The sequence below is a fragment of the Macaca mulatta genome, chromosome 4, assembly GCF_049350105.2.
Source record: "Macaca mulatta isolate MMU2019108-1 chromosome 4, T2T-MMU8v2.0, whole genome shotgun sequence".
NCBI classification, from domain to species: Eukaryota; Metazoa; Chordata; class Mammalia; order Primates; family Cercopithecidae; genus Macaca; species Macaca mulatta.
This window is the reverse complement of record NC_133409.1, coordinates 40,040,611-40,184,789: the sequence shown is the minus strand read 5'-3', so window position 1 is coordinate 40,184,789 and position 144,179 is coordinate 40,040,611. Positions and strand designations below refer to the sequence as shown.

The 144,179-nt window shown below is 36.7% G+C and overlaps 1 protein-coding gene across 3 annotated transcripts; it reads left to right on the top strand.

The window, feature by feature from the left end:
* Window positions 1-42,841: 42,841 nt before the first annotated feature.
* HBS1L (HBS1 like translational GTPase) lies at window positions 42,842-136,713 on the top strand. Of its 3 annotated transcripts, XM_015137402.3 has the most exons (18): window positions 42,842-43,015; window positions 47,040-47,105; window positions 55,818-55,943; window positions 60,000-60,194; window positions 96,981-97,089; window positions 102,010-102,269; window positions 102,726-102,891; window positions 105,829-105,946; window positions 112,147-112,293; window positions 114,341-114,415; window positions 114,969-115,086; window positions 115,730-115,798; window positions 118,541-118,645; window positions 122,140-122,230; window positions 122,613-122,721; window positions 131,985-132,085; window positions 134,878-135,022; window positions 136,054-136,713. In XM_015137402.3, exons 1-18 carry the CDS (start codon window positions 42,973-42,975, stop codon window positions 136,063-136,065), a joined length of 2,055 nt encoding a protein of 684 aa, XP_014992888.3. In that variant the 5' UTR covers window positions 42,842-42,972; the 3' UTR covers window positions 136,066-136,713. The 3 variants fall into 3 exon arrangements, with proteins under 3 accessions (XP_014992888.3, XP_001099850.4, XP_014992889.3); XM_001099850.5 differs by lacking the exon at window positions 55,818-55,943; XM_015137403.3 differs by lacking the exons at window positions 96,981-97,089; window positions 102,010-102,269; window positions 102,726-102,891; ... (9 more) ...; window positions 134,878-135,022; window positions 136,054-136,713 and adding an exon at window positions 62,070-64,237.
* Window positions 136,714-144,179: the final 7,466 nt, after the last annotated feature.

Below are 144,179 nucleotides of genomic sequence, written 5' to 3'. Positions count from 1 at the left end.
ATGAATAATGAAAAATGCCCAGTATAAAAATGATGAAGTATATGAAAAGGCGTTTCACAAAAGAAGGTAAAGTAAAAGATAAATATATTTTAAAATTTGAATACCATTAGTAATGAAGAAATACAGAGTTTTAAAAACCCGGCAAGATACCATTTAAAGCAAAACAATAACAAATGGATTAAGATTGTTTTTAGTAATACTATTTATTGTTACACGGTTAATTCACTGCCAGAAGCACTTTGGCAAGCATTAAAAATATTTGTTCAAGTGATTCCACTTTCAGAATTTATCCCAAGATTTTAACTATATCTGTGCACAGAAATAGTCACAGCAGGGTTGCTTAGTGAAAAAACTGTAAACAACCATATGTTCAGTTAATTACGTTATTGTATATCCATACAATACAGCCTTTTAAGGTGATGTTGTACAAAATATCTAATGACATGAAAAATGTCTATTGTAGAAACAAAGCACAAATTACACATTTTGCTTATAATCCAATATAATTCCATCATTTCTTCTCCCACCCCAAACCCACCCCAGGCTTATGCTTTTCTCAGTGATGGTATTTCTGGAGACTTCATTTTACTCTTTTTTTTTTCTTTGTATTTTCTGAATTTTCTACTATAAACTCTCATAAGAGAAAACTGTTAATGTTTTCAATAGTAAATGCCAGAAGTTTTTGCCAGTAAGTGTCTTCTGAGGGAACCGCCCTGATAACATTTTGTGGTTTTGATATAATAACATCTGCTGTCCAGAGTGAATTTAATCCTGATGTTGTGTCAGTAGAGTTTCTTAATCGGGAAAACCAAATTGCTTTGTCCTTCTGCAACATCACAAAATTGTTTTCACAACCGGGCCGAAAACCAGAACTTAAAAATGATATGCATTGAAAATACGATGGTGCCATTAGATGGATGTAAAAGTTATTCAGTTTGCTCCAGTTACCATAGAGGAGAAGAATAACAATGAGTGTCTGGACGGGCTAGATTAGAAATCTGGAGAACTAGGTTGTGGTTTCATTTGTTCCATCAGTTAGAGGTGTGCTTTGAGATTAATGAGAATCATCACCATAAAAATAAGCGCAGGCATTATTATTATTAATCGTGTGATTACTATATATTACTTTCTGCAGTTCTTTTTTATATTATCCCGAATTCTCACAACTTCTTTCTCAGGCTATTTAATATCCCTATTTTACTGATAAAGAACTGGGCTTTGGAGAGCTTGTTGATTTACTCAAGATTACCCAGCTTCTAAGTAGCGGAGCAAGGTGTGATGACATTTTCAGTTTGCATAGTTCACTAAAGCTCTGATTGCCCCAGTAAACATCAATTAAAGGCTGTGGCTTTTGTTTACTTTGGAGGCACTGGTCTAATGGTGTGGTTCACAAAGAAAGGCCCAGTATTCTGACCAAAAATTTTCCACTGCTGCCATCATTCTATTCAGGAAATAATAAATGCCTCTAAATACAATGCACTGTGTTAGTTATGGCAAGATACACCATTGTTGAAAGTAGTCCACTCTTTAGAAGCTTAAAATCCAGAATTCTGGGTATGAATCCTCAATGCTTCGCATACTAGCTGTGTGGACCTTGGCTTTAACTTCACTGTGCCCAGGTCCTTATTTGTAAAATGGGGAAAGGAAGAATAACCATCTCAAAACGTACTAGAAGAATTAAAAGAATTATATGTATGGTGCTGAGACTGATATTTGGCATTCATAAGTACTGATATGTGCTAATGAAACAATATATAAATATATAACCAATCTAGTGGCTAATTGGATAATGTTGATAGCATTCACTGATAGAACTACTAGTCTACTTCAAAGTTTATATATGTATGATTTCTTTTAGCCTCGTTTCTCTTGAGCAATAGCCTTTTGTTACCTGGTCCTCTGCTTGGTTACATTATCTGAAACACGCAATCAGTAACATTTCTAAACTCACTACTTTGTTGGCTAGGTTAAATGATAGAAGACATTTAAAAGCACTTTATGTGAAAAAATATGTAAATATATGTATATTATTAGTAGTAGATCATTTAATTGTCTACTCAGTAGCTTTCTGTAAGCACAGGGATTGAAGAGGAAAGAAAAGGACTAAAATCATAATTAGGGTCAAATCTAGAATTAACTTTTAACAACACAATACCGTCCTCAGTGTGTGAGACACTGTTTCTTTTAAGTATGGTCCAGATACGCAAGATGATGTGAATAGATGTTTTACTAAAATTTGACAGAATTCTGAGTAGTTATTGTTTTAGCACTTTAATATGCATGACCACCAGCCTTTTCAATGACTTTGTAACTTCATACAAAGTTCTGATTATGTATCCCTGTCTAGGTTGGCAAGTACAAAGAATATATTGAGACATTTATAAAGTCGGAAAAGACAGTCCTATTTCGTAAATAAAAGAGAGAGTTAGTAAACAAATATTTAAAAAAGAGGGGTAAGTCTCTTGGTTAAGCACATGTTGTAAATTAGCAGCAGTGCTAATCAAATAATGAAATTCTTGGCAAAGTACAGTTTTCTGCCAAGTCAGATGAGATTGTTAAAATATGTATGCACAAACACATACTTAATCTCTTAATTTCACTCATTTTTATATGACTTCATTGTAATTTAAAAGTAGCTCATTGAACAGCAAACTGTGTGTGCCAAGTACTATGCTAGAAGCCTAGAATTGCAAAAGAGCAAGGACCATGCAAGGGAAGCAATCTGGTCTTTGGAGGCTATGCTTTTGCTATTCTTTAGAGTATATTACATTATTTCCTTATTCAGAAATTGTTAGGATTTTAAAACATAAACCCAATTATTTAATGGAGAGTTCAGTTGCATCCAGCCTACCTATCAGATGAATTCACTCATTAAAGAACAGGTATAGTAGTGAGAATAGCTGAAGTAGTTAGTATCTCAGGAGATTCTCAGCCCCAGGCCAGGCCATTTTCACTTAGAATATAACCATAATCACGCACATGTCAAAACTCATTTACTGTAAAAATCATATTGGTTTTGAAATCAGTTAATACTCATTTAAGTAAAGGCAGTGAAAATATCTCAAAGACTTTTCCCTCCCACCTTCTAGTTCTCTCTTCCTTTGCTGACCTTCATGGGCTCAGTGTTGGAAAAACATTGAAATAGCATTGTTTAGCAATATCTTTTACAATTCTACCTTACAGTTGATGAGAAATTTAAAAAATCTTATTCTTTCAAAAAGTGATCTAGAATGGAAACTCAGAAGACATCCTGTATTACAAAAATGTAACCAAGTCTAATGTTAGACTTGAAAAGCTCAGAGTATTTAATCTTATTTACTTTAAACAATGGAATAAAAATCCAACAAAGCCTCAAGGGTTTTAAAAAATTGTTTTTGGAAATAAGAAAAGCTTAATTTAAGCAGTAAAGATAATTATCATGCTTAAAAAAAAATAAGTAGCAGTGAATCACCAAGACCCATTTTACTATGAGTCATAATGATATGTGGTCAGAGTCTTTAGTAGGTATACCTTTCTTTCTTCTTCTTCTTCTTCTTTTTTTTTTTTAAGAATACCCTTTGGTGGTTTTCTTCTTCCTCCGGATTTTTCATAATTTGGCATTGCTTTCTGGGGCTGAGACTTTTCATCTCTAGAAGATTCAGCACCCTATAAATAAAGTTCTTGTGGTTCACATGGTACAATAGGACTGATCATATAGATGAGTCCCCTGCAGTGTCACCTACTCAGCTTCTTTCCCCACCCCATCCTGTCTCATGTGCAGACACATAAAATGTTCAGTTGATAAACAGGATGGCTTAAGGTAAAAGGTGAGAAGGAAAAAAAGGATAATATGAAGTGTTTTGAGGGTACAGATATTATATCTTTTTTTTTTTTTTTGAAATAAGTTCTCACTCTGTTGCTCAGGCTGGAGTGTAGTGGCACGATCACGGCTCACTGCAGCCTTTGACTCCTAGGTTCAATCAATCCTCCCGCCTCAGCCTCCCAAAGTGTGGGATTACAGGCATGACCCACTGCACCCAGCTGAGATATTATATCTTCATATGCCCCTCTTTTGACTAGCACATTTACTCTGTATCTTATAGGAGATCAATAAAGATCTGTCAACAATGTGAATGAATGAATGAATGAACGAATGAATGAATGAATGAGGGGTCCTTGAGAATGGTTTGCAGCCTCTTGTACTGCATCTGGGAAAGCAACTGAATTGAAAGAAAGTTGTATATAAGGACATTGGACTAATAATAACATCTATTATAGTACTTTATAATAGCTATAAAATACTTTCACATGGTTTATCTCATTTGAACCTTACAAAACCCTTGTTAAGGAGGCAGATGTTATTATACATGGAAAAGATGACAGTGTTTTCCTTCAATATATCACTTATAAAGCACCAGCCTGTGGGAGCGTTTGTCCCCTGGATAGCATATCATTAGTTGTGGTCACTGTGGTGAGCAACAAACCATTTTAAAGATTAGAACTGCACCAGTTTAAGGATGAAATAATTAATGCAACAAGTAGTCTTTATGTACACATGGACAGAGTGGCAAGGAATGGGATGGGATAGAAGCTTATAAACTATTATGTAAACAACAAACATATAATGGGAACTTACTATATGCCAGGCACTTTGATGGGTCTCTTTTCATACATTTTTCCCATTTAACGAATGAGGAAATTGAGACTCTTAGAGATTGAGTGACTTGCCCAAGGCCACAGAGTAAGTATATGCCAGTGGTAGAATTCTAATACCCAAAAGGTAAAATAAAAGTTCCTGTGTTGGCCAAGTGTGGTCACGCCTGTGATCCCAGCACTTTGAGAGGCTGAGGTGGGAGGATTGCTTGAGCCCAAGAGTTTGAGACCAGCCTGGGCAACAGAGTGAGACCTTGTCTCTAAAAGAAAAGTTCCTATTTTAAAGAGCTTGAAGGAAAAACCGTGAATAACACACATCGACAGATAAATATAGATGTAGCACAGGACAGACTCAATTGCTCTAATTAAAAACTCAAGCAGTGCACACTGCATGAGCTAAAGTGGTTGTTAAGTTCTTGAGAGAGGTCAAAAACTTGAACTGACCCTTGAAAGGCGAATAGAATTTGGACAGGTTGTGTGGAAGGGGAAGGTGTTTCAGGCAAAGTGAAATGCATCAGCAATTTGCAATACAAGTATGAGCATAACATAGTCAAGGGACAATACAAAGCCTGGGAAGATTTCCATGGTCATTCGCAACCACGATCTTGTATGATTTTAGATATGTCAAAAAATTCAGAGAGATATTAGACTGGTCCTACAGGAGGTTAGAGGGGGATCAGTGGGGGCCATTGAAAACTGAGTATGTTGATAAAAGTTCCATGGGGGATCTAAATCTAGAGCTCAATTCGAATGAAATTTTAGACCTTACGTATGCATAGAGGGGAAAGAGAGACTGGGAGAATGCTCTTGGTAAAGTATGCTGGGTTCATGGTGTGTTTTGGTAGCAAACAACATTGCTGTGGGCCTTGGATACCAAGCTAACGAGTTTGTACTTTTTCCACCCAACATTTAGAAGTTTGGGGTTGCCTGTCATGGAGGACAGACATGGATAAGTCTTTATTCTAGAAAAATTAGCCATGTGGCTCTTGATAAGACTGACTGAAGGAGAGGAGAAACAGCAGCCAGAGTTAGAACCATTAGGAGGCTTTTAAGATAATTGAGCATGAGTATGTGGAATGGGCTGTGGAAAAGAAAAAGAGAGACAGAAAAAAGTGCGGGCTGGGCATGGTGGCTTATGCCTATAATCACAGCACTTTGGGAAGCCGAGGCAGGCGGATCACTTGAGGTCAGGTGTTTGAGACCAGCCTGGCCAACATGGTGAAACCCCATCTCTACTAAAAATACAAATATGAAAATTAGGCAGGCATGGTGGCGCATGCCTATAATCCCAGCTACTCAGGAGGCTGAGTCAGGACAATTGCTTGAACCCAGGAGGCAGAGGATACAGTGAGCCAAGATCGCGCCACTGTACTCCAGCCTGGGCAACAGAGCAAGACTCTATCTCAAAAAATAAAAATAAAAATAAAGGAAAGCGTGGGGACCTACTGGATGTGGATTGAGGAGGAAAGAGCAAAGACAAAGAGGGTACCAAGGGTTCTAGTCTGCTGACTAGATGCCTAAGGACAGCAGGGCCACCTGCCTAATACTCTGCAGTGTTCAAAGCTCTCTGTTTTTATGATATGATTTCACCCTTTACTTTTATGATGGACCTGTAGGCTGGATATCATTCCTCCTGTCGATGAAAGAAGAAACTGAGAGGTCAAGCCAGAGCTCCTAAGCACCTGGCATGAAAAGGCAGTGAACATAGGGAGTTGGTAGGGAGTGGCGTGGGGATTGCTGTGAACTGGAGAGCCTAATTCTTATCTTCCATTTTTCATAGATTCTATTGTTCACGTTTTACTTAATTAGAGATGTGGCCTCACTATGTTGTCCAGGCTGGTCTCGAACTCCTGGGCTCCAGTAATCCTCCTGCCTCAGTCTTTGTTCACATTTTAATTTTTCTGCAGTTGGGGTGCATCTTACAATCCTATAGTCATTGCCAGTGAGGTGGTGGTCAGAATGAAGTTATTATCATAGCTGTTTGTATTATGGTTGATTCATGCATTATTTAATGCATGCATTATTGACACTACATATGATGATTTACTTGCCATATAAGATGTCTTTTAAAAGTATACCTTGAAAGTGAAGGTAAGTGTATACAAAGAAAGGCATGTAAACAAACCTGTGGGATATACATTTGATATTTAACCACATTCATTTTCTATTGCCTCTTTTTAACAAATTTATACAAATGTAGTGGCTTAAAATAAATAGCACAAATATATTATCTTACAGTTTCGTAGGTCAGAAGTCTGACGGAGGTATCACTGGGCTAAAATAAAGATGTTGGTGGGCTGTGTTCCTTTCTAGAGGCCCTAGGGGAGAATATGTTTCCTTGCTATTTCCAGCTTCTAGAGGCTGCCGACATTCCATGGCCCCTTTCCTCCATCTTCAAAGCCAGCAGCAGCAGGTAGAAGCCTCACACTGCATCTGTGTAACCCTTCTACTGTCTTCACATCTCCCTCTGACTCTGACCTGGGAAAGGTTCTCAAGTTTAATGACTCATGTGAGTGGGGTGGGTCTACCTAGATAATCCGGGATAATCTTGCCATCTCCAGGTCCTTAACTTTAATTACATCTGCAAACTCCCTTTTCCCATGTAAATTAACACATTTCCAGGTTCCAGGGAATCAGTCACCTATTGAGGCCATTATTCTGCTCACCACAGTGTTAAAACAAAAATTCATCTTTTGAGCAAAGACCACAGCAAAGAAACAATTGCTATTCTATGGGTCTCCAAAAAGGAAATTATTACAGAGTAGGTACAACTATGCTCAATGTTATGACTGAGATGTATGTGGAAGATTTTACCAAAAACCAACCAGTGCAACTAAAGTGAAGGGGGATTTTGTTCAGTCTCTCAAAATGGATATATTTCCAATCCAAGAGGCTTTACTGATAGAGACTTAGAATATCAGAAGGATAATGATTTTCTAGACTGCTTAAAATCTAAGCTACATAACTTTTCTCTATTTTAATGTCTGAACTAGTTCAGCCTAGTTAAGTACTGATGTTTTTCAACTTGGCTTTGTTAGAACTAGAATCTGTCCTCTTTTTGCCCCTTGACCTCTTTCTATGATAAAAGTGAAAGAATAAGACAAGCGTTACAAGTCAGAGCATGTGTTATTCCTGGGCAAGAGTATGTTAGTGACAATTTCCAGTGTGGGTGGATTTGAGGTTCTGGAGGATGAATGAATATTTTCCAGTTTGCTTTTCTATCAACATCAAAGACTCTATTGTCACATCTGCCCCATCTACTGCTTCAGTCTTGTGCCTATTATATAATATGTTCTCGACCTTAAGATTTTTTTACAGAGGTTTTGTTTCATATATCTAAGTTTATAGTTAATTAAGTGAAAGCTTTTTGAGTAGCTACTTATGCCAAAACAGTGCTAGAGGCTTCAGTGTGTGTCAGCGCACAGAATTTAATCCTCAGAGTGCATCCTGGAGGCACATATCCCATTACTGGGAGCTGGTCTTCATTTGTTCCTGGCAGTATCCCCCCAGCTAACACTCAGCTAGACTTAGCTTCATATGATATTGGCCATATTCAACAACATCACATCCTCTTCAAATACCCAAGATTTGCTAACACGGAGGCTATGGGAAGCCCCAAATGCTCTGGTGGATGTTATTAGGTGGGTGCAAAAGTAATTGCCTCCCAAGGCAAATGCTTTGAAGAAAACAAGTCATGTAGATAACAGGTTTTTGGAACTTTTATTTAGCAAAAATCAATAATGTTAATTTTAGTTATGCTTGCATGAAAGTTGTGACAAAAGCTAATCATCTTTTATATCTAAATCCCTAGCCCCTTTGGATTTTATCAGCAGTTGTAATTGTTCAATAAATATTAGAACAAATACATGACTTAAAAATACGTCATGTATGCGAGGCATAGCAAAAAAACTAAAGAGAAGTGACCGGCTAGATTTGGCATAAATAAATAAATATCATGAAGCAGCACTTGTTTATGCAAATTTCCAATTCCCCTTCCAGTGCCTCTGCTCCCATCCACTGGGGCCCACCAAACCTATTTCTGCTGGTTTTTATTCTCCCTTATAGTGAAAGTGTTGGCTGATAAAGGATTAAAGTGGCAGCTGTCCATAGAGAATATTCACTTTTACAGTGGCTTTAATGTCCTGATAAGGTTTGGAAAAATCAAAGAATAGCACCCCTAATGGTAGAATCTCAGGAGTAGACACCAGGGCAAAAAAATTCCTATTTGAAGCCTTCAGGTCTTCATTTTGTGGTGACTTTTTAGGCTGATGTTTTTTGCTACCCATTCAGGTCAAGACAATAGTCGTTATCACTTCACTTATCAGTAAGATTCTAAAATGAGAACCCATGTCCCCAGGTTATTTTTTCTCCAGAGTTCAAACGTGAAACCATGTTCCATCAAACAGGATCTTAAGTGTAACTTCAATCCTATGCAGATTAAAAAAATAACCTTCCATTCCCAATGATGTTGGTTTTTCCTGGTCAATCATTTGTATGTGACTTTATTTCATGGGGTCTCTAATTACACGCCACGGGAAGACAAAAGGTATCGTAGGCTGCTCTTGTGGCTACAGTTATGATAAATCATGGGAGTGATGCAATAGTTGAGAGTATCTGTGGGTGTGAGGTAGTGTATGCTAGTGCTGCTTCGAATTGGCTCATGAGAGCTGATTGTGTGCATTTCTTCCCGACTCAGGTCCAATAACTTCATACTGGTAGTCTGAAATTGGATATGAGGGGGAGTATTTGCACCATGGAATTTGTCAAACAATACAAATCAGGGTTATTGATTGATTGGCTGATTAATTTCAAGAGAACTGGCTTACCATTTCACCACGGGTGTGGGTAATCTACGTCTCCCAAAGAAAGAAATATGCACTTTATTCCTCAATTAATATTTACTCATTTTATCCTAGCTGACCCTAAATCAGGTCAGCTGAACCATTACCTCAGGAGCATGTAAGATTGCGGACAACATAAAGACCTGCATTTGTTAATAAATATGAGTGCCTTCTAGGTGCTGTGGATACAGTACTGACTAAAGTCAGACACATGTCAATAAAAGAATGCCATAAATAACGTAAAATTTAGCCATGGTTAAGAGCTGTGAAAGACAGACATGTCATATTACCAGAGTGTGTAAAAGGAGGATCTGACTCAGGGAAGGAAGGAGAGGCTTTTGTAAGAAAGTGATGTTTGCCTGAGATTTAAAGGAACAGCAGGATTAAAATAGACAAAGCTAGCAGGTGCATAGTACCTGGCACACAGTAGGTGCTCATTAAAGATAAATGGTGGGTAAATTATGTTCTGCTCATGCACTGGAATCTCTGTTGAACTTTGATAGCAATTTCCTGGGAAATATGGGTTTCTTTCTATTAAAACATATCACTCTGGGATGACAGCTATGATCTCTTATAAACTGGTTTTCAGGGACCGTTAACACCTGCTCACTGGAAGAACTCCAGCTCTGTGTGAGATCATGTGATAGGAGAGCCGTGGCCTTTAGCTACACATCAACCACACAAGTAGCTGTGGTTTGCAGAGTTAAAAAAAAAAAAAAATTATTTTGCTTTTGAAGCCCAGAAACTGCCAGCCTCTGGAGTTGTTGTGACGCTGTCTGCCTTCATGTCTGGATGTTTGTTCCCTTCTGTACGGTGACTCATGTTCCATCTTGTCCATTTGCCATATGGTTTAGAGAGGTAACATTCCCTGAAGGAAACAAAAACACAACCACACGATCATCTTTAAGGTAGTGGAACTTAGGTTTTGAATGCAATTGTATGTAGAATATGAGAACATTTTGCTTAGAGAAATCAAACATATCTGTAATATACAGTAAAGATGCTTCTTTGGGGGTGGTGACAGTGCAGGCGGATGTGGAAAGGAAGGCAGGACACATGTGTGATTTGGTGAGAGCTGTGGTGGATATGCCAACTGGGACCTGTAGTGGGAGAACCTCGCTGCCTCAAACACAAATGCATAAAACTCACACTAGGGGGCTCAGGGCTCTAGGATTTATGGGTTGGGAAGGGGAAGAGGAAGGGTGTCTTCCACCATCTGGCGCTCTGTGGTCCAGCTGTGTTAATCCAACCATTACTGTCCTCATGTTTAGCCCACACCATCAACAGCTCTTTCTTTTTCATTAAATTTCATAAAGGGATATGAAAGTTTTTAATGTCAAAGTTTTGATTCCTATAACCATGTCATCCCCAGAGAAGCCTCAGTCTTTCCACATAGTTGTCATAAATAGCCTGGCCTGGTACTTTACCTCTGTCCACATAATGAGCAGAAAGGGGTCTTCCTAATGTGTACTGAATGCATACTATGTACCAAGTATTACAGTTCACCTATCATCCTGTAATCCTTCAGCAAAGCGATGAAGGAGGTGTCATCTCTATTTTATAAATAAGGAAACTTAATTGTAGTGATATTAAGTAGCTCAACAAAATGTACTTACCCAGTAAGTGGAGAACTTGGGGATTTGTGTCTACGTGTGTCTGCTTTCTTTCTACTATGCTGAAGTGTGTTTTTATCTCTCTGGGTTTTTTGTTTGTTTGTGTTTTATTTATTTATTTATTTATTGCCATGGTCTGGTCATGGTGGATAAGAATTTGGAAAAAAATTGTTTAGTTGCTTTTTTGAAATCTCAGACTAATTTTCCTTAGTTTCAACAATGAAGCAAACTCAGTAATAGTAAGTGATGTAGTTCAGAATAAACTTTCTTATCTTCTTCCAAATGTGACTGAAATTAAGTAAAAAGAGGTGCCATTGTTTTTAACACATCATTTAAATATACAAGATTCTGAGAGTCTGGAATGTTTCAGTGAAAGTTACCCATGCTGAGTTTCTACTGATGGAATCTTTTAAACAGAGCTGCTAAAAATGACTTATGGCAATTATCGTTGAGACTTTAAAATCCCGAGTGTATAACCACAACAGTAGTAACAGACACAAGGTGTGTAATATAGAAACACAAAGTTCAGAGGCTTTACCAAATTCATAATAAATTTAGAACCCAGTCAATCTAAAGGAAATTAGTATATAAACAAAAATAGAAAACACGTAAGAGAACGACCTTGTATGAAAGCAAAGTGAAAGCTGTTGAATTTGTCTTTCTATGGTATGCTTAAATACACAGAAACACTTTAATGCATCCACCCAAGTTAGTTATCTTGGTCTGTTCATCCTTAAAGTCAATCCGTGGCAGCACATCAGTCTCACTGCAGCCATGGGTAACTTTGGTTAGAGGTGTGCTGGGGATGTCGAGTGGTCATTCCAGACACCCTTGCCAAGGGGCTTTCCTGCTGGCCTCAAGGAAAGATACAGAACATTTCCTGGAATTGGTTAGAGACCCCTAAGCTGAAGCCAAGAACTTAATTTTTAAAATATTCCAGACACTGAAATAAACACAAACTGACTGTTGTTGCTTTTTTCCCCCAATATTTGACTGAAGATTTGGTTGGTGCATGTCTTGTTATGTAGATCATCTACCTAAAAAATTCTTCGAAGAACTTACCTTCACAGGCAATTTGATTTAATTTTTACAGTAATTTTAAAGCCTAACTTGTCTAGTTGGGAGGGAGGGGGAGTTCCAAGCTTGACTCAGATATGTACCAATGTTGCTGTTTTAATAAATGAGCTGTAATCATTATCCTCTGCCTGTTATTCATCCTGGATAGTCTTTGCTTTGATAACCCAAAGTCAATCACATAAACTCTTCTTTCTTAGGATTTTCTTGGTGAATTATTTCCAATATATACAATTTTTAGGGAAAAAAGTGCCTTTAAGGCACTCTGCATATATGATTTCATTCTCAATAAGGTTGGGTAAAGCCCAGGTTAAATTTCAGAATCAATCTATATATCTGTCAATCTATATTTATTTATTTTTGTTATTCTTCACTAAATTATGGTTTCCTATCTGTGACTAATACTGTAAATGCTACTTCTAATTTGATTGTTTTTATGGCTGTAATATACACAAAATACATTGACTTTTAGTAAATATTTGAGACTATTCTTTATGGGTAAGGGTTGAGTTGTAAATAAAACCTATAATGCAGGTTAAACAATGTTAAGGAAATGTTCATTTTAAGACTGTATACTTATTGAAATTATTTGGCTGTACTAATCAAATGTATGAAAACACTCAATATAATTATTATTGTAGATTTCCTTCACAGCAGAAACAAACTAGTATCTCTAGTGATTAGACTGAAGGATTACTTTGAGAGACTGAGGCGGGAGGATTACTGGAGGCCAGGAGTTTGAGACCAGCTTGCCCACATGGTGAAACCTTGTTTCTACCAAAAATACAAAAATTACCTGGGTGTGGTGCCTCATGCCTATAGTCCCAGCTACTCAGGAGACTGAGGTGGGAGGGTGGTTTGAGCCCAGGAGGTGGAGGTTGCAGTGAGCTAAGATCAAGCCACTGCACTCCAGCCTGGGCAACAGAGTCAGACCCTGTCTCAAAAAAAAAAAAAAAAAAAAAAAAAAAAAAAAAAAAAAGACATTTCTGGTGAGGGGATATTAGGTAAATAAATTAAAAAGGGTTTTGTTATAATTATAGAGTTTTTTTTTTAATAAAAAAGAACTAAATAATCAGGTTGTTTTCCCCAGTACATGAGGTGAGTTCCCAAGCCTGCAATACCAGCTCAAAGGTCTCATTCAAAGAATTCTCACTGCTCTGCCTTCCCTCTTTATCTGATGCTTCAAACGATTCTTTGTAAGAGCATAAGTCATAAAATCTGCAGTTAATAACTATGCAAAAGTGGCTTATGTTTTGAGTTCTTTTATGTTTTTGCATTTTTTTCTCTCTCCTAGGTCCTACAGATAGTAGTTGTTCCAAGAATTTGCTGTAAATCATTCCTCTCATATGTCAAATCATGCTTGATTCATGATATGCTGTTAATGGCCTTGCAGAAGATCTGACCATTATACCCTTGTACTTTATTTCTTCACTTTTACTACAAATGTATTTATGCATTTCTCCAAAGGGCAATAAAGTCTTTATAGCAATAAAATAGGCACTTACTGTGACACACAGTGATACAATGAATAATTTCAGATCACATTCAATGTTAAAAGTATTTATGAAAACAATGTGGTACAAATAGGCAGAAATCATGGTAATCTCATGATTCTGTCAGAATAATGCTTTCCTTTTGTTTGTTTTGTTTTTCAAAGAAGTAACAATGGCAGAGACATAGACATCAGAGTTCTAAAAAGGTAAGGAGAAGGTTAAATAAAAATTGCTGTAGTTGAGTGAGTTCTATTGAATAAGTTATGGAAATCCTCTGGCAATTGAAGAAACAAAATTGAGCAGGTGTAACTGCATGCACATTATGCAAATTTGAAAGGAGCAAGGGCTCGTTCTGCAGGCTGTTCATACCTTTATCACAGCAAGACAAAACTTTAGAAGGAATAAAGAAAGTGCCACTGAACAGTAACAGATCTTTAAACTTTTTTAGTTTTCAGCAATACATAATCATATCTAAAAATGAAATATTATTTTTGTACTACATAGTCCTTTGCTGAAACAGCTTATTTCTACTAGTCTGAGAAACCCGTTCAAGCCAGCTGAAACCAAGGGTGGATGTACCACCACTTACCCACTCACCTATTGTTGATCATTCACTTCATTTCCAGGTTTCTGCCATTACAAATGAGGACTGCAATCAACATCTTTGCACGTATATCCTTATGCTGGCTATAAAATAGATTCCTAGCAGTGAGATTGCTGAGCTGAAACTAAATGTGTATTTTCACTTAAATCTTAATAGATGCTATAAAAATGCTTTCCAAAGGGTTGTTAATATTTCACATTACCAAATACTATGTCTCTGCCTCCCACCAGTAGGAGCATTCATACTTTTACATTTTAGTCTTTTCTGGCAGGGTAAAATGAAATCTAGGGAAAAAATGCTAGAGGTAATAAGCAAATATATCAAGGTTGCAGGATATAAGGTTAATATGCAAATATCAGTTCTGTCTTTACATTAGCAGTATACAAGTAGAAAACAAACCGATTATAATAGCATAAGTAGCATGAGATATTTGGGGATAAATTTAACAGTATATATGTGAGGCCTGTATAATGAAATGAAAACTACAAAAAAATTTTCCTCAGATCGATCTATAGAACGAATACAATCATAAACACAGTATTTACTTGATAATAGTGACCAGATTTAAATCATTGAAAACAATTTCTCATAATCACATTGTACCAGAATGCTAAAACATAGTGCTTAATTTGCCCTACAAGTTAGTAGCCAAATATGAATACTAAACAGTGTTTGATACAAGGCAAACTAAGTTGATTGTTCAAAATACCTAAACTTTTCTGTTAAAAGTAAGGCAGTTTTATATCAAAGTTGGCCAGGGACAGTTTATGTGATTTGACCTGATATAAATAATGTCCTCAAACTACTTTGATTTGAATGATGAACTATATGGTCACCTTAGCTAATAGGAACTCAGTGCTTAGTTTCAAAACCTTAAACCAGAAAGTTAAATGGAATTTAATAACTAGCTGCTTTTGTGTTTAATTGGTATGTTCTTGTGTAACATTATGATTCTTCTGGGTTTTTTTGTTATATATTGTTACTTTCTTAATGGTTGCCCTGGGGATTGTAATTAGCATATAAATTTAAATAATTTACTTAAATTACTAGTGATTTATTTAAATGGAATACAAAAATTTTGCTTCACTATATCTTTGTTCCTCCCCTCTCTATTGTGCTATTATTGTCATACAAATTACATCTTTTTTTTTTTTTGAGATGGAATCTCACTCTGTTGCCCAGGCAGGAGGGCAGTGGCATGATCTTGGCTCACTGCAACCTCCACCTCCTGGGTTCAAGCCATTCTCCTGCCTCAGTCTCCTGAGTAGCTGGGATTACAGGCATGTGCTACCATGCCTGGCTAATTTTTGTATTTTTAGTAGAGATGGGGTTTTGCCATGTTTGCCAGGCTGGTCTTGAACTCCTGACCCCAAGTGATCCACCCACCTCAGCCTCCCAAAGTGCTGGGATTACAGGTGTGAGTCACCCCACCTGGCCACAAATTACATCTTTATAGATTATAAGAGCATCAGCACAGTATAAAACTGTTGCTTTATACAACTGTCTTTTAAATCCAATAGAAGAAAAGAGTTACCTCCAAAATGCATATATACTGTCTTTTATATTAATCTATGTAGTTTCCTTCTTGTGGATTTTCTTCATGCGGATTTGAGTTACTATCCAGTGTTCTTTCATTTCAGTCTAAATGTCTACCTTTAGTATTTTTTGTATTTTATGTTATAATGTCTCCATTTCTTCATTTTTAAAGGATAGTTTGGCTGGATATAAAATTCTTGGTTGACAATTTTTTTTCTTTCAGTGTTTTGAATATGGCATCATACCATCTTCTGGTCTTCATGATTTCTGATGAGAAATCAAAATACTACTGTTTTTAGGGATCTCTTGTACGTGTTGAGTCACTTGTCTCTTGTGTTTTCAAGACTGTGTCTTTGTCTTTTGACTTATGACAGTGTATATGTAGGTGTTGATCTCTTTGAATTTATCCTAGATTTTAAGCTTCCTGAATGTGCAGATTAATGTCTTTCACCAAATTTTGAAATTTTTTGACAATTATTTTTTCAAATGTTCTTTCAGCTTCTTTCTGTCTCCTCTCCCACTGGTATTTCCATTATGTCAATTGTACTAAGTACAATTAAGGTTATTGGGGCTCTGTTGATTTTTCTTCATTCTTTATATTTTGTTTCTTAGGTTGGATACTCTCAATTGACCTATCTTCAAGTTTACTGATTCTTTTTTTTTGCCAGTTTAAATCTCCTAGAGCTCCTCTAGTGAAATTTTCATTGTACTTATAGTACTTTATAACTCTCGAGTTTCTATTTGGTGCATTTAAAAATAATTTCTACCATTTAATTGATTTTTTAAAAATTTGATGAAACATCATTTTCAGCCGGGAGCAGTGGCTCATGCCTATGATACCAGCACTTTGGAAAGCTGAGGTGGGCAGATCACTTGAGTCCAGAAGTTTGAGACCAGCCGGGGCAACAGAGTGAGACACTGTCTCCACTAAAAATACAAAAATTAGCTGGACATAGTGGGGTGCACCTGAAGTCCCAGCTACTCAGGAGACTGAGGTGGGAGGATCATTTGAACCTGGGAGGTGGAGGCTGCAGTGAGCCAAGATTGTGCCACTGCACTCCAATCTGGGTGACAGAGCAAGATCTTGTCTCAAAAACACAAAGAAAGAGAGAAAGGGAGAGAGAGAGAGAGAGAGAGAGAAAGGGAAAGAAAGAAACATCATTTTCATACTTTCCCTTAATTCTTTAGCTATGGTTTCCTTTAGTCATTTGAACATATTTGCAATAGCTGATTTAAAGTCTTTATTTAGGTAGTCTACTGTCTGTGTTTCCTCCGAGATAGTTTTTATTGACTACTATTTTCCTGTGTATTAACCATGTTTTCCTGCTTGTGTATCTTGTGATATTTTTTGGTCAAAACTGGGCATTTAAAATATTACAATGTGGCAACTCTGGTAATCAGATTCCCTCCCTTTTAAGGATTTGCTGTTGTTGCTGCTGTTTCTTTGTTTAATGACTTTCCAAACTAACTCTGTAAAGTATTTTGTTGTTGTGTGTGGACACTAAACTCTGCTTGTTTAGCTTAGTGGTCAGCTAATGATTAATCCAGGATTTCCTTGATGCCTTGAATAGTATATCTACTATACTTTGCTGAAAAGCTATGTGTGTGTGCGCAGGCATGTGTGTATGCACACATCTGTGTGTGTGTTGAGGCTCACTTTAGACTCTGATAGAGAATTTTTATTATGTAAAAAAGGAATTTTTTATACCACATATCTTCTGTTTCTTAAATTAAAAGCAATGTAAAAATCCCTAAAACATCTTGAAACAACAAAACCCAACACTGTTTCCCTCAAGTCTTTGCATTGTGTTTGTTTTCCAATTTTAAAAAATGACTATCTTGCTGTGCTTAGACATTCTAAGGACCATGTGGCAATGCTTACAAACACCTTCTTTTCATAGTAAAATACTGCTGTTCACAGAAATAAATGTGTTAGGCTTGCATTAGATTTAGAGTGTAAATAATTGAACAGGCAGAAGTCTTGAACAGACTGCTTAAATATCATTGTTATCACAAAAAGTGTTACAGTGAATCCACACTTTCAGCAATTCATTATAATACTGCAATGTGCACTCCAGCATATGGAGTGGCAATGTCTCAGAACATTTTGAAATATTCTGTTGCTTTCTATGTCTTTTTGTGTATACCCCAAAGCATGATTAAACATTTAATGATCTTTAGAATTAAACTTCTAAAGACAAACTATGAAAAGTATTCATAAAATAGTATTTAATCTAATTTAAGATGTAGAGGTTTTAAGGGGAATTCATGGTTAGAATTTGGTGGCATAGCTTCTGTGTTTCTTTTTAGAGATCTTAGCACACCACTTTTCATAGCAGAACACATGATTGGTGTATGAAAGCTGTTGACTTTTGTGGTTCCCTACCTGAGAAAGTAAGTGGGAGAACAGCCTCCCCTAAAATAGTAGGAGATATTGTGAATACAAGCACAATGTTAAATTGAATATTAAATTAGTATTATTCTCTTAAATTAAATATTAAATTCATTTCAATACTTGTGACTTGTATTTCCCTTACTTCACATAATTTGCAATATCTAATTCATTTAGCACATATTTTAGCAGAATCAAAATTTCATCCTAGGATTATGCATTATTATTATCATGTGGGGTTTTTTTTTTTTTTGAAATGGAGTCTCACTCTGTCACCCAGGCTGAAGTGCAGTAGTGCAATCTCTGCTCACTGTGACCTCCACCACCCAGGTTCAAGTGATTCTTGTGCCTCAGCCTCCAGAGTAGCTGGGAAATATAGGTGTGTACCAACATGCCCAGCTAATTTTTGTATTTTTAGTGGAGACATACCTGAGACTGGCTAATTTATGAAGAAAAGAAGTTTAATTGACTCACAGTTCTGCATGGCTGGGGAGGCTCAGGAAACTCACAATCATGGGGGAAGGGGAAGCAGACGCCTTCTTCACAAGGCAGCAGGAGGGAGTGAGTGTGAGAGCGCAGGAAAAACTACCATTTATAAAACCATCAAATCTCGTGAGAACTCACTCACTATCACGAGAACAGCATGGGGGAACTACCTCCATGATCCAATCACCTCCCACTAGGTGCCTCCCTCAACACATGGTGATTACAGGGATTACAATTCAAGATGAGATTCGGGTGGGGACACAGCCTAACCATGTGGCATAGCATGCCACATGCTATGCTCTTTATTCTCCAATCTTTCTCCCTATGCACTTGGTCACCTATTTCCTCCCCCTTGAGTCACTAAAATCTATTTCCTCATCTTTGAACCAAAACAAAGAAACAAGCAGATAGATAACCAACCAAAATAAATAAATATATCAACTTATAAAAATTGACTTCTCTTGGGCCATCTTATAGTCTCAGTCAATGTGCTTAGATATTCCTGAACCACAGTAGTGGACATAGTCTAGGCTCACACAGATTTCCTCTATACATAGTGTACCAGTCAGGCAGCACGCCTATCTTAAGGTCTGAGTCTCAGGTCCATGAACCTCTCCCTCTGATCTTCCAGGCATCAGCACCAGCCCTGCAGTGGCTCCTCTTCAGAGGCCTGAGTCCTGGCTATGCTGTGACCTTCTTCTGGGTTTCTAGGTTCTGACAAGACCCATGTCTTTCTTTTTGCCCTAGAGTGGTAGCTTCTCCCTGGGGTGACTTATCTCTGTGTTACCTTAGTATTCCCTTTTTGCTTTAGTTCTCTAACACCTGATCAGTATTTCATTCATTACATTAAACGGTCTCATTATATTAAATTATCAATCTTTCATTCATTATACTAAATTCATTATATTTCGTTCATTATATTAAACTAGTGTAGTTTCTATTTTCCTGACTGGGTGCTGGTGGTCCGGTGGTGTCATTGTAGCGGCGCCATGAGGATGGCTCTGGGAGTGCTGAGAAAGGCAGGAGACCTGGCCTCTGCCAGGCTGAGACTTTTGCTGAAATAACACTGTGGAACAAACAGGAAGATGCAAATCCTTTCTTCAACCTGGCTTTCCTGCCTGCCTCCAGCATCTTCTTTTCTTTTTTGAGACAGAGTCTCCCTCTGTCGCCCAGGCTGGAGTGTAGTGGGTTCACCTCCTGGGTTCATGCCATTCTCCTGCCTCAGCCTCCTGAGTAGCTGCGACTACAGGCACCCACCACCACGCCCAGCTAATTTTTATATTTTTAGTAGAGACAGAGTTTCACCGTGTTAGCCAGGGTGGTCTCGATCTCCTGACCTTGTGATCCAACCACCTCAGCCTCCCAAAGTGCTGGGGTTACAGTCGTGAGCCACCACGCCTGGCACCTCCAGCATCTTCTATTGACCAAGCCTAACAGGGAGCTGGAGGACCAAAGAGAAAAGCTCTTTACAGAGGCTCAGCCCCAGCATCACAACACAGAGTAGAAACGGTGAGTTTGGACACACACAGTTTTGACCACGGCTTTTAATTATTAGTGTTCCCAACTGGACTTTTGACTACTCTTGGGGATTCAATGATATAATGTTAAGTGCTAGGAAGAGAGGCATTTCACAGTATCCAAAGTATTCATTGTTTTTGTCTTGAATATGTATATGAAGATGTACTTTGTTATTTCTTGACTAATAGTGAAAAAGATAGTTTGAACATATGCCCATACTTTTCAAATTAACTTGATGGTTATATAATCTGAAACTAGGAATCTAAAACTAGCAATTAGAAATTAATAAAGATGGAGTTATAGAACTTAGTTGTAAGATATAGTGGAAAGAGACTTGAAAGTGCATATGGGCTGTAAACAGCGGGCACAAAATTGTAACACTGGAGTCACAATGCTATCATTTTTTCCCTTGCTTTAATAAGTATATTCTTCTCCGGAGACTCAGGAATTAAAACACAAACAAACAAACAAACAAAGCATATTCTATTTTACTCCACCAATTTATTAAAGTATTTAATTTTTTCTTTGTATACTATATATTAAGACATAACATACTTACAGATATTAAACAACATCTCTTCATTCATTTACTCACTCATTAAATATTTACTGAGCATGAACTATGGGCCCAGAAATGTGTAAGGTATTCGAGTTATGGTAGCAAACAAAAGCAAGATGGTTCCTGCCTTTAAATCTCCAAAGGTAGACATTAAGCAAGTAATGTAATAAAATTGTTGGGTGTTATGATATGGAAAAATGGCCACTTTATAGCTAGCATATTTATCCACATCTATGGAGTTGGAAAATGGCTTCCTGAAGGAGTGAGGTTTCAGTTGAAACCGGAAGGAAGGACAGGCATTAAGCAGGTGAGGGAAAGTGGGATGGAGGAGTGAAGAGGGATGTGGGACCGTTGTGAGTAAAGGAGGAGTTAGAAGAAGGAAGAGTGAAGAAGAGTATTCCAGGTACAGCATAGGCCATATTCAATGATAATATTGTTTCCTCTAGACTGAAGGCTCCTTTTGTATTATTATATTTTTCCTTTCCATTATTTTTCCATTATTTTTCCTTTTGCGGTTTTGTGTCTCTGGTTTCCAATGAAAGGCTTGTCACACAGCAGGTGTTCAATAAATATATAAAAACTGTATGAGTGAATGTGTTTTTCCTTTTCCTAAAATATTGAAATTCATTGATTTTCTTGGCAACAGTGATTCCATCTTGTAGGTATTCATACTGGTAGATTTAGATATTTTGGTTTTAGGAAGCTCAGTTTAATATCCAAAGATCTGGCTGGGTATGGTGGCTCACACCTGCAATCCTAGCACTTTAGGAAACCAAGGCTGGCAGATCACTTGAGGCCGGTAGTTCGAGCCCAGCCTTGCCAACATAGTGAAATCCATCTCTACTAACAATACAAAGAACTATTAGCTGGGTGTGGTGGCATGTGCCTGTAGTCCCAGCTACTGGGGAGGCTGAGACAGGAAGATCCCTCGAACCTGGAGGCAGAGGCTGCAGTGAGCTGAGATCTCACCACCGCACTCCAGCCTGAGTGACAGACCGAGACTCTACCTCCAAAAAAAAAAAGCCAAAAATATGCCTGTAATCTCAGCACTTTGAGAGGCCATGACTGGAGCCCAGGAGTTCAAGGTCACAGTGAGCCATAGCCATGCTACTGCACTCCAGCCTGGGTGACAGAGCAAGACCTCAGCTAAAAAAAAAAAGAACAAAAGGCTGGCTGCGGTGGCTCATGCCTGTAATCCCAGCACTCTGGGAGGCCAAGGCAGGCAGACCACGAGGTTGGGAATTCAAGACCAGCCTGGCCAATATGGCGAAACCCCATCTCTACTAAAAATACAAAAATTAGCCGGGCATGATTGCGGGCATCTGTAATCCCAGCTACTCGGGAGGCTGAGGCAGGAGAATCGCTTGAACCCAGGAGGCGGAGGTTGCAGTGAGCCGAGATTGTGCCATTGCACTCCAGCCTTGGCGACAAGAGCACGACTCTGTCTCAAAAACAAACAAACAAATAAAACAAACAACAACAACAAAAATACACCAAAGATTCCACCCCCTAAAAAGAAATACTGGATAGAGTCATATTCAGTTAATAATAGAACATTTTGAGACAACACTAATATGTGACGTTTCACTGAGCCAGGTCCAGGACCTCTAAAGGAGAAATCAGATGTTGTCATGTTTTAGCTTTGCCTACAACATTCAAATATAAAATATCAATATTGTTTGCTCAGTTCTCTAAAATGGAAGTAGAAAGTATTCATTTATTCATTTAATACTTTTATATTCATATTTTAAGTGGCCATAAGGAAAGGAAAGCTATTTACTGGTCTATACATGAAGTTTTCTAACAAAATTCTTAAAAACGTGAGTATGAAATGTTATTACATCAGTACAATAATAAAATATCATATGAGTTATTTCACTGTTCCATAGTCAGATTCCTAACTAAACAAATAAGCACAAACATGTAATAATCAATAATCAATGAAACAAAAAGGACTAAAAAGCAAAACAAAATAAGGGCTTTAGATAAATTCCCAACTTCTTAACTAGAGTACATAGTGCAGAGGAAGAAAGAAGCAAAGAGAGGGAAGGAGGGGGTAAGGAAGAGAGGGAAGGAGGAAGGAAGGGAGGGAGGGAAGGAAAGAAAACTTCTATTCCTGCCACCTAGTGTCATGAAAAAGTCACGCCAAGATCAAGCACAAGTGAGAAAAGTCAGGTGAAGAGCAATTAATTATCCATTTACAAAGCAAAGATAGAGATCCTAATTTAGTATTCAGTAATTTTTTTAAAAATTAGGTCCTGAGAATAGTAGGAGTACCCTAAGCAATGTATGATTGAATACTCTTGTTTAATTATATATGCATGAATCTGGTCTCTGAGATAGGGAGGAGCTGGTTAAATTAATTAGGAAAATGTGGGCTTTTAGGGCCAGACTTTCAAATTTTTAAAAATGTTTCTACCTTAGAATTGTTTAATTAGATTTCAAAGGAACAGTTTCTCATGTTTGAAATTGAGCATAGTTAAATTAAAATACCCTAATAAAGCATTAAAGAGTTTATAAAAATAAACCTTAACTTTCAATTACAGGCTATTAAACTTAGCCAGTGGTTTCTATAAGTAAAGCCACATTATAAATTTACTCACAAATAACTAGAGTCTCTGAGGCAAAAAAATAAGAGAAAACTAGGAAATGATGGGGAGCTAGAACACAACTTCTGTAAGTAAAGAGACAGCCGTCCCTTCTCACTGGTGTACAAAAATGCCTCCAATATTTGAAAGAAGTAAGAGGCATAGTCCCAATTTCAAGAGTTATATTCTCAATTTCATTTGAGAATGAGCCAGGATGATATGTATAATCTTAATTTTAAAATAATGATAACAGCCAAAGTAAATACACTTTTTTAAAAGATTTACTACTTTCTCAGGCAAATTGGCAGTTTGTCTCTTCGTACTCATGTCATAAAGTCTAAAAAAACTCATTAGACCTTATTTTTCCTGTAACTTAAAAAAAAAAAAAACATGTTTCTTCTTTTCATTTTGTGGCTAATGTTGTCTGATTATCAAGACTTTGCATGCTTTTAACATGCACCAGCCCCATCATATTATTTTTCTCTGGCTGAGGTCAGACTGACAAGTACATCGATACAACTGAATCATCCTTCTGCAGGCATGTCTTTGTTATCAGATTAGTTTTCAAGTAGATTTATGCATTTAAAAAACATGTCCGTTTGAACAAGATTAGTCTTTGCAAGATATGACATTTATCCTAGCAATAGGTGATAGATTTCTATACATTCGACATGTGAACCAAACTAGATAGTAAGCTGACATATTGTTGAGTAGTTCTTTTCTTCTTGGCTATCAGATCAAGTCACCAAAATGAAGCTGAAAGAGTGTTGTCATGAAAGTTTATTGGATTAGGGCCAAATTTCCACCCTCTTATGATGCCAGGTGATGCCCGGGTTTTCCAACAACCAAGCCAAGTTAAGTCTTGCCTTAATATAAAGAGAATTCACAAAAACTGACAAACGAGAGGTGAAGTAAAGAAGCAAGCAAAAGTTGACGTTTTCTTGGATTTCCGTGTTGAGCCTAAAAAGCATTCCAAAGAGAACCATATAAAATACAAGAAAGGTTGAAAAGATGCATCCCATCAATGTAATTTTAGAGAAGATGCTATATTGCTATACAAAAATAATCCTATTATATTCCTTAATCATGATCCTTCATAAATATATATTAATAACATAATAAAGATCTAAAGTGTTACTGCTGGGAAAAATGCTAACAACCAAAAGTTAAAGAGCCTTTTTTGAGGGATATAAAGAGTTTTGTGGACATTTAAAAATCTAAGAATCACATTATACCACATAGTATGATAGTGTAAACAACTCCAGACATGTTTTATTAGTTTGTAAGGAAGTAGAGTGAAGTATGACTTCCTTCAATTAAACAGCAGAGGATTTAGGTAGGTAGAATAAAACTATTTGACTTGGAGTTTAACCAAAATGTAGGGGTATTAGCACACCTTCTCACTGAAGTACTGTATGATCTTTTAAAGTACAGGTGTGTAAAGGGCCCCGGTTTTATTTTATTTTCCAGAAAAGGATTCCCTTTTTCTTGATGGAGAAGTAACATTGCACAAAAACCTGACGCGTAAACTCTGCAGGCCTTTTGGAAAGTTCTCTCCCTTACCTTCAAAACAGCTTCTCACATCTCCTTTTCTACCCATTTTTCCCAACTTCTTGTCTTCCTCTCTCTCCCCCATCCATATCTCATTGGCATAAATTACACAGAAACAAATGGTCAGGGATTTAGCCCACATCCTTGTCATTTCCCACCTCAATTGCTTCAAAGTCATTGGATGCTGTCTACCGTTAGCAAGGGCACATTTTAACAATCATTAACTGCAGTCCTCTAGGAGGACATACCAACCTTCTATTTGTACTTTTCTGGTTCATCTGTCAACTTCCTTTTGCATTTTGGATCAAGTCCCTTGACTCCATATATGAAAAGGGAGAAATCTGGATCACTTGAGGTCAGGAGCTCAAGACCAGCCTGGTCAACATGGTGAAACCCATCTCTACTAAAAATACAAAAATTAGCCAGGCATGGTGGTGCATGCCTGTAGTCCCTGCTACTTGGGAGGCTGAGGCAGGAGAATCACTTGAATCTGGGAGGTGGAGATTGTAGTAAGCCAAGATCACACCACTGCATTCCAGTCTGGGCAACAAAGTGCGATTCCATCTCAAAAAAAAATAATAATTAAATAAATAAACTGGAAAGAAACTTAGAGGTCCTGTAGTAAAACCTGTTTAAAAGCAAGCAAGCAAACAAACAAACAAACAGAGGCTGGCGAAGTAAGTTGCCTTGACACAGTTGATTGGTAACCGGAAGAGCTCCTAAATTATAGATAGATATTCTTTGCCTTGCACCAAGTTGCTTTTTGAAAGGAGGCGAAACAAAGGAGTCTTCCCATGCATTTTTTCATGACAAAGTTTTCTCTGGCCACTGCTAATATTGGTAAATGAAGTACTCTTCTTAGGTTCTTTGGGACACATGCTAAATACTGGAAATTTGCCATAACATGAAGGATACCAGAAATCAGTCCTACTAATAGGCTTACCATAATACAGGTTATTTCTGAATTCCTGATTTACCCCTTACTCTAGAGTGCCTATATTAAGGCACATAAAGAATTTAAAAATCTCTCTCCTTGTGGGACACTCCCTCCCTAAACATCAGTGTGCCCCTGAAAGGTTCTTTTCCCTAAGTAGAATGAGTAAATCGGAAGGCAACATCTCTATACAAGGAATTCAGAATTCATCAAGCCAATACTTCTAGGTCCAGGGCTGAGAAGAAAGAGGGGCCAGTACAAAGGCCAGTCTATGTTTGGCTCTTCCTATTGGTCTGGTTAACCAAATTGTGATTTTTAAAAAATTTCTAGTATATTTTTCCTCTAAAGCTGTTTATTGTTTTTTCGTCTTTTTCACTGACTGTCAATAGGCTACGACTAGTGGATAAAGCAATAATTACCTATATATTAAGATGGATTTATGTACACTAGTATGTCTGAGTATAGGAACAAACTTATCTCAGATTTTGTCTGGCTTAAGACTCTTGGAATGGGATAATTAATTCTTAAGCATTTTACTGAAGGTTTAAAAACATCTTTATAGAGAATTTACTGTGTTTAATGGATTAGGACTATCCTAATAACATGACAGTGTGTTTCGTTGCTTGCTGCTTAATTTCCTGTCCTCTTTTTCATTCACTAATAAAAACATGAGTTAAGAAATAAACAGTCCTTGGGACACATCTGAATCAATTATCAGTGCAAGTGAAATATAATAACCCTATAGTAATTTCTCTTTTTTTTTTTTTTTTTGAGATGGGGTCTCGCACTGTCACCTGGGCTGGAATACAATGGCATGATCTCAGCTCGCTGCAACCTCCACCTCCCGGGTTCAAGCGATTCTCCCTCCTCAGCCTCCCAAGTAGTTGGGATTACAGGCGCCCTACACCTCACCCAGCTAATTTTTTGTATTTTTAGTAGAGATAGGGTTTCACTATGTTGGCCAGGCTGGTCTCAAACTCTTGACCTCGTGATTCGCCTGCCTCGGTCCCCCAAAGTGCTGGGATTACAGGCGTCAGCCACCGCACTGGGCCGTAATTTCTTTTTTGAGATGGAATTTCACCCTGTTGCCCAGGCTGGAGGGCAATGGCGCAATCTCAGCTCACTGCAACCCTCCACCTCTTGGGATCAAGCAATTCTCCTGCCTCAGCCTCCTGGGTAGCTGGGATTACAGGCACGTGCCACCATGCCAGGCTAATTTTTTGTATCTTTAGTAGAGATGGGGTTTCACCATGTTGGCCAGGCTGGTTTCGAACTCCTGACCTCATGATCCACCCGCCTCAGCCTCTCAAAGTGCTGGGATTACAGGCATGAGCCACCATGCCCGGCCAACCCTGTAGTAGCAAAAAATAATAACAATAAATGACCCACATTAATATTACTTGGGAAGACGATATTTTATCAAAAGTTTCCTTGTTCAGCTGTCATTTTTTTAAAGAGCATCAACCTTTGAATAAAATATCTGTTCCTTAAAACTTCTGAGGCAATTAATATGTTGGGTAACAAGTGAAAGAATGGAGACTACAGAATTTCATAACATAAATTTTCCACACAGAAAATCAAGCCCTTGCTACACTAGCTTTCTTGAGTCGTTTTAGTGTAACATTTCAATGGGGTAGAATAAAAAGATCTTTTATGATTATTTATGGTATAGCTAGGAGGCAGTTTTCAGAATTGTGATTAGGGACAAAAGAAAATCTCACTTAGAACAGACTCTCTAAACTTGTATTCCTTGTCATATAAATAATCACAATCAATAGTACTTATAATTAACTTGATATAACTACACTAGCATTTTTATGAATTATGAGAGCCTATAGACACGTAACATGGTGGTATTTACTACTGTCTCCTGTGAGATATTTTTTGGGTTGGTAATTATTCTGGTTATATATTGCTACACAACAACCCCAAAACTTAGTGGCTTAAAATAAACATTTATATTTGTTCACAGTTACACAGCATGGGTAGAATCAGTGAGGACAGAGGATCTCTATTCCACTCAGCATCTGCTGGGGTATCTGGAAGGCTTGACACTGGGATCATCTGAAGCCTCATTCACATTTGTGTCTGGTCATGAAGGCTGGTTGTCATCTGGAATCTCAGCAAAGGCACTGCTGGGCACCTACCCATGGCCTTTCCAAATGGCTGTTTGCCTTCCTCACAATATGGCAACTGGGTTCTGAGGGTGAGCATCCAAAGAGGACCAAGTGAAAGCCATATCACATTTTATGGCTTAGCTTTAGCAGGTACACAATGTTGCTTCCAATGTAGTCATAGGTCCATCCAGTTTGTGGAGAGGAAAGATCTCTCAATGGAAAAGTATGTCTCAAAGGAGGAGTCTCCCAATCTCTCAATGGAGAAGAGTCAGTGTATTAGCCTGTTCTCACACTACTATAAAGAACTGCCTGAGATTGGGTAATTTATGAAGAAAAGAGGTTTAATTGACTCACAGTTCCACAGGCTGTACAGGGAGCATGGCTGGGAGGCCTCAGGAAACTTACAATCATGGTTGAAGGATGAAGGGGAAGCAAACACATCTTCAGATGGCTGCAGAGAGAGAAAGCAAAGAGGGAAGTGCTACACAGTTTCAAACAACCAGATCTTATGAGAACTCACTATGATGAGAACAGCAAGGGGGAAATCCGCCCCTATGATCTAATCACCTCCCACCAGGCCCCTCCCCCAACACTGGGGATTACAATTCAACGTGAGATTTGGGTGGGGACACATAGGCAAACAATATCAGTCAGTATTACAAGGAAAGAAGATCATGTTGAATAGAATGTACTGGTGTGGACATCTTAGGAAAATATAATCTACCAAAATACCACAGTCATAATGGGAAACCGAAAGGACTAATTTTTGCCCAGTATTCTACTTGAAAAGGATTAATGTCTATTCTGTTAATCTAAATGCAAACATGGCTTTAAAAACTTCTAGTTATATCAATGTGATTATGTGTATCTCAACCAGAGTCAAAAGCAACTCTTGCCTAATAAAACCATGCCCCAGAATCACAAGTCAGGAAATAAGGAAATATGAAGAAATACAAAGAAAATGACTAATCATATTGAACCATTTCCTGAGAGAAACAGAAATTAGGAACCAAAGTCTTCTAAATGACCCCTGGTAAAATTACATAGGCAATCAGTATCAAGTGGCCTCTTCTCAGTGTGAAAGTTTTTCGGAACTTTTAGTGAATTTTACGGGATAGTTTGCAAAATCTATGGCCCAATATACAGGCAACACTGTTGTGTGACTGTCCCATATCCAAGTTTTTCGAGATGAGCAATGGCTTAACCCTATACACATATTGAGGTGAGAAGGAAAACAAATGCTTCCCTTTGGCCTTTCCTATTTTCCAACCTGTCCTTCTGAAAAAAATCTACTAAGAATTGTATCTAGTGGCTTAAAGTGTTTTGATTTAAATTATTTTACTCCTGTCTTCTCAGAGTTTTTCTAGATATAGGTTTCTAAAAAACACATTGACACTATATCCCATTTTCTGCCTTTTCAAAGAAAACAGAGCATGACAGGGCAAGGAAGGGAAATTCCTCAAGCAGTTCAGTGTTTTAAATGACTTTTAATGAGAGCCGCTTTTACCTTTTAAAACCCTACTTTTTATGTGCATGCTTTTTTTCTGGTTTAAATTTGATTTGCAAATTTTCTTTGCTTTGAATTTTCCCTTAGGATTTAAAGATGCTTCATCCTTTGATTTGTCATTAACATTCCGTTGGTGCCTTGGAGCATTTTGTACTGTGGACACACCTCTTTCCCATGGCTGAAAAGCTGTATGTGACCCTACATTATACATACATGGGGAGCCCTAGGATGATACCCAGAGGTAGACAGTCTATAAATCCTAGAAGAAGTTGTGCATACACTAAGATGGTATATTGGCAAGTCTGGATTCCGACTAGGATGGATTTAGAAAATAAGTATTTCATCTTTGAAATATTCCCACCCAACTTTCTTTCTTAAAGGATACTATACTCAAAATGGACAGCTCTCTTCAACCTGTGTGGAAGCTGTTGTATGAAAGATTTCCAAATGTATTGGATATATCCAGCAATATTGGGAGCTATGCTAATTTCTTTTTTTCTTGTCTTTTTTTTTTTTTTTTTTGAGAGAGAGTCTTCTCTGTTGCCCAGGCTGGAGTGCAATGGCACAATCTTGGCTCACTGCAGCCTCTGACTCCTGGGTTCAAGCAATTCTCCTGCCTCAGACTCCTGAGTAGCTGGGATTACAGGCACCCACCACCACATCCAGCTAATTTTTGTATTTTTAGTAGAGACAGGGTTTCACCATGTTGGCCAGCTAGTCTCACACTCCTGACCTCAGGTGATCTGCCCGCCTTGGCCTCCCAAAATGCTGGGATTACAGGCATGAGCCACCGTGCCCCGCCAAGCTGTGCTAATGTCTTGATAACATAACCTGGAAAGGCTGAAAGTCCCTCAAAAAAGCCTGCTCCTTGGCATGGTGCAGTGGTGAGAGGTGGGCAGGAGGGTAGTGATATTACTTGGCTAGGGGCTGAAAGCAGTGACCGAGGGCAGACCCACTGAGCGTTGCACGCTGCAGCATAGAGCTGAGAAAACACTTGACAATCATGAGCCCTACCAAGGGGCAAGAAAATGCTAAATGTTTTGTTGGACCAACAGGCATGACATAAAGACAGGGAGGCCTCCTGAGGGCCTCATCACTGGATGCAGTGGTAAAATTCAAGGGTAACAGTGGTGATGTCAGCACCCAGGCAACCAAACGAGACCAACCTCATCTCATAATTTTCAAGACCCCAATGGAATCTGTCCTGTGCAGCGGAAGTCAGTGGGGCCAAAGAAGAATACAAGCATTGTTGGAGTACTTTCTATGTGCCTGGAGCTGCTCTAGATGCTTTAACGAATTCAGCCATTCAAATCTTCACAACTGTTTAGAGTAGTTCAATTTTTATCCTCTGTCTCACAGTGTGACAACTAAGGCCCTGAGAGGAGAAGCATTTGGCCCTAGTTTATGCAGTGGCTCATGCCTGTAATCCCAGCACTTCAAGAGGCTAGGCAGGAGGATCCCTTGAGCCCAGGAGTATGAGACCAGCCTAGGCAAGATAGCAAGACCTCGTCTCCACTAAACATAAAAAAAATTACTAGGGTATGGTGAAGTGTGCCTGTAGTCCCAGTGTGAACCTAAAAGTATCTGAGACAGGTCTCAATCAATTTAGAAAGTTTATTTTGCCAAGGTTAAGAATGCATTCGTAACACAGTCTCAGGAGATACTGAAGACACGTGCCCAAGGTGTTCAGGGTACAGCTTGCTTTTATACATTTTAGGGAGACACAATACATCAATTAATACATGTAAGATTTACACTACTTCTATCTGGAAGGGTGGGACAATGTGAAGTTGCCGGGTCTTCCAGGTCATAGGTAGATTTAAAAATTTTCTAATTAGCAATTGGTTGAAAAAGTTATTATCAGTAGTAAGGAATGTCTGGGTCACAATAATGGATTGTGGAGACCAAGGTTTTATCATGCAGATGAAGCCTCCAAGTAGCAGGCTTCAAAGAGGGCAGACTGTAAATGTTTCTTGTCACACTTAAGGTCTGTGTTGATGTTAATGGAGGAGGGGTATAATGAGGCATATCCAACTCCCTCTTCCATCATGACCTGAATTAGATTTTCATGTTAACTCTGTAATGCCGTTGGCAGAGAGAAGGGGTCCATTCAGATGACTGAGGGGCCTTAGAAATGTATATTTGGTTTATACTAGCTACGCTGAGTGGTTAAGGAAGGAGGAGCACTTGAGCCTGGGAGATTGAGGCTGCAGTGCGCTGACATTGTGCTAACGCACTCCAGTCTGGGCATCAGAGCGAGAACTTGTCTCAAAACAAAAGATTGCACATTTGGTAAATTGCAGAACAGAGCTTTTTGCCCAAGTGGCTTATAATCATTACAGAAATTGCCATTGTGCCAGACCTTTCTCCTTCTCTGCCTCCAAGTTACAGAAGTCACAGAAGCTTTACATTGCACCCATGTTTCTCAGGTGGCTCTCGGCTTTCAAACGGACTGAATACCGCCCAGGCGCAGTGGCTCACACCTGTAATCACAGCACTTTGGTAGGCAGAGGTGGGTGGATCACTTGAGGTCAGGAGTTCGAGACCACCCTGGCCAACATGGTGAAACCCCATCTCTACTAAAAGTGCAAAAATTAGATGGGGGTGGTGGCACATGCCTGTAGTCCCAGCTACTCTGGAGGTTGAGGCAGGAGAATTGCTTGAACCCGGGAGGCAGAAGTTTGCAGTGAGCCGAGATCACACCACTGCACTCCAGCCTGGGTGACAAAGTGAGTCTCTGTCTCAAAAAAAAAAAAAAAAAAAAGATTGAATATTTATCCAAAACAGATTGTTTCACTGAAAAAGACTCTTTAAAAAAAAAATTAGAGCTATACAGATACATAATTAACACCACAGAATTGAAGCAGCTGTCTTGTCTGGGGTAAATACTTGGGGTTCATCATCACGTGTCATGAAAATTTAGGACACAGACATACCTAAGGAGTTTAGGAGTGGAGGTTTAATAGGCAAAAGAAAGAGAAAGGAAACAAAAAAAGCTCTCTCTTTCTAGTGAGAGACAGGGGACTTCTGAGAGGAAGGAGCCAGCTGGTGGATGCGCTAGATTTTATAGTCAGGCTGGAGGAAGCAGTGTCGGATTTACATAGGACTCGCAGATTGGTTGAATAAGGTACAAGGTTTAGGTAGCTCAGGAGAAGATTGGCTGCTCCATCCTAATCTTATTATGCAAATGAACTCTCCCATTGTCCGGTGCCATCTTATTTGTTCCTTCCTGTACACCTGGCTGGCAGAGAAGGGAAGATGGAGCCGCCATTTTGAACACAATTGACACAACTGCTAGCATGTATGTCTGCAGCTCGATTTTACAGGCTGCTCTTTGTTAGTAAGCAAAATGACTTGGGGCTGCTTTTCATTAAAAGGAAAACCTTACCGAGGTTTTCTATACCCTCACTATCTAAATAATTTCTTTCTTTTTTTTTTTTTTTTGAGACGGAGTCTGGCTCCATCGCCCAGTCTGGAGTGCAGTGGCGTGATCTTGGTTCACTGCAATCCCCACCTCCCAGGTTCAAGCAATTCTCCTGCCTCAGTCTCCCTAGTAGCTGGGATTACAGACGCGTGCCACTATTCCCAGCTAATTTTTGTATTTTTAGTAGAGACGGGGTTTCTCAAACTCCTCACCTCGGGCGATCTACTCTCGCCCTTCACAGTGCTTTTCTATACAATGTCTGTAATCTATAGATAACATAACCAATTAGGTCAGGGGTCGATCTTTAACTACCAGGCCCAGGGTGTGGCGCCGGGATGTCTGCTTGTGGATTTCATTTCTGCCTCTTAGTTTTTACTTTATCTTTCTTTGGAGGCAGAAATTGGGCATAAGACAATATGAGGGGTGGTCTCCTCCCTTACTTTAAGGCACACAGGAGGGATACTTATTCTGCAGAGTCAAGGAAGGTGTCACAGAGTGTGTGATAGAAACTGGGCTGTCCTGAGCAATAAAGAAGGAATGAGGATAGATGGGCATTCTAAACAGAAGAAATAGTATGTGTGAATGTCCCGAGTCAGGAAGAGCATGACTGGACCTGCAACCATAAAAGTAGGGGCTGAAACATAGAGTTCCCCACGTCTGGTGGTGGAGAGGTGGCAGGTGAGGTGGGAAACCAGGCAGCATTGACATCATAGTGGAACTCGTATGTCCTTCTAAGGGTTTGGACTTATTTTGTAAATAATGTGTTTCCATTGAAAGATGTTTAACCTGGAGAACTGATTATTATTAGAGTTTAGAACAATATGAACTTTTGAAAAAGTATCATAAAGAACTCCTGAAACATCTTTATTATTATATTTCATGATTAAGTGCTTGACAGCCGGAAAGCCTAGGGTTGTTGGTTGAAAGAACCTATCTGTGCAGGAAGAAAATTTCACCCAGGTGGTATTTTGCTGGTATTCCCCATTTAGTGGTTCATGTCTCAGTGTAGAACTCTTTGACTTTTATTTTGTTGTTGCAGGGCATTACTCTGCCTTATCAAATGCATGACCCTATCATTACCTCTCCAAGGTTTTGGTATGTTCTACATGAAGCTCTATAATACCACAAAGAAATTAAAAATCACCCACTGAGTCTTCTTTGAAGATCCGTTTCAGCGTCCCTGAATACCTTTTTGTTTGCTCAGTTATGCTGTCAGCGCTTCTGTCAAACATGGAATTCCCAGATGGCCTCAAGTCCTTTGGGGGCAAAGCTTTGTCTTGATCACGGGATCTTGTCACAAGATCTTGCCAATTTTTACTTAGCTGAATTTCTGTCAAGAAACAAAGGGGTGGGGAGGGGGAGAGGGAGAAAGAGAGAGAGAGAGAACAATATGTGAGGAAAGTAGTCAGGGGGAATTGCAAATAGGAAGGTAAGAATATCATTTGTTCAGAGAGAGGGTTATAGAAGTAATTCGGGATATCAACAGGAAAATAAAGTCATCTGTTTATAAATTTTACGAATATTTAGTAACAATAATCAAGATGAGTAGATTCACATTAACGTGTAATAATAAGTATAATTCACAAGTCCTCAAAACAATTGCAAAACTGCAAAGGACCCCAAAGGATCTTCCCACACACCCATGACATTTTCTAGTTTGTAGCATAGGCCCTACTTTCCTAGACACTTAACTGGAAAATTCTAGAACTTTTCTTATATAACGTATCTAATGTCACAAGTATAACTATCCTCTATCCCTCCTTTTTTTTTTTTTTTTTGGAGGCTGTGTCTTGCTCTGTCACCTAGGCTGGAGTATGGTAGCACGATCTTGGCTCACTGCAACCTCTGCCTCCTAGGTTTAAGCGATTCTCCTGCCTCAGCAACCTCCGTCTCCTAGGTTCAAATGATTCTCCTACCTCAGCCTCCCAAGTAGCTGGGATTACGGGCTTCCGGCACCACACCTGGCTAGTTTTTGTATTTTTAGTGGAGACGTGGTTTCGCCATGTTGGCCAGGCTGGTCTTGAACTCCTGACCTCTGGTGATCCGCCCACCTCAGCCTTCCAAAGTGCTGGGATGATAGGCGTGAGCCACCGTGCCTGGCCTCATTCTTTCTTTCTTAATGACTAAGATCAATTCCTTCATTTCTTTTTAATAGTTATGGAGTACAAGCATCACTATAATTTATTTACCAAACCTCATATGAGTATTTAAGTAGCTAACAAAGATAGTGCTATTTCAGGAACAACAGAACATTTTAAGTGTAAATGGATCAGTAATTGTTTAGTTCTGAATAGAGGATGGAAGACTATATTCTGAGAAATATTGATATATTGTTAAGTAAATTCTAACTCAGCTGTATCACAGTGCTTAGTTTTTATTTATATCTTTAAAACAGGACACTATATGCTGGGCATAGTGGCTCATGCTTGTAATCCTAGCACTTTGGGAGGCGGAGGTGGGAGGATGGCTTGAGCTGAGGAGTTTGAGACCAGCCTGGGGAACATAGTGAGAACTCGTCAATACAAAGAAGAGAAAATAAATAAATAAAACAACACTGTGAGGCATAAAGGAAACATCTGAAACATATGTATATATTTCACATTAAATATAGTCATGAAAATTCCATTTAAGAAATTTTTGCATGTTTTGATTTGGTTTTTAAATTGAGGTATAACTTGTTACTGAAAGGTGCATAAATTTTAAATGTACAGTACAATAAAATTGTACACATGTATAAAACCTTATAATCCTAATCCAGATCAATATCTAGAACATCTTCAGCACCTCTGAAAGCTCCCTTTAATTCTCTCTTCCCTGACTCCATGAATATCTACTTCAAAAGTAACATTTTGACTTTTTCTAAGTTTATTTTTTTCAAACAGAGTTTTGCTCTGTCACCCAGGCTGGAGTGCAGTGGCAATCTTGGCTTACTGCAGCCTCCGCTGCCCAGGTTCAAGCAATTCTCCTGCCTCAGCCACCCGAATAGCTGGGATTACAGGTACATGCATGGCTAATTTTTGTGTTTTTAGTAGAGACAGAGTTTCACCATGTTGGCCAGGATGGTCTCGAACACCTGACCTCAGGTGATCTGCTCTCCTCGGCTTCCCAAAGTGCTGGGATTACAGGCAGGAGCTACAGCACTCGGCCTAAATTTTCTTTTGCTGCCCTGGCGATTATGTAGAGCAATCATTTTGACTTCTATCACTATAGCGTGGTTTTGCGTGTCCTAGAATTTCACATAAATAGAATCAAACAGCACATACTCTTTAGGTCTGGCTTCTTTTGGCTTGCTGCAGCCTGGACCTCTCGGGTTCAAGTGATCCTCCCATCTCAGCCTCCTGAGTAGCTGAAACTACAGGCACTGGAACTACAGGCACGTGCCACCATGCCTGGCTAATTTTTGTACATTTTGTAGAGATGAGGTTTCATCATATTGCCTAGGCTCATCTTGAACCCTGGGCTCAAGCATTCTTCCTGCCTCAGCTTCCCAAAGTGCTGGGATCGCAAGCATGAGCTACTGTGCCTGGGCTTGGTGCCTTTATGAGATTATTTTAACCATTCTAGGATCTTTGCATCTCCATTTAAATGACAGGATCTAACTGACAATTTCCACAAAAAAAAAACCTGGTAGGATTTTGATCGAGATAACACTGAATATAGATTAACTTTGGAGGAATTGACATCTCTCCCATTTAACATAACAATAGTGACTTTTCCAATCTATGAACATGGAATATCTCTCCATTTAATGTCATTTTCTGTATTTCTCTTAATAATATTTTCTAGTTTCCTAGGATTAAAAAAAAACTTTAAGTTTTTTTTTTTTTAATAGGGTCTCACTCTGTTTCTCAGGCTGGAGTGCAATGGTGCAATCAGGGCTTACTGCAGCCTTGACTTCCCTGACTCAAGCAATTCTCCCACCTCAGCCTCCCAAGTAGCTGAAACTGCAGGCATACACCACCATACCTGGATAATTTCTGTATTTTGTGTAGAGACAGGCTCTCCCTACATTGCCCAGGCTGGTCTCGAACTCCTGGGCTCAAGCTATCCTCTAGCTTTGGCCTCCCAAAGTGTTGGGATTACAAGTGTGGGCCACCACACCTGGCTGGATGATATTTCTATGCCAATGTGGCTAATACATTTTTAATTTTTATTTTTCTATTGTTTGTTTCTATTATATATAAGTCATACAGTTTCATGATTATATATACAATTTTATAATTTTATCCAATTATATATGAATTATATACCTTATATATAAATTATACATATAGTTGTATATATAATTTATACAACTGTATTCACAATTGCAAACAAATTATACAATGTATAAAATATACAATTTTGTGTACTGGTAGTGCCAATTAATTAATTAATTTTAATAGTTTAATTGTACAATTTTACCTTGAAATTTTTAAAAAAATTTACATAGCATCAAAAATATATGGAGTACTTGGCCAGATGTGGTGGCCCACACCTGTAATCCCAGCACTTTGGGAGGCCGAGGTGGGTGGATCACCTAAGGTCAGGAGTTCGAGACCAGCCTGGCCAACATGGCAAAACCCTGTCTCTACTAAAAATTAGCCAGGCCTGGTGGCGCGTGCCTGTAGTCCTAGCTCCTCAGGAAGCTGAGGGAGGAGAATTGCTTGAACCCAGTGTATGTAGGTGGCAGTGAGCAGAGATTGCCACTGCACTTCAGCCTGGGTGACAGAGTGAGACTCAGTCTCAAACAAAAACAAAAACAAAAACAAAACACACACACGGAGTATTTAGAATTAAATATTCCAAAATTGTGCAAGACCAGTCACTGAAAAACAAAAAGCATTATTGAAAGAAATCAAAGGAGACCTATATAAATGGAGAGAGATATGTTGTTCCTGTGTTGAAAGACTCAATGCTAAAATGTCAGTTTTCCCCAAATTGATCTATAGAGTAAGAAAAATACAAGTTAAACTCAGAAGGAACATGTGTAGTAATTGAAAAACCTCATTTAAAAACACCTATGGAAATACCAAGGACCTAATATAACTAAGAAAACTTTGAAAAAATAGAACAAAGTTGGAGGATTAACATTACTCGATTTTCAGATTTATGAGGCTGCATTATCATGACAGCATGGTAGTAGTGTTAAGGTAGATCAATAGATCAGTAGTAGATCAGTAGTATATCAATGGTCCAGAGACACACTGACACCAACAACTGATTTTGGATAAAGATGTTGATGCAATTCAGGGAAGAAAGGACCTTCTTTTCAACAAATGGTTGCAGAACAACTGAATGTCCATAATAAGCAAGAAATAAACTTTTTTTTTTTGAGACAGGGTCTTGCTCTGTTGCCCTGCTCACTGCAACCTCTGTCTCTCTGTCTCTTGGGTTCAAGCGATTCTCCCACCTCAGCCTCCTGAGTAGCTGGGACTACAGGTGCGTGCCACTATGCCTGGCTAAGTTTTGTGTTTTTTATTAGAGACGGGGTTTCGCCATCTTGGCCAAGCTGGTCTCCGACTCCTGACCTCAAGTGATCCGCTCACTTCAGCCTCCCGAAGAGCTGGGATTACAGGTGTGAGTCACCACGGCCAGCCAAGAAATGAACTTTGATCCAAACCTTTCCTCATATACAAAAATCAACTGAAAATCAACCATAAACCTACATGGAAAATCCCAAATTGTAAAACTTATTTTAAAAAGGAGAAAATTTTTGTAACTTTAGATCAGGCAGAGATTTCTTAGTTATGAAATCAATAGCATACTCTATTAAAGAAAAATTTGATAAACTGGACTTTTTAAAAATGAAAAACTTCTATTCAAAAGACACTGTTAACAGTATAAAGAGATGAGTCATGTACTGGAAGAAATATTTCCAAATTTTATATCAGATAAAGAAATTGTATCCAGAATATAGAAAGAACTCTCTACTACAAACACCCTATTAAAAACTGACCAAAGATGCAAAGACTTCACCAAAGCTGATATATGGAACTGTCAAATAAGCTAAACATCTTTTTATTTTTTTTCCTCAAGACAGAGTCTCGTTCTGTCACCCAGGCTGGAGTGCAGTGGTGTGATCTCGGCTCACTGTGACCTCCACCTCCCGGGTTCAAGCGATTCTCCCCCATCAGCCTCCCGAGTAGCTGGGATTACAGGTGTGTGCCACCACACCCAGCTAATTTTTTGTATTTTTAATAGAGATGGGGTCTCACCATGTTGGCTAGGCTGGTCTCAAACCCCTGACCTTGTGCTCCACCCATCTCAGCCTCCCAAAGTGCTGGGATTACATGCATGAGCCACCGCGCCAGGCCATAAGCTTAACATCTTTAGACCGTATGAAGTGTTGGTAATGATGTGGAGAAGATAGAGAAAATGGAACTACATTGCTGGTGGAAACATAAAATGTTACAACTGTTTTGGAAAACAGTTTCACAGTTTCTTTAAAAAGCTAAAGATAACCAATCATATCATTCTGCTCCTAGGTATTTACCCAGGAAAAATTAAAGTTTATGTTTATATGAAGATTTGTACACAGATATTCACAGAAGCCTTATTTGTAGCCATCAAAATGGAAAACAACCCAAATAGCTCTCAATGGGTGACTGGAAAAACAAATTGTGGTATACCCACACAGTGGAATCCTCCTCTAATGAAAAGGAATGAACTGTTGATTCAAGCAACTACAAGGGTGAATCTCAAAATAATTATGCTGAGTGAATTAAGACAGATAAAAAACAACACATACCATATGACTTCACCTGTATAAAATTTTAAAGAATGCAAACAACTCATAGTGACAGAAAGACGAGCAGTTATTGTGAGGGGCCATGGTGAGGAAGCCTTGATGGGCAGGAAGGATCCTTGGATATTCTGGAATTTTTATTCTGGATATAAAGGTACTTTAGGAAACTTTTTAAAGTCTGGATATGTTCATTATCTTGATGGGGTTGATAGCTTCACTGGTGTATACATATGTCAAAATGTATCAAAATTACACATTATATGCAGTTTATTGTCAACGATACCTCAATAAGGCTGTTAAATTTTTTTTCAGTAATGTAGTTATGCTTCTTTCATTCATAATTTTTTTCACAAATCAATACAAAATGATTTGTATTGTTATTTATGACATTTAACCATTCCATAGCAAGATAAATGTCATTTTATTTCTCTTCTTTTACTCATTAATTCATTCAGCAAACATTTAAAGTGCCAGACATTAGGGTGCTGGAGAAACAAAGATAAAGCTTTGTAATTAGTGGGGGTAGAGAACTGGCATCTATTGAGTACCCACTCTGCAACACCTACTGTTTTTTCATACATCATTTACTTTTCACAAAACAGATGACATACATTTTCATATATATCCATTTTACAGATGAAGAAATTAAATCCAAAGGGATTAACAGCAACAAAACTGGGACTGAAATCCAGGTTCATGATATTCCAGAGTCATAGTACTTTCCATCAAAACACAATACCAGAGTCTTTTTTTTTTTTTTTCTTTCTTTTTTTGAGACGGAGTTTTGCTCTTGTTGCCCAGGCTGGAGAGCAATGGCGCGATCTCGGCTCACTGCAACTTCTGCCTCCTCGGTTCAAGCGATTCTCCTTCCTCAGCCTCCCAAGTAGCTGGGATTACAGTCGCCCACCACCATGCACGGCGAATGTTTTTTTATTTTTAGTAGAAGACTGGGGTTTCACCATGGTAGCCAGGCTGGTCTCGAACTCTTGACCTCAGGTGATCCACCTGCCTCGATGTCCCAAAGTGCTGGGATTACAGGTGTGAGCCACGGTGCTCGGACCACACCTGCAGAGTCCTGAGGGGAGTGTAACAGTCCTAACTTTTTCTGAAGAAATCAGTGAAGGCTTTGCTATTGAGGCTCTATTGTTTGAGATGCAGTAGAGGCTGTGCAATATTTAGAGTTTTAAAGGAGTGCATTATTGACGACCTAAGGGCAAATTATATATTATCTGGCAGAAGTAATGTTTTCTTATTCATTGCTTCTGTAGCACTTTGCTTATGTGGTCTATTTATAACTCATTCACTTCATACCTCAGTGAGTTGTAGTTAAGCTTGCAATTGACAATTACAGTGGAGTGCAAGCTGCCATTTGTATTTTAATAACACGATTTTTTGGGGGGGGCGGGGAGGACAGAGTCTCACTCTGTCGCCAGGCTTCAGTGCAGTGGTATGATCTCAGCTCACTGCAAACTCTGCCTCCTGGGTTCAATCAATTCTCCTGCCTCAGCCTCCCGAGTAGCTGGGACTATAGGCATGCACCACCACGCCCAGCTAATGTTTGTATTTTTAGTGGAGAGGGGGTTTCACCATGTTGGCCAGGATGGTCTTGATCTCTTGACCTCATGATCTGCCTGCTTCAGCCTCCCAAAGTGCTGGGATCACAGGAGTGAGCCACCGCAGTCGACCAATAACACAATATTTTTAAGCACCTACTATGATCTGTGATAAAACCTCTTATGTGGATAAATTATTCACAGCTCGCGAGTTAGTATTACTATCTCCATTTTACAAAGAAACAGGTGGCAAAATAAAAATTACCTAAGGGTATAAAATAATAAAAACACTTAAGCCATATAACATTAGCAACTATCTCTATTTTTTTTTTATCTTGGAGCTACATTAAACAACAATTTTTGTAGTCGAATACATTCAAATGCATGAATAAATTACGTTCCAAGCCACTTACAAATATAAACTAAATTTGGATTACTCTTATTTCTTTCTATTGTGCATAGCAAAAAGCTGAGTAAGCTTTTAATTATCTCTAGAATTTGACATTTGCCTTTGATGTGAAGTATCATCATTTCAAAAACACAAGCTAAAACTGAAGTGGTTTGTTCAGTATAATGAGGTTGGTTTCTTATATAACATTATTAACTTTATGTTCTAAGAAATGAGGACATTTAATAGTGGGTTATAGATTCATGCATCAACAACATTCATCATTACTACCTAAGGCCAGTGCTATGTCTAAAAACCTATATTTAATACAATGTTACACACAATTATGTGTTCAATGAATGTTCAGTGAATCCTTCTTTATGATGCTAATAAATATCGTTTATATAGCTAAAATCGTTTACATAGCTAAGGGCAAATCGTTGTTTACTGGAGATACTAATGCCGAACGGAGTGAATACATGAAGTTGTAAATTATATGAAAGCAGGGTGACCTATTATAGCCAGAGTCTCAATTTAATAATATATACCCGTTTAAAAATAGCCTTATTTCCTCCTCTAAAGCTTGGACTCTTTTTTTTTTTTTTTTTTTTTTTTTTTTTAGATAAGTTCTCACTTTGTCGCCCAGGCTGGAATGGAGAGGCCCGATCTCAGCTCACTGCAGCCTCGACTGCCCGGGCTCAGAGGATCCCCCCACCCCAGCCTCTTCAGTAGCTGGGACTATAGGTCTGCATCACGGGGCCGGCTAGTGTTTGTATTTTTTGTAGAGACGGAGTCTCGCTATGTTGCTCAGGCTGGTCTCAAACACCTGGGTTTAAGCGATCCGCCCTCCTGGGCGTCCCAAAGTGCTGAGATGACAAGCAGGAGCCACCGCACCGGCCTGGGCTAAATCTGCTACCAAGTTTACACAAGTTTGTTGAATGCCTACTGTGTGCCTAATTAAAGATCAAAGTTTGATAAGACAAGGTCCCTGCTCTTACTGAGCACATAGCTTTCTCAGGTTATCAGAAACCACATTTGTAAAATAATCCAGAACGCTGGCGTAAGTAGGTCAAGTTTCCCCGCTTGCAACATTTAGTCCAAACCAGTCAGTTCTAGGAGGCGCGATTTCCCCATCCCCCTCCGTCGCCCAACCTTTGGGTGGGGCCACGCCCAAAGGCTCCCTCCCCTCTTCCCGCCGTGCGCAGCAGTGCGCATGCGCCCTCAGGGAGGGGACCAGTGACCCCCCGCCCAGGCTTTGCCGTCGCGCGGTGCACAGATAAGACGTCGCGCTTGCGCAGGCGCTCGGCGCAGAGGCTTGCGGGAAACCAAGATGGCGCATGGGGGTTCTCCAGGGCGCAGTTGGCACCTTATCAGTATCTAAGCGGAGTGTTTTGGAAGGAGTTAAGGGGCTGTGGCAAACGCCCTCTCCGCCGTCATGGCCCGGCATCGGAATGTTCGAGGCTATAACTACGATGAAGGTAGGAGGCAGGGTCATGCCGGGACGTTCTTTTGCGGTTACAGCTGGGATCCTAGCCCGTTGGCATCTACTTCAATCTGTGAGTTTCTCGTCAGTGGTGCCCTGTCGGAATTGGGAGAGCCCAGTTGGGGAATATTACAGGCCTTCTAGTGCCGCCAAATGCCGTCGTTTTAAAGTCATGATTTCTGCCCTCTGGTGTTGATTTTGTTTGGGGAGGGAGAGGTGCTGAATAGCGTCATATGGGTAGGACATTGGTGAGGTTGGGATCCGGTGATATTTAGTCACGTAAGCATTATCACCTCTTCCATTGTTTCCTCCCATGTCGGGCACTCACGTGCCTGCTTCTAGCTCCTCTCTTTCAGACCCCCTTTGAGAAATGTCCTTGAAACGTTGCTTATTTGTAAAACACAGATTGACAATGCTTACATTCAACAGACCTGTACCTGTGCTAGATTTACACGGTAAATCTTTTCTGTGTGTCCATACATACTTAGTGCAGAACCAGTTTGCGCTAATTTATTTTTCAACAAATTTCAAAGTGGAAACTTAGGAGATAGTAGAAAAGACACATATTTAAAAGGCCCAAATAATGAGTCGATCAGATGATCGTGAAGTTTATACTCAGTTCTTGGCTGGTAATGCTTGATGTAAATGTATTTTGAAATGTAAATAAACGGCGGTACTAGAAGAAAGAGTGTATGGGAAAGGACTTTTTGATATTAAAAAATGAAATAAAAGAAAAATGTCTATATGAATGTTCTGTAGGAGTTAACAGGAGTTAGAATTATTTTTAGGAGGAGCACATCCCTCTTCATGCAGTAGATAACTATAGGCATCACCAAGCATCACATAAACTAAAAATATAAACAAGTATGAACTAATGCAGAAGAAGAATAAAGACCTATGCTTTGCAAAGTGCAGAACATGTAATGCTTAATATGTTGGTGATTGTCGTTGGCACCCCAGTAGATTATTATGGAACATCAGTGTGCTCTAACTAGAATGAGGGCAGCTAACACCCTGTTCTCCATTTGGAACCTGTGACTTCAGTCCGTCTAGAACATGTGAATTTTCTGGTGGTTACTTTAGAATAGAGGCCCTTTTAAATAAGTATTGCAATGGATGGTGTTGCATGTGGACCATTGTCACCTAAGAAATGACTTTAGACTGAGAGATATTTTTGCAAATATAAAGTACATGAATAGGCCTAATTATTATTCGTTTCTTTAATAGTTGTTTATCATTTCCTCAACCACCATTAAGTTAGTGCTTAGAGTACTGTTCTAAGCTTTGAGGACTGACGGTAAGGTATTTGAGGGTAGTCTAAAAGGAGAAGATTATACCAGTTACAGATTATTAGAGTATGAAAAATGCTACAAAAGGTACTGAGAAAACGCTATGGGAGGGATACACAGATGAGAACACTTAATTCAGAATGGATTGGGGGGAGTAAGCAGGATTTCTATGTGAAGGAATGCTTCATGGAGAAGAGGTGGTTGGCCTCAGGGAGCACCTTGGCTACTTGAGGTCAGGTTGTCATGTTTCTTTGGAACAATTGGTGACATCATAACCAAGCTGTTCCTGTAACATTAAGGAGGTTCATCCCCTTTTCTTGTTTATAAAAGTTGTACTCATTATCAAGGTCCAGTTTATTTCTCTTCTTCCCAGTTAGGCTTTCTCTTGAATTCTCAGAATAATAATTTAAAAATTCTCTTAAGTAATACAACCTCATTAGAGAGAGTGTGTGTTCTAAAACCTATTGGTTTCTCTACTTAACTCCCACTTTGTTTTTCTCTGTAATTTATATAATACTTTACATGACTGCCTCAGTCACTGATTTAAAAGTCCCAGGAAGGCAAAATCCATACTTTAAGTGGCTGACATAGTGTTCTTTACATGTAGTAAATAGTCCATAATTTTGTTGATTGAGGAAACAAACTACCAAGATTGCAGGAAAGAATTCTTTTCATCTTTTTATGTGGTGGCACTTTAGGGTCAATTTCAGCATTGACAAGCTGACTTAGTAAAAAAAGAGTCTCATTATGTTTTTTTTTTTTAAGAGACGGGATCACACTTTGTTGGCCAAGCTGCAGTGTGAGTGCAGTGGCATGATCATAGCTCTCTGTAACCTCCAACTCCTGGGCTCAAGCAGTCCTCCTGCCTCAGCCTCCAGAGTAGCTAGGTCTATAGGCATGTGCCCCATGGCTGGTTGATTTTTTTTATTTTAGTAGAGACAGCATCTGGCTGTATTGCCCAGGCTGGACTCAAATTCCTGGGCGCAAGTGAGATCCTGCCTCCTTGGCTTCCCAAAGTACTGGAATTATAGGTGTGAGCCACCATGCCTGACCTATTGTTGTCTTCAGTATCTGAAAATATTTTGTTTGTGAATGGCCCCTTGTTTATTTTCAAATAAATTTTTATTAACTTGGGATTGTGATCTAATAATTTATTTAATCATATATCTTTTTGCCCAATAGTAGCATTTATCTAATTTTTCTTTGCTGTAAGCATTTGGTCTCAGCCTTTGAGCATGCTGTTTCTGCTGCATGAATACCCTCAGAAATTAGCTAACTCTATCCTTTGGGATTGGTTTGGATTTTATATTCCTGGGGATCTTTCCCTGGCTACCCCACTCCCAGTTCTAGTTTTGTCGTTCATGTGTGTGTTCCCAAATTGCTCTGTGTTTCTCACGTCAGGCACTTACCACGTGGTTTTGTAATTGCCCATTTTCTTGGGTGTATACCTTGTCAGATTTTAGGTGCAGTGATAACTCGAAATGTGTTCACTGTTATACCACAGTTGTCTCAACTACTCCCTGGCATGGTGTTAGTGTTTGTGAAGTGAAATTTATGTAAATATATTTATGTTCTTTGTGGGTTTTTAGTTGTAATTAGTTTGATTTGTTAATTTATGATAAAACAAATATTAATCTAGTTCCACATGTGTGCCAGGTGGCTAAACCAAGTCTTGCCCTGAAGAAGCTGATAGTCTCATGTAGTGAACAGGCGTAGTACTCTGTAAATTGGGTAAGTGTGCTGGAGGGTAACAGTGGCAGAGGGGCTTACTGCTTTACCCAGAGTGGTCAGGGAAGACTTGTGCAAAGAGGAGACATTTGAGCTAGAACCTTAGCTAGCAGAAAGAAATGGCCTAGGAAAATCAAGGCAAAGAGCATATCCCAGGAAGCAGGAAAAAAAGGGCAATTAGCCATCAGTGGGTGAGCATAGGGGTTTAGGGTAAGCTGGTTTGTATGGATGCTACTTAGCTCTTCATGAAGAAATACTACTTTCGTGATCTATTGTATACCCCCATGTTAGTCAGTTCTGTGGAAGAGACGTGCTTTGGTTATAGAGGGAACTTGGTAAAAAAAATGGTTTATTTCAGATTTTTGTCAACACTGGAGAAACTAAGTATTTTTTTTCTTTTTTCTTTTCTTTCTTTTTTTTTTTTTTTTTTGAGATGGAGTCTCTCTGTCACCCAGGCTGAAGTGCAGTGGCGCGATCTCGGCTCACTGCAACCTCCACCTCCTGGGTTCAAGTGATTCTCCTGCCTCAGACTCCTGAGTAGCTGGAATTTCAGGTGTGCGCCACCACGCCCAGCTAATTTTTGTATTTTTAGTAGAGACGGGGTTTCGCTATGTTGGTCAGGTGGGTCTCAAACTTCTGACCTCATGATCCGCCTACCTCGGCCTCACAAACTGTTGGGATTACAGGCGTGAGCCACCGTACCTGACCTCAGCTATGTTTTTTATAGGATTATTATATTTGATCCTATGAGGTGAAAACTTGGGACCTGGGTAACCCAATTAATTTAACAACTGAAGAACTATATATGTCTTTATAAATATAATTAGTAGATAACTATTTTGTGGGTGAAATTCTTAGAGTTTTTTTGAAAATAGACATTCTAGATTCCTTAAATTTTGGATAAACAGTTTATTTTGGAGAGGATTCAGATGCTTCCTCACTAGTAACTAAGAATATAAAAAGAACTTGTAAATGAATTTATCTCTTTTGTCTTTATTTTAGATTTTGAAGATGATGATCTCTATGGCCAGTCTGTAGAGGATGATTATTGTATTTCGCCATCAACAGGTGAATTTTAAAAAATAATTTGATTCCTTTGATTTGGTGTTTAAAAACATAAAGTAAATGTTAGTCGTTCAAGGACTAGAAGTGTTCTGTGAGACTGTAATGTATAACACTTAAAAAGTTAATTATATGTTAATTTTTAAAGGCATATAAAATAATTTCTTTACCTGTGAGTAGAATTTAAACTTGTGATTCTGTTATTTAGTTTTAAATAATATAAAAAAGACTTTGGCTTTTTTTCCCCAGCATACTTTGCATCCTGCAGTTAATCTAAATATACTAAAATGGTAATTTAGTCAATAATGAAATTCTGAAGCCTCTAGAGGCAGGCAGCCATTATATCCTCAAGGATCCTTTGAGTGTTAGAAACATGGAGGTCTTATGCATAGACTTTCCTTTATACAGTACTTTAGTTTATCTATTGTTAAACAGTCTGGTAAATAAACCAATACATGTAGTTCAGACTTCTTTTGGAGTCTGATTTGGAGAGGGATTTGGCATTCATATTTCTGTATGATTCCACATTGGAGCTGTATCTTCTAGATTATCAGCCCAAAGATTTCTTCTCTGCCACCATATAAGGAAAACATTCATATATTCTTCCCTGCAAAGACTGCGTCATTAGTCCTGATCCTTCTCTCACTTATTTCCCTAACACTACCCTTGTCTCCAAATTTCAGCCTACTATCTACACAGGTTAAAATGCCCTGCTAAATTTTAGTATGGTATAGGCTGGGTGCAGTGGCTCACGCCTGTAATCCCAGCACTCTGGGAGGCTGAGGCACGTGGATCACCTGAGGTCAGGAGTTCGAGACCAGCCTGGCCAACATGGTGAAACCCCGTCTCTACTAAAAATACAAAAATTAGCCAGGCATGGTGGCAAGTGCCTGTAATCCCAGCTACTCGGGAGACTGAGGCAGGAGAATCACTTGAACCCGGGAGGCGGAGGTTGCAGTGAGCTGAGATCACCACATTCCAGCCTGGGCAACAAAAGCTAAACTCCATCTCAAAAAATGGAAAAAAAAAATTTACTATGGTATAAAAAGAGGGTATAATAGTATATTTACCTATAGTTGAATGTAGCATAAATGTAATTTATAAAACTCATTTTTCACAAGTTTAAAGATTTAATAAACATTTCTTTCAGAGCCTTCTGCCATGGTCTGAATGTTTGTGTTTATCTCAGATTCACATGTTGAAATTCTAACCCCCAAGGTGATGGTATTAGGAGGTGGGGCCCTTGGTAGGTGATCAGGCCGTGACGGTGGAGCCCTCATAAATGGGATTAGTGCCCTAATAAAAAAGGTCCCAAGGAGAACTCTTGCCCTTCTATCATGTTAGGACACAGCAAGTGGGTGCTATCTGTGAGCCAGAAAGTGGGCCTTCACCGCACACAGGCTGCCTTGATCTTGGACTTCCTAGCCTCTGAACTGTCAGAAATTTCTGTTTGTAAGCTACCTAGTTTATGGCATTTTGTTATAGCAGCCTGAATGGACTAAGACATCCTTGTCTTAATTACCTTCTAGTCTGCTGGGCTGTCTTATAAACTGTACCTATTTTCATCCCATTTTTAGCCTCTTCTGACCAAATATGTCCCTTCTGACTTTTATAATTTCTTTTTCTTTATAAAGGCATAGATATGCTAGAAGTTATCTTTATCGTATCTACTCTTACCACCTTTTTCCTGTTAATTGGTTATTCTGAAATGCATCTAGCTCTTTATTTACAGGCCTGCCCTTCTGGTCAAGTACTTTTCTCATTTAGCTTAATCGTGGCCTTTCCTCTCATCTTTTAATGTTTCACTGTTATCAGTCCATATTCTGTTAGGAGATAAAGATTGTACCAGTTATTTTATCAGAAAGTATTTAACATAAAAAGTTGTTAACCAGGTATTATAGAACAAAGAATGCAAAAAGTGCAACCAGGATATCAAGAAGGTAATAAGTTCAGGAAGCACTTTACTGTCCCTAGTTCTTGGGGGAACAAATGGCAAGGTTGACATCACCTTTTAGAAGCTGGTGGAGGTACCTTGGAACTGTGACTTAGACCTTGAGGAGACGGTTTTTTGCTGCGTTGCCTCTGAAGTTTTCAAGAGGGACTGTGGGGCCAGGACTCAGACCTCTGGGCAGGGAGGCACTGCATGACTGATGCTGGTGCCTCAGAAAGCCCCTGAATCTTAGAGCTGGGATTCAGTCTTTTAAAGAGGGGATTCCAACCTACTGGCTGGTTGTGTTGTCTGGGGAGTGAAGAGGCAGATTGAAGCTGGTTCTGGGAGTTTTTGAAAAACCGAAAATGGATATTAATTGCAGTTACTGGAAGAAACTGCTTCTGGAAGGTGAAGTGAGTATTGCTGGGGTGATACTGGAACAAGAAGCAAAGGGAGAGGAGCATGTGCCTGCCTTCTCTGGCTTTCCAGTGTCCCTTTAGTATCTCCTTATTGGATGATCCTAAAAGGGAGCTGGGTATCAAAGAAGAAACGTGCTTTGCAGTGACTTCAATCCAGCATCACAAAGCTTAGTAAAGGATGGTAGGTTAGAAGCTGAGAGATGGCTTAATAAGCAGCATTCCTTTATAGCTCCTTATTCAGGGATTCAAAAGAGAAAAGACATTTTATAGTGATTTAGGAATAAAACAATTTCACATTTTTCTAGGAACCTCTTAGGCATTTGCCCTTTGGGGCTTCTATAATTCAGCATCACAGTTGACTAGGTAACTTAAATATTAGAGGTGACAAAGTGATGTCTGGTAATGCTATCCTCATCACTTGCATTCTAAGCACATTAGAGAGCATGGCATATTCATAGAACTGAGAAGATGATATGGTTATATTAGATTTGAGTTAAAAAATCTCTAATACATTGATAATGGATTAAAGGTGGTATATGGGTAGATGTAAGTAGACTCGTTAGGAGAGTGTTATATGTATTTATCTAGAGGAGATGAGGCTATTTAGGACAGTGTTCTCAAAGTGAACCATCAGCATCACTTGAGAGTTTGTTCGAAATGCAATGTTGGGGACTCCACCCAAGAGTCGGAAACTGGGAGTGAGGCATAGCAGATGTTTTAACAAGCCCACCGGGGGTATGCTCGTGATATGCATTGAGAACCATTTGTTGAGGGCAAGAGTGGTAGCATTGGATTTGGAAATACATTCAAGAGAAAATTTACAGGAGTTGAGGTCTACAGGACTTGGAAGTTGGTTGAATATGGCTTTGTGTAAGCGTGGAATCTCTCAGATGGGGGATTACTGAAAGACACCTTAATATTGCAGGTTAATATAGTCATTTAGGCTTCTCTGGATAAATGTTATGTTATCTTGAATAATAAGCTAACAGCACAGAAAGTCAGACCTTCAAAGGGTGTTTCTCTGAGATTTGCATTTATGGCCTAGCTTTCTTGAGGACAGGGTCAGAGTTTATCCATGTGTCTCTCATAGCTTTTGATGTGGCTCTTACCTGTGGTTTGTATTCAGGACAGTCTGACTCTTGAGAGTTACTTTTCGAACACACCAGAAGCCAACTGATCTTATCAAAGCAGGAGATAGTTAAATGTTTTTGAGTTTCTTCTGTGAAAAACTGATATTTTTAACAAAAGCATACGACTTTGGATTTTTAAAATTTTCAAAACATTTTAAAAATAACAGTAATATCAGATAAGAAACTTAACTTTCCTCTTTAGTGGTATATTTTCCAAGTAATTTTCAATAAAAAATGAATAGTTTTAGAAGAATATTTTCCTTTCTTAAGCAGCTAATGTCATTGAATAGCTGATTATATTCATGGTGTAATGAAGTCTGATAATTGAATGACTTTACCAATTAATTGGAATTTCTCTCTAAAATTCATCAGCATGTGTATATTTTTTTGAATTCTATTAAGCCCAGTTTTCCTGGTCTCACTACGCTGCCCAGGCTTGCCTCAAACTCCTGAGCTCCAGTGATCCTCCTGCGGTGGCCTCCCCAAGTGCCAGGGTTGTAGGTGTACGTCACGATGCCCAACCTAGGATGGTGATTTTTAAATGTTAACTTTTCTTTCTTTTAGAAAGATTGACTTTGATACTGAGTATTGAACCTATGTCAAAGAGTGGGGGTAGCAAAAAGTTTGTATGTAAAACTTTATTTGAATGGTGATGTATTTTGTTTCAGCGAATATGATTAGAAGTAATCTTTATTTGCTCCATTCTAATTTCAAACCTTTATTGTGTGTTTTTTTTTTTTTGTAAGAAAAATGTTATTCTAATACATTTATAAATTAGTTTGGTATAAGGAAGCTTGTTTAAAGTCTTGTTCACATAACTTGCTACAACAGTATGGTGGGTAAAGAAAATAACCCTGACTGAAAGAGTATGGGAAGGCTTCTGGAAGGAGTTGGGATTGAAGCTAGTAAATTTGGGAGTAAGAATGGCATCCCAGCTAGAGGAAACAGTGTTGCTTAAGCAGTGACCTGTAAGTGAGGCTTGTTTCATCAGACTACCAGGATTAATGCACGTGGCAGGAGGAAACAGGGCTAGGAAAGAAAATGGGAACGAAATTGTGAAAGACAGTTTTTAATTTTGTGTTTTTAGTGTCGACTGATTGGAGTTTTTTGAGTAAGGGAGCTAGTATTTTGTGCAGATAATTGATCATGGTCCACAAAGTGGTGTATTGGTGTGACAGAAGAAAGGGAAGACTTGTAGGTCACCAGTGTTTCTTAATCTTACCTTGTGATATGAATCTGCTGGGAATAGTTCTTTTTTTTTTTTCCTTTGAGACAGAGTCTCATTCTGTATCCTAGGCTGGAGTGCAGTGGCATGATCTCGGCTCACCCCAACCTCCACGTGGCTCCCAGGTTCAAGCAGTTCTCGGGTCTCAGCCTCTCAAGTAGCTGGGATTGCAGGTGCCCGCCACCATGCCTGGCTAATTTTGTATTTTTAGTAGAGATGGGGTTTTGCCATGTTGGCCAGGCTGGTCTTGAACTCCTGACCTCAGGTGATCCACCTGCCTGGGCCTCCCAAAGTGCTGGGATTACAGGCATGAGCCACTGTGCCTGGCCGGAATAATTCTTAGGAATACAAATTTCCTGCTTCATTCCAGCACCACTGAATCATAATCTCCAGGGGAAGAAGCCTAGAAAGCTGTATTTTTAATGAATGCCTCATGTGATTTTTATTTTAAGGTGTTTAGGAAACCATTTTAGGAAGTTTCAGGTGTTAGGTTTTGAATTCTTTGCACTTTTATGTTTGTCAAAATGCCTTAAGTTTTGAAAATTATAAGTGTCCATTTTTTCAGAAAGCACTTCCATCAAAGTTTGTGATTTACAATTTTAGAGAATAGCATTTTGTATTTATCATTTTCTCATCATTACTTTCTCTCACTCCATTATTTCTTGTATTTGTTGCTTTTGGGGCTCTCAGTACAATTTCAGAGGTTTGGACTGCTCCCCGCCTCACCCACCCACCGTTTGAAAGTAATGGAAAAACCTGCAGTTACTTTTACACCAACCCAGTGTTTCTCCTGGGGGAATTTTCTTACTCTTCCCCCCACCCACCCTTCGCAAATCCAACCATTACTACTTCCAGAATAGTGGCCACAGTATAGGTTTCTGAGTTGGAATTATGTGTTGGGTGTGTGTGGTGGTACAGGACCAGCCCGACCCCATTGCAGAAAAAATAGCTCCTGGCAGGCAGAGGAGAAACCTGTACATTGAAAACTTCCTGTTCCCTGTCAGTATTTCCTGACTGAAACTTGTTAAGGGAAACATCTGATTTCATGCCTCACTTAATTTTTTAATTTGTTTTGGGTTTCTCCCTCCTACTTCATGGGTAGGAGGAGAAGTTGGGGGAAGTATGTTTGTTACTTTTAGACTAAACTGTACACAGTTTATTAAAGCCAGGAAAGCACCAGGGACCAAAGGGCCTCATTTATACCACATTAAATCTAAAATGCTATGAATTGTAAGGTATATCATTATTTTAAGGACCACTTTAAAACTGAAAGCTGTCAGTCTAAGTATTATGTAATGCTAAGATGTCATTTGATTGAAAGACACATCTCTAATTCTGAGATTTGTAATGTGAAAAAAAGTTGTCCTCTTAGAGAATTGATGAAATAGGATGTCTCTTCTGCTATTTAGCCATGCTGACTTTATACCAGTGTTGTTATCTCCTTGCACAAGAGGGGGGAAATAGAGAGGTATATGCAACATAACGTGCATTCTTAAAAATCTTTGTGATCTTCAGAATTACATGGAAAAAATAAGATCAGGACAAACCACTCCACCTGTAGAGTACTAACAGAAATAATCATCTTAATAAAAATGCTTGCACATTTGAAAAGATAAATTAATTTCCTATTAAGTATTCCAGTAAATATAGGATTTTACACTTTAAAAAAAATGGTGAAAGGAGATAGGAGATGTAAGAAAGGGTTGAAACTAAAGAGTAATATTGTAAATGCTCACAGACCTTGGAGAGCCAAGCAGTAAAGGCTGCCCAAACAGGGCACATGTCCAAACTGAGCTAAGGGGAAGAATGTGAAGCTATGTGGCATTACAATACAATTATACTTACAGTATAATATTTCTCTGTGGTTGGTGTTATCGGACTTTATATGTATTATTATTATGCAGTGATGCAAAACCTTGAAGTATTGGGAGAAAAATTTCATAAACTAAAGCATCCTCAATGTTACACTTTCATAGCCCATTGACATGAGCTAATTTGTTTTAAGGAAACATGCATTATAATAGAATGGATTGAATTCTGTCAACTGTTCTTTATTAATATTTCTCTTATTCTGTTCTTGTTCAGGATCTCTTCCACCTCTTCAATTTTCCCTATATTTCTACCTCCTTTATTATAATGCTCCAGTCTTCATTGGTTACTTCTGTGCTTCCACAGTGCTTGTTGTCTGGTATTACTCATTTGGCTTTTAAAATAAATCATTAGGTTTTTCTTCTTTGCCTTCCCTCCTAATTTGTAAGGCCATTGACTTTTACAATGAATACAGAGTGCTTATGCTTTAACCTTCTGAGTATAGGTGTTACACATACACTGCAGCTTTATGTTCTATGCATTATCTATGCATTTTGATGTCTTTTTCTCTACCCCTAGTGTGATTGTATATCTATAAATTTTGAATGTAGCTTCCCTTTAATAAGTAATATCTTCCTGATAACCTATACACAAGTCAATGAACTTAACATGTTTTGTGCTCTTATAGAAAGCTAGATAATACCTCTAATAATACCTTGCCTTGTGAATATCATATCTGTATTTCTGTCCTTCTTAACATATTCTTTAATTTTATTCCTTTACAATTGAACACAGTCTCCAGGATTCAGTTCAGTGGCCATCCAGTAGAGCTGAAAGCGTTAGTACTTTGGATATGCCTGTGGTTTTCTCTTTTGCTCACTTGTATTTCTTTTTTTTTTTTTTTTTTGAGATGGAGTCTCGCTCTGTCACCCAGGCTGGAGTGCGGTGGCCGGATCTCAGCTCACTGCAAGCTCCGCCTCCCGGGTTCACGCCATTCTCCTGCCTCAGCCTCCCGAGTAGCTGGGACTACAGGCGCCCGCCACCTCGCCCGGCTAGTCTTTTGTATTTTTTAGTAGAGACGGGGTTTCACCGTGTTAGCCAGGATGGTCTCGATCTCCTGACCTCGTGATCCGCCTGTCTTGGCCTCCCAAAGTGCTGGGATTACAGGCGTGAGCCACCGCGCCCGGCCTCACTTGTATTTCATTTATGATACTCAGGCATGTATCAGCATTTTGATAATCTGCCTTGCCTTTCCTTGATCAGATATATATAAATACCCAGTTATATATTGAGTGATGGTGTTGACAGTATTGCAGAGTAGCACAGATGTCTGAAAGTTAAAGTTAGGTATATGACCCTAGTTTACAGTGTCAGTGTATGATTGAAAGTGTGTGATTGAAAGCATGAGTTGTTTAAAGATTAAAGTCTGTATTTTCTGTGAACTCTTACATTCAGGCAAAATTAGCACTTCTTGGGAAGTGAAAATTAACTTTGTGTTTTCCTTCCTTTTCTTTTTTGTTTGAGATGGAGTTTTGCTTTTGTCACCCAAACTGGAGTGCAATGGTGCGATCTCGGCTCACTACAACCTCTGCCTCCTGGGTTCAAGAGGTTCCCCTGCCTCATCCTCCTGAGTAGCTGGGATTATAGGCGCCCATTACCACGCCCAGCTAATTTTTATATTTTTAGTAGAGATGGGGTTTCACTGTATTTGCCAGGCTGGTCTTGAACTCCTCACCTCAGGTGATCCACCCACCTCAGCCTCCCAAAGTGCTGGGGTTACAGGGGTGAGCCACCGCGCCTGGCCACCATGTGTTTTCTTAATTATGTAAATTAGAGGTTTGATATTTGGTTTGAAATACTTGTATCGAAGAGAAAATTTCAGGGAACACAGAATAGTATACAAAGAAGAGATGATAGGAAAGGTAGATTTTGGAAGCCATGGAGAAAGTAGGCTGAGTGGAATGGTTTCAGAGATTGGGGCAGAGAAGGAAGAAGATTATAAGAGATTAATAAGTGTAAGCACATTCGGGTAGGATTTTGGGTATATGTTTTGGTACGATATTGTTTTTGTTTTCTTCCCTTATTTTGAAATGTGGGTAACTATAGGTGATTGATTAGAATTTTTAATTTTTACTTTAACATTTGTAAAAAAAGTTAATAGGAAATGACTATACCATAGCATTCTTTGGTCATTTTATATTCTAGCTGCTCAGTTTATTTATTCACGGCGTGACAAACCTTCCGTTGAGCCTGTAGAAGAATATGATTATGAAGATCTGAAAGAATCTTCCAATTCTGTTTCAAACCATCAGCTCAGTGGATTTGATCAAGGTATAGCAAAAAGTAGTGCATCTGTTATCTGAAAATGATTAATAACCGAACACACCAGAATTTATCAGTTTTGTTCTGAGTGTTTATAACAGTGACTATGAACAGTAATGATGTAAACATATCTGTCCTATTAAGGACAATTTATGTTTTATTAAGTATGTTTTGTGAGGGGTGTATTTAACTGTATGATTGAAAAATTGTATGGCTGTTGTTTAGTGACTGGAATTTTAATTGAACTGTCCCATTTAAAATTTTTTTCCATGGGAGAGAAACTCCAGTGATTTGTTAAGAAGACCTTTTTGAGACGATTTAATTGTTTGATTAGCTGTATGTGGAGCTTATGATTAGAATACATAAACTCCTTTACTTACAAAGATGTTAAGTTCAAAAGGTTTGAAAAAAACCAGTTGAAGTCTAAAGTGACAATGGTAAGTGTACTCAGGATTTACATCCGTGTGAATTAAGTTTCAAAATAGAACTTGGTAATGTCATTGGTTCTGAGTTTTTGCATATTTTCAACTCTCTTAAACATTTTAATGAACATATTTATATTTTGGCTTTCTTCTTTTATAAATAAGTTCCAAACATGACATGGCTTCAAACATCACTCAAGCCATAGATTTGATAGCAGAACTAAAATGGCCAGGTATAACAATAATGTCATTTGTTGATAGCACAGGGATTTGATCTTTCTCTGGAGTGTGGCTTTGTTCTATAATTTTTTTTTTTGAGACAAGAGTTTCGCTTTGTCACCCAGGCTGGAGTGCAGTGGCGCAGTCTTGGCTCACTGCAGCCTCTGCCTCCCAGTTTAAAGGGATTCTCTTGCCTCAGCCTCCTGAGTAGCTGGGATTGTGGGTGCCTGCCACCACAGATGGGTAATTTTTGTATTTTTAGTAGAGATGGAGTTTCACCATGTTGGCCGGGCTGGTCTCGGTCTCCTGACTTCAAGTGATCCACCCGCCTCAGCCTCCCAAAGGGCTGGGATTACAGGCGTGAGCCACTGTGCTTGGCATGATTGTTTTTACATTGAAAATTTATAATAATTTTAAAACAGAGGAATTTTATGAATCTGGGAGTTGATCTTTGAATTAATCAATAAAATATATACCAGCTGCTAACCAACTCAAGAAAAATGGAGAGAAAGCATGAATATACAAAAGTAGAAAGCAGAAAGGGAAACAACAGATAAAGAAGAAATAAAGGGAATTTACCAACTCTGAAAATACGTTGGAAAATCTGGATAAAAGTCTGTAGCTGTTGTATGCACTCACTTTATAATTGTGTTTTTAAAGAGTATTATTGTTAAGATTGTAAGGAGAGAGGATACGAATAGGATGGAAGTTCTGTCCTGCTATGCCTCAGTGGACAATGATTAAGGAGTTAGGAAATTCAGAGTTATTTTTGAGAAGGAAAGTTAATCATTCCAACCTGACTTACATGTAAGTGATGACAGTAATAATGATCGTAGCTGATTTTTGCTAATGCTCTCTAGGTACTTTCTATGTACTGTTCAGGTGTTAGCATCTTTAATCTTCGCAACAACTTTATGAAGTAGGACAGTTGCCCTCATTTTACAAGAGAGGAAAAATGAGACACTGAGAAGTAACTTGCCTGAGGTTGTACCTGCTAGTAAGTGGCATTAGGATATGAACCAAGCTAGCCTAACTCTATAACCTCTACTTAAAATTCATAACCAGCCTGACCCACATGGAAAAACCCTGTTTCTACTAAAAATACAAAATTGCCCGGGTGTGGTGGCACATGGCTGTCATCCCAGCTATTCGGGAGGCTGAGGCAGGAGAATCACTTGAACCTGGGAGATGGAGGCTGCTGTGAGCTGAGATCATGCCATTGCACTCCAGCCTGGGCAATAAGAGCGAAACTCTATCTCAAAAAAAAAAAAAAAAAAAAAAAGGAGGCCCTAATGCTAGCTATACTAAGTATTTTGTTACAGTTTCAATAATTGATGTTATTTATCAAAGAGATAATATTATCCCAGTATAGCTTATTAGCCTTTAAAAGTTAATCTTAGATTGAAGCAAAGCAGAATTGCCCAAATATTTCAGGAATGTATTGTTAATAATTAAGGGGCCAATGAAATAAGTATCAAATACCTTTTTTTTTTTTTTAAAAGAAAGAGTATTGCCAGTAGATTACTTGTTAAGCATATGAGCATGTACAATTAAATATAAGTTGCATTCTGTGAAATGGTTTTGTGGAATAGGGAGTTTGAAAACCTCTATTCTGTTTTGGTTATTGCTGACTTAGTAGTGCCATGATTTTCAATCTTATCTTTATTAAGTTAGAATTTGCCTGATATATCTAGCTCATAGACTTATTATGAGGATTACAAAAGAAGTATATATCTAAAAGTATTGTGAAACTTGGCAAGTGCTATACAAAAATATAAAGGAATATATCATAGATTTTTATTCATTGGCCCCTAGTTACCTGGTACTGTTTTAGGTTCTAGGGATACAAAGCCTCTCTTCTCTTACAGATTTTACATCATTAATAAGTATTATTAATAATTTTAATACTGTCATCAGAAAATTAAAATTCATAAACAGCTGAGATAATTCCAGACTTAAATTTTTTTATTTTAAAAGTGAATGCTGGCTGGATGTGGCGGCTCATGCTGGTAATCCCAGCACTTTGGCAAGCTGAGGCAGGTGGAAACCTGAGATCAGGAGTTTGAGAACAGCCTGGGCAACATGGTGAAACCCATCTCTACTAAAAATGGAAAAATCACCCGGGTGTGGTGGCGGGCATCCGTAATCCCAGCTACTCAGGAGGCTGAGGTGGGAGAATTGCTTGAACCTGGGAGACAGAGGTTGCAGTGAGCTGAGATCACGCCACTGCGTTCCAGCCTGGGCAACAGAGTGAGACTCTGTCTCAAAAAAAAAAAAAAAGCCTATCCTCCCCTTAACTTCCTGGACTTTCTTGTTTTTATGGCATTTTTATATTACGTTATCTTGCTGTTTTTTTAAAGAGTCATTAAGGATTATTTTAGTTAGCTGGGAAGAACTGAAGTTAGCCAAAAAGGAAACAAGGTAGCAGCTTGAGAAATATAAGAAATATACTTTGTGAGGGCCGGGCGCGGTGGCTCAAGCCTGTAATCCCAGCACTTTGGGAGGCCGAGACGGGCGGATCATGAGGTCAGGAGATCGAGACCATCCTGGCTAATATGGTGAAACCCCGTCTCTACTAAAAAAATACAAAAAACTAGCCGGGCGAGGTGGTGGGCGCCTGTAGTCCCAGCTACTCGGGAGGCTGAGGCAGGAGAATGGCGTAAACCCGGGAGGCGGAGCTTGCAGTGAGCTGAGATCCGGCCATTGCACTCCAGCCTGGGCGACAAAGCGAGACTCCGTCTCAAAAAAAAAAAAAAAAAAAAAAAAAAGAAATATACTTTGTGAGTAACTGGGTTCACTAACAAATTAGAAATAGTTCCACACTCACCCCTTCCTTTCTGTACATGCGAAAAATGATCAATGCAGATACCATCATCATTGGTGACTGAAAATAGATATTAATGTATACTGTGCAGTGTACACTTTTTAAAATTATTATTATTATACTTTAAGTTCTATGGTATATGTGCACAACGTGTAGGTTTGTTACATATGTGTACTTGTGCCATGTTGGTGTGTTGCAACCATGAACTCGTCGGCACCCATCAACTCGTCATTTACATCAGGTATAACTCCCAATGCCATCCCTCCCCGCTCCCCCCTCCCCATAATAGGCCCTGGTGTGTGATGTTCCCCTTCCCGAGTCCAAGTGATCTGCAATGTACACTTTTTAGAAACATTTAGTCACTATTATTCAGGAGACATTTTATTATAGTGATTTTTAAATTAACGAAATCGTTCCTCTGATAAGGGAAGATAAGGTATATTGTAGATAAAAATGTGATCATTAGAAATAATTTTTGCCAAAGAGAAAGGAGAGTTGAATATTCTAGTACAGCTGTAAATTTTAAAATCAGTTTTGAAGATTAAAAGTTCTTTCATGGCGCCATTTAGTATAGCTTTTGACCATTGTTGTCTTTTCTAGCTCGTCTTTATTCGTGCCTTGATCACATGAGAGAGGTACTTGGAGATGCTGTGCCAGATGAAATATTAATTGAAGCAGTTCTGAAGAACAAGTTTGATGTGCAGAAGGCTTTGTCAGGGGTTCTGGAACAAGATAGAGTGCAGAATTTGAAGGACAAGAATGAGGGAACAGTATCTACAAGAAAGATGGCAAAAGGTATGCCTTTACTTGTTCTTTTTCACTTGTTTTACATAGTTAATGCCTAAAGAGAGGCTTTCATTTGCTTGAGCTTTTAAGAAAATACTTAATTTGCTTGAGCTATTAAGAAAATCTTGCATGTTATTGTTAACTTTTGATTATCAGTTGATCTTCTAGTTGTGAATTTTTAGGATGAGTACTGAGTTTCCTTTCTTCTGTTGTAGACTGTTTTTGTGGTTATTTTACTACTTGATTTTTTTTGTTTGTTTATTTGTTTGTTTTTTGAGACAGAGTCTCACTCTGTCACCCAGGCTGGAGTGCAGTGGCATGATCTTGCTCACAGCAGCCTCCTACCTCCTGGGTTCAACTGATTGTCCTTCCTCAGCCTCCCAAGTAACTGGGATTACAGGTGCATGCTACCGTGCCTGACTTATTTTTTTTTCTTTGTGTTTTTTTTTTTTTTTGAGACAGAGTCTCGCTCTGTCACCCAGTCTGGAGCGTAGTGGCCGGATCTCAGTTCACTGCAAGCTCCGCCTCCCGGGTTCACGCCATTCTCCTGCCTCAGCCTCCTGAGTAGCTGGGACTACAGGCACCCACCACCTCGCCCGGCTAGTTTTTTTTTTTGTATTTTTTAATAGAGACGGGGTTTCACCGTGTTAGCCAGGATGGTCTCGATCTCCTGACCTCGTGATCCACCCGTCTTGGCCTCCCAAAGTGCTGGGATTACAGGCTTGAGCCACCGCGCCCGGCCCTTTGTGTTTTTATTAGAGATGGGATTTCACCATGTTGGCCAGGCTGTTCTTGAACTCCTGGCCTCAAGGGATCCGCCCGCCTCGGCCTCCTGAAGTTCTTGGATTACAGGTGTGAGCCACTGCACCCGGCCTCACTAATTGATTTTATAACTAACAACAGAGTGGAAATAAAATTAGATAAGACAAGACATCTTTTTCTTCTTGTTAGTAGCTTACAGAACTTTTCAATTGTTATTTTTTTAAACTCTAGTGAAATAGGAAAAGGAAATTAACAGCCAGCTAATTAATGTTAAAAAAAATCCCTTTATGCTTTTATTATGTATACTTTTTAAAATTTAAATATAATTAGGTATAAGTATCATAATTATACTACTTTGCATTTTATAGCCAGAGATTTAATTTTAAATTTGTAAAATTTGGGGTGAAATTTGGAATTCAGTGGACGTAAGAGGGGAACTGAGGTGGTAGCATTATGTTAATTGGCATGCTATCTCTCAGTATGAGTATGGCAATTTGTTTACTTATGTCAGTGTTTATTGTAACCTTTGGGCTAAATTTTTCTACAACAAAGCTGCATACAGCCTGTTACGATGAAATAAGAGTATTTTCCGGGGATGCTGGGCCCACAGATGGGCACTTTTAACTGGCTGTGATGGGAATGAATCTGTAATATGTCATCTTGTATTGGTAGTGTATCCCAGATTATGGTAGAAATTACTGGGAGTTATTTGTTTGCTTATTTGTTTCTAATACATTAAAATACAGAATAAAATGAACCTAGTTTCTTTTGTTTTTTTAAAGAAGTTTTTGAATTTGAGACAGTCCTGACTATAATTTAATTATGGTTAAAACCTCACATTTTTAAATTCATGAAAATTAGAACATTGACTGACTTACATTGTATTTATCAGTGAATAGAGTATAAAGAGTACTTTAAATTGTTAAAGGAAGGTAATACTCCCTTATTGGTTTTTAGAGTATTCATGTTAAGTAATGATCAAGTATCACTTTATTCATGTCATAATCAAAAGAAGCATTTAGTAATTAAATGCCTCATTTCATGTTTCCTTTTGGTTGCTGTGACTGTCTTCTGCGTGTATCAACCTATTCATCTGAAAATTAATGGCTCTTGTAAGGTAAGGAGTCTTATTTTCTTCTTCTGAAGTTTCAGCTGATAATGTTCAAAGTTCTTATCCTCAGTCAGCAAATCATTTGGATTATAGTTGCAAACCCTTTGATTTGTCTAGCTCAGTAGGAAAATATGGATTATCTCATAATTCTTCAGTTCCAAGTCACTATTTACTCCATAGAAGAAAGAAACTTGACAGACTTAAAAGTGAAAAGAAACTAGAATCATGTAAGTTAACAAAAGAACTTTCACTAGCTAACCTAATTCATGATATGTCAAGAGATTCCTGTGAAAGTCAGCCATCAGTCAGATTATCATCTACAGAGAGTCTGGAAAGTCTACTGTCAAAGAACGTAGATGCTGATTTGTTGAGACTTCATGCATCTGAATGTATTTCCAAAGATGATTCTGCATTGAAAGAAATGCCAGATTTAAAGCCCGTAATCATAAAGAGCACAACACCGAATAATACTTTATATATTCAAAATAATTCGCTATCTGATTTTCAAAACATTCCAGTATGGGACAGTTTAGGAAGTTCAAATAATCATTTGTACTTAACTAGCTCATTGGAAAATATGACTGTTGATCGTTTAAATGCTAGTAAAGAAACTGAAGTTGGAAGTGTTTCTTTAGTTGAACAAAGTGCTGAGAATTACATTTTAAAAAATGATAATTTGCAGTTTTCTCAGTGTGAAAGTCCATCCCTCACTGAACTGTTTCAGGAACACAAAGAAAACAATATAAGCCAGTGCTTTACTTTATCTGACCTTTATGACCAGTCATCTGCCAGTTTCACAGATCTAAGTTTGGGATCCTTTCCTCTGTCACAATTAGCAAATCGCTGTCAGTCTTCACCCGGAATATCAGAATTAACAGGATCTCTCTCGTCATTGGCATTTCATAAAGCTTCTCCCACAAGAGACCTTGAGAATTTGTCACTTTCTGAATTGATTGCAGAAACAATTGATGTAGACAACTCTCAGATTAGGAAAGAGTCCTTTGAGGTCAGTTTATCTGAAGTGAGGTCTCCTGGAATAGATTCAAATATTGATCTTAGTGTCCTTATAAAAAACCCAGATTTTGTTCCAAAGCCTATAGTAGACCAATCCATTGGTCCATCATCACGAACTAAAGTTCTAAATTCAAAGCTAGGGAAGAATTCCAATCTTGCTAAGGATAATAAAAAAAACAATAAAGGCTGTCTGACCAGGAAACCACCTTTTTCTCTCTCTTGGACCAAGGCCCTTGCTGCTAGACCTTCAGCTTTTGCCTCAACACTGTGTCTTCGTTACCCACTGAAAAGCTGCAAGCGACGCACCCTTGACCTCTATAAGACTTTTCTTTATAGTAGACAAGTTCAAGATGTAAAGGACAAAGAAATAAGTCCTCTTGTAGCGATAACACCATTTGACTTCAAATCAGCATCACCTGATGACATTGTAAAAGCTAATCAAAAAAAAGCATTTACTAGAGAATAGTAACAAAAGAAAAACTTGATTGCTGTTGTAGAGCTTTTTATTTTTAATTAAAGTCTTCAGAGGAATCACTTTATATTATGGGATTCAAATTGTGATTTTTATGAAAATTGTCCTAGGTCAGTTGATTAGTTGATACTTATTTTTGCACTGAATTTTTTTTAAACTATGCCTTCTTTCAGTGATAACTGGCTTTATTTAAGTTGGTAACCTATACTGAGTATATGTTTACAAAGTGGATATGGAAACTTGATGTTGTGAAATCAGACCTCAGATATTTTTGTTTGAAGCATTCAACTTTCTATGTTTTTTATGACAAAGTATTTTTTTCTATGAAATATTTTTGTGCTTTGTTCTTAAACGAAAATGCCAGCATTTGGGATTATTATAGTTTAGTGTGAAGATTATTCTTATGTGGCACAGCATAGCTGAGACGTTATATTTTAAAATATGATATAATTCCTAGTTTCATTATTTTTCTGTAGATAAATACTAAAATTTTTCTATTAGAAAAATCTTAAAATTCCTGACTTTTGAGAGTACTGTGGAGATTGTTGAAATACATTTTTGATAATAATAAACTGAAAATCTTTTAAGGAACCATGTAAATATAGAAGTTGGATTAATATGTGAATTATTTTTTTACATTTTTAAAAACCATTTGTCCTAAATATACACTTTAAAATAAATGTATAAAAAGTGTTTTCAGGTATGGTTGCATGTTCTTTGAATGGAGAATTTTACCAGATGTCTTTAGCTGCTGCTGCTGCTTCTGCTGCTTCTTCTGCTTCTGCTGCTGCTTCTGCTTCTTCTTCTGCTTCTGCTTCTGCTTCTTCTTCATTATTATTATTATTTCTTCTTCTTTGTTATTATTATTACTTTATTTTATTTTATTTTTTTGAGATAGAGTCTTGCTCTGTCATCCAGGCTGGAGTGCAGTGGCATGATCTCGGCTTACTGCAAGCTCCGCCTCTGGGGTCACGCCATTCTCCTGCCTCCGCCTCCCGAGTAGCTGGGATTACAGGCGTCCGCCACCACGCCCGGCTATCTTTTTTTTTTTTTTAATTTAAAAAAAAAATTTTTTTTTTTGTAGAGACAGGATTTCACCGTGTTAGCCAGGATGGTCTCCACCATCTCCTGACCTCGTGATCCGCCTGCCTCGGGCTTCCAAAGTGCTGGGATTACAGGTGTGAGCCTCCGCGCCCGGCCTGTTCTTATTTTTTTAAGATGGAGTCTTTCTCTGTGGCTAGGCTGGAGTGCAGTGACAGTGACACTCACTGCAGCCTCCGCCTCCTGGGTTCAAGCGATTCTCCTGACTCAGCCTCCTGAGTAGCTGGGACTACAGACGTGTGTCACCATGCCCAGTTAAGTTTTGTATTTTTAGTAGAGACGGGGTTTCACCATGTTGGCTAGGATGGTCTTGATCTCTTGACCTTGCGATCCACCCCCTCATCCTCCCAAAGTGCTGGGATTATAGGCATGAGCCACTGTGCCCGGCCTAACTTGTTCTTTTCAGTAAGTAATGGAATGTGGAGTTTTCCTTTTTGCTACTGACAGCTGTGTGCCCCACAGTGACAAAGTTTCAGCAATGGGGGATCAATAAAAGCTTTTCTAATCATTAGAATAAGTATGTAATTAATCCCTTAAAGCAGTGGTTCTCAACTAGCAATCAGAATCACTGGAGGAATTACTTCAGAACACAGACACTGAAGCTTCACTCCATATATGCTGAAGCAGTCTCTGAGGAATGGCACTTGGGAATGTGTATTTTCAAAATTATTCCCCAAAATGTATATTTCTGTTTGAGAATCATTGCCTTAAAGGGAGAAATCAGTAGAATGGACTTATTAATGCCAAGAATAACATCTGACTGACTTGAATGAATGATTTCTAGAAATAAGGAATACCAAGGAAAAATGCTACTTAGGAATTATAGCTTTTTGCGTAAAATGATGGAGATATTATTAGTATTCCTTGCAAAAATATAATACAGTAGTATCTAAAATGTTATTTTATTTTTTTGAGACGGAGTCTCACTGTGTTCCCCAGCCTGGAGTGCAGTGGCATGATCTCGGCTCACTGCAACCTACGCCTCTCAGATTCAAGTGATTCTCCTGTCTCAGCCCCCCGAGTAGCTGGGATTACAGGTGCATGTCACCATGCCTGGCTAGTTTTTGTATTTTTAGTAGAGATGGGGTTTTACCACATTGGCCAGGCTGATCTCTAACTCCTGACCTCAGGTGATTCGCCCACCTCGGCCTCCCGAAGTGCTGGGGTTACAAGCATGAACCACCATGCCTGGCCAAGTATTTTTTTTAATGAAAATGAAAAGGCTGATCTTTTCCCAGTAAATATTTTTTCTCTGGCAGCTACTTTACTGTACATTTGATAATTTTTTGTGTTACTTTTGTTTCTGTTTATTTTCAGAATGACATTCCAAAATTTTAATCTCTGTGTGATGTTTTTCAGTATTTCGATGGGAAAAGTTAAGATGGCATTATGTCTTTTTTTTTTTTTTTAAACCAAACACTTCTTGATTTCTTGTGATGTCTTCAGGTTTTTGTTTTTTAATTGAATATATCAGTGCACCATAATACTAATGGTTAGGAGATCATTTAAATCACAAGCTATATTTTGTGATTGATTTTAAAATTTTAATTATCCCAGTGGTTGAGATTGTTTTTCTAGTCTTGAACCTTGGTCAAACATTTTAGTAACTTTGAATTAGTGTATGACTGAACTAGATGTATATATTGGCAGTCTTCAATTTAGGAGTGAATTAATTAATTATAAGAGTTTGTAACTGATGATAATTATTGATAGGTTAAGTGCTGCACAGGTGGTCCACATTGCACATGAATCCTCAAATACTTCTGTAATCTATACTGTAGTTGAATATTGAATAGCAGCACTATTGTGTTACCTCTTTTATAACAAAGTAATTTTCAAGTGGAAATGCAATACTTTTAAAGCCATATAGTAGACCTTGTCGGTTGAACTAGGTCTCCATTTGTTGGCTGATTAGGGTTGTAACTACCAGGTATGAGATTCTTTTGGTGGGGAAAAAAATTATATATTATAGGGTGGTAAGAGATGGCAACGATATCTTAAATAGGTTTCCAGGCTTCCTATTTTCCTTGGCTTGGCTACTGGTCTGTCAGGCATGTACACGACAAGTACTTGGCTGTTGACTAAGGGAATGTCACAGTCTCTGAGATTGCAGAGGTGGAACTGAGCAGACCTTTCCACCTTCCACCCTTGGCCATTGGTCCTTGGTAAAAAGCCAAGTGTCTGCTTGTTCATGAATATGCTCCTTGTGATTGTTGGCACTAAGTGTATATTCTGTACCAGCTGCTGTTTATTGACTGCTGTCTTAGTAGCTCAGGTATGCTAGGTGTTTTAGTTTACTTTACTTTCCAGTTCAGCTATAAATTTTAAGATGCAAAGCTGTTTTTATTTGCATTATGATCAAGGGCATTAATAATTTACTTTAGGAATAGAAATAATATTGTAATTATATTCTAAATGATATAAAATACATTAAAAACAATTTTTGCTCTTCACTCTTTTTGGTTTCTTAAAAGATCTGATGTTGTTCATGGATGGATGTTTTGTCCTTTTGCATTCTAAAGTGTTTAGTTGGCTCTTTTGGATATGATTCTTTTTACAATAAATTGCCAAGAACCAGGGTTTCATTTCTGTACAGAGCACTTTTTAAAACTTTTCCTTTTTAAAACCTTTCCTAGTTACTAAACTGGCATTTTAACCTTTTTTTCTCCTTTTAGCTTTGAATCTGTCTGTCTTAAACTTGCCTTTTACACTTTTTCTTCTCATATGTAATGATAACTATAGTCAGTGTTTTATATTTAGTTTTTAGTATTCAGTGGGGGGTCATGTAACTAATTGTCATACCAGGGATAAAACTAATAAGGTGCTCATTTTTTGTAAGTAAAAGAAACCACTGAAGATAAAATACAGTTAAAGAGAAGAATAATGAGTTCTCTTATGATTATTTCCCTTTTTAAATTGACCCTGAATCTATATGTGGACCATTGCAAATAAACAAGTATACATTGTATGTTGAGAAAGAACTGTGTATCAACATGTTTTCTCTTTTATGTTCATGCAGGTATATATTTGGTTATAAAGTCAATTTTATAATAGTTCAGAAATTGTTTTATATATAAACAGTAGATTATACATAAATAATGTGGACTAGACAGGGAGGGATTAATATGAATTTCTATACTTGTTTTCTTTTACCTATATATTTATAATGACATAAAGCTCAGTTTATGCAGTTACACAATTTTAATTTTTAGATTGTAAAAAATTTGTCACATTTTGAGTTTGTATATATTTTGTAAAAGCTACACAGAAAGAAATGAAAATTCTGAGATTTTCCTAAATCAAGTGTAAAAACATGCAATCTATCCATTAGGATTTTCTATATAAACTTGATATTTCCGAATGATCTTTCAATCATTTATGCTGAAAGTACTGTTTTATTTCTATAAACAAATTAAAAAACAAACTACCTGTTTGTGAAAATTTTCTTTTAAGATATTTGGCATTTAGAATTCTTGCTTTCCATGGGGTAAAATTTTATATATTCTTTTTACTGTTTAGGACTCACCTAGAAATACTATAGGTTGTGATGAATATTGGCGATGTAATTGCAGAGATGACAGTGGAAGGCAAAGGAAATGATGAGCTGGGTATGGTGGTGGCATGCACCTGTAGTCCGAGCTCTTTGGAAGGCTGAGGCAGGAGGATTGACACTTGAGCCCAGAAGTTCAAGTTCAGCCTGGGCAGTGTGGTGAGACCCTGTCTCAAAAAAAAAAAAAAAGAAGTGATAAAATGCGTATTTATTTCTGAAATTGACAGGCCTGATATCTACTGGATGAGTGAAGAAAAGCGTTTTAGATGAAAGATATAACCCAAGATGAACAAAGATAGTATTCTTACGTCAAAGGGGAGGGGGATATATGCACACTTCAACACATGATTATCTTTATTACAGTGTGGCATATTATACCCTTCAAAGCTGACATCTTTGTCTTCCTCATCTAAGGTGCCACCTTCTCTTCTGTTTCCCGTCTTTGTTATTACTATCACCATCTAGTTAACCAAAACCAGGAACCTAGTATCATCCTTGGTTCATCTCTCTTCACCTGCTACTCATAATTGATTACCATTCCTGTTATTCTCACCTTACAAATAAGTAAATATACGTGTGTGTGCATATAATATGCATACATATATAGTCGACTCTTGTTATTTACAGTAGTTATGTTTTATAGTCACTACAAACACCGAAATAATGAATACTGACCATTGCTCCTACAGGAAATACAGGGGTAGGTTCCTGTGAGCCTCTCATAACATTTTCATCAATCAGTGAATACATAACATTGTTTTATATGTGTCTCTATTTAAAGACACCTTATTTAATGGACGTGTATAGCATGGATTCATTAACACCGAACTCAGGCCAACAGCACTGTAACTCATGCGTTATCTCCTTATCTAACATCGTTTATTTGTTAGGCACATCCTAGCCTTCTTGTGTTTAGAATACTAAGCACTACACTTACAGGCCATTTTAAAAATTATCAACAAAAAGCACAAAATTACCAACAAAAAGTACAAAACTGGAAAAAATGTGACACTAGGTAGACCATGAAAAGGACATTTGTTTACAGTATGAGAGCTGTAACAAGAAAGCCGACTGTCACCTTCCTCACCTCACCTGGGAACTTGCATATTGGATGATTTTTTTGCTGCTCTGCACATGTCCACAAGTGAGTGCAAAAGTGAGTAGTGATTTTGGGATTACAAGTAAATTTGTTGTGATTAGGTGAATTCACAATGTGGAACCTGTGAATAATGAGAATCAACTGTACATTTTTTGGCCCACTACTCTTTCTTGTTATTTTTCCTCTTCATTATTTTCTCCTTTATTGTTACTTTTCCTCTTTATTGTTACTTTTATTTTTATTATTTTATTTCCTGTTACTTTTCCTTTTACAGGCCATTAGCTTTTAGCAGAATTACCTAAACATCTAACTGGTTTCTTGACTTTTCAGTTTATTTTGGCCAGAATAAGTTTTCTAAACTAAAGATCTAATTTTCTCTCTCCCTATCTAAATCCTTTTATTTCCTGAGCCCCTTTATGAGCTCATTTCTGTTTTGTACCTGTTTACCCAAACCTACCCAAGAACACCTACCTGAGTTTCCTCTGCTTCTATAGTGCTTGCCTTTTTTCTCTCCCCCTTCCCTCCTGGCTAATCACTGTTTGAATGGTAGTTTCGATATCACTTTACTCTCAATCATGGGGTAGGGGAACTTTCATATGCACCCGTAGTTCACTGTTCTGCCTTTATTACCACCCCATGTAAAGTCATAATTCCTCTCTCAGACATGCATAGACTTTCTGTTGTCACTCTGCTTTATTCTTAACAGCACTTATATCCTCTGACACTGTGTTTGTTGTATATACACTTGTTTTTGTTATGTTTTCTCTCTGCTCTCCCTCCACCCCCCTTCCACGTAAGTCCTACAAATATAGGAATTTTGTGTATTCACTGCTGTATTCCCAACTCAGAATATGTCTGGCACATAAACGTAGGCAAGGATTTTAAGTAAAAATTGAGTCTGTCTCCTAATATGGTCCCACAATCTTGTTCCTTAGAGGGAGCCACTGTAAATACACTGTTTCTTCTTTATTCTTCCAAAGGTTTCACTAGCATGTTACACACATGTGAATGTACGGATACATTTTTATACAAATGGAGAATATACTGTAACACTTGCATATGTATCACTTAAAGCATTTTGCAGAACTTTCTTTACTGCCATATACAGATCAATCTCATTTAACAGCTACCTAGAATTCTGTAATATGATTATACCATAATTTATTTAAACAGCCTCTGTTGATGAACATTTTAAGTGTTCCAGTTGTTATTGCTGATAATAAATGAACATCCTACATTTCTAGAAATTGAACTGATACACTTGAAAGTTTTGGATAGATATTGCCTAATTGCTCTTGATAGAAATTGATTTCCCTCCCACTAGTTTATGAGCATTTCTGCCCAAATTCTTATAGATAGGGGTATTATTCCTTTTGGTATTATACCAACCTGATAATTGGAAAATATTTTTTTCATTTATTTATATTTCTTATCTGTAAAGCTATATTTTTCTCCCTGTCTACTCTTAATCTGCCCACTTTTCTGCTGGTTTATCTCTTGTTTCATGATTTTTAGGATGTGTGTGTCTGTGTATGTGTGTATGTGTATGTATATGTGTGGATCCATATGCACACATACATATGTGCATATTTATATACTAAGGAAATTAGTCATAAAAATTGTTATATGCATGGAAAACACTTTCTGACTTCTAGTTTGTCAGGTCATTTTTTTAGAAGATAGATTTTGAACTTTTATATATTCAGATTTATTAGCCTTTTTTCTTAGGGTTTTGGAAAGTTATGCTCCACTGTGACAAGATAATTTTTAAAAAAGTGTCCTTGTTTTTTCTAATACATTTGTCAGATTCATTGTTTTACAGTTGGATCTTTGATTTAGCTGATATTAAGGGCTAACATAGGAATCCCATTTCTCCACCATCTTGTCTCCGTGTGGAAAGATGGATTTATCGTAGTATCTTTTTAAATTACTATAGCTTTTTAGTACCTGTTTTAATATTTGGTAGGCTGTCTTGTTTTTTTCACTTCTTATTGTAGTTTTCCTGAGTTATCTCACATGCCTCTTTTTCCCATATGAGCTTTAGAAATAGCTTGTCTCGTTACTAAAAAAAGAAGAAAATCCAGCTGTAATTTTTATTGTTGTATTTAATGCTAGCAAGAGATTTCTGAAGGAAAAAAATACTGTCTCCAGAGTTGCCAAAGGTTAGATAACGTTAGACATTATTATTATCTTAGTAGATTTTCTAGTATTGTTCTAGTGTTATGATGTAGAACCATCTCCAGTTGGTCATGGTGAATTTTTCTTTTAAGGTGATGGATTTTATTTGCTAACATTTTATTTAAGATGATTTCATCTATTCATAAAATTACTTGAAATTGTGTGTATGTGTATGCTCTTTGGATATTGTTTTTTCTTGTGATGGTTTTACAAAAAATTTAGAATGATTTTGTCTTCAAATAATTCAGTAGCATTGAAATGATATGTTTTAATGATAGGATTTATCTTTTCGAAGATTCTGGGATCAGTTTTGAAAGTTTTAATTTTCTTAGAAAAACATCCATTTCATCCAAGGTGACAAATGTGTTTGTTGTGCATTGTACCAAACATTGTCTTACTCTTAGATTTTTCTATGTCTGTAGTTACTTCTCTATTCTCATTTTCAGTATGGTTTTCTCTCCTCTAGTCTCCCCTTTCTCTCTGCCCAGCATTTTTTTTTTTAATTACCTTGCAATTTATTTTGTTTTTTCTTCCCTAAATTTTAGTTCCTAGATCTGTAATTAGTTCTCCTGGTTTAATTCATTACTTTGTAAGTTTGTGTATGACTTAATGTATTTTCCTTATGTTTTTTGCTTTTTATTTCCTATCCTTCTGAGTAGAATATTTAACATATATGCATTTTTAATTCATCTTAAAAGTTTTTATGGCCAGGCACGGTGGCTCATGCCTGTATTCCCAGCACTTAGGAGGCCGAGGTAGGTGAATTGCTTGAGCTCAGGAGTTCAAGACCAGCCTGGGCAACAGCCGTCTCTACCAAAAATACAAAAAAATTAGCTGGGCGTGGTGGCACACATCTGTGATCCCAGCTACTTGGGAGGCTGAGGTGGGAGGATTGCTTGAGCCTGGGGACAGAGGTTGCAGTGAGCTGAGATTGTGCTAATGCACTCCAGCCTGGGTGACAGAGTGAGACTGTCTCAAAAAAAAGTTAGTTTTTATTTATGGAATTTCTAACAGAAAAATGCAAAAAATAATGTAACAGACACTCATGGAACTAGCACTTGGTTTTAACAAGCTAACATTTTGCCACGTAAATTTCAGATCTCTGTTTAAATAAACTGTTAGATTAGAATCTAGCCTCATCCTTTGCTTGTTCCTTTCTAATATTTTAAAGTTGATATGCATAATTCTCACTTTATTCTTATTTAATTCTATCTCTGTAGTCATTATTTTTCCTATGAATACTACATTTGCGGTGGCTTGTGGGTTCTTTTCGAGTTACTGTTATTTTCCGGATAATCAACAATTTTAATTTTCATTTCCTTTTTAAGCCAAGAGTCCAAGAGAGTTTTAGAATTTTGGTTGTTGGGGAGTTTTGTTATTTTTGTTATGATTACTGGTTTTATTATACTGTTTATCAGAGTATCTGGTCTGTACTCTGTTTATTGAGTTTGTCTTTGCGACCTAATGTATTTCATAGGCATTTGTCTACAACACTGTTCTGTTTGCAGAATACAAAATACAATAATTTTCTGTTAGCTTATTTTTCTTTTTTTTTTTTTGAGATGGAGTCTCACTCTGTCACCCAGGCCTGAGTGCAGTGGCACCATCTCGGCTCACTGCAACCTCTGCCTCCTGGGTTCAAGCTATTCTCAGGCTTTAGTCTCCCGAATAGCTGGGATTACAGGTGCCTGCAATCACACCTGGCTAATTTTTGTAATTTTAGTAGAGATGGGGTCTTGCCGTATTATCTATGCTGGTCTTGAACTCCTGGGCCCAAGCCATCTACCCATCTCGGCCTCCCAAAGTGCTAGGATTACAGGCGTGAGCCACTGCAGCCGGCCTGTTCATTATTCTTATAATCTGTTTTTTTTGTTTTTTTTTTTTTTGATTGGCGATACGCTGAGAGTGGTAAGTTAATATATAACACTCTTGCATTTTTATTTCATATTGCCTGGAGAGTTTACTCTATAAAATTTGATATACAAAGATACATGATCTTTCTATGGATTTGAATTTATCATTAAATTTCCCTTTTTGCTAGTTTTTTGCTTTTTGCCTTAAATTCAGTTTAGCATTAATATCATGATTGCTGCTTTCTCTTGTTTTATTTGTCCTTTCTTTTGCTTTCAATGTTTTGAGTCGCTTAGGTTTAGTTGTATCTCCTGTATTTATATACTTGGGTTTGGATAGAGAGTCTTTGTTTTAATAGATGGGTTCTTCTCATTTATGTTATTAATAGACCAGATAATAATGTCTGTCATTTTTTAAAAAGTTGTTGTCTTTTATATTTACATATTTTGATATGATTTGTGTTTGTTTTTATCTTTGTGTATTCTATGATAACTTGGAAATTTTATAGTTCATTTTTATCATATAATAACATACTTTATCTTTTTAACTTCACTAACTTTAAAGAATGTATATTGATCTCTCACTGTTAAAAATGGAGATGTGAACATTTACAATTCACCCCTTTTCTGTTTCTCATTAATTGTGTTAATATTTTAAATTCTTAGGTAAGGTGTTCTCCTTTACACCTTTACACCTTTACTGAATTTATTAGCTTTTAAACAATTTTTTAAAACAATTTATTAAACAGTTTTTAAAAACAGTTTATTAGTTATTTTAAAAGTGATTTTGTGACCTATATTTGCATGACAAATGGAAAATAATAGTTTAGCATTACTCTTTCCTGGAGGAATTTGCAGCTGCTGCTCTACTGTTTTCTGTTGTTGCATGTTGCTAACTAGCTACCTGGATTCTGCCACCTCCAGTGTGGCTTTTATTTCTACAGGAGTTTCCCACTCTCCCTCTGTTCTTCTGAGCCCTGCTGGCTTACTTTTCCATTTGTCCTCCTATTTGTTTTTATCATCTTTATTTTATCCTCTGTGTCTTTCTTTTAAGCTCTTGTGTCAGATACTGTATTTTCTTTGCTATACTTGATATCATAAAACTTTAAAAACCCTTTTTCTTTTTACATTCAACTGTTACATATTCTTCATCTGCCTTTTGTTTTCCTCCATATTTATTCTTAGAGTATTTACCTATAGCTTCTATGTCATGCCCTCTTTGAATATTTGAAAAGGGAGGGATTTCTTTTTTGACAGCATTTTATAAAGAATAATGGGAGGGGTGTGGTGACTGAGCTCGGACCACCTCGTACTCGTGAACTTGCTGTTTATCCTTAGGTCATGTTGCAGCAGTTTTCTCAGCAGTGTCAGTTTTCTCTCTTTGAGGCAAAACAGAAACAGTGAAAGGCTAAGTGAAATTCTCTTTCGAAGGTTTTTGTGATTTCCTTGTCCTTGGCGTGGATGGGTTCTGAGATTCTTCCTTAGCCTTCACTGTTGCTATTTTCCTTGTTGGGTCCTTCAGAGGTATGTTTCCAACTTTGGAGAACTCTGGCTTCTGGACAGAATCTGGAGTCCTATGTTTCTCATGTACACTGAGTTTGATCCACATTTCTGTTTGGTAAGATATTCTTCATAGTTTGTGCTTTGGTATTATGACTGTTTCCTACTTTTTTGAAAATGCAGTATTCTGCTTTTCTTGCTGTCTCTCTTTTGGGAAAATGGGATGGGTGTCTTTTGGAAGAAGAGTGGGATAGAAACATCTTTGCTTTGGCTCTTAAAGTGGATGTATTTTTCCAAGGGCACTTGTTAGATTAGATACCCCCTTTTCAACTGTGAAACTAGACCGATCTGAGACGCTTGTGACAATTTCTTTCTCGGTGTGTGATACAACAGGCCTTGTCCTAAAGATTTAGGAGCTTATGTATAATAGCTCCAGTATCACGTCAACTTGATACCACTAAACATTCCAGAAGATTTCTCTTTTTTCCCCCAGAGAAATTTTCAGTATTTTAATATATCTATAGTTTTAGAATGTGAACTTCCTAGTATTTACATAAATTAGCCTCTTCTGGTAATAAGTTAGAACTAACTTCTAAAATAATATATTACATGTTAACATATCTTAATTTAGACAATATTTTAGTTCATTTTGTTAACAGCAAATACATATAACCTTAGAGTGTTATTTTATAATTGTGTTATACATGCCCATGAATGAACTGCTAAAAAAGCATATATTTGGGGAATAAAATTGTGGAATAATCTTAATTTTCTGATGTTATTTTCCTTGCCACCTTAAATCTACCAAGAAAAAAAAACACCCACAAGAATATGAAACTGAGTAACACAAAGTCTTCCACAGGAAAATGCAGAAATTAAAATTCATACATCTTTTTTTTGGGGGGGGGGGAAACAGAGTCTCGCTGTGTCACCCAGGCTGGAGTGCAGTGGCGCGATCTTGGCTCACTGCAAGCTCCGTCTCCCGGGTTCACGCCATTCTCCTGCCTCAGCCTCCCGAGTAGCTGGGACTACAGGCACCCTCCACCATGCCTGGCTAATTTTTTGTATTTTTAGTAGAGACAGGGTTTCACCGTGTTAGTCAGGATGGTCTCGATCTCCTGACCTCGTGATCCGCCTGCCTTGGCCTCCCAAAGTGCTGGGATTACAGGCGTGAGCCACTGCTCCTGGCCCATCATTATTGTTTTAAAGGATCCTCTTCTCAGAAAAATATTATTTATGGATTAAAATTTTATAATTAGTCAACTGGAAGATAGTTTTCAACAGAGTAGATATTATGTGAAGTGAGGTTTCACTCTTACGATTCCTATTGAGGCTTTTTCTACCACTGGATTAATTTTATTTCATTGAAAAAATAGTTAATGTTAAAAAAAAGTGAGCATTGAGAAAAATAGTTGGTCTAAAAGTCTGGAAAAACTATCATGTATAATTTAAATTGGCCATTTTTCACAGTTTTCAAAATTGGTATTTCCATTGCTTCACAAATAAAGTAGCTGATAAATGTTTATACTAATCAGATCATTAAGATAATTGATTGTTGAAAAGTATTTGCTTGGTTTGAAGAAATAAATGTATAATTGAGCTACTATTGACAAGGTGTGCTTTAAGTAATAGTGGTTTACCTATACTGGTTAGAAACCTATTATATATCATTTTCCTTTTCTCTTGAATTTTATCTAGTTTTCCCTTCAAGTAAAACTTTTGTTTAGAAAGTAAAGCCTACTTTTATATGATGAGGTTATATTCTTTCTAGCATTGTTTTACCATTTTCATAGTGTTAATCTGTTAAACTTTACATAGTATATCTGTATATGAATATCTTTAATATTATTTATAACTCAGGTGATGATTGTCATACTTTTGGTTCTTATCTTTTGTTGTTGTTTTTGAGACAGTCGCGCTCTGTCGCCCAGGTTAGAGTGCAGTGGCGCAATCTTGGCTCACTGCAAGCTCCGCCTCCCGGGTTCACACCATTCTCCTGCCTCAGCCTCCCAAGTAGCTGGGACTACAGGCGCCCGCCACCACGCCCGGCTAATTTTTTGTATTTTTAGTAGAGACAGGGTTTCACCATGTTAGCCGGGATGATATCGATCTCCTGACTTCGTGATCCTCCCACCTCGGCCTCCCAAAGTGCTGGGATTACAAGCGTGAGCCACTGCGCCCGGCCACTTTTGGTTCTTAATGTCAGGTTGTTCCCTATTGAAGATTCAAGAAGTTAAAAAAAAAGATAAAGGAGCTATAAACAGTTTCCCTAAGATCATTATTTTCATACTTGTTTATTTTGCTGTATTTGTCTTTCTCTTAGCCATCTATGTATCTCATCAGTAAATGGGAAACATAGTAACATTTGATTTTTATGAGAAAATGCAACCTCTTTTTTTTTTCCTGCTCAGGTCAAATGTATTATGAGATTTTATCTTTATCCTGGAAATAAATCCTGTGATTAATTTGAAAAGTTTATATTACAAAGAAATATGAGATATTATGAATCCTACTAAATCTGTATGAACTTTTCAATAATGCACTTAAAATGCCTCTTTTATTTGAATCCTTTTTAGTAGATTGTTAACATAGTCATATTTAATGCATCTTTTTTGGTTTCCCCTTTTGAATATATTTTTCGTTGAAAATATTTTTTCACTAATTTATTCATCACTGAGTATTTTTATTTAGACAGGAGAATTTTATACTTACACAGGTAACTTCAGAATTAATTGGCTTTCTGCTTAAAATTATGTGGGCTTTGTAAAGGAAGTGGTTTATTTCAGTGAAAAAAACTTTAGTTCAGAATGTTCTCAGCTATGTTTTAAGATTCTCTTTGTATGTACACCTACACTGGAAAAACTGAAACACTAATTGCTTAATTTAAAAATAATTTGCTTTAGACTCTCAAAACAGCGTGTCTTCATGAACAGCTGGTACCATCTATGAATTACATGAATGTTAAATATAGAGTTTTCTTCTAACACTAATTACCTTGCTTTTTTTTTTTAACTTTACAAATTCTAATCACATTATGTATATTTGTATATACTTTCTTGTTTTATTCTAAGGCAATTATACATCCTTTTAGTAAAAAATAATTTTTGAGTGCTTTTTATGTGCTAAGTACTTTAGCCAAAGAATAGAATGGAGGGAGAGGACAAATAAAATTTAGCTTAGCCAGCATTTATTGCGTGCTCTTTTTTTTAAATTAGAAAAGCATGCTAGGCATAGGGGACATAAAACTAAGATACAAACTTTCCCCTTGAGTTTTAGAGTAGCCCCTTAGGGGCTAGGTCTCTGATTTAATAGAAGTACCTTTATGGCCAACTGCTTTCAGTCTGAACATGGTGACTGCTTTTTTCTGTTATTTGTAAAGCTTCCTGTTCTGGGAGCTACCTCTCAAGGGGAGATAGGATGGTGAATTAACATTTTGAATATCAGCTATGCATCAGGCTTTGTGTATGTTTTATTTGATCATTGTAAGAAACTTTGAGGTAGATGGAGAAACTGAGGCTCATATAAAATAAATAAATTGCCTAATTTTACATAGGTGTTAAGAGGCCAATTGTAATTCCAATAGAGTTCTTTGAATCTCCAGTGCCCTTTTCATTGTTATACATTACTTTCTTGCAACAAACTTTTATTCTGTAACAGTTTAATCTTGTTAAGTGATAAGTATCTTAGGGATAAAACTGAATCCATTGTCAAGGAAACCAACTTTATCATTAGTAGGGTATTTAAAAATTATTTTTAGTTTTTTTTTCTGCTAGTATTGTTTAAACAAGAGACTTGACATTCATGTATAGACAATTGTATGTTTCTAAATCCTGCAAATTAGCAGTCCTAAGAAATGAAGTCATTTGCTAGTCTGTTTAAATTTCAGATCACTTTGTGGTCTTTGGATTGTAAAACAACAATTCTGTTTGACTTAAAATACTGTATAATTTAGTTTCTTAATATTTGCTAGCTTGGTGCCATTGTAAGGACCAGCTTAAATAATATTGTTTATTGAGAACCAATTTAAGAGGAAGCTCATACCTAATCCTATGAAATCTAGAATTATGTAGCATTTTGATGCATTTAAGCAGTAATCGTAGGCAATATTAATGAGTACTTTACACCAAATGTACTAAATTCTTTATATCTGCTATCACTTAGTATTCATAATAATCATAGAGAGTTGGGATTATTTTTATGCTGGTTTTATAGTTGGAGGATCTGAAGCTCCAGAATGTGTAAACATCTTCCCCAAGGCCACAAAACGAGTAAATGGTAGAAACAGCATTCACAGCAATATGTTTGTGATACTGAAGTCTTCGTTTTTATACTTTGTGTGTGTTTCTACATATTAGAGTATATTAGTCCTTTTTTAAAAAGTGGTCATCTGCCTTTTTGAAAAACCCATTTTAACTTAATCATGTGCAACATTAAACAACTCTTCATTTTGCCCTCCCCTTAGTCTCTGACAACCACACATAGACCCTTTTTTAATACCAATAAATTTAGATTTCATAGTATTCCATTGTCTAGCTGTCTGGTTATTATAGGAACTTAAGTGTTTCAATTTATTGTTATATAAAAGATACAATTTTAGAGTGGAATTGCTGGATAAAAAGGGATGGTGATTTTTAAGACTTTTAGTACATATTGTACATATAGTACTTTTAGCACATTTCTTCAGAAAGATCATACTAATTCTTAAATTTAATTATTACTCATAATGGCATTGATAGTGTTATTTCATAAAGGATAATTATACTCCACTGAAGGATTTTGTATTTGTATTGAAGTTTTCATTCATTGACAGTGGATAAAAGATAAATTATGCAGTTTTTCTTGGGCTTATGGCAGTTACCTTGTGTCCCTGAAAATTGTGTCCATAGTGCATTGAACATGCTGTTATAGGTCGGCATTGCCAAAAATACCATTTATCCATGAGAAAATAATGTCTGCCTTACAAGTTTCTGAGAAGTAAAGTAACCCATATGATGCAGTTGTCATAATGTCTTGCTCTTGGAACATGCCCAGGAAATGATCATTGAACTTAGTTCAAAGAAGTAATGTTCTTTTATTACTACTTAAGGAACAAATGCGGTTAAAAAGTGGATTATTATGTTAAAGTCTAATGAATTGAGATGCTCAAGTTACTTCCACTGAGTTTTTTTTTTTTTTTTGGAGGGATTTTTAAAAATTCTTCACAATGTTTTTATGTAGGCCCCTTTACCTGTTACCCCTTTCTCCATTTAGCCATTTTAACAGTCTAATGTATATTCTTTCACATAACCATTTATAAAAATAGACACATATAGGGATTTTTTATTATGGTTTTGTAAATAAAAGGCATACTATATTTTTCATTTTCCTTACCCCCCCCAAGAATACACTGTCAAGATAGAATAGTTATACATCTACATAGTAGTCCCCAAACAATATTAATTTCCTTTTCCTTTACTAATTGCTTTAAAATTCGTTATATTTGTTACTATGGAGTTATTTCTGGATATTGGTGCCATTACTAAGTCTTTTGCTCACACACAGAAATTCAAAATGGTGTTTGGAAATAATGTATTATATCTGGAGATATACAATGATCTTATTTTATATCTTTTTAAAACTAAATGTTTTTTTTAGGATTATTCAAATGGAGTAACCTCTCCCTGTCTTTAAGGTCATGTTTCTGAAAATCCCAGGTTGAAATAAGGATTATGCTGAATCTATGAAGACCTGTGTATGTGTATTTTATTGTCACTAAAAACTGTGTGTGGCACCTAAATATACAGAATATTAGTAAATTTTGATGCCATTTAAATTTGATTAACACAGTTTAATTTTCATTTATCATCTCTGATTCTAGAACCCTTGAAGTTTTCAGTAAGGTCCTTGTAAACCTTTTTTTCCTTATTTCAGCTCATGCATACTGTGAAATTTTTATTTCTCCTGAACTTTTTCTTGTATCCAAATGTTCACTATTTTTCTGATTTTTGTGACCAGAGTTGATTCTCACTGCTAGTTTCCACATTAATTTAGAAGAGCACTGGTACTTGTGTCAGAGTGCTTGGATTTAGATATCAGCACTAGTCGTGTGTCCTTTAGCAAATTACTTAACACTATGCCACAGTTTCCTCATTTGCAAAAGTAGGGTTATAGTTCTTGTTTTTTCTGGTAGTTGCAATGCTAAATGAGCCGTTATAGTATATATTAAGTCATTATAGCATTTCTTGGTGTGTGGTTGGTACTTACTCAATTTAGATTATTCTGCATTGCTGAGGAGGTATTTCTCAAATATACATTCTTAGCTTTGCTTATAAATAATATGCCTAAGCTTAGGACAGAAGGATTAATGTGATTAGGGAGAGACTTAAGGGTAGATAGTTCCAGGGATAGGGATATAAATGAGATCTCTCAGAGAGTTTGGGATAAATGAAAGAGAAGTCCTAGGACAGAATGTTAAAAAACACCAATGTATTTGTTTAGTGTAGGTTTTTTTCCTTGTTTTTTTTAAAGGTAGTATACTATTTCATTCTGTAAAGTAAAAAGGCTTCGTTTTGTAGGCTGTCCTATTTCTAGTCCAACAAAATTTTCAGTCACAGTAATATTTTCAAATAAAATATAAATCTTTTTGAAGGAAAATTATTAGTAATAAGAATTCTTAGTGCTATAGAGTGGTCATAATATAATTTAAATTCATTGCATGTATTAGATTATAAATTTGCATATACTACCTCAAGGTATATAATCCAATCTAATATGTAGGTTGAATTTGTTCGTTTAAATGTCTTTGTTTTAAACAATTGCTGGTTCAGTGCTATTTACATAAAATTGAAATCTAGGCTTAGTGCATCTTTTAGGTTGTTTTCTTCTATTGTGATAGGAGATGGATGCTTTATAATGGATTTGATGACACAAGTTATGCTATAAAGCTGCTTTAAAGTGGGAAAGTAATTCATAACAAATAAATCACAATCAGTGCAACAGTGCTATTGAAGGAAGTGGTTTATTCTCTATAGCCTAGGTGGGGTACTTTCTGAATGTACATCTAGTAACTAGAATTTAAATGTTTAGTCAGATTCAGTGAAATGATTTCATATTTTAAGTAGTGTTTTTTTCATTGGAAATTTAACACTGATTTCTTTGAAATTTTGAAAATCTTAATTTTTGTGTGTGTGTACATGTATCTGTATGTACTGGCACATTGAAACATTTATAGGAATAATATCGATTGATGGCAAAAGTGTACTTATCTGGAAAACCTCAGTTTTTTTTTTTGGTTTGTTTGTTTTTTTTAAAATAAGCTTGAGTATTGTTTTCACCAAGGCATTTTGATCTGAATGACTTTAAATTGTGAATTTATCTCACATTAAAAGTCTGTTGTGAATTTGTTTTGAATATTTCTAAGCCATATAAATATAAAAAAAAAATTCCCCTTTTTGAAATCTTTCAAATCACCTTTTCACAATGTCAAAGTAATATATTAATGTAATAAAAGGGAAAAAAGTCACTCATAATTTTCTTACCTTGAGATAGCATAATTTATCTTTGCTTTATTTTTTCAGTTTTTTTCTATGCATTTCTATATGTTAAGGTTATATTATACATACATTTCTGTAGCCTATATTTTCCTCCTTTTCTTTATATATTTTAAAATGTGGAATAAATTTTTACATCTCAGTTTGATTCAGAATACTTTCAAAATATTGATTAAAAGTTATAAAGGCATTTTAAATTTAAAACGAAAACTAGTGTTCTACATTAGTGTTTCACATCTTTATAGATACTAATTAAAATTGAAATTACTTAATGCCACAAGTTTACTTTTAGAAATTCTCCCTTGTAATATTTCTCACATTCAGTTGAGGATTTTATGTGAAGAAAGAAACCCAACTTGATGGTTTGGATTGCATTTAAGAACATTATCCCTAGGCAAGAGTTTTCATTAACTAGTACCCTATTTTATGTAGATGATAGTATTAAAATGTTCAAACATCTTGCATTTGATGTCATTTAGAGATAAATGATCTATTTCTATGGGGGAATGATTAGGATTATAAGGACATAAACCCTAAAAGGTCATCTGATTTTCTGATTTGAGGCAGGTCTTCAAATGTCTTTTTAGTTAGGAACCTGAAACCAGTCAACAATAGGTTAGGTGATTATAATTTGCAAGTAATGTTAAATGAGTGTGAACAAATTGTTTAATTTACGTAAGCCCGACTTCTCTATCTATAAAATTAGTTTTATACTAGATGAATAGTTCTAAATCTTTTTTTCTGACCCATGACACGTGAGAGAACACTTGTCAGGATCAGTGTCTCCTAGTGACAGTGGTTTTTAAAAGGGGGAGGAGCAAGGATGTCCCTATTATTTTGATGTACCTGTTCCTCCCAAGCTGAGAATCACTGGGTTAGAGAGTATGTTCCATTTTTTCATAAATAAATAATTTTATTAAATATTTGAGTGCCTAGTATGTACCATGCACTGGACTGGATGTTGTAAAATACATCAGAAAACAAACTTCTGGAGCTCTTAGTTTAGTTGAAGAGGTAAGGCACTATATATTTTACAAGATAGACAGAAAACAGTATATGCTACACGAGAATATGCAATAAAGTCTTGATATGCAAGTTACGTCATTTTGGTCTGGAGCTATTATTTTTAGCAATTTGAGATTATCATGTGTGACCTAAAGTTGATAGGATTATGTTGTGATATACACTTTAGAGGCTAAATATACCTTTCTCACCTCCCCAAATCACCGTTCACAGAGTGTTAAGAGAACAGTATCCAGGTGTTTATTGCCAAAGGAAGAATAGCCTAGCCTTCCGGTTTCCCATTGGAAGTTAAAATTGTAGTAAACAGAAACTTTCTCTTTGTTAAGCAGAAAATGATCTAACTAGTAGGCTTTAACTGTGTATTAGGACATTCTGAAATGCAAACATTAAACCTAATCAGAATAATTGGTTTTAACATTAACTCTTACTCAGAAGTATCTGAGTAGATGTTAATGATGGTTAACCTCACTTAAACTCACAAAATCGTGATCTGGACAAAGCATTAATATTTTTAAAGGGGCTGGGCACGATGACTGAGGCCTGTAATCCCAGCACTTTGGGAGGCCAAGGTCAGGAGTTCAAGACCTGAGGATCACCTGAGGTCAGGAGTTCAAGACCAGCCTGGCTAACATGGCAAAACCCCATCTCTTCTAAAAATAGAAAAATTAGCTGGTCATGGTGGCAGGCACTTGTAATCCCCAGCTACTCGGGAGGCTGATGCAGGAGAATCTCTTGAACCCAGGAGGCGGAGGTTGCAGTGAGCTGAGATCGTGCCACTGCACTATAGCTTGGGCAACAGAACAAGACGCCATTTAAAAAAAAAAAAAAAAAAAAGGCTGGGCGCAGTAGCTCATGCCTGTAATTCCAGCACTTTGGGAGCCCAAGTTGGGTGGATTGCTTGAGCTCAGGAGTTCAAGACCAGCCTGGGCAACACAGTGAAACCCCGTATGTACTAAAATACAAAAAACGTAGCTGGGTGTGATGGCATGTGCCTGTAATCCCAGCTACTGGGGAGGCTGAGGCAACAGAATTGCTTGAACCCGGAAGGCAGAGGTTGCAGTGAGCCAAGATCGTGCCATTGCACTCCAGCCTGGGCAACAGAACGAGACTCCGTCCCCCAAGAAAAATAAATAAATGTGTGTGTGTATTTTGTGTGTGTATGTATATTTAGAGGCACTTGGTTGGCAGTTTTTGTATACATTCAACTTCAAAATCACCCTGCTTCAGTTACCTTGGGAACACCACTTCCATGAGGTTCTGAGAAGATTTAGAGGACAGAGAGTGGAAAGGGGAGGGTGCCTTGGAAGCAACCTAGAGAACACCAGAGCGAAAACTCCACTAATCAGCCATGTGAACTTTTGGAAACTCACTTAAATTTTCATCTGTAAAATGATGGACAAGATCAAATGACCTCTAACATATGACTCTCAAATTGTATGATATGTGAATCTCAATTCTATGTAAGGATTGTATGAGGAAGGTAGATACTTGTTTTCAGCCTCCCTCTCTTTTGAGTATTAGTGTTGCTTCATTGGCTGCCTTCTCATTCTTCTTTTTCTATAAGCTATCTAGGTCTTGAATCTTCATGTGTTTTAATGTTGTTTAGCATTCCTGTAAAACTGATTATCCAGCTGTTTTCTATGGATTTCTATCTGTATGTCTGGGTTATTTTTTGTTTATTTGATTTTTTGAGACAGAGTCTTGCTCTGTCGCCTAGGCTGGAGTACAGTGGCATGATCTTGGCTCACTGCAACTTCCACCTCCTGGGCTCAAGCGATCCATCTTACTCAGCCTCCCGAGTACTTGGGACTACAGGTGTGTACCGCTACGCCCAGCTAATTCTTGTGTGTGTGTGTGTGTTTTTTTTTTTTTGTAGAGACAGTTTCTCATGTTACCCAGGCTGGTCTTGAACTCCTGGGCTCAGGTGATCTGCCCACCTCAGTCTCCCAAAGTGGATTATAGGCGTGAACCACTGCACCTGGCCTCTATCTGTATGTCTTGAAGGAATGTCTGACCAAATGTGTCTATATTCATGAACAGTGTCTAGGTTAGAGTCATAGCAGTCATTTAGGTTCCTGTGTTTTGCCTTCCTAAGATTTAATTAATTTTCATGTTCTATTAATGTATTGACTCTCATGTCTGTTCCTTCTTACTCATTTCCGGTGCTATAGTACTTGTTCAGCTGCAGTCACAGTGGTTGTGGTCTCCTAGAAACTTATCTTAATTTCTCTGTCTCTTTTTTCTTTTCATCTTATCGTGCTGTTCATCACATCTGTTAGAATGAAAGCTATCTGAAAATAGTCTGTCACTCATCTTTGTGTCCTCAGTGCCAAGAACATGCTGTAATTTAACCTGAAAAGCTCTAAAGATCCAAGATCATGTCTAGGCAGTCTTTAATAAAATAAAATTTTTGGTGACAGTTTCTACTTAGGAGGAGGAAGCAGAGTTCCTCTATGGACTGTTGTAATTTTGTACTGAATGAAAGGAGTAAGAGAAATAAGATTCTGACCAGCAGACTTCTCTTAGTTTCCTGGAAGGTATTTCCTGTTTGTTCATGGCATCACCATCTACCCTTTCTTTCTTGGCAGAAAATCTGAGGACTGTCCTTTCTCTCATCTCCTCCATTCATTCAGATATCCAGGATTCATGATTTTACCTTGTACACTTGTCTCGTTTCCTTGGGTTTTGGCTCTGCTACCCGCCCCCCGTCAACCATCTGCTGATGCTTAAATACCTGATATAGAATGTCATTGTATTTGCATATAACTTATGCATATCTTCCTGTATACTTTTAAATCATCTCTAGATTACTTTTTTAAAAGTACCATTACATGAAAAGGAATCTAGATTATAAGTAATGTGGATACCAAATGCTATGTAAATAGTAGTTAAATACTGTATTCTTAAAGTTTTTCCAGTATTTTCAATTTGTGTTTGGTTGAATCCATGGATGCAGAACCCAAGGATATGAAGGACTGACTGTAATATCTTTTAAAGTAATATCGTTTAAATATTCCTTTGTCTATCTCCATTGCTCATAGATCACTTCATAGAATTTCTTACATGTATTTGTACAACAGTCTTCTAACTGCTTTCCTTTCAATCTTGCCTCCACAATCCATTTTCTATTCTGAGGTCAGAGTAAGTTTTAAAAGTATGATATGTATCTCCAATGCTTAAATTCCTTCAGTGGCTCTTGTGTTTCAAGATCAAGTGAAACGTTAGACGTAGTCCTAAATGAGTTGCCTGCTTTTCTAAGCTTATGTCTCACCACATTCTTGGATCTGTTTATTTCTGTACCTAGCACAGTGTCACACAGTTGGCATTTCTCGGCCTTCCCTTCATGAATGAATATGTGATAGCCAGAGAGTAATTTGTGTCTGTAAATGTCCTGGTATCACATGAGAAAAAGAGGAAGTTGGCATTTTGGTGACTGTCAGAGACCCACGGACTATGTGCTTTCTGTTAGTTGTATGAAGCATTAGGTATTTCATATGTGCCAGTCATTTCTCTTAAGTACTTTACATGTATTGGCTCATTTAATTCTCAATTCTTCTAACATCTCTGTTAGGCAGATACTATTATTTAATGGACGAGGAAACTAGGCATAGAGAAAAGTTAAGTGATTCACTTGAAGTCATGCAGTGGCAAGGCCTGGCTTCACACTCAGGTTGTGTTGCTGCAGAGTCCATGTCTTATCTACCAACCTAACTGGCTGGTGAATTGGAGGCATTTGGTGTGGAAAACTTGTTGGGATTCCCCTGTAAGGGCATGAAAAGTATTCATGTAACTTTATATGTACTTTATTCTGTTGGTAATTACCTCAGAGGCTCTCAGTAAATCTTTGTGAAATGAATCTAAGAGTCTTTCATCATACATTGCTGAAGTTGGCCTCTGTGATTCATGTATTACACAAGAAGCTATGGCTTCCTTCTATTAATAATCACAAATCTTAGCACAATAAAATTAAAGTATAATTTTCATGAAAGTAGTGGCTTTTGCATGAAACATGGAAATAGATGAGCCATGGCCATGCATGGGAGAAAACAAGAGTGTTTATGTCAGGGGTTCTCAGTCTGTTTATGGGAGTTGCAAGGAAGAGATGGATCTTGAAGGGTAAATTGTGGTCATGTTAAAGACTAAATGTACAAGTAGATTTTTTCTGTACAGAGCTATGGAGTATATTTTAGCAGGTGAGATGATGAAAACCCTAGTGGACAGAAGTAGAACATGGTTTGGGGAGCAAGAGATAGAAAGCAGAGACACCATATCAGATACTAGAGGCATGAGTCATTTTTATTATAAAAATAATATATAGTCATTGTAGCATAGAAGTATATAAAGTTTGAATTGAAAAGTCAACTCCTCTCTTTCCTACTATCACTCCCTAGAAGTAATCACTTTAAAAAGTGTGCACTTTTTAATGCCAGTCGCATAGTGGTGTGATATAGGACCATTGCTATATTATATTTCAGTTGCTTTTTCTACTTCATGTGTCATAGTGATCTTTTCATACATGTAGGTCTTCTAATTCTGTATCTGTAGCGTACTATTCCATTGTTTAGATACATCAAAGCCGTTCCCTTATATACATCTACAATTTTTTGTCATTACGTATGGTAACACAGTGAACAATCTCATTCATATACTGTTGCACATTAGTGTTAATGTTTCTATAGGCCATATTCTCAGAAGTATGGTGTACATAGCAACATTTTTTTTTCCCTTTCCTCTGCCACACCTCTGACTTGTGTTTATTGACCTGGCCCATTTATTGCTCACTTTCTTTTGCTGAGGAGTTTTTTCTCACTAGTTTGTAGGAACTCTTTATTTTTTTTCTTTCTTTTTTTTTTTAGACTACTTTCGCTCTTGTCGCCCAGGCTGGAGTACAATGGCACAATCTTGGCTCACTGCAACCTCTGCCTCCTGGGTTCAAGTGATTCTTCTGCCTCAGCCTCCCGAGTAGCTAGATTACAGGTGCATGCCACCATGTCTGGCTAATTTTTGCATTTTTTAGTAGAGATGGGATTTCATAATGTTGGCCAGACTGGTCTCAAACTCCTGACCTCAGGTGATCCACCCGCCTCAGCCTTCCAAAATGCTGGGATTACAGGTGTGAGCCACCATGCCTGGCCAGGAACTCTTTATTGTATATATTAACTAACCCCTTGCATGTATTTTCCTCACATATTTTATGCTCACTTGTGGTATCTTTAATCAGGGAGAAACTTTTTTAATGAGACAATGCCTCACTCTGTTGTTCAGGCTAGAGTTCATTGGCACAATCATAGCTCACAGCAGCCTCAAACTCCTGGGCTCAATCGATCCTCCCATCTCAACTTCCTGAGTAGCTAGGACTACAGGTGCATGCCACTATGCCCAGCGAATTAAAATTTTGTGTGTGTGTGTGGAGACAAGGCCTTGCTTTTTGCACAGGCCAGTTTTGAACTCCTGGCCTTAAGTGATTCTCCCACGTTGGCCTCCCAAAGTGCTGGGATTTGTAGGCGTGAGCCACCACGCCTAGTCAGGCAGAAATTTTTATAACAGATTTGTACATCTGTACCTGAAGTAATTATACACATATTTTTGTGTTTTTCTCTTTGCTTTACGTTCATATCATTAATCGATAAGGAATTTATATGATATGCTGTATATATGATAGAGCCTTTTCTCCAAATGAATTGGCCAGTGTTCCCAGTATAATGTGTTGAATAACTCATCCTTTTCCCATTGATTTGAAACACTTCTGCATATACTGAATTTCTATTTATAACTACATATAATGTATACATTCCTATATATTTTTTCCATATATTTAATTCCTGTTAATTCCTATATATAACATTCATGTAAATATATTTCTACTAATTGGATTATTTGCAGATGCCCTACTCTAATTCATTGCATTAGATATCTGGTATCTTGATATCTGGTAGTTCAACTTCCCTGTTATTATTCTTAGTTTATTTTATTGGTCATTCTTTCACATTTACTCTTCCAGAGGAACTTCAACATCAACCTGGCATTTTTCCCCCCAAAATAGTCCCATTGGACTTGTTCTACCAGATCATTCTTAATTTGTTATGTACTCTTGAAACTTATCTGCATGACACTTAAGCAAATAAAAAACACTGAGTTCAAGCCAAGGTAAGGTACTTTGTGATACTATTTATCTGTGGTGAGATACATATTTATTGTAGTATTTCTTGATCCTATTATCACCTAAAATGATTTTAAAACTAAAAGAAGTTAGTAGGTACAGAAATAGCCAGTAAAACCAAAAATTATCAGTAAACATGTACTGATAACAAACTTTAGCCATTACGTGTTTTCTTCCCGGGATATTACTATAGAAACAATAAAATAATTTTATAGAATAAAGGTCTGATTTTTTAGTTTGGTATGAGAATGTCTTAAATGCTTGTATGTATATGATATGTATTATATCATGGTGAGGTGGGGGTACATTTTTCAGATGGGGTAAACTCAGTCTCTGAAATATCTGATGACTAGGTTAAGGCTCAAGTTCTGTGAATTGTCTGATGGCCGAGCCTTAGATTTCTAGCCATAGTAGACTAGTAGGATTGGTTGCCCTTGTGTATAAAAGATATCTGTAGATTGTAAATAGGATCCTAGGGCTGAAGCTTAGGGAATGCCTTATAATGGCTTGGAAAAGGTGAGGAATTATAGAATGATGAGACACAGCAGAATATTTTATGGAGAAATCATCACATATACATTTCTATGGTTTTTCTCTTTCATAATCTTAATTTGGCTTTCCTCATTTCTAAACAGTTTTACTACTTACCCTTCCAAAGAATATTTAATACTACTTCTGTTTTACTTTCTACTTATTAAATGAGAAAAGGAGTCCATGAACATAAATCTACAAAAGATCTTTTTTTTTTTGAAAAAAAGCCATTTTTTCAAAACTTTAGCCATATAGTCTTTAAAAGTTTATTGATGAGTGCCCACATTTAGAATTTTTGCCCCACTGACCCCTGCATATGCCTTTTCTCATTTTTTTTTTGCCTCCTCTTTATTACTTTTGAGTCAAGTCAAATCTCATTTCATTTGCTAAGCCTTCTAGAATTACTCAGTTACATATTTTGAATTTCTCTTGCTTATTGCCTCTACAGCTCAGCTTAACAACTTTTATAACTTGTCTCTCAGAATAGTGTAGAATACGCTTTTTGATAATAGCACTAGGTAATTCGTATCTTTTTTTTTTTTTAATTTAGCTATGTCACAGGCCACAGTTTTATGGCCTCTGGCAGATCAGCCTGTCTGAACCCCAGTTTCTCTAAAGAAATGTAGGAGTAATTATACCTATTCTGCATGGTTGTGTAAAGGTAAAAGACCATGTAAAGCACCTGGCTGAAGAGCATATGAGAGTGCCATGTTGACTTTCTAGAATTTATATCTCAACTTTGGGAGGTAGCTGGTATTAAATGCAAGGAGTAAGTAAAGAGAGTAAATTGAGGAGGTTATTGCCATCTAAGATAACTTATAAAGACAGTAGAGGTCACCTTATAGTTTCACAATTTAAACCCTTAAGGATTAATCATTAAACTGTATTTATTGGTGACTTGTTACAGGCAGAGCACTGTGTCATGTGCTGTGTACTATATGAACGTGTATAAGGCATTTCCTGACCCCTGACAGCTAGTATTCTGATAATGAGTGTGCTTAAAGACCAAAGGAATGATTCAGAAGAGCATAAATTGGGGATATGCAAGCAGAGGGTTTCATTAAATTCAGCGAGTCTGTATCAGTTGTGTGATGTGAGAGAGATCTACCTTTGCATCCTTCATAAATGAATATACATTGGAAAAAAAGCATCTTCAGGGCAAGAGACCTACATCATTTCATGGTCAAGAGAAAACCTAGACTCTATTTAGATCTTAGCCCCAGGAAGGAACCAGGAGAGCCCTGGGGAAAGCAGCTTCTCAAGGGGTAACCACTAGGGACAGAGGAGGCAGTTTCTAATTATGTTTTGCTGTAGAGTTGGCTGGAATATGAGAGAGGTCAACTGGACAGGCAATGAGGTAATTTGGTTTAAGTGCAAGCTCTGCCACTAAGGTCAGGTCACTTATTTGTCCCTTGTTTCTTCGTCTATAAAATAAGATTAGACTTGATCAGTTGGGTAGCCCTTCAGCTGGGTGGCTATTATTTCTGTCTGAATGAAAACTCTACCTAACAAATGATCAGTTCTTCTCTATTCTAGAGACAGAACACTAATGATGAATATGAGAGTTTTCAGAATATGTATCTTTTGGGTGATCATGATTTGGTGGGTGGGTTTTGTGAGGCTTAGGGGAGGACATTGATGATCTTTCTTTGGAATGGTGCATTTTACTTTTATCTCATAATGGGCTAGTTGATTTAAAGGACGTCTTAGTGGTTTAATTCACCTCTTAATAGGAAATGGAAATTTTACGTACTTCATGGAAAAGTTTGGAGGAAACTGAAGCTAGTGAAATTAAATGAACTGCTTAAGCCATAAGGTGACAGCTAATTAGTGGTAGGGCAGGGACTAGAATCAGTGCTTCCTGTTTTTTCATCCAGTACTTATTTCTTACTGTCATATTTTGGGACTTACTGAAAATTTAGTGTTCAATTTCTTGGGATTGTTAAGTGGTGAATGAATTTCCAGTTATTTGGGGAAGATGAGAGAACACAGTAAACATTTTACATTTTAAAAAATATGATGGATTTGATTATATATATGTATCTCTTATTGATCTGTGACTGGTTATTTTAGTTATGAGTTCCTTTCTGACCTATATCAGTAGAGTTTGCCTGCCTTCCAGAATGGTGCTAGCCATGAGGGGGACTTTGTAATGTGATTGAGTAAGTAGAAGTATATCACCTTGCTTTTAAGAACAGCTTAGTGGATAATTTACTGAATGTATGTTTTTATCCTTGACTATGGAGAACATTATTAATTTAAATTAATATATTTCCAAAATAGCCTTAGCCATGGTTATCTCTCAAAAGTTCTAGAGTTGGACTTATTAATGTCCTTGAAATAGCCTGCAAAATTTTATATGTATGGTACATTTTTCTATGAAGAATGCCCCATGGTTTTTGTTAGTTTTTAAAAGGGGTACCTGACTGAAAATAAAGATTTAAGAACCACTGCTTTAATGGGGTGGTATTCAAATCCATACTAGACTTTCACTTAAATAATTGCATTTTTGAAATGCTACATCACAAGTTTGATGTTCTATAGAAAAGTCACAAAAAGAAAAGTATTATGATATTTATTGTATCCCTAGAAATATTACAGGATCACATTGCAATTTTTGTGTGTGCTTAGAACCTTTTATGCCATTGTATGACCCACCTACTTTTTTAAAAGCCAAAATTTCCATATTTCAGTGCACTAAATATGTTAAGTGGGACAAGAAATTTTTTACGTGCAAAATGGTTGGAAGATACTAAGATGAACTATAACAGGAAGTTGGAATTAGTGTTGTAAAGACTGGATTGAGACATTTTCATGCTCTATGGTTTTTTTTCCCTCCTTTTGACAGAGGCCAGAATCCCCCATGCCACTTTTCCTTGTTTTAATCTGTCAGGATGTCTCCTTGTTCCTAGCACACATGCATGCACATAACCACACCTCATCATCGTCATCATCATCATGCTCTTAAGTATCCTCCTTCCTTATCTCCTCACTCACCTCTCACTACCCTTTGGCTGTAACTTCAGGAACTGCTTTTTCATGCAAAGCCAATCCTTCTGTAATTCTCAATCTATTTTCCTAGTGTTTTTTTCTACTCCTTGCTTTACTTCATTTATAGCCTCTTAAACCTCAGGCTCTGGAAGGTAACTTTGTTCTCTTTCCTTCCTTTCCATCATTATTCTGTTATCATCTTCCCCCCTTGATTTCTGTTCTTTTGAAGTTACTGTCTTTAGCTGAGCCAGCCTTCTGTCAGTCCTTACTGCTGTCATCTAGTGAACAGCCTCACGGTCACTTCTCCTTACTCATGGGAGACTTTGGCAGCTGGCTTACTCTTTTCTTCTCTCCCTAAGCTCTTCATGATCACCGCTCATGACCCATCTGTACCACCAAGTCCAACACTGGATTTTCAGTTCTTTGACTATCTTATTTCCAGTGAGCTTCACCTCTCATCAGAAATTTACTAAGATTTCTTCTCCTTCTTTACTTACAGACCCCTCTGCTTTCTCCTAGTGCATCAGGACTCTTCCTTTGTCATTTTATTTATTTTTTAAAAATCAGCTTAGATTTCATTATTTGCAATTTCAGTGCCATATAATTTCTTCTTATACCTGTTGGATAGATCCTTAACTCTTAATGAAGCAGTTAGTGTCTTCTCTGTGCCTTTTTCATTAATGGCTGAACATTGCTAGAGAAAGTCACACAAAGGCAGATAGATTCCACCATAAATTCATTATCACAAATCTTAAATGGGCCCTCAATACTATCCAACAGTTCCTTTTATTTTTTAAGTGTTCAGCTTACTCTGTTTTTGCACAGCAGTTATTGAAAACCTTATTCACTTTGCAAATCTTTTTACTTTCCTTGGGTGGTCCCAGAGCATAATTAGGTGCTGTATTACGGAGAAAATAGAAATCATCCATTAGGAATTTTCATTTTCCAGTTCCTAAACATGCAAAGCTGCCTTCTGTTGAAATAAAATAGCGTTTCTCCTGTCTCAGCTCAGTTTCTACCTGTACTTTGGATTTCATCTCATTCTACCTTCTTAGAAATTCTAAAGTATTGATGATCTCTTCGTAATTTATTCAACTAAACCTTCTCCATTTAATCTTTCCTGTCAGCTTGATCCCATTTCCCCTTTCTATTGCTCTTCTGCCATATTATTCCCTTTTCAGACAAACTTTTTAAGAGAATCATTTTCATACATATGCAATCCCTATCTAAAGTTCTTGGGACCTGATTTGATTTAGAATTTGGAATATTTTGGATTAGGAAAACGTTAGCATGTACATACCATCTGTAGTATAATAGCCCCAGTGAATTGTGGAGCAGTTCCCTGTAATCAGACACATTGCCATTTCTGTCCTGAAGTGTGTGGCTGTCACTTTCAATAGGATCAATAAGTGCTATCAATAAATAGCTTCATATCAGTCCATGTTAGATTTTGCTTCCAAATGAGTTATTAAAATAATAAAACCCAAAACTTTAATATTTCAATGCTTTTGGATTTTGAAATTACAGATGAGAAGTAGTGAACATGCCTTCATTTTTCACCTTATATTTTTTAACCTAGTTTGGCTTTTACTTTCTCACTTTTTTCAAATGACTCTTGCTAACTCTACCAATGACTTTTATCTAAAGTGATCATGTCACCAGTGAATGTTTTCAGTCTTCATTCGGTTGACTGGCCCAGAGCCCCAGATCCTGGTGATGCCAACTCCATCAAACACTCTCTTCCCTTAGCTTCCTTGGCACCACCCTCCCTGGCTCTCCTTCACCTTTTTGTAGGTGTATTTTCTGTTATCTTGGCATTAAATGCTAGAGTTCTTCCAAGGCCTCTTAGGACCACTTCTCTTCTTGCTCTGTGCTCTCTCTCTTGGTGGTCTCGCCTGTATCTATGTCTTCAATTACCAATTATGTGTTGATGCAGCTCAGACCTCTCCTTTGAGGTCAACCAACATGTTCAATTGCCTATTTAACGTTCATTGTCATTTGGAACTCTCAAATATTAGGTCCAAATTCCTAATATGTCTCAATTTCAAAATTTTCCCTAAACTGTTTGTTTTCAGATGTCCCTTTACTTCATCCTCCTCTCCCTTTCCCCTTCCCCTCTCTTTTGTTTACCTCATTTTGATAACTTCTGCCTCTGTTAGAGCAAGCATTAGGATCTTTGGTATGACCTAAAGGTCCTGCACTCTCTGGCCCTGCCCATCTCTCCAGCTTCATGTAGCTCCCTTCTGCTCTTAATCCCTCTGAGGAACTGTGCTTCCTCCTACAGAAGCGCCATTATACAAGCTTCTCTTTCTGCTTGGAATGCTCTTTCTTTCTGTGCTAGTTATTATAATTTATATTCATTTTCCCCATCATAGCTTCAATTCTCACTTTCCCAGAGAAGCTCTCTAAGTCATGTGCCCTATCATCAAATCTTATGGCACCATATATGGATTCTTTATAACACTAATAACGATTTTAATTGTACTCTTTTTTTTTAACCATTTAGTATGTTTTCCCCACTAGAATGTAATCTCTCTTAGAGCAAGTGTTACGTCTGCTCTTCACCATCGCATTTCCAGCATAGTGCCTGGTGTATATAGGCAAATAGCAAACATTTTGAATGAATTTTATACATTAACTTATCTTTTCTTATATTGTTAGTGGTTTCTGTATATGTATTTACCAATGTAGCACATGCAGTTTCTATAGTTTTATGTGGATCCAATCCTGATGGTATTTTTTCTGAAAATTATAAAGACACATTTTCAAAAGTTCAATGAATTATGTAGGGATCAAATGCAAAAAAAAGTCTTTCTTTGATCTAGCTCATAATTTGTTCTCCTCCATTCCTCTATTTTTAATTTTATTTATTTGTTTGTTTATTTATGTATTTATTTATGGAGACAGAGTCTCACTCTGTTGCCTAGGCTGGAGTGCAGTGGTGCAATCTTGGCTCACTGCAACCTCCGCCTCCTGGATTCAAGCGATTCTCCTGCCTCAACCTTCTGAGTAGCTGGGATTATAGGCATGTACCACCGTGCCCAGCTAATTTTTGTAATTTTAGTAGAGACGGGTTTCACCATTTTGGTCAGGCTAGTCTCGAACTCCTAACCTCGTGATCTGCCCACCTTGGCTCCCAAAGTTCTGGGATTACAGGCATGAGCCTGTAAAAATGCCCAGCCTTTTTTCTTGTTTTTGAGACGGAGCCTTGCTTTGTCACCCAGGCTGGAGTGCAGTGGCATTATCATAGCTCACTACAACCTTAAACTCCTAGGCTCAACTCATCATCCCACCTTAGCCTCTCGAGTAGCTGGGACTACAGGCACGTGCCACCATGCCTGACTAATTCCCCCATGTTCTTAATTCAGTTTTCTACATTAACCTCTTTCCCCAGATTCTTTATAGATACCAGTATTTTAGTAAGTCTAGTGTTGTGTGCAAGTAAAATATAAACTATATTCCAGCACAATTCAGTGGACTCTCAACTTGTTCATCAGTTCGTAAATCTCACAGGATTAAAAATAGTTTAGCCATCTGCTAACTGACCAAACAATTTTAGTATTGTGAAAGGGTGTGGTAGGAAAGGGAGGTATAGGGTCTAGGTATAATGTCAGAACAAGGCTCAGTGCAGAAACTACCTTGTGACCTCTTAATACTGAAACTTAACAGTCAGTTCAAAATTAGGAAGAGATTTGGTGGAGGTTAAGCATAGGAGAGTCCTGACAATAGGGGATTTCCTAGATTAAAGTGACAGATTTTCTTTCAGCATTAATATCTTACTAAATTTTTTAGAGACAAGATTATGTGTTTATAAAGGCATTTATTCTGTGAAAGTTATAATCCATAATTTAGAATAATACGTAATAGATTTCTGTATATTACTAAATAAATTAATTGGCCTTTTATATTTTACTCCTTAATTAGGAAAACCAGTAGATTCCCAGACATCGCGAAGTGAATCTGAAATTGTGCCAAAAGTTGCTAAAATGACTGTATCTGGAAAGAAGCAAACTATGGGATTTGAAGTGCCTGGGTAAGACTTTGAGTACCCCCCTCATCCCCACTCCCACCCCCACGTTTTTGAAATCAGTATTGCCTCCTATTAGTCTGTAAGAAAGAGACTGTTTCAATTTTGCATCATATATCATTAGCATTGAAGTATCATATATCCTCAGCGCAACATAGTACAAAGAGACAAAATGAGAAATTAGGCTTGATTCTGGCCTTATGTTGTGTGTATTACTTACTCTACCTCACTGTCAGTTTTCTCACATAAATATTTTATAGCTACTTTAACGTAAAAAAACCTATGATTTTGTGAAACCTAGCACTGTGAGATAGGGAATTCTTATACCACTAGGTGGCAGAGATAACCAGATTTCGGAGTGAGTCCCGAATCATGGAATCGTTAATTAAATTTTTTAATAACTGAAATATTTTTAAACTCTTTTGGATTTTTGTATTGAATAAATTGGACCATTGTAGCAAAGACATACGATATGAAACATACCTAGAATTTGAAACAAGTAGTGAAAAATGGAAATAAAGCATACCTTGGTAGCACTTGTTTGTTCTTATCACAGTCTCTAGAATCCTTCCAGGAGTTTTTATAGACAAGGGAAGTGAGTTGCTTTGAAGCCATTAATTTTTAAAGTAAAATTTTTCAGAATTTTCAATTATTCAATAAATCTTTTACTTATAAATTGTATGTATTTTTTCTGTCAAAATGATAAAGAAGCATTGTTATCAAATATAAACAATAGGTTTTTAACTGTAAACAACAGATTTTTATATACAGACTTTTTTTCCTTTTTTTCTCCCTTTTCCCAAGTTATATTTTTAAAAAAATATAAACTCAGGAGCCTTATTTTTTTTTTTCCTTACACTATTCTTTTGTCTAAATTAGTGAGGTATCATGAGTTTTGGTTGGGAAGAATGTTAATTATCACCTAGTTCAATTTTTGGGTTTTATAGAAACAAGACTTTATTCACTAGATTTCAAAGTCAGTGAAGGAAAGGACTCCTTATCTAGGACATAGTAGGCATTCAGTATACATTAATTGAATGATTGGATGAATGAAAAAGTTAATTTCTATCATGAGTAACTTTAGCCTGTTAAAATAATTTAGAATTCTGATTTGGTCTCAAAAAGCTTCATGTATGCCGTTTTTCCTTCTGAACTGGGATTGGGTTGTCAGAATTATAATCGCCCCTTTTGTCCTTATTCTTGAGTGCCATTTAATTCTATTATGGGATTTTTCCATTAGAAAGAGAGAGAGAGGAAATAAATAGAATATACAATTTATTGTTCTAAGGATTTTATAATCTTAGTTCAAAAGATTTTTCAGAAGTCTTAGCAACATGCAAATAAACCCAAAATAATGTATTATATTAGAGGTAAATGCATAGGTATCTAAATGAATAATTATAACGATAATGGGTAATAAATGTGTCAATAAATGTGCGTAATTTTTAAAGCTCTGTAAGTACAATGCAGGCCTTTCAGAATTTTATGACTGTATTCTTCATGAGGCCAGGGGGCCAGGGACTGTTAATGTTCATCACTGTATTCCTTTTACAGAATAGTTATTAAATATGTGTTGCTCAGAATCCTTGGGGAAATACATATTATTTTAAAAATAAACTTACAAATAATATAAAGGTAAAAAATCCACCCACGAGGCAACATTTTGATGTGATTCTATGGGAGAAGTTGTTAGAATATGAAAGGTCTGTAGTTATAGATTGAAATACTCAGAAATGCTCAAGGCCAACCAAGTTGTACTATTATAGGAGTTTTTTGAGATTTATAATAGGGATAACACTTAACCTGTTCTGGGTTAGTCTTAAGAAAGCATATAGAAACACAATGAAACACTTTTGAGTCAAGATTTCAGCATCATAGATTTCTATATAGTGTGATTCTCAATGATGTCTTATTTGAAAAAGGATATGGCTGGGTGTAGTGGCTCATGCCTGTGATACCAACACATTGGAAGGCTGAGGCGGGAGGATTGCTTGAACCCAGGAGTTTGAGGGAGCTATGATCCTGCCATTGCATTCCAGCCTGGTCAACAGAGTGAGATCCTGTCTCTATTTGGAAGAAGAAAAAAAAAGGATAATGCATAATGTATTGCTTGGAAGGAACTGAAACAGCAAACTTTCTTTTTCTTTAATAACATTAAAAATAGTAGATGCAAGGAAATGCATGTAAGTAGAAATGGAACATTGCATATAGAAGAAATATTCTTCTTTTAAACTCTTAAATCTCAATTATTAGCTTCAAGTATTTAACTCAAGAAGAAAGATTAAACCTCTAGATTCATCTATAGTTTACTTTTAGAAAGGTAGTTTAGAGAAAAAAAAAGACTAGTCATTTTATAATATTAGATAAGTGTACAGGGTGGGCATTGTGGCTCAGGACTGTAATTCCAGCATTTTGGGAGGCTGAGCTGGGAGCATCACTTGAGCCTAAGAGTTCAAGACCAGCTTTGGCAATATATTGAGATCTCCTATCTCTACCAAAAAAAAAAAAAAAAAAAAAATAGCTGGGTATGGTGGTGCATGCCTGTGGTCCAGCTACTTAAGAGGCTGAGGTAGGATCACTTGAACCTGGGAGGCCAAGACTGCAGTGAGCCAAGATTGTGCCACTGCACTCCAGCCTGGGCAACAGAGTGAGAGCGAGAACATCTCGATAAAAAGAAGGAAAGAAAAAAAAAAGTTTACAAAATGATACCAGAAAGCAACTGAAAAAAATTCAACCAACTTATTCTTTCATTCATACCAATCAGTAATTAATTATAGGCCTGAAATCCAAGTGGTCATTTTTAGACCTTATCTTAGATATTTTTCAAAACTTAAAACATTGACTTTTATTTCGTAATATGCAGAAGTTTTTTTGACTAAGGGCAGACTTACCTAGGATACTTTTCTAATTACTTTGGTCACTTCCCACCAACACTGTAAAATTTTAGTGAATTAATTTACAGTTTACCTAAGATTTACTTAAAAGGGGCCGGGTACAGTGACTCACGCCTGTAATCCCAGCACTTTGGGAGGCCGAGGCAGGTAGATTACTTGGGGTCAGGAGTTAGAGACCAGCCTGGCTAACATGGTGAAACCCTGTCTCTACTAAAAATACAAAAATTAGCCGGGTGTGGTGGCCAGTGCCTGTAATCCCAGCTACTCAGGAGGCTGAGGCAGGAGAATCGCTGGAACCTGGGAGGCAAATGTTGCAGTGAGCTGAGATCGCACCGTTGCACTCCAGCCTGGGTGACAGAGCGAGATTTCATCTCAAAAAAAAAAAGATTTACTTAAATGGAAATGCTATCCTGAAAGCGTGAGCTTCAAGCCCCGGCCCACTCTGTCCACCATAGCTGTCTGCTTTGATCTGTTTTCCATATTGAATTTAGTGTAAGCTTGCCTCTGAAGAAAATGTTTTGCAGCTAAAAGCAAAAAGATATGGGGCCCGAGATTGTGATTTCTCCCAGGTCTGATCCAAACCAGAGCCTGTGTCTAGTCACAGTAGATCACTTGTGTTATAGTTTGTAGGGCTTTTTACATTCTTCTAAATACAAAGTTACCATGTTTTGCTTTTAGAACTAGCTGTGGTCATTCAAACAAATATTTGCAAATTAGAGTCTGATTTCACTTAATTTAGCCTGTTAGAATCATTTAAAACTATGGAACATTTTCCACATACTACTGTTTTTACCTACTAGTTTAAGATGAAGTGCATCTGCATCTGTCTAAGTAGTGCTCAAAAATGAATACCTAAATTGGTTAGTAGAGATTTGAAAAAGCAAAATAAAATGAGAAAGGGTATGTGGCTTTTAATGAAGTTGCAAATATAACTAATGTGACTCTTTTCCTGAGGCATATTGTGAAGGACTAATATTGGGCATATAAAAATGCCCTGACAGGGAAAAATAATAGGCAAGAAGAAAATAGATGTGCTTATACATATCCATCATGCTACAATCTTAAGTGATTATTATAAACTGCTTTCTGTATGTAGTTTTTCTCTGTCAGCTCCACATTGAGTTGGATGTAATTGACTTCATTCTTAATAACTTCCAATTTAACCTGCTCTTTGTCCTAATTCTGTTTATCCATAGTTGTTAAAGGAAAGTGAGGCATATCATAGTCTGATTATTAAGTCACATTCCTTATAGCTGTTCACAGAGTAGCACTGGTACTAGATTCTATGTGGAGTGTCAACAAGCTCATGAAGAACTAAGATCAATGTTTACTTTTGTCAACGGAAGAATAAGTTAAGCTGGGCAGCCTTGTTTCTCCTTTATATATCTGAGTTCCTCACCAGATTGTAATCTTTTGGGAGTGGTAGTTGACTTTTTAATTTCTATGTCATTTTCTTTTTGACATCAGTCCCTAGTATATGTTGTAGTTTTTAGTAAATCAAGTGTTTGTTGAATTAATGAATTAAAGCTCCACTGTCAAAAATGTTTATGAACTGTAGTCATTTAGAGATATCTCCCCTAAGGGTAGTGTTTGAGTAAAAAAGATCATAAGTCTATCATGTTGGAAGGATGAGTTGAAGTAAAACTGTATTTTAGTACTAATTCATCTCCAGTAATATATTTGATGCCATTTTGACAAAATATCTCCTTTATAACATTGATTTTGATAGGATGGATTATATGGCCAAGGCTGTGGGCTTAGATTTTGAATTTCAGTTATTTTTCAACATATTTTCTTCTTATCTTCATTTTTGGTACACTGTTTTTCTCATTGGGTCTTCCATGTCTGTATTTTTGTGGTTTGAATCTAGCTACTTATCATTTCCACTTTAACAGACTTTAGCTACTTAGCAGAGATTATTTTTGGTCTGCAGCATAAAGGATTATGAAGAAACAGCTTCTCTGCCCTTCTGACATTATAGGACATCAATAGAGTTGGTTTAAAATACTTTTTTCCTATCTGCCTTCTATAGAGTATCTTCTGAAGAAAATGGTCATAGTTTCCACACACCTCAAAAAGAACGGCCCATTGAAGATGCCATTGCTTCTTCTGATGTTCTTGAGACTGCTTCTAAATCTGCTAATCCACCCCTGACGGTTCAAGCATCAGAAGAGCAGAGTTCAACCCCAGCACCGGTGAAAAAGTCTGGCAAGCTGAGGCAGCAATTAGATGTGAAGGCGGAACTGGAGAAGCGGCAAGGAGGGAAGCAGCTCCTCAACTTGGTGGTCATTGGTAATGCTCTTTGTCCCTCTGGATCATCAGCTAGCCATGCCTTAGCCTGCCCACTGTCTGGTGGCAGCATGGAAACTCTGAGTTTCTCCATGGGTGGAATGGACAGAGAGCGAGGAGGCACAGGGCCTCATAATGCTTTCTAGTCACCTGGGGAGAGATAATGCCAAGTTACCAAAGAGGTCATTACACTTGATTGTGGGATTTTTCGTTTTGTGAACATTTTGAAATCGGCATGTCTTGTTGACAATTTTAATTTCCAGAAATCTGAGAAATTTCCCCCCTTTGTAAAGAGACATGCTGTTTTTTTTCAATTAGGTGTTGTAACTGTCATTTGATAAATATTGGTATTACTGTAAACCACTAACATGAAATATTGAATTACACCTTTATGCAGTGCCTCAATGTGTGAACATCTGGAAATGTACCTGGTATTAATCCTGAATCAATTTTCTTTAGGTCATGTTGATGCTGGGAAAAGTACTCTGATGGGCCATATGCTTTATCTTCTGGGTAATATAAACAAAAGAACTATGCATAAGTATGAACAGGAGTCTAAAAAGGCTGGCAAAGCTTCGTTTGCATATGCATGGGTCTTGGATGAAACTGGCGAAGAAAGGGAAAGGTAGTCACTATATTTCAAAATTTTCAGTTTGAAGTCATACGGTCTTCTAAAATATGTGTGTAATATGTGTTGAATTTGTAAAACATAAATACTTTAGAGATTATTTTTAGAAAATAGCTTTTAAATATCAGGGAAATATTTTGACTTTTTTTGTTGTAATCTACATACTGTTTTTTCTCTTCTGAATTTTATGAAATAGATTAAAAGAATGTTTAAAAGAAACAAAACAAAAGCCATGCAGAAAAAACAGTAAAAATCATAAGCTAATTATTCTATGGGATAAGTTTCAGTTGTCACTTCCCTAAGTATTTGTCAAATTGTCTTGATTTTGAATTAAAATTATGAGTAAGACTTAATTTCATGTCAGCTTACAAAGGAAAGGTAACTGTAGTAAAACCTATTCAGTCTAGAATCTAAATAACCAGCAAATTCAAATTACCAAACAATTCATTTTTATACTGTATATATTATGTTTTTATGAGACAGTCAGCAAACAAGTAATTCTGTAGCTGTAATGCAGTTACTCCTCTGTCTCTGTTACTGTATTGAGTGCTAATTTTGGGGGGATTCTAGTAGGAATATGCAGCTACTCATATACTCTGGCCAAAGAATAGTATTTCTTTTGAAGTCTTTTTAGAGTGACAGTATAGATGGTGTTAGGGTTATTAGGGTGGGAGAGCCAAAGGAGACCTTAATAATTAGTGAAATGGCAGATACATTACTGTATCAAAATAATGACTCTTTACAAACCTGTAAAGTCCTAAATTAACAAGGTGATTAAACTGTGTTCCCCGATGTCTTCAGTCTGATTATTGGAGAATATATCCGGATTTTCATGCCTTTTTAATGGGTATTTTGTTGCAGTCTTGGATAGTCTCCATTATAACATACAAGGTAACACTCTGTAAAGCAGGTCACAGTATTCCTTAGCTTTTCTGATATACCAGAATTTGTATCATAATGGTTTCTCTTTCTTTGTGGGTGTCTTTAGTTCTGGATAGTATCACAGACCTGTTTTCTATCCTAGTAAGAAAAATTAGCTGGACAGTTGCCAATTTTGGAAAACAGTGGAATTATATATATTGCATTATTAGAAGCTTGAATAATTTTCACCTCTCAGTTTAACAAGCACATTATTAAAGTATGTGGCTTTTTAGTTTTCTTTGCATTATCTAATAAGCAGGTAAAGACTTTGAGAACAGTATAATTTAAGTTAGAATGGTTTACTTGAATTTATCTAGTATCTTAGTTGAGCTGGCAAGTGAACTAATAGTCTATTTGATTCCTATAATGGTCAGTCACTTTAGCTTTTTTGACAATACATCTATTGATTGGCTTTCATATTTTTGCTGCTGCCTTTTGCTGCTGCTAGTTCTTTATTGCTCAGCATGATATAAGTTTTAGAATATTTCTTCATTCCATAGATAGCAGATGCTTCCAGGTACATGATGGGAGTTTTAGCTCACCACCATATGTTCCTTAATAGCATTTACAAAGCATAATATGTTGCTTATCCCACCATGTTAAATATTTGTACATCTCCTGTTCTTCTCAGATACTGAAGAACAGAAATTGGTAAGCTGAGTGACATTTCATATCCTTAGGGTTACAAATTGAAATCAGAGCTGGGTCAGCAGAGTATACCCAGGTCAGTCTAGGGAGGATCTCAGAATAATTCTTAGTTCACCATTATTCTGAAGGTGCCTGTCGTCCCTAGACTATTTGGGAATTATTAAAGAGAATTAAGCATCACTTTGGCAAACTAGGATGGCCCATGCTTTCAGATTAAACTCAAATGGCTTGACTAGGGAGATCTACAGTTACTTTATTGCTAGGGCAATCCTATAGTTCATTATTCTAATTGTTGTACTCTTGATAGTAAAAGGGAGTATTATTAGTCCTTCCTTCGGGTGATTTTGGGGCAGACCTAGTTAATTGCCACATGATTTCCCTGTCTAAATTCCTGAGGCCTAGAATGACTGAGTGCCTTTGTAGACCTTCCTTGGGTCCTTCTTTTACAGGTTAAGCATCCCTAATCTGAAAATATGACATTTGAAATGCTCCAAAATCTGAAACTTTTTGAGTGCTGACATGACATCACAAGTGGAACATTCTACATCTGATTTCACGTGACAGGTCACACAAAACGACTAAAAATGTTGCATAAGATTCCCTTCAGGCTACGTGTATAATGTGTATATGAAACATAAAGGAATTTTGTGTTTAGATGTGGCCCCCATCCCCAAGATATCTCATTTTGTATATGCAAATATTCCAAATCCGAAAAAATCTGCCATTTGAAAAGCTTTAGTCCCAAGCATTTCACTAATCTGAATCTACATTTTTGTGGCTGAAAAAAGGCACTGTGTTTGTCTCCAAGAAGAATTAAATGGGATACAAAGCAATCTGCTGTTCATCTATCTGTTTTTAAAAATTAGGCATCTGCTTTGATACCCCGTGTTTTCTAAATATGTAGCATACTAACCAGCCTTGCAAATGTACATTTTATAAGCTCATTTCTATAATTAGTGAAGCATAAGCATAGAACATGAAGAAAATTACCTCTTGGTCGTGGTAATTTTTCATTTATCTTTTCTCATATGCAGTATTTTTCCCCCATTTAGAGTTGTCCCCATGTATCTATCTTTCTTCACAATTTACACTATTTCTTACAAAACAAATAAGGTAATAGGGCATAACTATCATTTTTATTGAGCTCTTACTGTGTCCACCACTTTGTGTTAAAGCCGTAAGGATGCACTTCTCTTATAGCAGAAATTCCAGCCCCGAATGATAATTTAATTATTCAAAAATAATGGTCTATAAATACAATTTCCATTTTTACCTAAGAATGTAGATGGGCATGTAGACTGTTATTAATTTACTCTATAGCACTATTTACATAGTACATTCTAACTATGTTTTGTTTTGTTTAAGGGGAGTAACCATGGATGTTGGTATGACAAAGTTTGAAACCACAACCAAAGTTATTACATTAATGGATGCACCAGGCCATAAGGACTTCATTCCAAATATGATTACAGGAGCAGCCCAGGTAACTGCTGTTTTCTTTACTATAGTGTACTGATTGTACTTTACATAAAATTTCCTGATCCTGAGGTTACAGTTCTAGGATTTTAACTGTTAAAATATTTTAAAATTAAAAATTTTAATCTTTATAAAGCTTGAACAAAAAAAGAGCAATATTGTATTTTTCATGATCTTTTTACCTGTACTTTGTAAAACCTTTTAAAATGTCTCACAAAGAAACAAAATGTATAAATGCTATGAATTTCTTTATCATAAAAGTAATGGTAAAGGACTTGATGAGTATAGTTTCATATTTCCTTTATTGATAAGTTGGCATGAATATTTCAAAATCTGCTTTATATCTTTCAATATATTCAAGTCCTATATCTTTTTAAAGAGCTTATTTATGCAGAAATAATGAAGCTTGGGTATTTTTGCCCAGTGGTTTATTTCCTTTCTTTTTAACATTAAAAAAGCATTGCAATTTGTAAATTACATGATTTTTAATAAGAATGCTGCAAAAAATCAAATATAATTTGCATTCATGCATCCCTTAATGATAAGGATATATTCTGAGAAGTGAGTTGTTAGGCAAGTTCATCATTTGTGAACATATTAGAGTATACTTACACAAATCTGGTTGGTAACATTTTTTATACACCTAGGCTACATGGAACCTATAGCTCCAAAGCTACAAACATGTATAACATATTACTGTATTGAATACTGTAAGCAGTTGTAGCATAGTGGTAAATATTTGTGTATCTAAACTGATCTAAGCATATTATAGAAAAGGTACAGTAAAAATAGGGCATAAAAGATAAAAAATGGAATATCTATGTAGGGCACTTTCCATGAATCGAGCTTGCAGGAATGGAAGTTGCTCTGGGTGATTCAGTGAGTGAGTGGTGAGTGAATGTGTGAAGGCCTAGGATACGACTGTATACTTTACAAACACTGTACACTCAGGTGACACTACATTTATTTAAAAATATGTTTTTCTTTAATAGTAAATTAACCTTAGCTTACTGTAGCTTTTTTTACTTTATAAACTTTTAAATTTTTTTAACTTTCTAACTCTCTTATAATAACACTTAGCTTAAAGCACAAACATGTTGTACAGCTGTACAAAAATAGTTTCTTTCTGTATAGTCTTATTCCATAAGCTTTTAAAAATTATTTATAAATATGAATAATGTTTATAAATAAATTTTTTTTTTTACTTTTTAAACTTTTTTTGGTGAAAAGCAAAGACACAGATATGCACATTAGTCTAGGCCTACACAGGATCAGGATCATCAGTGTCACTGTCTTCCACCTCCACGTCTTGCCCCACTGGAAGGTCTTCAGGGTCAATAAGGTGCATGAAGCTGCCATCTCCTATGATAACAATGCCTTCTTCTGGATACCTCCTGAAGGACCTGCCTGAGGCTGTTTTACAGTTAATTTATTTTTTAATAAATACAAGGAATGTATTTTAAAATAATTATAAAAGTGAAAAATAGTAAGTACATAAACCACTGTCATAGTTATTATAAAGTACTATACATAATTACATATGCTATATTCTTTTATACAGTTGGCAGCACAGTAGATTTGTTTATACCAATATCATCACAGATACATGAGTACTGCATGGTGCTATGACATTTTGGCGACTACGACATCACTAGGCAATGGGAGTTTTTCAGCTCCATTATAATCTTACAGGACCACCATCGTATATGCGGTCCATGGTTGACCAAAACGTCATTATGCTGTGCATCACCGTAACTTTAAATGATTAAAGCAATGAAAATAGCACTGCATATATAGGACATTCATTTCTTTCATAATGGATGCTTACTGGAAAACATGAAGAGTTAAAATAACTTGACTCTGTTACATGGCAAAAGCGTGACTTCAAGCAATTAACCATTTTCTGGGATCTACTCATTAAAAGGTTAATTTTTTGAGACAGGGTTTCACTCTGTAGCCCAGACTGGAGTGCAGTGGCACAATCACCAGTCACTGCATCCACAACCTCCTAGGCTCAAGGGATCCTCTCACCCCAGCCTCCTGAGTAGCTGGGACTGCAGGCATGTGCCACCATGCCTGGCTAATTTTTAAATTTTTTGTAGAGATGGGATCTCACTGTATTGCCCATGCTAGTCTTGAAATCCTGGGCTCAGCATTCCTCCCGCCTCAGCCTCCCAAAGTGTTGGGATTACAGGCGTGAGCCACTGTGCCTAGCCAAAAAGAGAATTTTAATATGAAGATTTGTCAACCATAGAGGATATTGTATGAATACATTATAACATATTTGAAGATAAATAAGAAATTTTTGGTTCCATTTTAGAAAGTTGATATGTAATTTTAGAATATTAATTCAAGATTCATGGGCTGAATGTGATAAAAGATTGAAATAAAGTAATTATGACTATTAATTGAGTATCTAATATGGGTCAAATACTGTATTAGGTATTATATGCATTTAGTTTAATATAGTCTTTATAACAACTCTAAGAAGTGTATATTATCACCATTTTAAATTAGTATACAATCATCCCTCCATATGCATGGGTTCTGCATTTATGGATTCAGTCAACTGTGGATTGAAAGTATTTGGGGGGGAAAAATTCCACAAAATTCCAAAAAGCAAAATTTGAATTTGCCGCACGCTGAGTACTGTGTTGAATCCATGCAAATGAAATGATGTTTAGGCATTGTATTAGGTATTACACATAATCTAGAGGTAATTTAAAATGTGTGAGAGGAAGTGTGTAGGCTGTATGCAAAGGCTATCCTGTTTTGTAAAAGGGACTTAAGCATTCATAGATTTTGGTATCCACAGGGGTTGGGAGGTCTGGAACCAATCCCTCACTGATACTGTGGGAAACTGTAGTTTTCATTGCATTTACCAAAGAATACAATATAGTTTTGATTTCTCCTTATATGTGTATATGTATGTGTGTGTGTATGTCTGTGAGTCTTTTTCTTTTTTTTTCATTGATTACTTACTGAATCCTGGCTGTGTAGCAAGCACTGAGGTAGCAGTGTGGGCATACAATGCCTACAAAGCACTGATAGTTTAGTGAGTGAGACAAACACCGGAACAAGCAGTTATAGTAAAAATGCTTTTGAATTCTAGAACCTTAGAGTGCATAGTTATTATAAAGATCGTTTATTCCAGACCCAGGGATGGAGGCTAACACCCGTAATCCCAGCACTTTGGGAGGCTGAAGTGGGCACATCACTTGAACCCAGGAGTTCAAGACCAGCCTGGGCAACATGGCGAAACCCTGTCTCTACTAAAAATACAAAAAATTACCTGGGTGTGGTGGCAGGTGCCTATAGCCTCACTTACTCAGGAAGCTGAAGTGGGAGAATCACCTGAGCTCAGGAAGTTGAGGCTGCAGTGAGCCATGAGGGAAGGGAGTAAGACCCTGCCTCAAAAACCAAAAATCATTTATTCCAAACTCTTTATGGAATTATGGTGGGAAAGGATTTTAGAGATCATCTAATTGAATTCCATTATGTAACAAATAAATAAAGAGACTCAAAGATGTTAAGTAACTTGCCGAGTGTGCAAAATATTGCAGTGGGCTTTGGGGACACAAAGAAGCATACGAGGCATGCTGCCTCACCTCAGGGAAATCACAGTGTAGAAGACGACACGTGAAGATGAAAGGCTAACAGTTGCACTCCAAGAACAGAGAAGATACGCGTTGTGGAGAGAGATCACTTTATTCTGCTTGATCATCAAAGGCTTCCTTGAGAATGCATAGTAGGCATTTGGACTCCCAAAGGCAAGAGCTGCTGCCTAGAAATAATATTAATAGAGAAATTGCCCAGAAATGTTTTGGAGATGGTAATAGGAAGATTAGATAGAACATTTGTGGCCTTATGTATCTTAATACCAATTCAATGAATTTTACATTTTAACCTAAGAAGGTAAATATAATTTTACAGTTATTATGAAAACCTAATGAGAAAAAGATTGTCAATTACTGAGCCTAGGACTTGGAAGTTCAGGTATGGATGTTCTATATAAACTATATTTACTCCCTAGTGTTTCTATGAAGTAAGTAAGTTGATAATGCAGAGAGGCTAGACAACTTGCCTGAGGTGTGGAGAACGGTTATTGACTACAAGCATGCGTGAAAGAGCCAATTTTCAAATTGATTGTTTCAGTGTATGCTTATTCTTATCTAAGAATCCTTGATCAAAAGAACTGTATCTCATTGAGGAAATAAGTGTTCAGCTTTATAAAATATGAAGGATTGGAAGTGAAGATGGCACTTAAGAGTAGAGACAAAGCAAGAGTATTTACGTACGAGTAAAAGGAAGCAGGAATAGTGTAAATTATCCCACCAGACAAAGTATATGGATGGTACTTCAATTTAAATTGTAATGTTCTATTGTGAGAAAATATCTGAGACATTCCTGACATATTTTATGACCATTTATTTTCCATTATGGTGAGGATTATATATGATATCTGAAATTCTTTAAAAACTGGAGAGCACAGAAATAAAGGGGTCGTTGGGGAAGCAACAAAGAAACAAGCTGTTGTGGACTCTGTTCTGACCAGAAAGCGGGAGAACTCAATAATGTGGATGGAATATAAGAGGACCCTAGAGAGAAAGTGATTATTGTGTAACAGTCCAAGATAGCTAAAGAGGGGAAGGGGAATGCCAGGTGTAGTCTTTGTTTCCTAGATTTCAGAAAAGTGGATTTCTGTGACAAACAGGTATGCATACAAAGCACAAGCTGTAAAAGAGAAAATAAAAGTGTTCTTTAAAAAATGCCCCTACAGTGCATTGACAGAAATAATTGATTAGAATGAAAAGGGGGAACGTCTGTGGTTGCTCAGACTGTCTATTGCACATTTTAAAAGGCTGTACCCACATGATGCAAGCGGCATCAACACAAAAGAATAGTGGGAACCTGTAACGTTAGTTTCCATAAGGCTAACAAAGAAACTGAGCTAAGCTAAGGTTAGCTTTCTTCTTGTGTGGGGTGTGTAATTTGAGTCTGAAAGAAATGTCTTTCTATCTGATTCACAAGATGGTCCACACAGGTTAGAAAACTTTGTTATGCAAGGCTTTTTTTCAATAGCTGTAGAGGATGAATATGCTGCTTTTTGATAATTCATATATTTGTTATTTTTCTTCATTATAAACAATACTCTGATGAATATCTTTGTAGATCTATAATTATTTCTCTGGGATAAATTCCTAGAGGTGGAATTGATGGGAAGTAAAATATGTATAATTTTTAAGTTCTTGATACTTTTCGTGAAAATACCCCCTGGAAGGTGGTGTACCTACAGTCCCGTAAGCAATATTTGAGAATGCGCTTCTCACTGCACCCTTGCCTACAGCAAATAATTTTGTCTTTTAAATCTTTAACAATGTGATTTGTAAAAATGGGAGAGGGGGAATATGTCAATGTGTTTTTATTTTACTTTTTAAAACTTTTGGTTTCTACTGAATTTGAATTTTTTTCATGTTTGTTGACCATTTATATTTCTTTAGCAAATAGCTTGCTTGTATCCTTTAAAGCTATGTCTTCTTTTTTGTTTTTTTTTGTAAAGACTCTATAGAGATTATAACTTTTACCTTATGTGTTACTAATGTTTGTCCCTCCCTGTTTACTGCTTTTTGTTTTTTTGAGACGGAGTATTGTTCTGTCGAGTAGGCTGGAGTGCAGTGGTGCGATCTCAGCTCACTGCAACCTCTGCCTCTCAGGTCAAGTGATTCTGATACCTCAGCCTCCCAAGTAGCTGGGACTACAGGTGTGCACCACCACACCTGGCTAATTTTTGTTTTTGTTGCAGAGATGGGGTTTCACCATATTGGCCAGGCTGGTCTTGAACTCGTGACCTCAGGTGATATGCCTGCCTTGAGCTCCCAAAGTGCTGGGATTACAGGCATGAGCCACTGTGCCTGGTTGCTGTTTATTTATGTTTTAATTTTGTTTATATTTTTCCTCCTTTGCTTAGATATTTTAATTGTTATATAATCAAATATGGCCATTTTTTCTTGGTCTTTATGTCATTATTTTTGGTGACTTTTATTTAAAATTTTAATCCATTTTTGGGAGTCTTTTGTTTGATTTGTTTTGATGGGGGTAGTTAGGGTCTTCCTTTAAAAATTTGACAACATAATTAATTGAATAATCTGTCCTTTGAATTAAAATGCTGAAACATTTTTTCTGGTTTCAATTATTTTTCTTCTTTAGGCGGATGTAGCTGTTTTAGTTGTAGATGCCAGCAGGGGAGAGTTTGAAGCTGGATTTGAGACTGGAGGACAAACACGAGAGCATGGACTCTTGGTCCGTTCTCTGGGAGTGACGCAGCTTGCTGTTGCAGTTAATAAAATGGATCAGGTATTTAAAGGCTTTGTGAAGATTTGTTTAAGATGCTAATTAAGATGTTATTCTGCTCATATAGATGACCTCAGATGTCACTAGTGTTTATTTTATTAGTCAGTTGCCATGTTTTAAAAAATAAATTCTCTGCTCTCATCTTAAAAGAGGTGCTAGTAATTTTTAAGCAAGAACATCTTATTTTCAAAATTAATTTTTAAAACCTAAAAATTGTTTTAAATTATAAAATAATAGATGTTTATTATAGCAGAATGAAAGTATAAAAATCAGAAATAAACCTGTATTTCCAATTCTCCTTCCCACCCAGAAACTTATAATATTTCATTTTGTATATTCATGCAATTTATTTTTATAGATAAGAATCTTTTTATTTACAAAATTGGGTTATCTGTTTTATCATCTTCTTTTTAAAAAAAGATAATTTTCTTGTCTTGTACATGTTTCCAAGTAATTAATAATCCTTAGATAAAGAGGGTATTGTTTTTATGATTGAATTCTAGTCTATTTTAAAGATATAATTTATTAAACATTTACTTTTGAACATTTCCTGCATATGTATTTAGAAATGGTTCATTCCATGGAAATTTCTGGGCTTAAGGGAATATACCTTTTAAGACTTGCTGAACATGATTAAAATGCCTTTGAGCAAAATTCTGGTTATTTACTTCTGGCACATATGGTGTATTTACTTTTCTAAACTCTTATCACCACTGCTGTTATTACAAAATTGTTTTCCCAATTTATGTATAAAACATGATTCCTCTTTTTTAAAACATTTACTGTTCTGTGAATGTTTGCATTTAAATATGTTTTGTTGATTAACAATTTGTTTTTTCTTTTGGGAATTATTTATATAATTTCCTCATTTATATAACTATTTTTTTCTTATCGGTTTGTAAACATACTTTATTTATTAAAGTTATTACCCCTCCATCCTCTCTTAGATATCTTTTCCAATTTGTTATTTTACTTTTTGTTTATGGTATGTTTTGGACATATACTCGAACTTATAAATAGTTCCTTTTGACTTCTATCTTTATGCCTAGGTATTTTCTTTTTCTTTTTCTTTTCTTTTTTTTTTTTTTTTTTGAGATGGGGGTCTCACTCTGTTGCCCAGGCTGGAGTGCTGTGGTGCCATTATAGCTTACTGCAGCCTCAATTCCTGGGCTCAAGCAGTCCTCCCATGTCAGTCTCCCTAGTAGCTGGGTCTACAGGTGTGTGCCCCATGCCTTGCTAATTTTTAATTTTTTGGAGCAATAGTATCCCACTGTGTTGCCCAGGCTAGACTGGAACTCCTGACCTCAAGCTATCCTCCTGCCTCAGCCTCTCAGAGTGCTAGGATTATAGGTGTGGGTCACTGCACCCAGCCTGCTTAGGTATTTTGTTACCCTGGGATCTGATTCACCCACATTTGCTATTAGTTCCTTTATGGTATCATTATTACATGTACTTTTAATTTTTTCCCAGCATTTGACCATGAAAAATTTCACTATAAAGAAAAGCAAAAAAAATTTTACAATAAACATCCATATTATACCCACTTGTTAAGATTCTGCCTCATACTTGATCACATATTGGTTTCTCTATCTACTTCTTTATCTATCCATTAATCCATTTCTTTGGCATGCATTTCCATGTAAGTTGCAGACCCCTAAATACTGCAGTGGCATGTCATTATCCAGAGTTCATATTACGTATACTTTTTTAGTCTATTTGGCTTGAGGGGAGTGCTGATTATTTTATTTTGTTCTAACAGTTGGTCCAAGCAAAAGTGAGTAAAATACTCACTTTTTCCCCCCAAATTTGAAATCACTTTTAGCATATATAGAAAATTCTAAATGTACTAGAGACTATTTCTAGGCTTTCTGTTTTAGGAACAGTTACTTTTAGATCATATTACTAGCAAGGTTTGATATTCTGTGTTTTGATTTTAATAGATTTTATATTTATATTTGATATAGTCTTGATTATATTTCATTGCAGAAATTTAAATTTTATGTATCATGTTCTGAAGCATAGTTTTAAAAATAAATTGGATCTTTATCAGGTTAATTGGCAACAAGAAAGATTTCAAGAGATTACTGGAAAACTTGGGCACTTTCTTAAGCAAGCAGGTTTTAAGGTAAGATCATTTCAGATTTATTTGTTATTACTTTCCTTAAGTCATCTTACTGATATGAGAGGAAAAACTAATACTTTGATATTCTTATTAAATTTGTTTAATTCTCTTTGCTTTATTTTCTCTTGAGTATCATGTATATAATATATTCTTTGGATTATTTCACCTTAGAAAATTGCATATGTTTAATATTTGGGTTGGTTTTTATGTAAGCAAAATACTTTTACCCTACTTATTAAATTAGATGGTATACGTTTAGGGAGGTCATAGAGGAATGTGGAAACTGATAGGGAGGAATTTGTCCAGCAAGCATCTGTAATATGCCTTTGTTACCAAATGCTTGAATATTTTGGAATAAATTTGCAAGTTTTCCACAATCAAAAAGGTTGAAAATTAATTGGATCAGATGACTTTGGGGCTGTAGTTCTATGATTTCTATTACCTTTTAAAAAGTACATTGTTGCTTTTGCAAACTTGGTGCAGTTATGGTAATGGTGAATCTTTTAACGTTTTAAAAAATGTTGTATTAAGTTTCTTAAGTCATTCTTTTTAATAGGAGAGTGATGTAGCTTTTATTCCTACAAGTGGTCTCAGTGGTGAAAATCTAATCACAAGATCTCAGTCAAGTGAACTCACAAAATGGTATAAAGGACTATGTTTATTAGAACAAATTGGTAAGTATGCTGCCATTCTAGCTTTAATGCATTATAAACTTGGTATTATTATTTAGAGTTCTTTCTGGGAGATAGTGAAAAAGCATAGGATTTGTAGTCAGAGGAACTAAGTTGCCTGTTTTGTCATCATGTGCAATACTTAACCTATCTAGTGTTCAGTTTTCCTCAGTTAATGAGCCTAGTGCCTGGTTTACATATCTATAGACTTGTTAAAATTAAATGAGATTAACATTCATTTTATAAACTACAAACTATTACTTGGTTGAATATCCCTTATCTGAAATGCTTGGGACCCAAAGTGTTTGGGATTTTAATTTTTTTGGGGGGTGGATTTTGGAATATTTACATTATACTTACCAGTTGAGCAGCCCAAATTCAAAAATCTGAAATCCAAAATGCTCCAATGAGCATTTCCTTAGAGCATTATATCAGCGCTCAAAAAGTTTCAGATTTTGGGGCATTTCAGATTTCAGAATTTCAGATTTGGGATGCTCAACGTGTATATTAGTGACAGTTAATTTGCTATTAGTAATTACAAAAAGTAGTTACTTTCTAGGAGAAGTGGGATTATAATGAGTTTATTGAAGTGAGTCAGACATTTAATTTTAAATTAAACCTTGCCTTTTGCAATTTTTTTTTCCAGATTCCTTTAAGCCTCCCCAGCGATCTATTGACAAGCCTTTTAGATTATGTGTGTCTGATGTTTTCAAAGGTAAGTGCTACCTCTGCAGTGCTGCTTCAGTATAGCCCCCTTTTCCCCATTCCCTCCTAACCTTCTTTCCTGGACTAAGTTATGACAGTATATTGCCTTCAGAGTCTCTCTTCTCCATGCCCAAGTATGGATCATTGCCAGATTAATCTTAAAATGCACAGTTTTAGTCACTTAGCTTTAGTTTACTCACCATTTCTCATCTTTCAAGCATAAGAAAACCTTGCCTTTTGTCTTTCTAACTTTATAGTTTTTTTTTTTCCTTCCATTAGATTCCTTTAGTTTTGAAATCCTTCAACCAAACTGGATTGTTTATTGTTTCTTAACCAGACAGGATGTGTTTATTGCCACATGTCTACCCATACTTCCCTGTTGTATTGTTCTTTCTCTTTACTTGCCCATTTCCTATCCATCTGTAGCAGTCTGGGTCCAGTTAGGAGTTAGATACTACACATAGGTGAAATGGGAAATGTAATATAAAGAATTATTAACTATGATAACAATGCAACTAAAAGATATACAGAAACTTTATAGGTAGGCCTGAGGAAGGACCAACATAAAAGAGGTTCAGAGCTTGCTGGAAGAGATGATATATTAAATACCTAAGAATATAACTAACTTAATATGGGCAATATCCCGTATAGAAGACTATAAAATGGAAATACAATTTAAAAACTCAATAAATAAAAGGATGTAAGATTTATTATTAGAATAATAAAAACTGTAAGGGTGTCATTTGTCCTCCTAATCTCCATTGTCACAGAGCCGGCAATGCAGAGTGAATCTGGAACTGAGCAGCAGTAAATTGATAACCGGCGTGCTTACCTGCCCACATGCCCTGATGTGTTCCCTCTGTACTCTCTGTACCCTCTGTCATTGTGCTTTCATGCAGCGTTATAATTTTTTCTATGCTGTCTGTTTATCCCACTTAGATTATGAACTCCTTGAAGGCAAGTACTGTCTCTTCTTTATCTATATCTGCAGCCCTAACCCAGTACCTGGCACATAATACATTTAATATATGAATAAAAAAATGAATGAATGAAGGTGCTTTGAAAAAATCATGCAATGAAATTGAAATTTATCATTATCATTATTAGCTTCCAGTGTTCTAGTAATAGAGGAAATATGCTAATAGTTTCCAAGATGCCCATTGTTTGTCAAGAATACAAGAGGTGGTTACTTTTCTTTGATTAACAGTGTTTACTGACTGTACTTTCTCACCTCCTGTTCCCCTTTCAGGCTGCTTCCTGGCTTCCGCCTACGCTGCTCTCCTGAGTGTGTTCCTCCTGAGGTCATGAAATGACCTCTTGGTTGCCAAAGTCAATATACACTTTCAATTCTATCTTACTTGAATTTGGCATTGGTTCTGATGCTGGTAGCCACATCCACCTTGAAACTCCTCCCTTGGTTTCTGTGACCTGCTTTCTCCTGTTAACCTGTCTGTTTCTCTGACCGCTCTATATCTTCTCTGTGGGCTCCTCATTCTCTGTCTCTTAAACAGTGTTCTGCTATGCCTCAGACCTCTTCTTACTCTGCAAGTCCTTTCGAACTGACATCCATGAGTTTCTCTACCTACTGCATCTTGATGCTTCCCAAATCTGTATCTCCAACCCAAACCTTTTCACTCATTCTCCACTCACTTGTCTAAGCACTACTGGACATCTGTCCTGGGAGAGTGTTCTTTTAGGGTTACCATTCTTATGGAATGTGGTGTGATTGGTCCCCCGTGGAATGCAACTTTTGCATGTGTATGTCTCATAGACACTTCAGATTTACCAAGCCTAAAATGGATCTTGTCCTTAGTTTCATATCTCACAGTTAATGCATCATCATCTCAGATTTTCCCCTGTCTGTCATTAGTCTTCACTTTCCTTACCACTCCAAACTCGTTATTCTTTATTCCCGAATTCTTGAGTTTATTCCCTTTCTGTAGTAAGTTTGTGCATTTGTATTAGCCTCTACTCTAAGACAGAAATACCATCACCTTACTTCTCCGGTCACAGTATTTACTGGCTTCTTATTACTTAACTGCAGGATGAAATTTAAACCCTAAGCGTGATTTATGAGACCCCTTTATTATTTCTCCCTTGCCTATCTCTGTTGCCTGCTGTCTTGCCTTTTCTTCATTATTCTATATGGCCCCATAGCCCCAACAAGTGACACATGGCTCTTAGCCCATCCCACACTTGGTTATGCCTTTGCACACACAGTTTCCTGGGCAGCAGTGTCTTCCTTTTTCTCCCTACCCATGCATACAAGTTACCTAATAAACACTTACTCCTTCTTCAGAGTGCCCTGATGTCTATTCTCACCATCATGGATTCTTTGGTGCACCTTTCTGTTTCTATTGTATATTTTAAATATCATTTGTCTCAGGACAATGTAATTGTTTTCATCTTTCTCTTCACTAGTATATCTTTATGGGCAGGGACTTACATTTTTATTTTTTTTATCCCCAGAGTTTAGTATAATGTCTGGCACTCAAATATTTATTATTTATCAATGAATATTTGAGAAAGGAATGAACCTTTTTTTTTGTAATATAAGTCTTATTTGCAAAAAAAAAAAAAGTAAAGTGTGGTATGACATACTTAGTGGAGATGTTAATTCTGAAATGACTATTATTTAATGTCCATTGAACGGCTAGTTTTATATGACTACTTGGGAACTAAGTATAGTTAACAGTATTAATCATCAGATAACATTGCTGTATGAATCGTAAGATTTTGGTATGTTTTGCAGATCAAGGATCTGGATTTTGCATAACTGGTAAAATTGAAGCTGGTTATATCCAAACTGGTGACCGACTACAGGCAATGCCTCCTAATGAAACTTGTACCGTAAAAGGTATTTATCTACAAGATGCTTTTGCTAAACAGGCCTTAAGTTGAGACAGCAGATTTTTAAAAAGTAGTTTAGTTACAACTCCAAAGTAAGTAACCTCTTACTGAAATTGTAACTGACTGTCAAAATGATACTGACTGTTGAAGATTAAAATGTGAAAACATTAAACGATTTTTTTCTGTTGTGACTGTGTCTATATATATATACATGTAACATTCTAACTGTGGTAGCATTCTGTTTTTGACACTGATTTGAGAAGCCTGGTTAGGATTTAACCAGATATGTATAGATACCTAACAGATATATTTGGAATAATATTCTGCGGCAGAAATTAGATCTAGTCCCAGCCTGACCCTAACTAGTCAATGGCAAAGCAGCCTTCTATAGTCTGTTACTTTGAAATGTATGTTTCAGAAAACTATAAATTAACAACTTCAATCATGTTTATGCCAAAAATGTAGGTATATTTTATACGAAGATATAAGTAAGATTCAAATGGAAAAAAAACCCAATGTTGAAAAGAGAAATTAAACTAGTTTAAATTACCAGTCACTGTTTCTGCATATAGATCTAATATTTTTTTCGTAATGGCTGATAATTATTTTTGTCTTCTAATACATCTAATACATACATATATATTTATGTATATGTATACGTGTTATATGTTACATGTACATGTGTGTTATTTTCCAAATTTTGACTAAAACTTTCTAATTCTATACCTCTTTTATTCTGGCTTCCAACTTTAAGCCTCTGATTTCTGAAGATCTGTTTTATACTATAAAATAATATTATTTGTAACCACTTTAAGCTGAAGTATAACCTATTGAAAATGTAAAAATTTTTTAGATTTTAGTATTTTTTTCTCTGTTACTCTTAATTTATAGTTTACATTTACCTGACTACTTTATAAATTTGAATGTATGTTTTTCTTGAATTAATATGCTCTCTTTAAAAGAAGATTTCTTGAAAAGTTTAAGAAATTAGTATCTATTGAAGTTACATGGTTTAAACTATATTTAAAGATGAGTAAGGGAACGAAAACCAGTTATTTCCATTTGAACTTTTTATTTCTGCCCACTAGGGATCATGAAATTTCTGTTTTGATAAAAAGTAATATGCACTTTAAAAACAGTGTCATTTTCTATAGATCTGTTCATTGTGTGCAAGTATAGGTGTCTGCTTTTGCTTTTTAAAGTGATTAGAGCTATAATACTTTTGAAACACTATTTTTTTGGTATGTTAATGATCTTTTTTGTGAACAAGAATTTTTTTATGATTAAGAGCCATAAATTAAAACCATGATCCTAAAGTTATCACAGACCTTGAGATTGGCTCCCTTGTAATCTCTAAAATCCTTAGTCACCTCTGAAAGTCTCACATTCTTTACCCCCGTCTTCTCTATACTTTCCACATGTAAACTCTAAAGTATTGTCTTTAATCAGTGTTTGTTAAGAAAGAAGTCTTTTTTTTTTTTTTTTTTTTTTTTTTGAGACAGAGTCTCGCTTAGTCGCCCAGGCTGGAGTGCAATGGCGCAATCTCGGCTCACTGCAAGCTCCGCCTCCCGGGTTCACGCCATTCTCCTGCCTCAGCCTCCCGAGTAGCTGGGACTACAGGCGCCTGCCGCCTCGCCCGGCTAATTTTTTGCATTTTTAGTAGAGACGAGGTTTCACCGTGTTAGCCAGGATGGTCTCGATCTCCTGACCTCGTGATCCGCCCGCCTCGGCCTCCCAAAGTGCTGGGATTACAGGCGTGAGCCACCGCGCCCGGCCAAGAAAGAAGTCTTATCAGAAGCCCCAGGGAAGAACCACCCTACTCCTTAAGAGCCAGACTTTTAACTTAACGGAGAGATTCTCAGTCCTCGATTTCTAACCTTACTGCTTTTGCTTGGTTTACTTGATTCTTGAATGCACTGTTCTGTCTCAACATTTTTGGGTACTACTGTGGCTCTCTAACCAGTACTGTCCCAAAAGAAACACTTGACTGAATCTACTACCAACAAATAGAAATTCTAAATTACTTTTTAACATATCAGGCTCATGGAGTATTAAAAAAGGGCTTCTTTTTGTAATGTTTGTCCAGTGAGAAAAGTTTTTTGATAAATGTCGTATGTGAAACGGTGTAACATCATTGAGGGGAAGAAGAACCAGATAATATAGTTACCTTTGGAAAATTTTATACTGTTAATTGAACTTGTAGTGTGAAACCTCTACAAATTTTTAAGCCAAAGGCAATATCTTTTGTATGTAAATACCTAGCTTCTGTTTTTAATTCCGTATTTCATAGCAAAATTCAGATACAGTCATTCTAAATTTACATTTTAAAGTGAAATCTAAAGTTGATATTTAGCAAACATTCCTTAATACCGTAATTGCTAACATGTTTGGGAGGAAGAATTTCTGATACTTGAAGAAAGTTATGCCTTCTTTTCTCAAGATGAATGCAGATGTGCACATACATGATATTTTGCATAAAACTCTAGATTGTCTCAGAGCTCTTAAAGTTAAATCCTTGAGCTCCCTAAAAGTCAGAAACTCTCCCTGCTGCATAGGAAATGAGTATTTTCAGAAAGATATGGGTGGATTATAATTTACTAAGAACATGTCAACATGTCAATCAAGAACTATCCACAATGGTTGGCCTACACATTCTCTTTGTCAAAAGGCCTACATTCCTATGGAAAGGAACTTAATCCATAAATGGATTCCATAAAATCAGAAAATATGGCATATATTTAAAAAACCTTTGAATAAGATAGCTGAGTATTGCCCTTGGGAACTGCTTTCCCCGACTATCTTCAGGACTATGTCTAGGTAAATAGATGTATATCTCCAGATATATAGCAACACCTAGGATCATTTTTAAATTAAATTTTCTTATCACTATTTCCTTAATATTTTTCTTTTCATATAAGCAATCATTAGTACGCAGATCTCTCTCTGGAAAGAAGTTCTTTTGAGCCAGGAGTAGTTAAGGGGCCTGCTGAGAGGACCATTTGAAATTCTGACTGAGAGTATGTGTCCCATGGGTTACTTGGAAAACAAGGATTACTTGTTTAGGTGGTTGTCTAATTAAAAGCAAAACTCAAGAAAATACTGCTAGACATCTTCTCCAGTCCCATCTTTTATGTCATTATGAGTAACTTGAACTGTGTTTTGTCTGTATCCATTAATATAATAGAAATATTTGAATGGGGCCTGTTTAATGAATATACCAATTGTGTCAATTAGTTTAAAAATCTTGATTAAATAAGCAGAAGTCGGCCTTTTATGGGCAAATACAAGTCACTTTATGTTTAGGGTGGTATTCTAGAAGAGTCAGTTCTAGAGGAAATGTGTTTTCCTCAACGCTCACAGTTACACTTCTTACTCTCAATCCATTCATATTGAAAATGATGAGTAGTGACTGATGAAGCACAAATCAGCCAAACTCTGTTGGTTGTTATGGTTTGATATCGAGGTGTTTCACTGTATGCTTTGGTTCTTACTCATTTCCAGGAATCACTCTGCATGATGAACCTGTTGATTGGGCAGCAGCAGGCGATCATGTTAGTCTTACTTTGGTTGGGATGGATATCATCAAAATCAAGTGAGTGAGAAAATGAGTTTAAGCAACTGTTGTCTTCATATAGGACCTCACCTCTAAACACGTGTATTTTGCAATCTACTAGTTCAGTTTTGAATTTCATTTGACCAAAAATAGACACCTGTGGAAATGTAAGCAAACTTACTTAAAATTTTAATTAATACATGTCAGCAAACATACTTGGCATGTGCTTTGAGTGAAAGCTCTAATGTGTAAAAATGATGTAAGGTTAATAATGGTTTAAAGCCATGTTTTAGCTCAGAAGGGAATATTTAGAAAAAGTCCCTAACTAATTGTTTTACTTTCCTTGTAAATGTTTTTGAGGTCTTTCTATTTGATATAAATTTGTCCCCCAACTACCTTTCCTCTTTTTTTGTTCTTACAGTGTTGGCTGCGTATTTTGTGGCCCCAAAGAACCTATTAAAGCTTGCACTCGCTTCAGAGCCCGAATCCTCATCTTTAATATTGAAATTCCTATCACTAAAGGATTTCCTGTAAGTTCCCAAATGTTTTATTCCTGTATTCAAAGTAATTTTATCCTAAAAGTGATAACTTTCTTTACAAGTGGTGATACTATATTTATTTTCAATTAACATCTTATTACTGTAATCCAGAAAAACTTATGATTAGAAAATCATTTTTATTTTGTTTTTTATTTTGATCCTTGAGCCTGGGGCTTTTTAAAAGGCATTGAGAAGATATTTCATAATAAATAGGATACAAAGTAATGATAATAAAATTTATCCAGGGAAAAATGATAGACACATTTTCACTGTGTTCTAAAGTTTACCTAAGTTTTTTAGGTTGAATCATTCTGGGTTTCCATTTTGTTTAGTATGTCGATTTGCAGTTTTTCTGATAATAAAAGTAATAGATTGTTTAGAAAATTTTTGAAAACACATAAAAATATGGAAAATAAAAATGCCATATATTTGCATAATCCATAAATATGTATTTTTACATGTCAGTGTGTTTTAATGTGAGCATTTTATCCACCCAGTATGTGTATATACTGGTATGTATTGGGTGTATTCTGGGGATCCTAGATAGACAGTAAACTTTAATTGTGCTGAAGCAACACATTCAGACCCTGCATGTTGTAAGGTTGGTTTGCCAGCGTCATTTGAACATATACATTTTATGGGAAGAGAGAGATTTTATACAATAATGTTACCTGCCCTGAAAAGCTGTTACTTGTTAATAGTCTGGATTTTTTGTTTTATGTGTAATTGTTTTGAGATATTTGGGACCATACTCTTATAGTTTGGTACCTTGCTTTTGCCACATGACGGATGACCATTTTCCCATTAGACTTTTTTTTTTTTCTAATTAGCTCATATAGTACAGATTCTGCATGACAGTAAATGTTTCTCAGTGACATTTCTACCATTTGATGCATCTTTGAAATAAAAGTAAGACTTTTTAAAGTTAGCGATAGTGGTGGGTTGGCAATACATTTATTTGGGTCATTTATACTGATACACTTATATTTGAGATAATCATGTACTTTATAATTCTTTGTAATCATTTCTACATTAATTTGATCATGTAAAATTATATTTTAAGGTGCTATTTAGGTACTTTACTTTCATAATTATATTCCATTTCTTCCATACACTAAAAAAGAAATGAAAGCTTTAAAAAAAATTACTATAGTTGAAGATACTTAAATATTCAGAATTCATGTATTGATCATCAAGTAACAACAGGTTAATTGTTGTGAGCGAATGGAACTCATTCATAGAAAGCAGTATGTCCTATGGGGCAAAGGAGAGGTTGGTTACTGCATATTTTTACTCATGCAGTAATAATATTCGCCAATGGAGAGGGAGAGAGGTCAAGAGGTCAGTAGTGACTTTGAATAGTAATATTGTCTACCTGACTACTGTAGTTTCTTAAAAATAAGCACGAATTGCAAGTTTTTCAGTGTTGCTTTAGGAGATTCTACTGGCATACATTGATTCAGAAATACCAGGATCAAATTTGTTTCAGAAAAAATGGTCATATTTTGTCAATCTACTCCCTATGGGAGAAAAACTTCAAAAAAAATTTTTTTAAGCAAACAAAGGTTTCCTAAGCTATTAAAATTTTACTATTTAGGGACTAATACCATAATACTACATAAATGTATTTAAATTTCCCCTATTTTATTTCAGTAGCTTTTGGGGAACAAGTGATTTTTTCCTTTGTTTTTTATTTATTTGTCAATTTTCTTTTGACTTCTTTTTTTTTTTTTTTTACCAACTAGTGGTTTTTGATTACATGGATAAATTGTATAATGGTGAAATCTAAGATTTTAGTGTATCCATCACCCAAGTAGTGTACATTGTACCCAAGATGTAGTTTTTTATCCCTGACCCTCCCCCAAGCCCTACCCGCTACTGAGTCTCCAGTGTCCTCTATACTGTTCTATTTGTCTTTGTGTACCCATAGCTTAGCTCCCACTTTTAAGTAAGCACATATGCTATTTGATTTTTCATTCTTGAGTTACTTCACTTAGAATAATATCCTCCAGCTCTATCCAAGTTGCTGCAAAACACACTATCTCTACCCTTTGTATGGCTGAGTAGTATTCCATGGTGTACATATACATTTCCTCTATCCACTCATTGGTTGATGGGCACTTAGGTTGGTTCCACATTCTTACAACTGTAAATTGTGCTGTGATAAACATGTGCATTCAGGTATCTTTTTGACATAATGACTTATTTTCCTTTGGGTAGATACCCAGTAGTGAGAGCACTAGATCAAATGGTAGATCTACTTTTAGTTCTTTGAGAAATCTCCATACTGTTTTCTTCAGAGGCTATACCAATCCACATTCCTACCAGCAGTGCACAAGTGTTCACTTCTTCATCGCATACATGGCAACATCTATTGTTTTTTGACTTTTTAATAATGGCCATTCTGGCTGGAGTAAGGTGGTATCCCATTGTGGTTTTGATTTGTACTTCCTTGATGATTAATGATGTTGAGCATGTTTTCATATGTTTCTTGGCCATTTGTATGTCTTCTTTTGAGAAGTGTCTCTTCATGTCACTTGCCCATTTCCTGATGTAATTGTTCGGTTTTTTTTTTTCTTGCTGATTTGAGTCTTTTGTAGATTCTGGATACTACCTGTCAGATGCATAGTTTGCAAATATTTTCTTTCATTCTGTGGGTTGTCTGTTTACTATATTCAGGATTTCTTTGCTGTGTACTAGCTCTTTAGCTTAATTAGGTCTTATCTATTTATTTTTATTTCCATTGAATCTGCTTTTGGGGTCTTAGTCATAAATTCTTTATCTAGGTCAATGTCCAGAGGAACCTCTCCCAGGTTTTCCTCCAGAATTTCCATGGTTTCAGGTCCTTGATCCAAGTCCCTCTTGAGTTGACTCTTGCATGTGGTGAGAGATAGGAATGCAGTTTTCATTCTTCCATATGTAGCTATCCAGATTTCCCAGCACCATCCGTTGAATAGAGTGTCCTCTCCCCAGTTTATGTTTTTGCATGCCTTGTCAAAGATCAGTTGGTTGTTAAGTATTTGACTTTGTTTCTGAGTTCTCTATTTTGTTCCATTGGTCTATGAATCTACCTTTATACCAGTAACATGCTATTTTGGTTATTATAGCCTGTAGTATAATTTGAAGTAAGGTAATGTGATGCCTTCAGATTTGCTTTTTTTGCTTAGGATTGCTTTGGCTAATTGGGCTCTCTTTTGGTTCCATATGAATTTTAGAATTGTTTTTTCTAATCTTGTGGAAAATGATGTTGGTATTTTGACAGGAATTGTACCAAATCTGTAGATTGCTTTGGGCAGTGTGGTCTCTTCCGCGATATTGATTCTTCCATTTCATGAGCATGGGATGTATCTCTGCTCATTTGTCATCCATGATTTCTTTCAGCAGTGTTTTGTAGTTCTCCTTGTAAGAGATCTTTCACCTCCTTGGCTAAGTACATTCCTAGGTGAGTTGGTTGGTTGGTTTTGTAGCTGTTGTAAAAGGGATTAAGTTCTTGTTCTTGATTTGATTCTCAGCTTGATCGTTGTTGGTGCTACTGATTTGTGTACATTGATTTTGTAACCCGAGACTTTACTGAATTCATTTATCAAATCTAGGTGTTGTTTGGGTGGAGTCTTTAGGGTTTTCTAGGTATGTGATTATATCATTGGCAAACAGAGGTAGTTTGACTACTGTTTTCCAATTTGGATGCCCTTTATTTCTTTCTCTTGCCTGATTGCTCTGGCTAGGACTTCCAGTACTGTGTTTAATAGAAGTGGTGAGAGTGAACATCCTTGTCTTGTTTCAGTTCTTAATGGGAATGCTTTCAGCTTTTCCCCATTTAGTATGATGTTGGCTGTGGGTTTGTCGTATGTGGCTTTTATTATTTTGAGGTATGTTTCCTCTTTGCCTAGTTTATTGAAGTTTTTATCATTAAGGGATCCTGGATTTTATCTAGTGCTTTTTCCACATCTATTGAGATGATCATCTGGGTTTTTTTTTACTTTTAATTGTTTCAGTGATGAATCACATTTATTGGCTTGCATATGCTGAACCATTCCTGCATCCCTGGGAGGAAACCTCCTTGATCATGGTAAAATACCTTTTGGACATGCTGTTGGATTTTGTTTGCCAGTATTTTGTTAGGGATTTTTGCATCTATGTTTATCAGGGATATTGGTCTCTAGTTTTCTTTTTTTGTTATGTCCTTTCCTGGTTTTGTTATCAGGGTGATGATACTGGCTTTATGGAATGAGTTAGGATTCTCTCTTTTTCAATCTTTTAATAATTTCAGTAGGATTGGTGTTATTTCTTTGAATGTCTGGTAGAATTTGGCTGTGGATCCATCTGGCCCTGGGCTTTTTTGTTGTTGTTGGCAATTTTTTTTATTACTGATTTATTCTCACTGCTTGATATTGGTCTGTTTAGGATTTCTTATTTCTTCCTGATTCAAGCTTGGAGGGTTGTATGTTTCCTCTAGATTTTTCAGTTTGTGTGCACGGACGTGTTTATAATAGTCTCAAATGATCTTTTGTATTTCTGTGGTGTCGTTTATAATGTCTCCATTTTCATTTTGAATTGAGGTTATTTGAATCTTCTCTCTTCTTACTCTATATTTTTTTAAGTGGAAATAATAGAAGAATGGATTAGACTTTAAGTTAATTTATATTTGATTTTATTATTTTATATATATATAAAGCATGGAATTTACCACTTTTAAGTGTACAATCAGTGGCATTAAGTACCTCCACAATGTTGTGCAGTCATCACTATGATTCATTTTTTTTTTTTCTCTTGAGATGGAGTCTCTCGCGTCCAGGCTAGAGTACGGTGGCACAATCTTGGCTCACTGCAACCTCTGCCTTCTGGGCTCAAGCAGTTCTCCTGCCTCAGCCTCCCGTAACTGCCTCAGCCTCCCGAGTAGCTGGGACTGCAGGTGTGCGCCACCACGGCTGGCTAATTTTTTGTATTTTTAATGGAGACGGGGTTTCACCTTGTTGGCCAGGCTGATCCCGAACTCCTGACCTTAGGTGATCCACCAGCTTTGGCCTACCAAAGTGCTGGGATTACAGGCGTTGAGCCACTGCGCCCAGCCAGTCATCACTACTATTCATCTGCAGAACTTTTTCAACATCCCAAACTGAAAATCTGTACCCATTAAACAGTAACTTCCCATTATTTGCTCTTGGTATCCCCTGGTAACCATTCTTCTACTTACTTTCTCTGTGAATTTGCCTGTTCTAGGTTCCTTATGTAAGTGGAATCATACAATATTTGTCCTTTTGTGTCTGGCTTATTTCACTTAGCAAATTGTTTTCATGGTTTGTCCGTGTTGTAGTGTGTATCAGAATTTCATCCCTTTTTAAGCCTGAATAACATTCCATTGCATGTATATACCACCTTTTAAAAATCCATTTATCTGTTGATGCACATTTGGGTTATTTCCATCTTTTGGCTGTTATGAATAATGCTGCTGTGAAAACGGATGTACAAGTATCTATTGGGATTCATGCTTTCCTTTCTTTTGGGCATATGCCTAGGAGTGGAATTGCTGGATCATATGGTAATTCTATGTTTAACTTTTTGAGGAACTGCTAAACCATTTTCCACAGGGGCTCTACCATTTTACATTCCCACCAGCAGTGCATAAGGGTTCTTTTTTCTCTACTTCCTTGTCAACACATTAAATAACAAGTTTTCTAGGAGTGGGGTGTGGGAGAGGGATTTTTAAAAATATAATAGGCAAACTAATAGTTGTTAAGTGGTGTCTTATGGTGGTTTCAATTTGCATTTCTCTAATTAGATGCTGAACATCTTTTCATGTGCTTATTAGCCATTTGTATATCTTTGAGAAATGTCTTTTTAAATCCTTTGCACATTTTGAATTAGGTTGTGTTGTTATTAATAGAAATTCTTAATATCATCCCCTATTACATACATGATTTGCAGATATTTTCTCCTATTCTCTAGGCTGCCTTTTAATTCTCTTGATAGTGTCCTTTGCTGCACGAAAGTTTTTAATTTGGTTGAAGTACAGTTTATTTTTTCCTTTGTTGCCTATGTTTTTGGTGATTATCCAAGAAATCATTGCCAAATCCAATGTCATAAAGCTTTTGTGCTATGTTCTCTTCTAAGAGTTTTGTTGTTTTTGCTTTTATATTTAGGTCTTTGATCCATTCTCAGTTAATTTTTGTACATATGTAAGGTAGAACTTCATTGTTTTGCATATGGATATCCAATTTTCCCAGCACCATGAGTTGAAAAGACTGTTCTTTCCCTATTGAATGGTCCTGGTACCCTTGTTGAAAACCAATTGACTATGTATTTGTTAATATTTTTAAAATACAGGTTATCCAGATAATTAAGGAAAGTAATCTATTTGGCCACCTAACAGATTATGTAGCCCATTTGAGTTTATAAAACACTAGATAATTTGATTCTCATAACACTACATGAAGTCTAGAATCCCAGCCTTTACCGGACACCCTTTAGGCCAATGGTTTTAGAACTCAGAAATGTTAGAACTTTAGAAAGGTAAATAATGCATAAAGTTACACAACAGAAGGGAACAACACTCTAAAATCAAAATATTAATGTTTCTGCACCAGAACTTATTAACACTAACTGAGATAAATTAAGATCTGTACATTGCCTCACTTCAAGTCTGGTTTTGCACTTAAATGGGCTTGTTACAGACTTAGGAAAAAACTTCAGATTTTCAGTCTTTTGGGACTTGGGAATTGCAGGTAAGTGATTGTGGACCTGTATTAGTATGGTTCCCATTTGTAGTTAAGGAATTGAACCCTCCGAGAAGTTGTCCTATATGAATAATAAGTGATTAAGCCAGGACTCCTTATTCGTTACCTTTACTCTGAAATCCAGTGCTTTTTTTTCCTATTACACTATGCCGCACATTGCTTTGAATTATAGATTACTTTGATTATATATAATCTGAATTAAAATGTTGAGATAGTGTACAGTCACTTCTCTCTATTATTTTCGCGTAATAATTTGTTTGAGCTACTATTTGCAAGATACTGAGGAGATAAAAAGACATATGAGACCTAACTTCATGCTGCCACCACCCATCCTTTGTTCACCCTGATTTTACCTGGAATGCACACATAGCTCACCAAGGGTAGAAAGAACTTAATTAGGTTTGTGTGCTTCTGTTCTTTCAAATTTGGCCATGGAGATTGGTTCCAGTTCCTTTGTCACACCTTGGCTAAGCGAAGTGAATCCTCCTTGTTTACATAAGTTGTTTGTTACAAAAGAAATGTTTCTTAGATACTTAGACTTATATTTATGTTATGTTGATACTGGTTAAGACCTGAATGCTTTGAATGCACAGAGGTGTTTCTCACCACTTTGCCATGCGTTGTGGCAAGTTTTTCACCCCCAGTAGTCAGTTTTTAATTCTTTTGGAATCTTTCTAGTTCTGACTCCTCAAGTGCCATTGAAAAATAAAACCACTTTTGTCTTTTTGGAGTAATGGAGGCTCAGCTGTGCCTTTTTGTTTTGTTTTGTTTTTTTAAATTGAATGAGTTGGTTTAGAAAGTTCCCAAAGTCTAGGATTGTGCATCTACAGCCCCTCTTGCATTTCTGTTTTCTGAATGTGCAAACTATTTTGGCTAGGAAATTCCAGAGTAGAAGTGTCAGTGTTTCTACAAACAGCATTAAATGGTCCTTATAAACCAATGAAACTTTGATAGTTCTGATATGTCCTGGGAATTGGTCTTTCCAATACCTCCAAACTGTAGACATATTACACGCTTCATGCTTATTGCACACTTATTATTTGAGCGAGGATAGTCAATCAGTGTTCTGGTTTGGATTAGGGTGTATCCAAACCTTAGCTTCATCTTCATGAAGCGAAAGGTTCCATTTGTATGATTTCTATAGGCCTCCTTGTAAACTCAAGTGGGAAGAGCTTTCAATTTGTAGTTTCAACTGACATAAGCCTAAAATTCAGCTCTACACGTAGCATCATGGCCACGTTAAATTGCTTAACCTTTTTGATTTTAATTTTCCTTACATATAAAACATGGAAATAATAGCTAATATATAAGACCATCAGTTAACTGAATGCTTGCCATGTGCCAGGCACCACTTTAAAATAACATTATCTGATTTTCCTCATTTCAGTGATAAGGAACCAGAGGCTGGGGATTTTAGGGGTGGAAGATTGTTAAAGAAATTGTGCCAGGCCAGGCACAATGGGTTATGCCTGTAATCCCAGCACTTTGGGAGGCCAAGACAGGCAGATCACCTGAGGTCAGGAGTTCGAGACCAGCCTGGCCAACATGGTGAAACCCCGTCTGTACTATAGTACAAAAGCTAGCTGGGTGTGGTGTCGTGCACCTGTAATCCCAGCTGCTCTAGGGGCTGAGGTAGGAGAATTGCCTGAACCTGGGAGGTAGAAGTTGCAGTGAGCTGAGATTGCACCACTGCACTCCTGCCTGGACAACAGAGCAAGACTCTGCTTCCAAAAAAAAAGAACTTGCCCCAAAGTTCACACAACTAGAGGTGATTTGAACCCAGGTCTGTCTGACTTCAGGGCCTACTCAGCTGCCGCATAAATTAAATAGAACTTATAAATCGTATCATACAATGCTTGTACCCAGTGTAGTTAAAAATGTTAGTGTCCTTCCTCTTTACCTCTGATTTATTATAATATTCTTATTCAACAATGAATACATTAATTACTGTGAATATGGTATTATCCCCCTCTCTAATTTGTATGAGACAATTCATATTCGTTGAACATCTACCATGGCAGGCACTGTGTCTGATCCTATTTAATTTTCGTCATAACACTATAAAAGCCTACTTATTTTACACTTGAGGAAACTGAGGTACAGACAGATAGAAGAGAAAGAGTTGAGATTCAATCCCAGGTTCTTTCCCTACTACTTATAATAATAAAAATGACAAAAACATTTGTTCTAAATGACGAATTATCTTACTTAATCTTTACAACAACCCTAAGATGTTGTTACCCTCCATCTGTACAGAGGAAAAAGCTGACAGGTTATGCAGTGAGCTAAGTTGATACAGCAATTGGTGCAGTAGAAATTTGAAATGCCTCTCATGACTTTTTTCCCCTTAGTAAGTTAAGTAACCACCTGATTAGAGTGGTGGGACTTAGAGGAAGCAACTGGAGATCCTGAAAGACTCCAAGCAGTAGCACTGAATTGAAGATAATTAAGTGTAAGTGCCAAAAGAAAAGGACAGCGATACTATGCAGATTTTTATGTTATAATTTTTTTTTGTTTTAGGTGCTGTTACACTACCAAACTGTCAGTGAACCCGCCGTTATTAAACGATTGATTAGTGTCTTAAACAAAAGCACGGGTGAAGTCACAAAGAAAAAGCCTAAGTGAGTGTTTTAATACAGAAATGATAAGCAATTTAAGCCAATTTTTTAATGATTAGCTCATTTGTGTAGTATTTCTCTTTGTGGTAAGTGAAACCCATTTTTACTTGTTCCAGAAATTATTTTTTTCAAGGACTAGATTAAAACAAACATAAAAACAAGCAAGTATTTAAGCTTTTGTTTAGATATGAATGCTAGATATAATTTCTGTTATGTGTGGTGGTGGAGGATGTGAATTATAAATAAACGTAAATATAAGCTTATATATGTATGTACATTTCAAGCCGTAGATACTGATGATGTGAAAATAAGGGCATTTCAAAAACCAGACCTACGTTTTAAAAAGTATGTCTAGACACTGGTTCCAAATTTCTACTGCGTGTTTAACTTTCTTGTCACCTCCTTAATAAGATCATTCCCTACGCTAAGCTAAGAAGAAAATAATCTACACACTCTGTAGTGCCTGCTCTTTTCCCATCTGGAAAGTTTTTTTTTGGTTTTGTTTTTGTTTTTTGCTCATAGTCCACGTGGAGCCTTACGTTGAGGTGATCAGCATCCTGTTGGGCCTGCTGATTAGCATTAATGTCCAGGCCTAGGTGTGACACTTTCCCTTTGGCTAGGACAAGATTGGGATTTTTTAAGTACTTCCTCAGAAACTAAGTATGTAAATAAAAACAAAATACAAAACTGGAGATGAATGTTACAAAATAGATTTCTTGGCCGGGCATGGTGGCTCATGCCTGTAATCCTAGCACTTTGGGAGGCAGAGGCAGGCGGATCACCTGAGGTCTGGAGTTTGAGACCAGCTTGGCCAACATGATGAAACCCTGTCTATACTAAAAATACAAAAATTAGTTGTGTGTGGTGGCTCACAACTGTAATCCCAGCTACTCAGGAGTCTGAGGCAGGAGAATCCCTTGTACCCGGTGGGCGGAGGTTGCAGTGAGCGATGATCGCGCCAGTTCACTTCAGCCTGGGCAAAAGAGTGAAACTCCATCCCCCCCGAAAAAAAAAGAAAAAAAAGATTTCTTACCCTAATCCAAGTTAAGGCTAATTGCAATTTGGTTTGGCTGCTTTAGCTTTGGGGTTTCCCTTCCAACGTCTTTTCCAATAACATCCCAAGTCCCCTTTTTTCTGTCCTTGGTGGTCCTCATCTTTTACACCTGCAGAAGAGGCCAAATGTGGGTAGTGGGTTAATAGGCTGACTGCAAGTGGAAGAGGAAATCTTACATTGCTCTAAACCCTTGCCTGTTTCACTGTTAGGAGGAAGGGCTACTTTACCTCTCTTCTAAAGGTAGATCTTTATATTTAACCTGAGTCTTTAGCTTCTGGCATGAGTGTTTGCCATAATGTTCTGAGAAACACGATATAACTATACGACTAACATTTCTTGAGGGCCACTATTTTTTAGGTTGTATTGTGAATGCTTTCACATGATGTATATTCTTAGCAGTCCTGTGAAGCATCTAGCAAGTGACACAAAGCTCAAGTGATAGAGGCAGGATTCTAACCTGGTCAGTTGGTTTACATAGCTTACATTCTTTTGTTCAGGAGCCAGGTTGTTTGACCCAGACAATTGATACAGAATTTTCAGTCTGAAATTGGCTCATCATATATAATCCTGAGTCTTCCCCTCCATGCTTCTGCTACAAAATCCTAGCTCAATGATGGTAGAGTTTAACATATATTCTCATGTTTGTGTTCCCTGTCACCTTATTTGTAGCTTTATCCTTTTATTTTGCACAGCTGTTTGGCTTTTCCCTTTCATTCCTGTTCAGGTACGTTGTAGGCTCTTGATTATGCAGTATGGAATTTAATGTTTTAGAAACTAAATTAGGAACAAGCCATGTATGTATTAGATGCTCTCCTTCCTAAGGAATGAACTTAAGCCTGAAATTGTCCGAAACTGATATTTGGAATTTTTGGTGTATTTTTTTAGAACCTTCTTTTAGTCTGTCTGCCCCTGAACTAATCTTTCAAAAGGAGAGTTTATGATTTCTGTCCACTATACTTCTAGAGTACATCAAAATTAAATTAGAAAACAATTCCAAAATGTCCCTTTTTAGGTTCTGCCTCTCTCACTAAGTCTGAGCAGGACCTACCCTAGAGATTTTTTGTCTACTTATTTTTATGAAACCATTTACAGTCTGATCCATGCCCAGTCTTCCTTCATATTTTACAAGTATCATATTGTGGAAAAGCTACTTATGTGATTTTTGTCCTGAACTCTGCTAAGGAACTATTATTCCTGTGTGGGGAAACAGAGAGATTGCTTGCTTGATTGAGGGTAATCTTAGCAACAGCAGATTGATTGTCCTCTTTACAGATAACTTCCTAATACATATTCTCCAAATTACAGTTTTACTAGGAAAGACATAGGGCATTATATTCCGCTTTGCAAATACTTTTTTCATAGAAATAAGCCTTAGTATAATTTTCTTTATTAGATAATTGAACTCACTTTCTTGAGGGAATGAAAGAAAAAGCATTTCTTTCATGAGGAGGGGCCCTAAGCATTTTAGGCTATGGTGGTCCTGTAAGGGATAGAGTTATATTTGGAAGACTGGTAAAAATGAACTACCTAATGTTTCTTAAATCTAGAATTACTCCTCATTTCTTTCAACTAAAGCAGAAAGTCCAAAGACATATATTTTTATTTAAAAAATATTTTTCTTGGTTTTGAAAGACACAGTTGATATGTTGGTTAAATGTGAAATATTTGTTTTTCAGGTTGTCATTATTACGTTTATTCACGTCTATCATATATTCATTTGTTCTTTTTTTTGTCTGAATAGGTTTTTGACTAAAGGCCAGAATGCATTGGTAGAGCTGCAGACACAAAGACCAATAGCTCTTGAGCTGTATAAAGACTTTAAAGAGCTGGGGAGGTTCATGCTACGTTACGGTGGTTCTACAATAGCTGCTGGTGTTGTCACTGAGGTATTTTAAAGTGACTCATTATATATCCATAGTTATGATGCCTTTTCTTTTTTACCTTTTAGGAATGAAAAGAAAGCATTGAGGGAATGAAAGAAGAAGCATTGATGAGGAGAGGCCTTACGCATTTTAGGTTGTAGTGGTCCTTTAAGGGATAGAGTTATATTTGGAAGATTGGTAAAATCTTCAATGAGATTTTATGGCTTAAAGGAAACACAGCTATGCTATTAGAATAAGAAATTAGAATTTATATTAAATTCTAATTGCTGGAGAAAATAGCCAGAAATGAACCAGAAAATTTCAGTGATTTAATTTCTTCTACATTATCATAATTAATATGAATCTTATGAATTTTAAAGGGTACTTCATTACTCCACATGATTGTTTTCTGCCTAAAACTAGTTCATTTAATTGGATATAACATACTCTTTAAATTGCATCCGAAGTGAGTTACACATATCATGAAAGGTCTTTCTTTTAAGTTGCTAAAGCACCAAGAAACTCTATATACATCATTTAAGTAAAATGCATATGGAAGGCGGTGTGGGGTGGAGGTGACGAAAACAGCTTTCAGAGTTACACTACCCGTTTGTGTTCTTGCTCCACCAACTTTTAGCAGCATAAATGCATTTCTTCTTCAATTTACCTCCTTCAGTATAAAAATAGGATAATAGAATCTACCTCCTAGAGTTGTTGCGAAATGAAATGATAACGTGCAAAGAACTCGGCACAGCAGTCGGCACATATGAAGCATCCAATATGGTAGCTGATGTCATCAACATCACATTTAATCTATCAAGGCATTCTTTCTAAAAGAGCATTCTAAAAATAAGATAGAGTTGTTTGTGGAGAATAATGGAGAGAGTATAGTAAATTGCAGAAATAGCATGACTAGGAAAGGAAGAAAGTTGCAGAACAAATAAAAAGATTTTCTCTTGATATAATAATTCTTTCACTGTAATTTTCCCGTTGTTGTTCTTATAATGTGATTGATTAAATGATAGCAAATGTCTTTTTTTTTTTTGCTTTAACAGATAAAAGAATGATGGGTCAGAATTTCTGCCGTGTTTCCGGATACAGTGAAATAGCTAACCTCTGTTTCAAAGAATCCAGTCATTAAGTCAAAGGAACAATGTGCAATTGATATTTTTTTAGATGAGAGGAAAAATTAAAGCTAAAATTAGCTGCAAAGAAGTATTAATAATCACCTCTGCAAAAATTATAAGTTGCCAACTGGCAAAGAAAGGCTAATGTTAAAAACAACTTTCCCTTTGAAATGTTAGTAAATGGATTTACTTCGCTGAGATTTATGGCAAGTGTCAAAAATAGTATCCGAAGATACTGAATCATCATGAAATGAACTCTACTTCTGGCCAAAGCACAATGTATTTGCAGTTTTCTCTTTTGATTCAATTATACTGCACATGTTTTAAGGAAAAGTAACTTAACTGGGTTTTTCAGGCAGTTGATATTTGACCTAAGCTTTTTTTTTTTTCCCGGTTAACGCTAAGAAAAGATTTGGGAAAGGTTATAATAAAGGTATTTTGTGGTGACCATAAGAATGTCCCTCCCCAAACAAGTAAACTTGTGAAAGTTTAATTTGGAATTAGTGGAAGCTGTTCCTTTGAAAGCCAAGATATTATTTAAGTTGTAAAGCCAGCTAATAAAATGCCTTAGTGTGAGCATAATACAAACTGTGTTTTGTTCTTCAGACATTTATGAGATTCTCTAGACATTTATGAGATTCTCTGCCACTAACATTAAATATGATTTAGGGGTTTTGTGGGATCTTTTCCACCTAAGAGTTTCCTAGTTCTGTCACATGAATTATTTTTTATCCTAATGGCAGATCCAATTTCATCTCATCCATTTTTTTAACCATAACTTGCTTTTCCTATTCTCACTTTTAGAATTACACCTATGATGGCCCTGTCTTTATCTTGCTTGCCTTATAAATTATAAGTCCCCTGTGAGTAAGTAAGAGTCGTATTTTTCTTTAAGGTTTCAACAACAAACCCCAAAGTTTACTTATTTAAAAACAGGTATTCGTTGAGGTGCCTCCTGGGTGCAAGGAGCTTTAGAGGAGATTTTGACCTCAGCTGGACCTGGAACTCTGATCTAATAGACTATTTATGATAAGCCTTTTTTTTTTTTTTTTTTTAATTAGAAAGCAGTGTGATTTGTATATTGATGGCTTAACATATACAACAGCATTTCTTTTCCCCGCCCCTTTTCATGAACCTGACATTTTGAACATAAGCAATAACATCCATATGGTAAAGTAGGCAGATTATACATGTGCTGCTTATTGGATGATTACCAAGTGAACACACTTGGTATATTTCTTTACCAAAATACATGTGTAGTTGTCACTTCAGAGTAAATTCACTGAGTTAAGAAACTTTTATTTATATATTAATATTAATCAGGAATTTAACAGATACATGTGACAGAAATCTAACTTCAAGTGACTTAAGCAGCAAAGAAAAATTTTTGAATGACATAACTGAGAAAATTAGAGGTAGCTCTAGCTTTGGTTCAGTTTAAATCGAGCAGCTCACCCAATGTTAGCAAGGACTCATCTCCACTCTGCCTTCCTTAGTGCTGGTTTTGCCCTCAAACTCTATACAGAACTCTTAGCCCGGCACGGTGGCTCACACCTGTAATCAAAACACTTTGGGAGGCTGGGTTGGGAGGATAGCTTGAGCCCAGGAGTTTGAGACCAGCTGAGGCGATATAGTGAGACCTTGTCTCTACAGAAAAAATTTAAAAACAGATCAGCTGGGTGTGGTGCCACATGCCTGTAGTCCCAGCTACTCAGCAGGCTGGGGTGGGAAGATCACTTGAGCCCATGAGGTCAAACTGCAGTGAGCCATGATCACATCACTGCAGTCCAGCCTGGGCAGCAGAGCAAGACCTTGTCTTCAACAAATAAAAAACCTCTCCTGTAATGCCAGGTTCTTGACAGGATGTGAAAATTCCACACTTACATCCTCAGATCTTCCATCCAGCGCAAGGACAGACTAAAAGAGCATATATTTTCCAGAAATCCTAGAAACATCTCATCATTGACTCTGATTGAATTTTATTTATTAATACTTCCCTAGGATATCCTGTGTTTGAGTGTGAAGTAAGTATCACACAAAGCATATAGCTAACAGTTGTGGGAGGATTGGAAATTCAGGGTGCTGTTAGGAAGGGGAAATGGATTGGGGTTTAAGGTAGGGGGAGTAAAAACAAGAAACCATCCACTCTGTATATTATATAAGACCATGATGGAATTAAGAATTTTAGTTTACAATTTAGCATAAACAAATAGTAGTAGTAGAAATTAATGCATTTATTCATTCCTTCTCCAATAGTGTTTAAGTACAATCTTTTTTTTTTTTTTTTTGCATTTTATTGATTGATTGTGGTTGAAGGGAGTGGTGATATTATTTCGAGGATTCACTGTGTGAGAACACTGTTGGTAGTAGAAGACTTGAGTTAATTAAGTGACAAAGAGGTAGAGCAGGCACGCCCAAACTTGTTTATGCTCTGATTTCCTCACCCTGTTACTTTCATCCATAATTTATAGTACATTCATTTTGTGTCATTTTGCTTCAGGTATTTCTTGTCCTGACTCTTCTTTTTTATGATTTTACTGTTTCTTCACACTAATGGCTTTGTCCTCTGACTCTTTGTGAGATTCTACTGAGCAGTTAACCTCTAGGATAATGTGGCTTGAACACATTACAAAACCGTTTTTTGACTTGTTAGTAGTATTCACACATTCATGACATTTGAGCCTCTCTACTGTGAGAAATGTTTTAGAGACCAGTTTCTAGGCATAGCTGTTTTTCTCCTGTGAGTATGGAAATCAATACTTTTAACCGTTGTTAAAATGCAATCATAGTGACTTCAGAAAATTTGGAAAATACAGAGAAGAGTAAAATTAACCCACAGTTCTATCACCTAAAGGTAGCTGCTGCCAATGTTTTCATGTATTTCTTTTGTGTCTCTCCAATGCATTTTTTTACATAGTTGTGAGCGTTAGCCAAGTTATTTTCATTTTATGTAATCAATAGAATTATTAGAGGTATTTTTTATTGATATAAAAATAACAATTACAGATCCTGATGTGCAGAAATTAGTCAAAATTATACAGTTTCCAAAAAATCAAGACAAGTAGGCCCAGTACAAACTACTTAATCGTCTTCTAATTTCCCTCTAAAATAGTTATAGAAATGCGTAAGAGAAAAACATTCATCCTTTCCTCATCTAATTATGAGCCTGCCATATTCCAGGCACAAGAGAAAGCTGTCCGGCTTGAGTCTTAATAGGGCTGATAGTCCAACCAGGGGACAGGGTATCAGAGAGAGATAATTCGAAACTTTACGATTGGGGAGTAGGTGATGGTAGAAAATTCTGCAGCAAACATCTGTTGATGCTCATCATTTGTTGATGTCATCAAAGATCACCAGGGCATAATTGTAATCAAAATTAGTTTTTATTGATGCTTGCTGCAGCAAGAGAGACTGCACACCACTGGGGTCTATAGGTGCTTCTCCGTGGGAAGGTGTAAGGAGGGGCTTGCTAAGAATTTGAGCACATGTAGCTAATTTTAAGGAGGGCTGAAGCAAGCACGGGTTTCTTCTGGATTGAGTGAGTGCTGTCAGAAAGTGGGAGTGATTTTGCAATTGGGTATCTTAATTTTTGTGTTGTGGATGGGAGGAAAGGAAAGAAGCAACAGTCATCCATGTTAGCCACAAGAAGAGGTTGGCTATTTATGGTTTGCATAGTGACTTTGTTTTTGTCTGTGCTCAGGCATGATTACAGTATCTCATTTTATCCGGATTACGGTGACCTCATCTGATGTTAGAGATTTGAGAATTGTTAAATGTTCAGCAGGAGAACACTACCACATAGTGTGAATGCTAGGTCAGAAGCTGCTTTTTCACACCAAAACCATTTAAGTATGTACAAGTAAGTTAATAGTGTAAATGTAGATGTAAAATACAATGCAAAACAAAATAATGAAGTAAGTGAATTAAATTATTGTGCCAAATATGGGGATATGAAATAGGGAAAGAAAAGCATTAAATTACTTATAGTCCATAAAGGGACTACATTATTTTGTTATTCTGATAATCCCATAAAACAAAGTTTTAAGAATGTTTACAGTAACCACGAGTGGAATTAGTGAAACTATTCATATCAATGCAAAAAAAAAAAAAAAAAAAAAAAAGGCAAAGAAACTAAGTCTGTACAGCAAAAGATGGAAAGGAAACAAGAAAATTAAATGAAGACAAAGGTTGTGATCATTACAATAAATGAAAATAGGTTTTTATCTTTAAAATGTAGACTCAAACTGCAAAGCTAATGATATGCCATCTACAAAATATTCCTATTTTGTAAATAACACTATAGATTTAAAGAAGAAAGGGCACAGATGTACTGGGGAGACAAAAATAACTGTGATCTGTTGGATGTCTACCATGTGCCAAGCAATTTTCATATACTCACTAATATGACATATCTATAATTATATGAGGTAGGTATTATTAACCTCAGTTGACAGATAAGAAGACTAAAGCCCAGAGGGATTACTAAAAACTAGTAAATAAATTATGGAAACATGATTTGAATTTAGATTTAAGTCTGACTGAGGCATGTTTAAAGACACTACACTGCCTCTCCAGAAATCAGGAGTAGCAATATTAACACTGGACTAAGAATTTAAAGCAAGTAAAAAGAAAATTAAGGTAAGAGAATTTCATATTAATAACAAGTATAATGCACAAGCTGTACCAAATGACATAAAAATGCATAATGAAATTTAGACATTAAAAATTAAAGGACATAATTACAATTATTGAGGAATTCTCATAGCTCTGCCTTATAGATAATGTAAACAAACAAGGTCGTAGAGGACTTAAACAGCAAAGCAGAAAAAATGAACATATGTAAAAAGAGAATGTACTGTTACAAGTTTCCTTCAAGAATTGGATAATGAGCAGTGATAACACTGCTCTTGAAGAGTTACGTTATAAAGTGAACTCAGTGGATCAGACTATAGATATGGGAGTTGTCTTTTAGGTTTGGAATCATTTAAATGGACTACAGATATTGGAATTACTGGTTACAGAATATAAAATAGCTGGCTAAAATATTTAAATATTTAATATTTCCTTATAAGAGGTGAGTAAATAAGAGACTATAAAATGACCATATGTGTTTTAAAATCAAACATAATGTTTAAGTGTGAAATATATAATTGAAACTAAAAACTATTTGAATTAAACAGATTAGATACAGCCAAAGAAAGAATTAGTAGCTGGAAGCATAGATCAGAGAATTTACCCACAATAAGATAAAGACGAATAAGTTCATGTGGAATGGAGACTAGAATGAGAAGGTATATATTATATAAAATTAAAGTTTTAGAAAGTGGGAATACAGAGAATGGATGTACAATATCAAAAAATAGAGCTGTAAAATTTTCCAGAATTGATGGAAGACGTGAATTCACAAAGAGAAGCAATACAACATATTTCAAGGATGGTAAATAAAAAGAAATCCACTTTTAAGTACATTTTAGTGAAACTGCGGAATACTGAAGACAAAGATTCTAAAATTGGTCATAGAGAAAAGTCAAATCTACAAAGGAACAGGAATTAACAACGAAATGGAAAACAAAAATAGCAAGATATCTGCAAAGAGTTAAAGAAGGTCTGTGCCATTCATAAGAGGGCTTAGTTATCCATGGAATCTTGAGAAAGGTTCACAGCAACAAATGCTATTCATTCAAAGCTCTGTCTCTCAGTCTGTTCCAACTGCTATAGCAAAATACCCTAAATTACCCAGGTAATTTATAATAACAGCCATTTATGTCTTAACATTCTAGAGGCTGGGAAGTCTAAGATCAAGACACCAACAGATGTGGTATCTGGTGAGGGCTCTCTGCTTCAAACATGACATCTCTTGCTGTGTCCTCACATGGCAGAAGGAACAAACCGTGTTTGCATGAGGCAGAAGAGCTGAAGGGACAAACTTGCTCCCTTAAGTGCTTTTATAAGGACACTAATCTCATGCATGAGGATGGAGCCCTCATGGCCCAATCTTGTAATTAAAAGGCCTCAACTCTTAATACTGTTACATTGGGAATTAAATTTCATCAGGAATTTTGCAAGGCCATAAATATTCAAATGATTGCACTCTGTCCAGAAAGGAAAGACTCCCTGGCTGCCTTGGCCAGGCCAGGCCCAGTTAGGAGATAAATACATAACTCTGAGCTAGATTCAAATACTGTTGAATTTTGATTTGTCTGATGTCTCTTCTGGTTCCTTGTTGTTCCTTTAACTTTTACTGAGCTGCATAAGTTCTGCTGAAGGTAAGAATAAATGTGCTGAAGTTTGATTGTTTGGCAATTCAAGTAGTTTAATTAGAGGAAGGGAATGTGCCAGGAATGAGGACACAAGAATCTGGGGGTTTTCTGATATACTTCTCATAGTATATAAATAAATTGGAATTTGGGTGTTAAATATTAACCTCTTGAGTTTAGTTAAACGAGCCTATTCTCAGTATATTGACAAATTCAGATCCCAGAGCCTATAAGCCAGATATCAAACCATGGTAATTTAAGTGAAATACTGTTGATGCCCCGAGAGCCTCCTGCATGACAGCATACTGACATTTTCATCTGAGGAGTTTTACTTGTGGCCAGACTTATTTCCTTAAACACCTTCTAAAATGTTCATTTACAAAAATTGAATAAAGTATTCTTAGTGATGAAGAAAACCCCAGGTTATCAAAAGCATAATATTCAAATGTTCTGTATATTTAAATGAGTTTTTAGAAATACTTTAGTCATGGGACGTATAAAAGACACTCTTCTAAATAACCTAATGAAGAAAATTTAAGATTATTTTCAAAAATGTAAGTGAGACTACTTATTAAAGCTTCAGATAGCTTTATACTGATGATAGTTTTCTCTTTGTTTTGGCTGCCAGGAGGCTGACAGCCAAATTTGAGGCCCCAAACTGTACAGGATCTTAGGCATTTTGTAAACTACCCGTATCCCTGGCTTTATCTTGTTTGTGAGCACTTTTTCATTCTTCCTAATATTTTCTCCACCCCCAACCTATTATAATGTATGTGTTTTTATTTCTGTAAGTCATCTCAAATCATTTGTGGAATACAAAGTAATAGAAATAAATCAGCAAAGTAAAAATTTTTAAAAATGTGTATAACCCATATACCTATGTATTACATGTGTATACAACACATGTATTTTACATATATGCATGTGTATATGTGTATATATTTGTATGTAATGGAAAGAAAGCAGTATATCCTTAAATATTTTTTACTATAGGCCTATGGGAAAACTAACTTAAGAAACATTTAACTAAAAACCTAGAAAAGAAACAGAATGACTGTCCTTAGGAAATATACCCATGAGTCCATACCAATATGAATAAATGATTGAATAAATAAAAGGAGATTGAATAAATAAGAAAGGGGAAATGAAGAGACAAATCTCCCTTGTAAAAGCATTTCAAATAATTTATGTAGATACTTCACCTTCATGGAGGTAGAACATAACACTCCACTCCTCATGTGTGGGGCTGAGCCTAGTGACTTCTTTCCAAAGAGTACGGTATGGAAAAAGCAGTGAAAAGAGTTTTATAATGGAAAAACCTGACAAGTACTTCTTCAGCCAGGTGATCAAGGTTAACATCAAGAGTGATGTCATGTTGATTATACATACCAAAACATATGTAGATATAATAATGTGAAGATGGCACTTTTTCTCTTTGTTCTTCCTCCTAAAAACTCACAACACCTCTCTAATCATGATAAAAACATCAGGCAAATTTTAATAGAGGAGCATCCTACAAAATTCTTGGCCAATACTCATTAAAACTGTGAAGGTCATAAAACATTAAGAAAAATCTGAGAAACTCATTGCCATGAGGACGTAAGGAGACATAAGCAAGTGTAATGTGGTGTCATGAGTGGGATCCTGTACCAAAGACATTAGGTAAAAGCTAAGGAAATATCAATAAATTATGGATTTTAGTTAAGAATGTATCACTACTGGTTCCGTAATTGTGGCAAATGTATTATTCTAGTATAAGATGTTCATATTGGGGGGAAACTGGCTGCAGTATTTCTA

What these genes read in the sequence shown, in the direction of transcription:
- HBS1L (XM_015137402.3), top strand. Translation starts at nt 42,973, where the DNA reads ATGGCCCGGCATCGGAATGTTCGAGGCTATAACTACGATGAAG. An exon ending in ATGGGATTTGAAGTGCCTGG is followed by an intron (nt 97,090 to 102,009) that starts GTAAGACTTTGA and finishes TGCCTTCTATAG; the next exon opens with AGTATCTTCTGAAGAAAATG. An exon ending in GTCACAAAGAAAAAGCCTAA is followed by an intron (nt 132,086 to 134,877) that starts GTGAGTGTTTTA and finishes TTGTCTGAATAG; the next exon opens with GTTTTTGACTAAAGGCCAGA.